Below are 144,179 nucleotides of genomic sequence, written 5' to 3'. Positions count from 1 at the left end.
GTCCTCCATTAAACAGCCTTGACAGGGAGTGAGCTGGATTATCAGCTGGCTCTGTATATGAAAAGAACCCTTCTCTTCTGGACTTTTTCCTTATGTGAACATCTCTTTGCATACTATGGGGCCGATTACAATGTGGCCCGGAAAGGCCGGGCCGTATTTCAATTGACCCCACGGTTAACTTTCCGACCGCCACATTACAATACTGGCGGTCGGAAAAAAAGCGGCCAGTCATTCCAGCTGGTTTCCGAAGGGCTGAAAGAGTCCATCTGCTAGTCAGAGTCAGCTCTTAATCCCAAAGGGCGGGCCTTTCTTCCCTTGGGATTACGATATACGGTTTCCGACATGGTTTCCGTGCCGGCCTGTCCGACATTGAAACTATGTCGAAATGCGTTTTTGGGGTCCCCCAACAGGTCCCCCCATGTGTGGGCGGCTCCAGTTGGGAGTCGTGCTCCCCTGTTGACCATTGCACCCTGCAAGGCGCCTGCCACAGGGTGCAGGGATGAACATCACCTCCCATTTCCATATAGGAGCATGTATTACGTGTGGTTTACGGCTGTAATGCATGCTCTCATTAGGAAATGTAGGAATGCGACCAAATAGTGTTCGGTCGCATCATAATTAGGGGGTCGGGCCCACCGAACAGAGGTCAGTCGGTCCCAGGACCGAGACGGTCTGCCCACCATCTTAATAAGGCCCATAATGTCTGAGCAACAGGAGTGTTTATGTTCCTTTAATTTCACTTGTGCGAAGATAATTAGAAACAGCGCTACTTGTTTATAAGGCGATAATATGGGTGGGACACATCATTGTAGCGAGATGATTTATATGTGAAAAAATACATCAGCAAAGAATGTAAGGCGAGACAGCGATTTTGATTCATATTAATCTGACTGAGAAATGTTTTCACACACATTTCATGTCCTGTTTATTTGGCAGACGGCCATCTCATTTGTTTGGCTTTGTTTCCTTGTTTCTGTACTGCTTCACATCTTGCCAGATTCAGGACGTCTTTTTTGTGACGTAGGTGTTTGTATGAGCAATGTTTGTATCAAGCTTGTTACCGAAAATGCCTCTGTTGAATAAAACACAAACTAAATAATGCATTTCATTGTGCTGCAGAAGTTGAAGTATGCAGCCAAACAGAACGAATACAGGTGAAAACATGGAAGGACTGTTCGCTTGTTACTCTTTGGAGCACTGCACTGTAAACACTCCGATCTATGCAGTCTTAATTTCCCTGGTTGCACTTATCAGTCGCAGGGCATCACTGTTTCTTCGTTTTTATCATGTGCAACATATTTTCTCCATAGATTGAGCACATATGTTCATTATGCAGGATGCTTTTAATAATGCACAAATACATAATTTTATGAATTATTAGCGGAGCAAGCATGGGGGGCAGAAACTTGAGGCATAGGGGGTGCATCCCTGCCAAGTGTCACTTTTTGGACAAGATGTTTGAAACTTCGATGTATGTTTTTTGGTCCTTGTATTGTTTTGCACCTATAAAATCTTCTCCAGCTTGGGAATCCTCAATGCAAACGATATCCTGAAGGAGGTCCCATAAAGGTCTGGCTTGATACAGGCAAAGGCTAGGGCAGAATGGTGCAGCCCCCTGCAGAAGTGAGCAGAAGGGGACACGGGGAGGCGCAAACGTGGCATGGGGGATGTGGGAGATGATGTGAGGGCACTGAATAATATCAGAGGTGGAAAATGGAACAGGGTGAGTGAACTCTGAAAAGAGCACAGGTAGTGAGAAGTAGGAGGATTTAAATGTCGTGGCCATTGGAGTATAAGTGAATGCTGAAAATAATCTGGGTATCGGGAGGTGGGCAGTGGCTGATCTCCATGGGGTGGATTAAGATACCATCTGTAGTGTGGTGTGGAAATTGGGTGCCCAGCTGGAAGCAGACATTGCACCAGAAATGGAGCCTGGAGGGATGAATCTTGCCAGGCACCGTGGTATAGCGAGGTGGCGGTGAGAGAGACAGGACTGAGAATCTGCTATGGTACACATATAGTACATATATAATACAGAGGTAAGAAGAAAACGGGAAGGAGCAGCAGGCATCTTTGGCTGCTTAGTACCTACGGGGTTCCTTCCTTACTGCCAAAGACTTCACAAAGAGAAAGGGAACTAATATGCAAACAACATCATTATCTCGGGCTGCAGGTAATACAGTGGCTCCATTTCCAAGATGGAACACCCACTATTTGTACAAAGGAAATCAATGTACCATCAATACAATGAATGCACAGTTCACTGTCCACCCTGAGCAAATTCTGAAGTCATAGTAAGAATATGTGATGGAATAAGAATCCTATGCCGAAGTAAGAATACATGATTGGCTCATCTAAATACTGCAGAGGCATCCGCCACCCATCGACCAGTCGGAAGCAGCACCTAATCTCTTCAGGATGGTGTTTCAGCTGTCGGGATTATGAACTCGGTTTCCGACAGCCTCTGCTTGTTGGCCTTTCTTTCTAACATGGAAAGGCTGTCGAAAAGCAACTTTGGGGGCCCCTAGCTGGGCCTCCATCCCTCCGCAGCCTATGGTTGTGGGAGTGGGGGGCACATATGGTGCCCCCCTGAAAATCCCTGCACCGTGTGGCAGGCAAAATGAGGTTTCACAGCGGCCCAACATTAGATGGATATCTTTCATTTCTTTAAATAGGTTTTATGATGTAAAAGATTAAATAATATATATAGGTAGAAAGCATGACATTTCAAAGTTGTCATTTTGTTCAGCACTTACTTGCATTGAGCAGGATTAGTCCGGAGCATATTGTAGAACAATGGATGTTAATCATGAAAGTAGTTAACGAAGGTGAAACCTTTTTAACCTCCTTCCATCTGCTTCGCATTTCTACTACCACTACATCATTTCCCCCTGAAGATGCTAAAGAGCAACTAAATTTATCAACTCGCATGGAGCAAAGATGAAATATAATTTCTGCATTTTCTACTTAAAGTCACAATTAGAAAACAATGGAGGCATGTACATACATCGCAAAACTGTTGCTTTTGCCAGTATTGGAAAGAAACACTGGCATATGTCCTCGGCTGTCGGGAGTTTTCCTTTGAATGGACAAAACTCCTCGTGGCATATTTACAAGAGGATTGGGCCACCAGAACTTCACTTTTACAGCAGTTCCGGTGGCACAGTGTCCTACACCATATATACAAAGTGTCATGAAGCCATTTTTTGTGCCTTAACGCTGCTTTGTAAATATGGCACCCTTTCACGCAGGAATCTGCATGAAAGGGGCGTGCAACAGGTGTTGCTGTGGGCGATCCACTGCAACACCCATTGCTTTTTGATGATGCCCCAGATTTATAAGGATCTGTAAATCTGAGGCAGTGCCAAAAACTAATGCCATGCAATAGCAGGCGTTAAAATGGTGCAACAGGGAGAAATACTTTTATTTCTCCTTGTTTTTGCTTTAAATGTGTGCTGCATTCTTCAGCACACATAGAAAGAAACAATATTATTGATGGTTTATGTGCAGGAAGGGGCACCTTCCTGCACATAAACAATCATTATCTGCAGTGCAGGCGCCCTTGCACTATGGAGCACAGGTGTCTGTGTTGGTGCCTCGGAGACAACGGCCATCCAAACGAGGATGGTATCGCAATCAATACACCCCAGGGTTCCGCTAGACCCGCAATCAATATTAGGAATGGTAGAACTTAACCAAACGATACCTATCTTTAACGTGTCTTCACATATTTTATCAGAACAAGAGATTTCAGTTCTCTCAGCAGGTTTAAGTTTCATTCCCACCAACAGGAATGATTTATTCCAGACTAAACTTGAGATTTATAAGTTCTTTCGCAGGATAAGACTTAAAAACTATTGTGCTAACAATGACATAATATCTAACTGTGGAGTCACAGGTCTAAGAAATCGATCAACATTTTATCCTACTAACTCAATGATTAGAAAGGAAATTGTAACCTTTGAAAATGCCATACTTATAGAGATTGATAATCTCTTTAATGAAAGGATGCAATACAAATCCAATTTCTCCAAAGCGAAACAATCAGCCCTACAGAATCTACAAACACTCCCTAATGTCCTTATAAAACCTGCTGACAAGGGAGGTGGTATAGTTCTGTGGGACACAGAGAAATATAATCAAGAGGTCCTTAAACAACTCTCAGTCACATCCCATTATAAAAAACTTGTATCTAATCCTACAAATAGACTGATACAAGAAATATCGAAATTAAGTAAATCAGGCTTTGATGGAGGATGGCTCTCCGATAAGGAATCTGCTTTCCTCATTAACAAGACACCTACAGTGCCCGCGATCTATATGCTCCCAAAGGTGAGTAAAGATCCTCTGAATCCGCCAGGACGCCCGATAGTTTCGGGATGCAATTCTATTCTGAAACCCCTGGCTCAATATGCTGATTATTTCATCAGACCTTTTGCCATTAACCAACCCTCCTATATAAGGGATATTATGGCTGTGATTAATACGGTTGAGAACTATGACTTTGATCCTGTGAATGAATATTTGGTCTCTATGGACATAGAGAGTTTATATACAAATATTCCGCAACAAGAAGTTTTACAGATTCTACATAAACTTCTCGAGACTAGACCGAGACCACATCAGGTACCAACAGAGTTCCTATTAGAATGTGTACGCATCTCTTTATGTGAAAACTTCTTTCTATTCCAAAATACGTTTTATCAACAACAGAAGGGAGTAGCGATGGGTGCTATTTATGCCCCAGATATTGCTAATATCTATGTATCCACATTTGAAAACGACTTCATCCTAAATCTGTCTAATCCATTTTTTGTAAATATCAAAAAATGGCTTAGATATATAGATGACGTGTTTATGGTGTGGCGTGGCACACAAGAAGAACTTGAAGCCTTCCATAGGTGGCTGAATCTAAGAAGTCCACATCTACAATTCACCATTGAATTTGATAAATTCAAGATGAACTTTTTAGATATCACGATCAAAAATGACACTACTAATCACTCATACACTACTCTGTACACAAAACCTACCTCCAGAAACACACTCTTAGAGTACCAAAGTCATCATCCCCAAGCACTCAAAGATGGCTTGCCCTTTGGGCAGTTCCTGCGCTTGCGCAGGAATTTCACATTCAAAGGAGATTACTTCATAGAGGCAAACAAACTTAAAGAAAAACTAAAGGCTAGAGGTTATCCATCTAAACTCCTCAAGAAATCTATGAAACGTGCGTGGTTCAACAACAGGGAGGCATTGTTGACAGTTAAAGATTGTTCAAAACAGCCACAATTAGTTTGTGTCTCCACGTTTGGCACCCATACAAATGCCATCAAAAAGATTATAAATAAACATTGGAACCTATTGAGAAACCTACCTGAATTCACGAAAAAAAACTATTTTTCTTCAAAAGGGGCACTAACCTAAAAGATAGACTAGTGAGGGCCTATGAAGACAATTCAAATGACATCGTTGATAATATGAGACAACTTTCTCCTATTATTGGACATTATAAATGCAATATGTGTATAGCGTGCAACACTACACAAACAACTAAGACTTGCACCATTAACAACATTACCATTTCTCTTAAAGCTTTTCCAATTGCAATACATCAAATGTGATATATTGCATACAATGCCCATGCACTCTGCATTATATTGGAAAAACTGTCCAACCTGTGAAGAAAAGAATTTTACAGCATCAATCACGTATTAGATGCCGGCTAGAGAATGCCCCACTGGTAGATCATTATCAGAGGTATGGTCACTCTGAAAAGGAAATGAAGTGGTGGGTTTTGGATGTAATAAAACCTACTAAAAGACAGAGTAATGTTGACCAGTTATTAACTATTAGAGAAGGTAGACTAATATGCCTTACTGATTTGACCAATCATGGACTCAACTCTGCGACTGAATGGCATACTTTAGCTTGCCTGTAACACTCTGATTCTTTGACTAACATCGAAGTCACGCCCCCAGCTGTATATCTTATACGTCTACTCTTTTAGACAAACACTATGTATAGGAACAGGGATTCGATATTCACCCTTTTGGTGTTTATAGAAGATAAGCGATACGACACCTTCGATATTTTATACCTCTGGTGATTTTTTGCTTTTTTTGCTATTTGACCTACACGATATATGATATGTATTCCTAACAACTGCCAATAATGAGGAGATAGTTTAATGCGACGATAATATGAACCGTTTCTAATATTGTTGTGTCAACATGTTAATATGCACATTTTGCTCACTGTAGCATCAACACCTAACCGTCTCAAATGTTTGCTTTGAAAGAATGTGACGATTTATAAGTCTCTGTAATACTAGAATTGTTTTTCACTTTACTCAATGTATTTGTTTGGATTGTACATATATATTGGAATGAGCTGTCAATTATTTAGACCAATTATGTATATGATTTAATTTTCAACTGTGTAACTTTGAAAACTGTTTTGTTCTCTAGCCTTGTTAGATATGAGGATTAGACTCAAATCTATTCAGTCCCTTCTAATTTAATAGCACATTTGAATCTTTCTGAATGACGAATGAATAAAACATTTAAATATATATATTAACATGACTGTGTAAACTTTTTGTTAATATATAGATTAATCTGTTTGCTCGGATAAACTTTGATTAAATGTGTTTCCGGTATCGATTGATCCATATTGGTCAAAATGTCCGCCAACATGAACCCTTAATCCCATTCTAAAATGGCCACCAAATTGCGCTCGTTTTTCACAATTGGACTGGTATAATGACAAAAATTATTTTTACGTTTCGTATGAGTTCATACGAACTACCTACTCATGTGTGAGGTGTACATGGCTATCTGATATAATAGATAACCTTTTTCCAACGTTTAAAACAAACTAGATCGCGCCATGTATAGATGGCTGCCAAGCAATGTGATTAGTCCCTTCATTTGTTTGGTTACTCCGTCCTTAGTCCGTCTTTCGTTTCGAGATATAGTTTAAATAGCGCTAAGCCACTCGCATCCTGTGTTATTCGACTGCATGCTGCCCGATTAACTGCTCGAGAACCGCCAGGTATGCTCTATAGCTGTGCGTGCTTGAATTTAGTCTTCTGCTAAAGCTTGCGCATGCATTTAAAACATCTTAATACCCTCTCTCCTAGTAATTTGCGAGGGATGATACGTACGCCGTGAAGTGAGATTTAAAGATTACTCCTTCAGTTGGAACCGAAAGCTACCCGACTTTTCGATTCAGTTAATTTTGTCTGACAATCAAGGTAACCCTGAATGCCCCTGCCTGATTTTACAATTTCGTTTACACATATACTTAAAGAGTCCTAATACCCCCCTTACAATACCTTCCTTTTAGTAATGTCTGAATGAAGGATCATGCGTCTATAGGTGTGATTTATATACCACTTCGTCTCCTGAACTGAATGATAGGTGACTTTCCTATTCGCCAAAGCTCCTTAAAATAAGGTAATACGTATTCAATGGTTTTTTGGCTTGTCAATGAGTAACTATGACCTTGGCCTCTAACTCTGGCTTCTATATATTCTTTGATATTAGGTGGATTATAAAACACTCTTGAGCACTGAAAGCAAAGATTGAAAACATCTAAATTGAATCGTTTAAAGACTTTCCAGGTATTACTAATTTTCTTTGAGAATTGCACTGTCAATAGTGTAATTCAAGTTGACACTATATGCTTTTTTGTGTGCTACTGTTATGTTCATGTCTTGAGTTCAATTTACAAACAACTAGATATGGAGCATACCACTGTTACTATTCATTTTAGTTTAGGATGGATAATATGATCTACTACTATTAGTATATCTCAAGCATTTACACAATAGTGAACAGGTTCAGACTATGTATATGAACTTATTACATGTATTGTATTTTGTTTGTGCATTTTTGACTATTCTCCAACAATAGATGTCAAATTTGAAATGATATGCACATTCAATTGATTTTATTATAGATACGTTTTGCACGGGTGTGTGGTTTGTACATTTTTTAATTTATATTCTTACTTTTAGGGGTCAACTTTTAATCTACCTGTCCTGAAGATGGTCTTATGAATGGAAACTTAAAGACCGAAACGTCGACTCTCACACTGTTTTCTATATAATTTTTGACTATTATTATGAAAAAGTGTTTGATTTAACTTGCGTGAAGGAACGATTGATTGTACTATTTCCTTCCAACATATATGTATAACTGTCTATATTTTAAGTACCCTGAATACTATTGATTGATATAAATTTGTTTCTTTTTACACACCCGTTGCTTCTTCTTTTTGTTTTTTTGTGTATTCTGTTCTCTCATTTATGTGAAGTGATGCACCTATATATGACTAAAATATAAGTTATAACCTACAATGTATAAATGTTGAAAGAAATTAGACCTATAGGTATATAGTTATCCTATATCTAATAATATAGAATTATACAACTGAGTATTTAAACAAATCCCTTGAAGGCACCTTTTACCAATACATTTGAATTTACCCAAGCCCTCAAGGGTATATTGGGTTGTCCATTATCTGTATCTGTGTTGGTGCCAGGCAGCTATAGTTAGCGCTAGGGAAACACAGGTGTATGCCGTATTGTTGTGAATACTGCACATCCCTGCATTTTGGAAATGGCAGAGCGCAGCACTGTGAAATTTGACATAGTGCCACACTCCATCATTTCCTTGTAAATATGCCCCCTAGTGCCATCCTTCAGTCAACGCAATATGGGAACCATTGCATTGTCCCTAAAATAATGTTTCAATTATATCGACATGCAATAAAAATGTTAACGTGGTACTCAATAAGCTAGAGAATTTACAGAAGAGCAACTTAGTATGATTCGAAGTAAACGGTCAGTTCGTGCAAAGGACAAGTACCTTTTTACATCTCTGTGTGAATATTGGCTAACGAACAGGGTTCTCATATTTGTACCAATTTAATGGTAATGGAAAATAATCTTGTTTATTCGGAAGCAACGCCATACTTTTTGATAGCCATGCAGTTGGTAAGTGAACCCATGAAAATGTGTAAGGTGGTGCCCGCTAAGATAGGAGAGTAGCACAAGGACAATTTAACGGGAAACATCTATTACAACACAGTCAGTAGAACGACCTACCTTTACAACGGAACTGTTACAACGCAACTGCCTTTACATCGCATGCCATTACAATGCATTCCATTACAGCGCATGTCACTACAACGCATGTCATAACAACGCATTATAAGTTAAGTAATGGAGATTCTTTTAGTATTAGGGTGGGTATGGTATTTGGGGTACATGGGAATAGTAATTTTTACCCCTACGCTATCCAACGCTTTCCCTACTGTTGCACTCACTGGAGTGGGAATAGTAATTTTTACCCGTACACCATCCAACACTTACCCTACTGTTGCCCTCAAAATATTATGCGTTGTAATCGTATGCGTTGTAATGGAATGTGTTATAATGGTAGTTTTAAAAAATGTGTTGCAATGGCATGCGTTGTAAAATCATGCAATGTTATGGCAGTTGAGATATAAAGACTGTTGTAAAAGCATGTGTTGTAATTGCATGTGTTGTAACATCATATATTCAATTTAACATATACCACGATTGCTTGACGACTCAAGTATAGCTTAGCACTTAGTCACCTTAGCTCTATAAAATTCAGATGTTATGTGTTTCTCTTTTTATATAATGTCTGGTTAATATATTGTTTGTTCTGTTCCATATGACACAGTTCCTTTTATTCATTGCGCTATTGTAATAGTTTTAAGTAACTACACAATAAAGTATTCTGTCAATTCTGTACCTGGAGATTCCCTCCTTACAGAACTCTTTTCAGGAAGTGTTTTGGGTGCAACACGTGTACAGAATCAGATTTTAAAGAATATCTTGAGCCCCATAAGGGCTTAAAATGTTAAACAAATGCCCCATTGAGTTTGCTAAGTTAAGTACTTCAGGGCCTATTCAGGAAAATAATATAAACGTATAGGCAGAGATTTACATCTTCGCATGGCATGCTTTATTGTATTTTACCAATTCACAAACATTCACACTAGTGCACCAAAAAAGCTATACATGATTTAGGTTTCCATGCGTACCACTGGATAGGTCCTCTCACAAGCCCCAAGGGCTTCTATTCTCTCTAGGCAGAATTCAAAACGGCACAGAATTGCATGCAGTTCAAATTGACCCTCCAGTGCAAATATAAATGTTTTCTATGCAGGGAAGACATTTTCCCTGAGAGGAAATCTCTTCCCCAATGTACTCAGTCAACCTAGAGGTTATCCCCCTCCCTTCCGGAAAGGAGAGTTCATCTAGATCTGGGCTGTAGTAAATGTACAACGATTTCCAGGATAGAAAGAGATCGCAATTGTACATGTTTGTGGGTGTTTCCACACAGACAAGGCAAACCAAATCTTGGAATGCACACTTCCAACTACTTGAGTGGGATTTACTACTGCAGACTTCCCTGCACTCACGGCAGACACATCCGCAACAGTAAAAGCATTTGCACTTGCTTGGAATTCCAGGCAAGTGTTATGAGATATTTTCGGCTCGTATTCCAATTAATATAGCCACATTCTTTAACAACCATATCCTGATTGGGAACTAGGCATAGCCCTGTCTGAATAAATGCCCGTGGTTCTGTCTGCCATATTAATCACCTGGAGCTAGGGTTTCCGACTGTTGTTAAGTAGGCCTTGACAACTGCTATTGGAGTGCATGTTTCTGCCCTGCACAAAGTTCAACTCTTGTTCAAATGAAGGCCAGATAATGCACAGTTATAAAGTAGTGAGAGTATCAAGAGAGAAGGTGCATTTTTGTAGCTCGTCTGAGGCAGGCATTTCTGAATGTGAATAAACAGGGAACCCTAACAAAATAATCTGTAATAATGATGAGGGAACAGGGATAGAAAATCTCAGATATCTGATAGACACCCATCTTACAACTTTCGAGTGTAGACCGTTATTCCATTAAATAACATAATCGGCTTTAGGGACTGGCCCTATTCCATTGCAGTCTATCTCTTTGTGATATTGAATGCGTTAAGAAGGTTCGCAAATACAGTTGTGAAAATCATTCTCTGGCCCCTGACCCCCTGCAACATACCAACACACCGCCTAAGAGCTCCTGAACCTGAACCCCAGACACCGAAACACCTGCTGTTTCACATCCTCACCACAATCTACCAAAGGACCTTTCACCTGCCTACACTACCACTTCTCCCGCAACACAGCCCATGATGATTCCAGAGCAACTTTTACTCAGAAGACCACAATCAGCCTGGAACCACTCCAATGCATCCTGATCATCGCCCGCTCCCTCCACCATCAAGCCATGGAAATCTGCGACACCATCACCACTATCACCACCTTTTGCCCAGACATCGCCTTCATCACAAAACGTAGCTAAACCCCATCATCGCCACCACCACTTCCAACGGCTACAAGATGATACACCAAGATCACGCCAACAAACACAGTGGGGGCATTGCCACCATCTTTAATGAAATCATCTGATGCTCCGTCACCAACAACGACCCAAAACCTTTCCTGGAACACTTTTGACTATAAACCAACACCAAGTCCACAGTAAGAGATACACTTGCCTACGGACACCAACCACACTTCTGCAACGCCATTTCCAAACTCATCGCCCCCCCATTTCATTAATTCCCTCCACTACATCCTGCTCGGCAAACTCTATTTCCACACCAGCGACCCCAGTGATGCCTACTCTACTGCCCTACTGGACAACCTCAATAATAATATCGAACTCACCTGGACCGACCATTCCATCGTTCACTTCACCATCACCAACGCCAAGCTCCCCACCACCAAGCACCAGAGCACCCCCACCACAGCTGGGGCAAGGTAACCGAGACCCCACAGACACAAGCCCTGTGCGCCACACAACCCGAAACTTCAGCGGACCTTGGCAAGGCTGTCCAGAACTTCTCCACCTGGATCAACACATCGCTGACAGAGTTGCCCCACTCAAACTAGCAAAAACCAACAAAACCTCAAAACTAGCCAGCTGGTACACCCAAGAGCTCAAAAACACCAATCAAAGCTGCTACCAACTCACCTTCATTGCCTGCATCAATTTCTAAGCCAACCACACGAAGGAACTTTTCAAAATCGTCAAAGAATGCTCCAACCCGGCAGCCACAGAGAACTTCATCCAACCCTCCCAAGAACTCTGCGCCTCTCTATCAAATTACTTCCCCAGCAAGATAGTCACCATCTATAACAACTTCGAAACTCACCCCCCCACTCTCAGCCTAGGTAACTTTGACCAACCAGCTGAACGATAACCAACTTGTCTCCGCTCACCATCGAGACCTTCACAACCATCATGTCTTCCATCCATTCTGGTGCGCCCAATGAACCCAACTCCCCTCTCTTCAACTTCAGAGCCAACCCAATCAGCACGGACCTCACTAACATCCTCAACACCTCCATCTCCACAGCAACCTTCCCTGACCTATGGAAACCAGCAGCAGTAAGACGGCTCCTAAAGAAGCCCTCTGCTGAAACTAGCAGCCTAAAAAATTACAGACCAATCTCCCTTCTCCCATACCCAGTCAAAGTACTTGAAAAAGCCATCAACCAACAGCTCACTGAATACCTGGATCAAAAGCACCTACTCAGCGCCACTCAATCAGGATTCCATACCAGCCACAGTAACAATACACAGGAGTATAACCCGTTAACCCAGGAGAGACCGGGCGCAATGTACAACAAAAAAAAAAAAAAAAACAATGTCTCAACTGGAGAATATTTTGGAGGGGGAACCAATTTTGACCAAGTGAGATAAATCACATAAGAACCAAGGGGCAAGAAGGGAGACCACAGTATAGATAGAGTAAAAAAGGTATTTATACAATTGTGCAAGTAGTTAGGGAAGCACTACAATACATTCACTTGTAAAATGACCTAAGCACACAACGTAACAAACTGAACGTGCTGGTGAATAGTGAGCGACGCAGTGATACAGAAGTGTGAAAAACAGCATGAACGGCGCAAATGAAAAAAGGGGTACAAGGGTCAACAAACAAGATAAATATATACAGTAAAGTACAAGAAATTAATTAGGATGTTTTAGTTGACCACAGGAGGGCCTTAGTTCTAAGCTGTGTCGTCGACGGCGTTTCGACCTGGATGATTTCAGGTCATCATCAGGACTGAGGTCATAGATTTAAAGAGTAATGCTTCTAAAACCAAAGGAAAAGAGAAAGAGTCAAGAAAGGTCCAAAAGACAGCAGAAAATGCGAAAGAGGTGAGTTACGTGATGGGTCATACCTGATGCAAATCATGCAGGACTCGAGTAATAAAATAGTTGAAGGGACACTGTGTGACTCAAGATTCTGTGAATAAAAAAAGGGGGGGGGGGTGGAGTTAGGGGTGTGTCAGGGGTGGGAGAGGTGAAGTGCACCAGGATCCGAGGGGATAATAAGGTAATTACCAGGATCCAAGAGGGACAGAGCGAAGGATGATCGTCCGACCTGAGCGCAAGGAGGATCGGTGGGGCACAAGGGCGGTTGCTGCAAGGGGAAAAACAATATTCAGGATTGGCGGCAGCGCTAAATTTTGAGATTAAGAATACGAGGGCAGCCACAATTAAGGAAGAGACGCAAACCTTGTGAAGGTAGTCGTGTTCTCAATAGAAGGATGGTAGGACCAGGGTTGAGCCGAGTGGCCAATTCTAAGGGGAACAAAAAGCGTAAAGATAATTACTACTGCCGTAAGACTTGACCAAGTAACCACTAAAAGGGGGGGGGGGGGGGGGCCTGTATGGCACACTTACTTGTTTCAATTTCAGAACGACTGGTCCACGACGAGGGAGTGAAACTGGTTAGGGTAGTCCTATTATCAATTGAAGGATGGTAGGGCCCATGTCGATCAGAATGGCCAATACTAAGGAAGGCAAAAAAGGGGGGCGTAAAACTTAATCAATACAGCCGTCAGGCTTAACCAATTAACCGCCACCCAGGTGCCTATATGGGAAACTTACTTCTTACGAGGTCCAAACCGACTGGTACACTACGAGGGAGTAAATCCAGGGCCAGGGAACAACCCGCAAAGCCGTCGGAGAAAAACTTCCGATCAGTACTCCCAAACATCACTGACGAATAAGGAGACGAACCCGGAAGTGGATAACGTGACCACCGCAACGTAAAGGGAGAACTGGAAAGGTGAAGTGGAAGCGCGATGAAGTGCCCCGGGGGTGCCGGTGAGTGAAGGTGGGGAAAGAAGGGGAGAACAGGGAAATAGGTCAGGAACAGAGAGAACGGCGGATATTATATCAAATAGTTAATCCACCGGGGATTGGACGAATTATCTGAGGAGAACAATACAGGTTCAATGAAAATTCAAAAAAAGGTTCAAATAAACGCAATGTTCAATAGGCAAAATTAGAATCTTGTAGAACACATAGTAACAATCTCGATCTACGTAATGCTGGTATTACATGAATTGCATAAATGACATTAAACAATTCAACATCAGAGCAATTACAGAACAAATTGACAGAAAAAAATGGTAAGGACGGAATAGAGGATAACAGAAAAAATGTGGGAGGGGAAGGGGCGGGGGGGGAGGGGAAATGGGAAGGAACAAAGTCAATTAGTACAGAGACAAAAATTACAAACAGATGCAATCGAATATTTATGTGGCTGTAAGAACTGTATTCCATTCATCAAAGGTATTGAGCCCCTTTTCCACTGTGTTACAACGGGCAATCCATCTGCATTCGCATCTATTGAGGAGCAATTGTAAATTACCTCCTCTGAGAGGAAGTTTCGGGCAATCAATCACCTGCCAGATCAGATCGGTTTCAGCATGATTTTTTTCTTTGTAATGGCAGACCAACGGTGCTGTCTCAACACTACACCTGATGCGACTTTGATGTTGGAAAATGCGGGATTTTACCATCTGTGTGGTCTGGCCAATATATAGCAGGTCACATGGACAACGTATGGCGTAGATGACATTTGTCGAACGGCAATTGGTTAGGTGACTGAGTTTGTATGTGTGGCCATCACTAACAAACTCTTTAGTGTTGACTGTAAATTCACAAGCTACACATGATTGACATTTGTAGTGCCCAACAACTGGAGGGAGTCCCCACAGTGAGGTGACAGTTTGATTTTTCTTATCATTTTGTGGCCATGTGATGGCATGAACAAGTTTGTCAGCAAGATTATAACCCCTTTTGAAGGAGAACAAAGGTGGTTCTGTAAAAGGTGCGTGGAACCGAAGGAGAGGCCAATGTTTTTTAATCACGCTATTTACAAGGTTACTGGATGGACTGTATGTGGAAACAAAAGGGATGCGTGAGTTGGTGCGTCTGGGGGAGGGAGAGAGTAAAACCTCCCTATGGCAATACCAAGCCCTTTTAGAGGCACGCGTTACTATGCGTTTGGGATAGCCCCTATTGACCAGTTTTTTAGATAGAATGGCAGCCTCCTTGAAATACCATACCAGCCACAGCACTGAGACCGCACTGATCACTGCCGCAAACAAAATCTGAACGCTCCTAGATTGCAGAGAAACAGTGGTCCTAATCCTTCTCGACCTCTCCCCTGTGTTCAACAACGTCTCCCACCGCACCCTTATTGATAGACTCCACAACATAGGCATAGAGCAGAACGCCCTCAAGTGAATCGCTTCCTTCCTTTCAGGATGCACCCAGAGCATCCGACTGCCCCACTTCACCTCTGCACCCAAGAACATCATTTGCAGCATACAGGAAGGATCATCCCTCAGCTCCAGACTGTTTAACATCTACATGAGCCGCCCTAGCAGACGTCATCAGATGCCTCAGACTCAACATAATCTCCTATGCTGATGACACTCAACTAATCCTCTCACTCTCGGAGGACTCCTCCAGCACCAAAACCAACGTCTGCAACGCCATGACCAACAAGGCAAACTGGATGAGAGGCAGCTGCCTCAAACTCAAGTAGGACAAAACAGAGGTACTGACCTTCAGAAGAAACACCTCCATATGGGACCACAACTGTTGGCTGGCAAAACTCTGGCCAATGCCCACACCAACAGACCATGTGCTTAATTTCAGAATCCTCCTAGACAACCAACTTACCCTGAAATGACAAGTCAATGCAATTGACTCCTTCTGCTTCCACACCCTCTGATTGCTCTGCAGACTGTTCAGATAGATCTCCAGCGACACCAGAAAGAGCACTAAGCAAGCTATCATTACCAGCCGCCTTGACAATGGTAACTGTCTCTGTGCCGGAATCTCCACCCAGCTCCTCAAAAGACTTTAGCCCATACTGAACACCGCAGCCTGACTAATTCTCAACCTCCCCAGATGGACTCAAATCATCCCTCACCTCAAAAACCTCAAATGGCTCCCCATCCAGCAGAAATGCCAGTTCAAGATCCTCACACGTGCATACAAAGCTTTCCACGATCATGGATCCTCATACATCAACCATCAACTGAACTTCCACTTGCCCGCAAGACACCTGTGCCCTACCTCCCTCGCACACACACCCTGCATCCGTTGCAGCCACAGCATGGCTGCTCCATATTGTTCATTGCCGCCAGGTCCAGGAACGACCTGCCCCTCCACCTCCAAACAGCACCATCCCTGGCGGACTTCAGAAAGAAACTCAAGACCTGGCTTATCAACAGAGATACAGCACCCCCAGCACCCAGAGACCCTTAGGGTGACAGTGCTGTGCTATACAGATGCTATTTGACTGACAGACTCATTGATTGTACATTGATGGGCATATTTATCAAAATATTTGCATCTCCTTTGCACTATGTAAGTATATGCCGAGCGACGCAAAACAGAGAGTGAGATTTACCAAGTCCTGCAAGGCCACCATATGTGGCTCTGCATGACTTGGTAAAAATGGGGTAACGGAAGGCAGCGCAAGTCGCTGCCTTGCAAAACTCTGCCCCAGGTAGGCATTCCATGGGTGGAGGGTGGGTGTTCAAACACATCCACCCTTGGATTTTCCCAGATTTACCATGAGTGACAGACCTGGAAATGCATCAAAATGCTATGCCTTCCCAGGGGATGTAACAAGGAGAAATATCTTTAGGAAAACATCTCAAACATTGTTTAGTGTAAGAAGGTGTCCTTTACTGCAAAAAACAAAATCCTGCCTGGAACTCAGGCCCCCTTGCACCGTAGTGCAAGGGTGCCAGAAGGGTGCCTGGGGGTGCCTGCATTGGTGCTTGGCAGAAGTGTTCCAGCGCAAGGAGAGGGCAGGAATGCACCATATCTTGATAGTGTGCTCCTGCCTTCTTCCTTTCATGCAGTGTAGCATATCAAGTGTTTATGTTGACCTGTGGCGACTCACCCATGTGGGTGCCAACGCTCTACCCTCCTTGTTTTTGTTGCTTCTTTAACTATACCATTTATGAACAATAAACATCTATTTGCTATTGGTGTTAAAAAAAATATGCTGACCCTTCTTCATGTGGGCATTAAGCAGCAGACTGAGGTAGTGAATCTGTCTGACCAGGAACGGCTGGTGTTATGGGGAGAGATGGGTGTCGGCCTGCCACCCTGGGGAAGTAACAAAAGGGTGAGCTGAAACACTGAGCAGCCAGCAAAAAATTGTGATCGCTGTTCGGTGACAAAGATGTGTAAATCTGTGTTTTTTTCGAGAGGGTGAGGGAGGATGGCTATTAGCCCTGCGCAAGTGTTCGCTGGGTGGGGTTCTCCTCAACCTAGAGGTATAAATCAGGGCAGTGATGACACACTGGTGAGTGCATTGTGTGTTTTACTGCTGAGAATAGACATTTATTTTTGGGTGTTATTCACATGGTTCAGGGAGGAGTTGGAAGTCCTCCATTAATCTCAATTGCTGGGGGCAGCGCAGGCCATCTGAGACAACCGAGACCCAACAACTCCTGTTGGTTTTGTTATGGTAGGCGGGCTGGTTCTGGAGGTGGAGTCCAGCAGCTTCCTCCCAGGTTCTTCTACCATGTGGGTCAACATTTCGTGCCACTTCAGTCCAGTCACCAGGCCCGGGGAGAATAAGTATGTAGGTGAGTGAGTTTTGAGTTCGTTTTGTTTTGGCCTGCTGCGGTTCACCCTGCCTTCCTTATAGTGATGCCCTCTTGTTCTCAGTCCCAGAGTACCTGCACACATGGCATCTAGCACATGTTGTTATAGAACCTGGACACTAGTTAGGCCTCTGGCTCCTTCACCTACTGCCCTTGCCAGTGCTTGTTGTATTTAAAAACAAAGAGACTAAGTGATTTATTTATAATCACAAAATGGCGAACTGAGGCAAAGGCTAGGAAGATGAAATGGCATCCTTTAGAGAGAGGATGTGGCTTAAGGTCCAGAGCTGCCGACTATGGAGCTGCTAAACAGTGTTCGAGTTTCGGTGTATGCTTCACTTCCTTGATATTGAGCAAATCACTTAATATTGCTCTCCCTTCAAAAATGAATATTTCCTTGTATAAAATAACTGGTGCTAATGTAAAGCACTACAATACCTTTGGGTGGTGTTGGCGCTATATAAAACCGCTCAAATAAAAGTAGAGTCAGGGGAGAAGGGGATCTGTGCAACGGAGTACAGCGGGGCAGGCAGCAATGGGCAAGAGAGGGACGGCCAACCAACAGGAAATTTGGGCTGGATTCAGCACATTGTATACTTGTTTCCAATATTTTCACACTTTAAAATGCTATCTTTGGAAGCTTTTTTTCAACAATTTGCAAAAAACGTGGTGCAAATTCCACCATTTTAATCCATTTTTTAAAAAATGTTCATGCGGGGGAAATCCCCCTGCACCCTCCTTGTGAACTTTGGGGTCACTCGCTTTGCTTGCTTGCTCAATATAATCTGGTGCAAAAGTTCTGCTCACCACTTTGAAAATCCACCAGCCACCACTCTATCTGACAGTTGCACAAGCATATAGGGGCTCCTGTGCCAGCCAACAAACAGGTTCTCCTGGTCTGGGTAAGTTCAAGCTCTAGCCTCAGAGGCCTAATACGCCTCTGAGCCAGCCCATTAGTGATGCCTTCCACCATCACCTGTAGATGTAGTTCTGAATGACTTTAGGCTTCAGCCCTGTAGTGACCAGTTAGGCAGTAACCTCACCTTCTCACTTCCCATCACAGGGAGGATCTAGAACTCATCTTACCCTCTGATGAGTTTGGAGAGGGTGAACTGAAAAAAGTGAGAGACTGAAATCTGGGACCTTTGTAGTAAATTGGCCAGGTGCATGCCTTGTGCTGGTTCTAGTTTTCAATTTCCTGCTTCAGTGTTTAAGTTAACCATTACTAAATAATGGGGTGACCCATACTAGTCCATGGACCTGGGTAATGCTCGGTATAGAAAACAATGGTCCTAGACTAATTGCCTTAGGAAGGTATTCATTAAGTCAAAATCTATGAACATGATACACATAGAACTCAAGTTACATCATAAGTGTACCCCAGTAGTTTCTCAATTCAATTAAGTATATCCTCAAAAAGACACACAAGCACCATAAATAGCTTCAATAGTGACTGTTTAATCTCACAGTTATTATGACAGATCACTGTAGGGAACGCTTCAAAACAGAAAAGAGGGTTGCTCCAGGGGGAGTGTGTAAAAGCGATTGTGCTTGTGAGGATAGAACAGATGTATAGGGAGGGAAATCAGAGAGTAGTTAAAACAATCAATTACACATAGTAATGTCCTTAGTAAACTGGTCGTGGTTTACAGTAGCACCAGTTTTACAATGGAGCCTGTCTCTCATGGATTCGAAAATACTTTTCTGGTTCTTGATGTTGTACAGAGTATAATCTTCTGTAAAGTGGTAGGGATGGGGTGAAGTAGAGTACAGGCCCACTAGGGGAAAATGTCGACATTTCGACCCTGGAATGCCTGTTTGCAACGCGCTGAGATATAGCCTAGTTATTGTGTGCATTTTCACCTGATGTGTGGAAACCTACCCAATATGAAGAAATGACAGCCTCATTGTAGCCAAACTGATGTTACATGAACACATACCAAGGTTCGGATTTCTGGTTTCTACGGAGTCAGACTGAGGAACCACTTAAATAACAAGATCCTTAGAATGCTTTGTTTCGCACTTCAAGTGGAACAGAGACTACATTGTAGTTGCTGTCCTGATCTGTCAGGTAGAGTCGATCATTTAAATGGGATGCCTAAATCTTGTTCGGCCAAAGTGTGTGCATCTGCTGAGATGGCCAGATGTTTTGGCATTAGTATTTATAAGTCTCTGAAGCATCCCTGACAGACAAACAGGATTATCACCACAAAAAATACTCATGGTTCATGCTATGCAACTGTATACAAATACACTTGTGAATATCACAGGTGACATGATTCTTGACTACTGCAAAGGGTTAGCTCATCCGGTGTGTTCTGTTTCTCACTAGATTGGATCTGTCACTGTGGCTCAGAGTCATGATCAGTGTAACAACCTTAACACTGGTGATAGGGTCCTCATTAAAAAGCACATTGCAATTTACAGTACTAATAGCTTAAACTCTTGCAAATGCAAGACGTATTGCATTGCAATAAAGGGCCTTCTCGACTGCTTGTTAGATTGCAAATATCAGAGGAAGAGACCGGCTTGCGACGTCTTCAAAGTAGTGATAAATAGTGCCGCGAAGAAGATGTGTAAGGGTTGTAAATTACACAGACACAAGGGGGCAGATTTACAAGAAAGGAGGCAAAGTGGAAAAGGGCCCTACCAGGTGATTCTAATCACTAACACTGGTTTGAAATGTGCCCGGATACCTAATTTGATAGATGTACCTCACACCCAGGGAGTGAGATTTCCGCTTGATAAAGTGGTAATGTTTGACCCAAGCCTCAGACAGCATGTGTCCATATGTCCTGAAAGACCAGAGGGGGTGTTGTCCAGTAGAATTCCTCACGTGTTCAAATTTTACAAAGTGATGAAGAAGTATCCTCTAAATACAGAGATCTGGGAAATGAAAATAGGGGAGTCATTGGGATGCCACCAGAACAAACAAATGATTCAGGTGGAGGAACATTTGTGAGGAAGGAAAGACTACAAATGTGATCAGAATAACTGAGCAGTAGGAGACAATTGAAATCTAGTGTGTCTTTTGAACGCATATCATAAGCCATAATTGAGGAAGCAGAATCTAATGGTTTAAGTTGCCATAGGAAAGTATATGAAATGTTCTGATCCTTGTTAGGCTCAAATCAAACAAATACATTTTTAAAAAGTGACACTGAAGATCAACAAAAACCAAGGAGATAAAAAAGAGTGAGAATACCTTGTTGTAGGTAATCAGCATCCGAGTGGACCTACAAACAGAGAATGTGCCTAATGCAATGGATCAGGTTCCCAGTGAATTGTGGACAGAATCACATGGACATCTGTGACATGCCATAATAAGATGGAATTGATTCAAAATCTTGAGACAGCCAATACCATGAAATAAGAACATATCAATTGATATCTAGTTGATCTAATTCAACTAGATCCGAGTCTACAAATAACGAACTGTGTCTAAATCAAGCTGTAATGACGGTGATCAATGACAATGACAGCTTCTCTTTACAAATAAAAATAAAAGGAATCAAGAAAAAGTCCGTAGGGCCAAGATTGCAGTAGAAAAGTAGGGTTAACACATTTACAAGAAGTAGGAGTAGGGCTAGGGATGCCCCATGAAGACTATTGCTGAATGAAATAACCACAAGAAAATGTTACTTGATTTGCACAAGTAGAAGTCAACGCAGAATATAGCCTACTGCTATATTCTACTAAAGGTCTGACTGTAGACAACATGTGTTTCTTACCAAGGCTAAGTGTAGAATAGTAATTGCTGTTAACCTAATAGTTGTTATATTAGCACTAGTAATTCTTTCAGTTGGTATACGTTTTACCCCAGTGACAGAAACATTTAAATCTGCACCTGCACCTACATTAACTACACATACATTGGATGAGAGAAAGTTAAAAGATTCATTCAAAGATGCCTCAAATGGAGATTTGACATCAAATGTTTATTCTAGATTAGTTCAGGAATACACACAAGCTTTAGGTGCTAAGAACAGTTATGTTTGTGAACACTAAGGGGGTCATTAGGATGGCGGGCGGACTTTGTCTGCCCGTCATCCTCTCGGGGAATGGGACCGCCCACCATCGGTTTGGGGGTCCCGTTGGTGGTATTAGGATGCGCCCGCCACACTGGCGGGCGCATCCTACATACTTGACATTGCGGCGGCATCCCCCATGTGCACCCCCCACCCCCCAGAATCCCGCTACGGGCCCCCAATGGCAAAAACCGCCTGCCTTTCCTTGGCGGAAAGGCAGGTCCCCGCCTGCATGGTAATATGGATGGCGGTGTCTACCAGACACCGCCACCATATAAACTGCTTTTCCGCCCGGTGGGCAATCGGGAGGATTGCCTACCGGCGGAAAACAGGTGGCTGGTCTTCCCGTCCGCCGGGGTCCCCCCCACCATGGTAATGTGGCGGGGGAAATTTGCAGCGGGCGGAGGTTTTTGGCAGGCGGATCGCTACCGCCATACGGTCGGTGGCGATCCGCCTGTTATCCTAATGGACCCCTTAGTATCTTTAGCTGCCAAAGATGTAACATACCACCATATTCCACTTTCATATGCAGCTACATGTAGTTTATAGCTGAGCTTGTTTTATAGGCAAAAACATTTTGAATAAATGATATGATCCTTTCTAAAGTTCCCCTACTGAAAAAAATGAACCCTCATCCACCAGCTAAAGCTGTGGAAATAGCTTGGTATTTCTTTAGCTCCCCGTCAAAGATAGACACTGTTAAAGCATACAACCAGTATCTGACATGTTCAATGAGACCATTAGAAAATAAATGTAGAGGAAAGAAGAGTTTATGTGTTTCATAAGGCTAATAAAGAGGAAGATGTACTGAAAACTGTTTGAAGGAGGAAGACGAATATCAAAAGAAAACGATACATCCAAAATTAAAATTAGATAGACAACAGGGTATATTTTCAAGTGGACAGCATCACCAGAACATCACTTTTGGTGATGTTCTGGTGGCGCTATGCCCTTCTCCATATTTGCAAAGCGTCGTGTAGCCACTTTTTGGGGCTCAACCCCGCCTTGTAAATACGGTTCCTTGACATGCATCACTTAGGGGCCAATTACAATGTCTAGTGGCCTTCCATTTGCCTGACACCATCTCATAAATATGACTGACCGACCTATGGTCGGTGGTCCCGATCGCCTGATTTGGATGCGACCGAACACTGTTTGGTATCATTATGACATTTCCCTATGGGAGCATGTTTTGCAGCCGTAAACCGACCGTAGCACATGCTCCCATAGGGAAATGGGAGGTGGTGTTAATCACTGCACCCTGTGGCAGACACTTCAAGGTGCCTGCCACGGGGTGCAGGGATTAACAGGGGGCACCATAGGTGCCTCCTTGTCCCCCAACCGGAGGCCGCGCATGCAAGGGGGACCTGCTAGGGGCCCCCAGACATGCTTTGTGACAGGGTTTCCATGTTGGAAAGGCCAGCTGGTTTTAATTCTGACTGGCTGATTCATAATCAGCCAGTCGGAATTGAAACCAATGATGGCAGTCGGAAAGCCTTCGACCAAAGTTCGGAGGCTTTCTGGCCGCCATTGGTACAAGCTCCCTAGTGTGAAAGGTTCCACTGCAACACCCATTGCTTTCTGATGCTGCCCCAGATTTACAAGAATGTGTTAATCTGAGGTACTGCCCAAAACTAACACCAGGCAAGAGCAGGCGTTAGAATGGCGAAACAAGTTGAAATATTTTAATTTCTCCTTGTTTTTGCTTATTCTATATGTGCTGTAATCTGCAGCACACATAGAAAGATCATAACACCATTAATGATTGTTTATGTGCAGGAAGATATCCCTTGCTGTACATAAACAATCATTAAATATTGATAATTTGCTACATCTATGTGTGCTGCAGAATGCAGCACACCTAGCAGCAACACATCGCCATTATGGATTGTTCTGTGCCAGAAGGGACACCTTCCTGCACATAAACAATCATACCCTGCAACGAAGGCACCCTTGCACTATGGCACAAGTGTGCCTTCGTTTGGTGCTAGGCAGCTATTTTGAGCACCAGCGCTAGTGAAAACACAGGAGTGCACCGCATTGTCAATACAGTGCATCCCTGCACTTTAGAAATGGTGGAGCCTGGCTCTGCAAAATTTTCAGCAGCTCTGTGCTCCATCATTTCCTTGGAAATATACCCCTATGTGTTTATAAAGGGAGAAATCAGTTTAGGAAAAGACACGTTGGGAGAAGTAGCTGTGAACACGTTTGAAGTTCTCGAAGGGTCCGTTCAATTATTACCTGAATAAGAAGCAGTTATTTTCATAGGAATAGTTCACTTGTCGGCAAGTTGCCGTATTCCAGTTACCTCCTGATTGGGAAGTTGTTTGCTATTTAGCTTTAGTGTTGCTTAAAATGTATCATGTAAATAGCATAGATGCTCTAACAATGACTCCTTCACACAGACATATATGCGGTACCACTGATGGAGCACAATAAGTAGGAGATATTTTTATGGCAATCGTACCCCCAGTTGGAGTAATTCTAAATAACGGGAAAATCAGAAGCTCTCTACAGTAGTAGATAGGTTAGCCACTAGTACATATGGTGATTCACTAGCAGTTAACACAGACTTAGTAGCCATTAAAATCAATTGGTTCACAAGACCGATTAGCTTTAGATATTTTACTGACAGAGAACAGCAAAGTTTGTAAAATGTTGAAGGCTCAACACTGGTAAAATGTTGAAGGCTCAACACTGTTGTTCCTATATTATTGATGAGAGTAAGAATAGAAAAATATGCAAAGAATATTTCTGACCTGAAGCCTGAATTAGAAACTTTAGAATCCACTAGTGTGTTATGAACCCTAGGCAAAGGAGCTTCTGCTATAAATACCTGGCTTGGAACTGTAGGGAGCAGAATTTTAGGGGTCATATCAAAACCTCTATTAATTGTTGCCATTTGCTTAATATGATTATCTGCTCTTTATAAGGAAGTTAGGTGGTACTTAACAAGAAAGAAAACCACAGAAAGAGAAATGCAAAGTAGAGAGGGAAAAAAAAATGGAAGAAAGAAAGAAAGAAAGAAAGAAAGAAAGAAAGAAAGAAAGAAAGAAAGAATAAGCCATACAAGAAGTTGAAGAAAAAGTAAGATAGGTGACCCAGCAAGGAAGGAAGGTGCACCTTAAATATTAATTTGTGGTAAAATTGTGATGGCTATTTTATCCATCAGAGGGGGGAGGTTGTTGGAGTGAGTCTTCCTCACTTTCAAACATAAAATGCATTAAAAAAGAAAATGCAAAATCCATGCACAATAATATAATTATTGAAAATGCACATTTTGTAGTAGGCAATCATGCTTAGATCTTGCAAACATAGAAAAAGAAAGAAATAATGTACTGACTTAAGTTAGCCTAACTGCCAGTGCCATATTAACATTAATTTATACATTAGCATTAAAAGGCCTGTTTCTCACATTGAAATGTTGCTTACCACGAGATGTTTTTCTCTTTCACCCCAAATGTTGTAACTTTCCAGAAGCCTTCTATTAGTTAATGAATATGCATTTGATTTGTATGGGACAACTGATAATAAGGTTCGTACTGGGTGAAGAGAAGCCGAGAAGCATGACTCCTGGGAACAACTGTGTGAACTGCAAAATGTGGATAAGGTATCTTTTCAAGGATTTATTTCTGTGTTCTTTTGTGAAGAAGTGAGAAACTAGGAAGTTACCTTCTGCAAAGGGTTTACTGAAATCCGATTGGATGCTGAATATGTCAATTGTTTGGCTTACAAATTATTACATTTATATTAGCACGTGTTCCTAAAATAGAGCGGAGCATTCAGGAGATCCACTTTCTGTGATTCTTGGGACCGTAATTCTGTTAATGAGAGAACCCTTTTGAGCCCCTTCCTTCTAAAGGATGTCTGCTGATTTATATATGAGAATACTTTCCAGCTTGAACATTCTCTATTGCTTAAGTGCAAATTCTATATGCTTATGGATTTCATTCTCTCATCAGGACTTTTTATTGGACTCCAGAGCTGACACTGTTACCTTGACATGATTAAGAAATTACTATTCTTATGCTTAATTTAGATTAGGGAAATTACTTAATGAAACATGCTTGATTTATTATCTCTATTTTATTTGTAATATTTACTAGCCTAGTATTTTACCTTATTTTGAAATATTGAGTAATTTATTATTTTGTATGGATGACTAAAAGATGAATGTTTACTGAATAAACAATCAAACCAAAGAGAACTGATAATAAAACCCTTTTACTCTCCAAGATTCTCCTTAGAGAATACTATAAAATCCTAAAGTGATTTTGATGTTTATGAAGGTTTGATGTAAATGTTTGCTCCTTTTAAATTCTTATTTTCGATAAACAAAGGTCCATACCAGCTGTGGCGGGGGTATTTAATGGTTGCACTTGAAGAATAAGAATAAGATACAATGATACCCACATCTACCTGCTCAGGTTTTGGTCAGCAGTTTGCATCACTACTATATCCCACGACTTTTATTCCTGCAATGGAATGTTCAGCTCCAATGCTTCAAAGCACTTCACGTTTAACAAGGTCTCAAAAGTGTCGGTTGATTTTATATTTCTTGATTTTCAGTATTGAGGCAGGCATTAGATATGGAAGTGCCACCCAGAAAGAGACCATGGTGCCCTGAGTCTCTCCCTTGAGCAGTTTAGTAGCTTAAAGAGCTTGCATTCTAGGTCTGTTTACAGTTATCTCCAGGTAGAGAATAATTGCAGGGCTCGCAAGGTGGGGGAATGTGAAATCTGGTTCCACTATTCCGTTGATTAATAAGTGTTTGCATATATTGTTGTCCTCACCAACAAAGTTCTACCAACATACAGCCTTGCATGATGCTCTAGTTAAAACATACGCAGTTCTTCTCCTGTCCAAGTCAGATCCGATAAAGAAATCGATGAACCATGGAAGAGGTCATTGGTTTAATTAAGAATGCAGGTCTGGAAGGTCTGCTTTAATTAATAAAATTACAGTTGAAAAAGACAGATACAAAAGCATAACAGGTATAAAAATAAACAAAATGGCATGAATTTCTTGTAGCATTGAGATCAAGGTAGGAACAGCCCTTTTGCCGTACTATCATCTCGAGTGGGAAACACAGCTCTATAAATTCTGAAATCTACATTACGGAGACGGTGTGGTACTAGCATTTTCATCATTAAATTCTGCTTCGCAGGTGGTGAATTACAGACCTATTAGCCTTCAAGGCAAAATCCCAAAAAGGTTTGTCTGAGCATTATAGTCTAGACTTGAGAACTGGATAAGATTGGAGCTGTCTGGTCCCATTGTCAAGCAGCTTTCAGAAAAAATAGCACTATAGATTTCTGCTTCTACTTCTAAAATGTGTGGGGATAAGGATGTGAAAAGGGTTTCTTACTGTACTGGTGCATTCAGCGCGCCTTATTTAGGTACTTGATGGGATATGCTCTTTTAGAGCAGCATCTCAAATAACACTGTAAAATACTGAGGGTATTCGAAGAGTAATATTATGAATTTCGATGGGAAATTGTTATTGTGAGATGTTCTTAAATGTCATTGTATAAATATTATTTTTTTATAGCATGTGTATTGTATTTTTGCTTTATGGGCTTCGCCCCGAAATATACTTAATTTATTGATGGATGGATATATTCAGCTGTTCCTTTAATAAAATGACGAATTTCTTTCAGAGTAGGTAGAAAAATGTGCATTAGCAAGAATTTTTCAAGTCAACAAAATACTCTATTGCTTGTCAAGCCACATTGCAATGGCTTTGAATTAGTGCAGCTTTGACCGAGGACATTTGGTAGGGAAGGACAGCGACAGGAAGGATCATATTAGATCATATCTAAGAATTGATGGCACCAAAAAAAAATGACGCACGTGGATACTTTGAGCAAAGCAACACACACACTCAGGATAGAATGACATGAAATGATTGACAGGTTTACCTGGATGTGAAGCTTGCTATAAAAAGATGCCTAGCATGGCCGGGGACATACAAACCACCACAATCTGTTGACAATTTCCTCAGGGCATGTGCTGTTCTTCCGGATCTTTTTTTATCTGCAGTCTCTTTCTTGTTTTCAAGCACCCCGGGCACTGAAGTTTTTTTCACCATCGCTGTGGTGCAATCGTGCTAATTGGTAACAAACTGGATTTTGGTGCCTGAGGGCTGCTGCGTCATTGTTTATGTGCATTCAAGCACCAATGAATGTATTCTTCTGTATAAAGAAATCAGTCCTTGTAAGCACCCCAGAAAATATTTGTTTTGCATTTGTAAGGCATAAATAAACTGTGAAAATATCTAATCTCTTCTGAGCAGTTTGAAAATTGACTTTATATCTATGAAAAAGATACCTTTCGTTAGACTAAATGGAAGTGTTATGCATTTTACCATGTGGTCCAAAATGAGGTAAAAAAACATTCAGGGTTGGGTATATGAATTCTGGTAATTGAGCGATTGCTTAACCGGATTGCAAATCGCCTAGTACATTTGGAGAGTAAGAAATATAAGCTAGACTGGATATTTCTTAAATTTAGCGCCATGTAGGATACGCTTCTTACATTCAGATTCACATTTCAACCCTCTTCCCAAACTGTTATTATACATATCTGGGCGTATTGCAAGACATTTACGGCTATGCTGATAACTCCATATGAAAATTGAGGACTTGATGCGAAACGTGGGGTTGCATAGCAAACCGGCGTTTTTAAGCACATGCTGCTTTGAGAACTCACCTCCATTTTGTTGTGAATGATGTCATAATCAGTTGCAGCGCACAGTGACCACTCACGGAAAGTCACAAAAATGCCTGCCTCCATGATAGTTATTAGCAGCCCTGCTTTTGTGGCTCTTTGCTGAGAATTCAGAGGGAACCCCGATACAAGAAGTAGATCTGCACCACTGCTTCGATTTTCACTGAATACTGTGGGGTAGATTTACAAGCCCCTTGCGCCACGTTTGCGTCACTTTCCCCATGTTAAAAGTCACGCAAAAGTGGAGCAAGGGGCTTGTAAATCTGCCCCTGTAACTTTTTAAAATATCCCTCAAAGAAAGATACAGGGACACTTTCCAAAACAAATGTTGGTATTGAATCAATGATATTGGGGAGAGCAAGCAACAGTCCCCAAGAACGCTGCCTCCTGCCTCCAGTGCTGGCGGTCACCATTGGACGGACGCTTGCGACTCAGTGACAGTTTCTAGTTTATGAATATCTTACCAACCCCTTTCAAGAGTCAATAAAAGATCAATGGTTTGTGAAAAATATCGCGGTTGTAAAACAGTACTGGTATGCATAGCGAATTACACAGGAGAGGGACGCCCCTTGCCTCTGTGATTTGAAGTATGAACTGGAAATAAACTTCTCAACTTATATGTGGCTTTTAAATGTTGAGACCTGCATTTTTGCAGTTGCAAAGCTGTGATTTGTTGAGACCTCAATGAAACTTAATAAAACAGGACCACAGAGTATTGCCTCCCAAGTATTACGCTTTCCTAATTTATGAATAACTTTAAGGAGCGTGAAGTTGCACTAGCCCACTTATCTAGCAGATTTGGAAGTGGTGAGTTGTCCAATGAAGACCTGTGTTTCATTTACAAAAAGGTACAGGACATCTCTGAATACTAGACTCTTCACCGGTTCCCTTTTGAGTTTGCAACCAGGACAATGTTGTGGGGTCTGGATCTGCCAGTTCAGTAGACTGCTGCATCTCCTGCCAGGATCTGTGTTTGACCTTATAGTCACATATTTTTTAAAAACAAAATTGTCTTTGTTTTTCATCAGATCCAACAAAGCATAAACACATTGCCATCATATGCCACAAAGATCACATTTTCAGGAAAACGTCAGTATCATTTGTACAAACATGTAACCCCAGGAGAAATTACAAGGCATCATCTCATCAATCTAACCTATCAGGGTATATTTGGAACCACCAGTAAGTAGGCCGTAAGCGAGCTCCAAATATCTTTTAGACTTGAGGGGAGTGGCAATTCCTCGGCAAACAGTTCCAATTGATCCTTGCAGTATACCATATCGGTAATCCACTGTTTAAGTTTGGAGACAGCTAGATACCGCAGTGTATGGCCCTCCTCTGCTTCCCCGACAGCAATACCACTGTCACAAACTTACGACGAGCTGACTGTAGGCATTTAGCTAGGCCACAGAAGCACATTTAGGGAGTGCAGTCCACTGGATCCATTGCATGTCTGATGTAGCTAGCACCACCTGTGCCCAGAATTGCCGGATCGGAGCACACATCCAGGCTCGGTGGATAAAGTCAGCCTCCTATGCTCTGCACTGCAAACAGGACACATCCCCTCTCAGTCCACACTTGAAAAGTTTGGCAGGAGTATAATACATTTGTTGTAAAAATTTCAGTGGCACATCAAGGACCGCATTTCATTTTTCAAATCCCGAATTAGTGGCTGTTGGCCTAAGACCCTGCGTGGCACTGTATAATCTCGTAATAAGGGTCCTGTGCATGGCACTAGTGAATAAGATTTAAAGTGCACCGAGTGTAGGAGGCTCTACAGGGAAAGAGGGATACAGCTCTCTAATGGAAGAACGAAGGAGATAGTATATGAAGGTTAGTAGTGGAGATTGACGCTGCGTGTGTGTGATGTCAGCTAAAGCAACACAATTTCCCTTAGGATTTACATCCCCCATGGTATGTGCAAGACCTAGCATCTTTTGGTGTGATTTCTCCTGTCTTTTTGCATCTGACCATCTATTTTTCACTGTGTGCTGCATTTAGTATTTGCTGGTTTTAGGACTATGGGCACTTAACCACTGCTGACCAGTGCTAAAGTGCAAGTGCTCCCTGTCCCTGATTGGCATTTTTGATTTACTAGTCCCTAGTAAAGTGCACCAGAAATGCTGAGGGACTGTAAATTCAATTCTACTACTGGGCCTGAAGCACTGATTGTGCCACCCAAATGAGTAGCCCTGCAAACATGTCTCAGGTCTGCCACTGCAGAGTCTGTGAGTGCAGTTTTAAGCTGCCATTTTGACCTGACAAGTGCACCCACTTGGTAGGCCCAAACCTTCCCTTTTACTACATGTAAGTCACTAGTAATGTAGACCCTAGGCAGCCCCATGGACAGGGTGCCGTGTATTTAAAAGCAAGGACATGGACTGGTGTGTTTTACATGTCCTAATAGTGAAATACTGCTAATTTACTAACACTGGAGGAGAAATGCGGCAAGCAGGGGTCCGATAAGGAGATTCTGTAATTTGAAGACGAAGGGTCCTTGATGCCCCGAAATGCATTGGGCAGGACTCATGGATTAATTTATGTTTAAGCTGCAGAACATTGCGAATTATGGATGATTTAGCAAAATATTCATTTTGAACAAGTTTATTTGGATTGCAACAGCCAGTAAAGTAATTGGTGTGATAACCATTGATTATATGATTGAAGTATGAAATCATTGAAAAATACATTGAAATATACGTCGATAAGATTTGACAAAAAACATACGTGTTTTTAAGCTAAGTGCGACTGATAGCCTGGGAGCGTTTTTTTCGCCCCTGACAAACTTACATTTGTAGTTTTAAACTGTCATTTTGACCTGACAAGTGCACCCACTTGGCAGGCCCAAACCTTCCCTTTTACTTTCCCTTTTACTACATGTAAGTCACTCCTAATGTAGGCCCAAGGCAGCCCCATGGACAGGGTGCAGTGTATTTAAAAGGTAGGACATGTACTGGTGTGTTTTACATGTCCTAACAGTGAAATACTGGTAATTTAATGTTTCACTTTTTTTGCAAGGACTATCTCTCCCATAGGGTAACATGGGGATTGCCTTGAAATATCTTTTATGGGTAATTTCCCATTGAGAACATATAGGGCCAGATGTATCAAGCCTTTTTCCCGTTCGCAAACGGGCCAATTCTCAGAATCGTCCCGTTTGTCAACGGGAAAAAGCCTTTTGGGATGTATCATCCCAAAAGGCCTTCGCAAAATAGGGAATCGCAAAATTTTCGATTCCCTATTTTGCGAATGCATTTAAGGACTTGCAAATTGCAATTCCGTAAATCCAATTCTGGAAGCATCCAAGTTGTGGCTAGAAGAAAAAAATCAAAGTGCCATGTTGTTCATATGCATGCCCTTAGGGCATGTATGTGAGTCACATGTGCACACATGCTTATTTCAGGGGCTCAACAGGGTGTACTTTTGGCAGCCTTGCACCCTTGAAATTTCATTCGAATTACGAATGTCTTCCCATTCATTCCTATGGGCCTCCAGGCCCATAGGAATGAAAGGGAAGGTATTCCTTAATTGCGAATCGTAATTTGTGATTCGCAATTAAGGAATATGTAGGAATCGCAATTATTATTCGGAAACCTACATGCATTGCATTTTGTGAATCTTTAATAGTGAATCCGTAAAATTTGCTATTAAGGACTCGCAAGCTGCAATGATGATGCATCTGGCAAATAGAGACTAGGAGTTTGGGGTCTCTGAACTCACAATTTAAAAATACATCTTTTGGCGAAGTTGGTTTTTAAATTGTGTGTTTAAAAATGCCATTTTTAGAAAGTGAGCATTTTCTTGCTTAGCCAATCTGTGCCACTGCCTTTCTGTAGAGTATACATCTGGCTTGACTGACAGTTGGGCTCTTGTGCATTCAATCTAGACAGTCACACAAAGAGAGCTGAGGTATGCCCTGCATATCCTGAAGGTCCATCACCAGGCTGATGGGTCTTCCTGAGCTAGAGTAGTGGGAGGAGTTGTCACTTGCACCTGAATAGGGCTGTGACTATCTACACACAAAGCTGTCTCACCCTCCTTTAGTGTATCTGGAGCTATGTCAGCGAAAGGCAGGGTCTTGCTCACTATAAAGACTTTCCTTTGAAGTTTGTCTACTTCAAAAGCAGAAAGGGATATAAGTACTGGATCTCTGACACCCAAAAATCATAACACTTCTGGACTGAGGACATTCTGCCAGGAAGAAGAGCAGGATAATATAGGAGGGACTGCCACTCTGTCTGTTGCTTTGTTGTGATGGACTTCTGCTGGCTGCTTCTGTCCTGGGAGTGAATGGACAGGACTCTGCTTTCTACTTCCTGCATCCAAGGTTCTCCAAGGGCTTGTGTGTTCATGCCTCATGGTAGGAAGTCTCAAGGCCATCAAATAATTCACCTGCTAGTTCCTGGGCTCTACTGCTGAGAGTCATAACTTGCCAAGTGGTGACAAATCCTGTTCCTGGGCCCTTGAATGTGTAACCTGGTGATCTTAAGTAGAAATATTCAATGTATCGACTTACAGCGCCTGTTTTCTCAACACATTGCTGCAAAAGATCAATGCACCGCCACTCCCTGCACTGCAGCATGGTTCCCGCTTGAAGCATCGACCACGGCTTTCACTGCAGGCCCCATCTCACCGCCGCAGTGCATCAGAAGAATCTCTGTAGCGTGCACAGTGTCACCGATGTTCATGGAACCTGCTCTAGCTCTGAAGCAGCACCTGCTTCGCGGCTGTTAATTCGATGCAGCACCTGCTTCGCAGCTGTGAAATTGGCGCAGCGCCTGCATCCCCGCTGTCACATCAACGTAGCACGTCTGGATTTTCAATGCATCTTCCCTCGACACTGATTCTTCATCAACACCACAACACAATAGGGAACCGAGGCCACATGTCCAGAAAACAAAAGGGCACCTCCCCTACCGGTAAGGAACCGATGCATCACCCCCCTACCTGTAAGGAACCGATGCATCACCTCCCCGGCCTAGCAGTAAGGGACCAACGCATCACCTCCCCTGTGTAGTAAGGAACCGATGCATCGCTTTTCTTTTCCAATTCCTCACCACCCCTATGCCTTGCCATATCTTTGGGTTTTTTTACACATCCAAGGTACTTTGTGCTAAAACGAAGGCAGCCATTGATTTCTATGGACCAAACTTGCTTAATCTTTTAAAAGTGATATTTTTACTTGTGTATGTTGGATTTTTGGCTTGTTTTATTCAGATAAATATTGGCCATTTTTCTACCCTGGTGTGGACTACTTTTGTAGTGTTTTCACCGTGTTACTGGGCATGTGGGTACAAATTCTGTACACATTGCTTCTGAGATAAGCCTGACTGCTCGTATCAAGCTACGAAGGGGGTGAGCAGGGGTTATCTTAACTGTGTGACTCCCTTACCCTGACTACAGTGAGGGTCCCTACTTGGACAGGGTGCAAACCACTACCAACTAGAGACCCCATTTAGAACAGTATGCAAGCCTGCCGTGTCAAGCATAGCGATCGCTCCAGCCTCCGTGTGACCAATATGGATGGCTGATACAACAGGTGACGCATGGGAGCGTACAAAAGAGCCTTTTATGCTTGCTCCCGAATACCCACTAACGCCCTTGTGGTGCAATGTATAGTGTTAATCTGTGGCTGAGAGACATTCTGCTATCTGTGTGGTAAAAGGGCTCTGAGTGGGAGGGGCTGTGCGTCATCAGATTCCAACGCCAAGTGCAGTGTCTATGCATGAAGGTGATACAGGTAGCGGGCAAATTGTCCTTGAGCACCCAAATATTGCAAGTGTACATCTGGTGCACCAAAACCCCCCATTCAAACAAGAGTGTCAGCGTATACCAGCTAATCCTAGGCTATTTCCAAACCCATGTCAATGTTATCATGCGGGATCTAACTGCTTTAAAAAAGTGTTACGGCAGAACAATATGTATATTGATAAAAAGAGAAAGAAACCTAGGTAGCACATTCATTTTCATGCTAACCACTCTGTCTGGACCATCTGGCTACTTGTTCCTCCAATTTTAAAATGGCCCTTCCATAATTATACCGGACAACCAATTCCGTAATTATACCGGGCAATCAATTCTGGATCTCTGTGGCTCAAGATCCCCAAATATTTAACAGTGTCTGTGATCCCCTCCAGTGGACAGTCTAATGGGTGTGGCTGCATGCTCAGAGTCAGGAGAAAACTAACCAACTTCGATCAATTAATACTTAGGCCGGAATAGTGTTCAAATTGGATATATTCACAGATTGCTAGGGCAAAGTGCACTGTGGGGCTACAAACACACAAAATCATGTTGTCTGCATAAAGCAAAATACTTAGGGGGTCTCAGCCAAAATCGTAATGCGCAAGCTGCATGTCGCTAACGAATCACGCACAGCATGGGGTTCCAGAGTGAGTGCAAATAAAATTGGTAATAGAAGACATCCCTGCTGTGTGCCTCTGTGGACCCGCAGCACCCCAGGCGGGTTACTGCTGATATGCACCCATGCCACATGCTTGGTATATAACAGCCATATCCACCCTAAAAATGTCGGGGACATCCCCATGCAGTCTGTGATTATCTAGTTCCACTCAATGAACTCAGAGGTTTTGGCTGCATCTAGTAGCACAGCTGCCACCTTCATATCAGGGTCTATCTAATGTAGTAATATGAATAATGGTCACATCTTTGAATCCTGGTAAGTCCACTCTGCCTTTTATCCTTCGAGGTTGATAAAATGACTATCACTGAGTTGGGTGGTAATCAATTATAAGCATCAAGATACTCGTCAGGGTAAAATTGTGTTTTACCAACACACATTTAGTTTATGTTACCGACCATCAGCAGACTGGTTAGGAATGAACATGAGCTTTTTGCATATCCTGCACAAGAACTGCAAAAGAGAAGCTTAAACACTGTAGAAAAAAAGAGCACTGATATATTCCTAGATCACCAATGTGGTAACAACAATAATACAGATTGTTGAGATCAAGGGCAAGCAAGTGTAAAAGCAGATGCTTCTCTGCAGACAGCAGGAGTTACCTAGTGACAGCCACAATCTGATAAGCAAAAGAATACTCATGCCATACCCATGTTGAAATCAGTTGCACTACTTCAAGGACACATGAATATGTGCAAGGAGTGAAAAAGATGTTAGGATCAGGTACAGATATTGTCCTTTGTATGACCAGTATAAATGATTTAAAGGGACAAGAGCACCATGACACGTAATCATAGATGAAACAAATGGTCATTTACAAAGACGACATACATAAGTATAACATGTAGAACTATTAATGGATAACAGTGAAGGAGATGTGTTTCAATGAGGGGGTTCTGAGTGAAATGAAATAGACAACAAGAGTAAAGCTTAAGTTGTTTATCATGTCATCCATAACCTCGATTGTGGGAGGGGCGTGCTATTACAAAATAAAAGCCAACCAAAATGTAAGACATTTCCAAATCATAAAATACACTTCTAAAGTTACTACTATCCAAAAGGTATCACAATACGGTCCAGTGGTGGACGTGTCTGCGAACTATGCACGTTGTTAAATATGGTTGCAATTTTACATGTAGTAACTTTACCATTGTAAATACAAACATAGGATGCTGCAACCCCCTCGGGGTGGAGATGTTTACGTAAACACCTAGATGTAAATCTCTACTCGGCAAGTGTGAGTGTAGTTACAACATGGTGCAGGAGTAAATATATCTATGACTATACACATGTATATTTACCTTTGCGATGTGGGTTCAGTCTCCAGTTCCGAACGTTTCACCTAAAATCATTGATTTTTAGTGTGGTAGCCTTATCAGTTCAATGGAAACACAACAAGACTGCAACAACACCAAGAATGCATAAGGTTATCCCACAACACAAATGTCCAGGACTATAAACAGTGTCAGTAAGGACGTGGAGTGAGGTGATCACCCAAAATTGCCTATTTAGAGTATTTAGCTTTCTCAGCCGGGTCTGGGAAATTATGTCGATGATGATGATAATATTAATCATAATAATAATAATAATACCGGTGCGAATCGGCCTGGTTGCAACCGGTAAAAAGACATTTCCGATGCATCAAATCAAAATGCATGTTCTGCATGGAGAGCATCTGCCCTCCTGCTGCCCATGCTTTGCATATTCTGTGTAAGGGAAGCTTGCAACTGGTGTGAGGGAGATTTTTCTTTTATTCTGCTCTGAACTGATATTACTGGCGGTCACAAACTGAAAAAATGTACATCCGAATGTCTGCCCAAAAAAGGGTGCACAGTGAAAGGTATTTACACCAATGGGCCCATGTCCCTCTGAGCATTGGTGTAAGGTTTCTGCTGGCAGAGTCCGGAAGGGCATTGCCAACAGAAGGATGACAGCATATCCTACCAGTTTGATCATCAGTTTGGCACACAGGGTACTCTATAAGTGTGGGGGATGAATTCCGCTGCGCCAGGGAAGTTCGTGGAGTTTTGCCCACTCCGTCATCTGCATAGAGCGTGGAGTTCTGAAAAACTCCAGAGCTGAGTTTTTCCTCTCACGAGGCTCAACAACATTAAGTTGACGAGCGAGAGTGAGGAAAATCATACGATAGACCAACTCCTAGCAAGATTTCTCAATACGGGCAGTTGCAGCAGGTCGCTGCCGCTCGCGTTCAGGAAGCTGCCACTCAAGCAAAAAGTCTTCTTAAGCACCAGAAAGAAGCAACCCCCTCTTGTGCTGCATGTGGTGCCATTCGTGTTTTGCAGCATGGTACAAAGTCCCGGGGCTAAAAATCAGCAATAGCAGCGTAAACTCCGCGTAGCGCGGCAGAGTTTTTTCAATACTTCGCAGAGTTCCACGAAGCAGAACTCCGTGAACTCCACCCAGGCCTAGTACTCTACCACTTTTCTGGTGGCATACCATGTCCACCAGACTCTAACTAACCTGATATAAGTCTTTGCATATTTATTTGCACAACGTAGTCCAAGTTTTTGCAAAATGTACTGGGGGAAGATATAACCCCCATAGAAGTTCATCATCCCTAGGCTCTATCTTTGTTAACTTCTTAACCCGTTACTTTAAACATTGTGCTGTAAAATGCACTATTTTCCCCCAAATGTATTCCACAGGAGAACTTCCTCGATCCCTACTAGTGAGGGCCAGGCTTTTTCACTTCACTAGCTCTGTGTGGTTAGTGTTATGGTTGAAAGTGAGGGTATTTTTTATTTCAGATTACTCCCTTAATATTGCTCTAGGTGTATTATTGTTGGATCACAAATAAAGACAGGTCCAAAAACAATGCACCAAATAGAACGAACCCAGTTTTTAATCACTAGGGTGGCAGTGGTGATTAGAGAATATAGGGGTCGTTTTGGGGTTTGCTGGAGCAGTATGTCCAGGGACTCTGTACTAATTTCAGGCTCTAGGTGCTAGTCACTGTTCCAGGGTAGAAACTGAGAATAGTATGAAGCAGGGGATGATTAAGCAGTCACAATTGGTAATTTTGGCTTCAGTAACTCCAGCAGTCCTGATTTGTTCTGCGCATTATTGAAGCCTTGCTTTGCAACATTATGGGGTTGATTTTTGCAAATATATACCTTAGATAATTTCCCTTAATGGCTGCCTTTAAAGTTCTGTGGGGCCAAGAACTTGAACTGTCAAAACGTACACTCCATGTTGTGAAAATGAGCAACACCGAATTTTGTTTTCAGTCTGCCCTGTTGTGAATTGCCACAGTGCATGCAAATCCAACAAAGTTACTGTTTGTCATTTCAAAGTTAACTCTTATTAATTAAATTCCTACAGATGTATTATACCTGCACTTCCGGAATGAAAGAGGTGAAGTATGTCCGCATGGCATGTGGCGTGTGATTGGCCAGGGGCCGCTACAGGTTTCTTACAGGGGGCCCCTAAGGTTTCCTTACAACACTGATTACTACAGGAGTACTAGTTTAGTTACTATAAAATACCTTGGTGAAAAGGCCCCCCCACATGTCTATAATTTCTGCCACCAGGTCAACAGGAGGTGGGCTGGCAGATCTACTACTCTGTAAAAGGTATTTCTCCCAAGCTTCCCAAGTAGATGTAGTTTGCAGGATTATCTTCAACATGCTGGGCCTTATTTGCGCAGCCCTTATGCTGCCACTGTGTCACTATTTGTGACGCTGCAGCAGCGTAATAAATGTGCCACACTGCGCCATATTAAAAAAATTGTGACGCATCTAGGCAGATGTGTCACTTTGTAAACCCCTGTGGAAGATTATACCTGCATCTGGTATAATGCACCACAGGGGTTTACAAAGTGGCGCAGAAAAGGCTCGTAGAAGTGTTGATGTGAAATCTATAAGATTTCTCTGCAACACTTCAATGGCCTCACTGCGTCAAATTCTTACACCTTCTTGAAGCAGGCGTATGGGGTGACGCAGGCCTATTGACTTGGGGCTTGCTCCATGTGAATGACTCATTTCTCGAGTTGCGTCTGTTTCCAGACACACGCCAGCAATGTGCCATTTTTGCGCCAACAGATACTTTACGATTCCTGACATATCTGTCAATCCTTGCGACATACAGTAAATACGGCGCATCCATGGTGTCGCAAGGGGGTCACACTGAAAAGTGCTGCATCGCTGTTTTCCCTCAGTGATGCAACTCTTTTCATAAATGAGGCCCCCTATGTTTTATTACTGAATCGCCGTCCTTACCTACCCTTCTGTAGGGAGTGTTGTACAAGGTTTATAACAAGCTGACAGCTGCAAAATAGTTGTAAAACGTTTATGGAGAACTGGCGATCCATTAAAAGGAAGAGCTGCAGAAATGGATACCTAAAGAGTCTTATTCTGAGTGCTCCGTTGTTCTTATAAGCAATACCACACCTGTAAACTACCAATACAGCCGCCTCTTACCTACCAATTTCAAGTTCAACACATCGGAAATGGGGATAAAGAAGTAAAACCAAATGGTTTTTACTATTCTGAGCTACAGACCTGAGAAAGTGGGGTACTTTCACTAGATACATCCTGCTAGGTTTTATCAGGAAATTTCTATGAAGGGAATACGTGTGTCAGGTGTAGTAATCTTCATTCATTAACAGCCTCCCAGTTACTCCTAAATTGGGATTACCATGGGACTAATATCGAGGCCCAAATCTTTCCATTACTTTAAATCTATGGACATCCCCTAAACCAATTTTTTGAAAATGTAAACTTTTTTATTTACTGAGAATATATATAAAAAGAAATGCACTATGGTCTTGAAATAGGATTTATAGGATACATTATTTTACTGCTAATTCAACTTCCATACTAAGCCCTTGCTCTGTATTTTCTCTGTGTCATTTATAGCGGTGTAAAAATGTGTTTTAAATGGAAATCCACCTTAACACCCCTTAGACATTTAAATTATTCAAACTGATACTGATGAAAATGCTGTAGAACGCAGTTAAACGTTCTTGAATCATATTTACTGATGGTTTCTCAGGGCTGAATTCTGCCCATCTGCTTTTAGTAGCTGTTTGGTATGGTAGATCAGCAGAACGCTGCCTCTTTGATGATATATACTGTTAAGTGCTTTCACTTTGATGAGCCATCTGTATGTAAGGGCATAATATCTTGTTAAAATATATTACTGAGAGCTGTGGCATGTACTATTATATACATTGAAATATATTATATATCATCATCTCCTGTTAAGCCAACTAAACCATTCCATTATACAATCAATCTTGTATGGTGACGAAAGCCTCTATTGCACAGAAAAAGGCCATGCAAAGGGGACATTAAATCATTCATAAATCTGTTGTTGGAGTTACAGAGAACAACTTTACAGCTGGCCTGTTTTAGCATGTTCTTCCCATTCACAGATAAAAAGCATGTTGAACTCCCATGGGACCGTCTGATGGCAAGGACAACTGGAGCAGGAGGTACACTGACCATGCACACTCAAGATTCTCATGGCACTACTCACCAGAATGCTTGTAAATCTGCTCCCAGGGTTTGTTTATCCAACACATTTGTAAATCTCCTCTTATAGGTTTCAAGTACTAATTAGGCATATGCTGGGGTAGATGTGCATTGTTATTTGTACATAGTATGCACAGGGCAAAGAGTACATTGATTACCTATCTAGTTGTACTTGACAGATTGAGCCTGTGCACATCAGCTCCTGTATGTTTTTGTATGATGATGACATGCCTCCGGGACACACTACATCTCTCACTAACTTTGAGCTGGTTAAGCGTCTTTTGGGGAATAAATATAAATGGCTAGCTGTGACTAGCCCCATTAGTACACTAGAATTCGGTCGTGGCTGGCAGCACTAGACGGTGATGGGGCTGGCAAATGGGTGGGTGACTACACATACACAAATTATAATAAAATATTAAATTCAATGGCACTTGCCAGCACAAAGGTCCTCGTCACTCCGGTCCGGTTTTCTGATGCTCGGCTCTGCCTCCAGTGCGGAACTCTCAAAAACTCCCCTACAGAATATTGGCACGGCTCTCATGCTGTTAATCTGCATGAGAGCAGAGCCAGGATTGGAGGGAGAGGCCTCTCTTGGTGCTCCTGAGGGCACTGGAGGTCTGGGCTTGGTCTAACCTAGCTGTCATAAGACAGCTGGGTTAGAGGTTTCAGAGTGCGCATGTCTGACTGGTCGTAGCCAGACTTCCGGCCAAAGGGACATGCACACTTTGAACTGCCCAGGCAGCCCACCTCCATCCTGCTGCTGTCATGTAGCAGGCCCGCCCCTTGCTGACACTTGGTTCAGGACCGGTGGATGAAAAATAAAATGGTAATAAATTCAGTTTTATTTCTGGGGCTTTTTTGGGGCATTTTTGTTTGTGGTGTGATGCTCCTCCACTCAAACGGAAGAACTGACCCTATCACAATCATCAGACAGTCGAGGTGCTTCTCTAATCTCTTATTGTGCTGTTCAGGTTCCCAACATTTCTTTCTGATTGTCTGCAGGGGCATTCTCAGGGCTGGCACCCCTGTCAATGGTGAATTCTCTTTTGGTGGGGGATGATGCCCTCTTCTGTTGAGCCATTCCCCAGAGGACAGTGTCGTATTGCTTCACCATCATCAATCTTGAACAGTTTAAACAACGAGACATTGAGTGCCACATTTTACTGCATCTTGTGGCCAAGATCATGATGCCCTTTACATCATTTACTGTTCATAATACACATTAAGGCCTGAGTTTGTGACCTGGGTGTCAATCCCAGACTAGTACTCTGTCCCCTACACAGATTTCAGTATTGTTTCCTTTATTTTTCACCTGCCTTTTCATTGTTTCTTCTGCCCCGCTGTAGTCTGCTTCAATGATCCATAATTCAAGATCCCCATCTGGCAGCTGTTGACATTGTCTCTTAGGGCTCACTCTAACATGACGTGCACGTGTGCTTTGGGTTGTGCGTTGTGACATAGGTTTCTAAGCTCGAAGGAAGCTATGTATTATCCATTCTATACTCATCCTATTCAGCACTAATTTGCATAACTTTGTAAAGAGTATGCATGAAGCACTCTGTCTGTGGGCTGTACTAAATCTAGTAATAACAGATAGTTCTCTATGCCATATACATTGAAGGGAGGTCCACTGTCCATTTTTAGGGTTTTTGGAGGATTTACGGTTTGGGCTTCATGAGTGTGAAGACAGTGGATACCATATACCATAATGTCAGCCATTGGAAATTTTCAACAAGCATCAGTGAAGACAAACAGCTGTCAACCACTTGTAATAATGTTTAGCTCTGCACTCGGTTCTTGCTCTCTCTGTGCTGATAGCAGCTGATTGTGTCTGGAACCCTGCATAGCCAACAGCATCATATTATGTCTTCCGACCTGGGTATTCAGTCACATAAACCACACTTTCTCCTTGAGACAGGTTCTGGTGTTTGATATTCATTGGTGGCATTGGTGTCCTAATTGAATGATAGCTTTGGTCTGCCACTAGTATGAGTATTTTTTTGTCACTCAATAGTATTTGTTCTTCTGTAGTGTTTAGTTCATGCAGCACTTTTCATGCTCAAATATGGATTGACTGGTGTTGCCATCTCTGTTCTGATCTTGTTCGTGGAGAATCTTCCATTTATTTTCATGAAGTGTTTTGTATACTAGCTGCATGCATGCTTATTTGTTTGATGCCCAAGCGATATCCGTGATGGTCATGTCATTTGGGCAGACGCTTTAGGATACCAGGCATATTAACTCTCCCATGGATTCAGTGTGTTCTGGATCTCAGGTCTGGTAATTGGCCAGGTGATTGTCAGATATTCCTCAGAGTTGTCGGAGCCTGGCTTGCAGGTTACAGTAAATTGGTATTTCTGGAGCTGGAGAACCCTTTATTGATTATTGGTGTTGGATATTGGGTTAGACCTCAGAAGAGGGACAAAAGTAGCTTATGGTTGGGAATGACCCTAAAGGGGTAGGTGGGTTCATGTCCCTTTTATCACTAGAGCTGCTTGCTTTATTTCTAGCTCTCCCTCAAATTTCAATAGTGCTCTACTGCAAAGACAATCAGGTTCCATTGGTCCTTCTCATGTAACAGCACAGCTCCCAGCGCTACAGAGCTGGTGTTTGATTGTTCAATTGGTGTCAAAGTAGTGCTCTGTCTTATTTTTTATGATGTCCAACTTGATGTTGTTTAATGTTGTTTCATGTTTGAATACCAACCCACACCTTATCGAAGATGTCATGTCGCACAGCATTTGGGTGAATGTTGTCAGGTTGGAAATAAATCTCCTGCATTAGTTCACCATCCACAAGAAGCTGCATACTTGTGTTACACTCAAGGGGCATGGGGTGCTTCAACTGTATTTTCACCAGAAGATGTTGAGATCCTGACTGGAGAACATGTACCCCAAGAAGGTGATGTGGTCTTTGAGGAGTTTTCACTTTTCTTTGTGTAGAGTCGGTACAGCTTCCCTGAGCCACAATGGAGTGTTCTATAACCTAAAGTTATGTTGTTCCAGAATCGGTGAATAAATGAGGATGTTGTTACACCAATGAGTCCTTTGAGCCTGGCCAGTGTTTCTTGTATTACATTCTGTAAAAGCCTTTGGTAGCTTATGACACTATGAAGCTTAGTCTCTAGTATTTACCTAGCCCACATGGATGGAGAAAGTAATTAAATACCTACTGACTTCATCAAGCATTAGTAAATGAAATTAAGCATTGAGTTCCATCTTTGAAAAACATTTGGCACCATTGATGTCAGCCAAGATGTCATCCCCAGTCTGGGGCCTTATCATGAGTTTGGCAGTGCGAGAGTGGGACCTCCTCATTCCTGCACTGCCAAACTGTTGTTCGACCGCCCACCAGATTAGTAGATTTATCCTATCTGGTATGCAGTTCTTTGACAATCCAATGGTGGTGCCTATGAAATAGGCACCCCAGTGGTAGCGTCAAAGGCAGGTCCTGCAGGGCATGGACTGTCAATTCGAGGAACTGGAGGTGCATGCAGATGGGGGACAACATGTGTCCCCCTGCATGCACCCCATTGCTCAGGGGCACAAGGAGGCCTTGTAGGGCCCCCTTTATTTCCTCTCTGCCACACCGCCATGTAAAGTGTGGCGTTGGGGAAACTCATAATATTCCTGGCGGGCCGCAGAAGCACCACCAAGCATATTGCAGCATTTAAGACTGCCGCACCACCACCAACATCTCTGATCCCTGGTGGTTGCGGTAGTCGCAGAGCAGCCTGATCGTAATAGGGCAGTGGAAGTCCGCCACTGCTGCACCCCCTTGAATCTGTCGGTCTGTGGCCCGCCAGACTCGTAATAAGGCCCTTAGACTCAATATTGATGTAAATGTAGGTGGCGTCTGTCTGTTAATGTTTCACTGATACAGCCATCAAGGAGACCAAATGTGTCTGGCCTATCTTTTTCTCAATTACGCCAATTTGCCTGAGGCACATTAATTCAGGGTTGATTTGTTGTCTTAGATGAAATAGAACTATTCTATGTCAGTGGGCAATTATCCACATTGACTGATCTTTGTGTCGTTGGATTGGTTTTGCTTTGAGACAGCCCTGTCCAGAAAATAGTGTGTAGTATTTTCAGATAATATGATCAATTTCACAGGTTGTGATGCTGTGAGGGAAATAAATCAAGCCCAGGCCTTGCAGCACAGTTTAACAGGGTGCCAGTGCTACTTTCTATGATGAAGAAATTGACATTGATTGATTTCTTTTGGTTCAATGTCACTCAAGTGTTCCAGCTAGAGGTAGTGATATGAGCCCTCCATAGATGTAGGTCTGAGTTTTCATGCATGACAGTTTGGGCATGGTCTTGAGTCTCCAGAATTGCTGTTTATCCATCTTATTGAGGGATGCCCGTGTGATGTATCTAGCAAAAGCGCTGGCTGATACACCTTTTACCTATAGCTTGAAGCAGCAGTTAACTCCAATAACTTGATTACTCTAGCCCTTGATTCAATTACTCCTCTCGATTTATTTCACTGCACCTTGAAGCACCTTCTGCCCTTTGTTTCAAGGCAAGCCTTAAGAATGTTAAGCATTAGTGTTAAACAAATGGAGCTACACTGGAGATCCAACAATGGCAAGGCATCTAAAAGTATTTACAGTGCAGCTACCCTAAACTATCACAACCTCATTCGTGTGGCTGGCTCTGCCAGTTACAAAAAGAGAATTTAGACTACCAAGTATTCATCAAAAGAGATCTTCTCAATAGTTAAGTCCTTTCTGAATCATCTTCTCTAGGGCAAAAGGTGACTCCTTCACCAGAACTGTGGGAAAATTTGGCACACTTTTATGTTCTACTAAAATAGCCAGCATTTACACCAAGTTTTCTACTTAACTTCTCTCTAACAGTCTTTCCTTCCTGGAATCTTTCTCCTCAGCTTTCTCTCGGTCACCATTAACTGAATTTGAGCAAGTAACATTAAATTGCACTCAGATCAAATTTAAGGAATATAAGTTCGGGTCTCCAGCTGACCTCTGTCCTCTGTGTATTTGTGTCTTAAATATAGACATTCTTACGCCTATCCTCACTTAAGAAGACAAAGTTGGACCCTAGCATCTTGAGCAATTACCTCACTATCTCTCTTCTCCCCCTACCTTCCAAGATCATGAGAAAAGCAGCAACAAGCAACTATCCTGCTGTTTCAATGGGCCTACTCAATAGTATGCAATTAAGCTTCAATCCTGAACTCAGCACTGAAACAACCTTGGGGCTTGTTTCACAGCATCGAAGGGCTATTTCAAACCAAGTTTAACACCTACACTTCCTATACAGCAAGAAACCCAGACATTTGTTTTGACAAAAATGTATTATTCTTTGCTACGCAGTTTCCAGTTTTTCATTACTGAAAGCTATCAGAAAATTCTTCCTTTTGAGCCCATATCATCTTGCAATATTTTTGGCTTGCCATAATTTAACAGCAAAAACAACAGAATCAACCATCAATTATACCAGATGGAACCAGGGGCAACACATACAAAACAATGGCCCACTATGGTGGAAGCAAAAAGCAGTTTAAAAGTCAAAAAGAATCAAATTCAGACCCTAAAGAAACTCAATCTTTAAAAGAAGTTGCATGACCAGCAAAAACACACATGTTGCAGTTATATAAGGTTGTTTAGTGCTTCATATAAAATACTCAGGGCTCACAAAGCGAAAGTAAAATGAACCATATAGTGAGCATTAAAACAGCATGGCATTGGAGCCACATAAGTTGATTCAATATGACAGTACACAATTTTGTATGTCACTAAGCGATTTGACACACTCCCTTTTCCATATTTGCCACCAACATTTCGACCCTAAGCACTTAACGGGTCGTAATCAGAATTGTAGGTAATTGGAGAAGCAGAGAGGCACGTACTACCAAATACAAATTAAAAGTGACAAGTGGGAGACAAAGGTGTAAAGGTACGTTTGCCAATAAGCTGCTTACTCAAAGAGTCAAAAAGTATGAAAATTTGGTTTCTTGACAATAATGGTCAAATATGCCAATTACTGAGGAATGGTATGAAATGAGTGGATCCGTCACCAGAAACCCAGTGGTGGGTACTTATGTGAAAAACGACCAAGAGAAGAATAAATCTACAGTGGAAAATGGAAAAAAAACTATTGGTTCTGTCAATATACTAGTGGTGAGCATGGACTTACGACCGCTGAGCCAAACTGGATTATGGGAATTCCCTCTACTGGAGGGTTTCAATCTATCAGAAACAGAGGCTGCAAGAGGTTAGAAATGAGGCTGTACAACTTATTCTAAACTGACTTTTCTAAAAAAAATCTCCTCTGCCATAAGGTACATAAATGTGTAATCTACAAGATTCTTTGCATAATCATTAGAACCTTGTTCAACAGAAGTCCAACAGAGGTCTATCCAACAAACAAACGCTTTTCCAGACATACGTTCTTCCCCGCACCATTTGATTTTCAAGCCCTAATGCAGTATGTATTCTGTGGTTTGATAGAGCATTGAATTGAATGGAGGTGTTTTGCTTTCTTGGCCACTACGTACTGGAATTCTCAGTCACTTGAGTTCTGGATCAGCAGTTCTGAAGCTGCTCTAGGGAAAAAGCTCAAAAAGTCAGTCTCACTTAGGATTCTTGTTCACATACTCCTGACTTTCTCATAGCCTTTACCTTTACTTAGCACCAGGATATCCTTTTTGGGGAGTTGTCACACTTTATCAATTGTTATTCCTGCTCCCAGGTCTATTGTAATGTTGATTTGAACACTAGAATTACAATTTCACTGTTTATTCGAGAGCACTTGCTTTGGTGACTTCTGATATTCAAAAGTTATATTCTTCCTATTCTTCCAGGAGGTATGTCTGCGGTTTTACACCACACAAGTGGGAGGGTGATCCATGTAACTGAGAGGGTGAAGGCATTTGAATTGTTCTTGTCATGTCTGTGGGCATGGTAAGTCTCAATGGGTGGCTTGTTCTTCCGTCACAGCACACCATGTCCTGTATTTTGTTTGACAATCTTCCATGGGGTGCTTCTCATCTTCGCAGTAGCCACATGAAGTGCATTCACTCTGCTTCCTTTCCTCTTGCAGGTGTAAACTCCAGGTACGGGTTTGTGTTGAATGGCAGCAACAATCTCACCCTTGACTTTTTTCTTGAGTTCTTCTTTCACTATCATTCATGCTAGAATTATTCCATCATGGACGCATGAGCATTGGATACTTTACTCGATCATCCTAGTTTTATAAATTTTATATCTTTGTACTAGTAGAGCACATCCTTCTTTGGATGCTTCATCATGGTTAGACATATTTGCTGGTTATCATAGTCATGTGTAGAAGGCATTTATTAATTCATCTTCCTTCTGCTGGGCCTGACATATCACATCAAGTCAAATCATGGGATACTTATTTAGTGCACATATCACTCTAAAGTCTCATGGCGCTGGCGGATGACTCTGAAGATAAGCTTGATTTGATGCATTTAGATGTCAAACAGCCATGTCTTTAACTTCCAGCGAAAGCAGTTATGATCATTGATGATGCGTAAATGTGGGGGCAGTTTGTTCCAGAGAGCCGGGGCAAGGAAGGAAAAAGATCACCCTCCGTTCGTGGTAGTACAAATTCTGGGAGATGCGAGAAGTGATTGGTTACTAGATCTCAGAGTTCTGCCGGGTTGGTACCAACTTAACTTTTTTGCCCATAAGCCCGGACCGCTTCCGTACGTATTCTTGTGCGTTAAGCATAGAATCTAAAAACGTATTTGTTTTCTTACAGGCAGCCAGTGTAAGAGTTTCAAGTTGGGAGCCAACGGGGATCTTGGTGGAAGATTAAGTACTAGCCTGGCTGCGGTGTTCTGCAGAACCTGCAGCCCTGAAAGAAGGTTGTTATTTATGTACACCAGCAGGGCATTTCCATAGTCCATGTGATTAATGATCAGTCCCGGGACTAGGGGTTTTCTCGCCTCCGTCAGAATCCATTAAAAAACTTTGCATAAATTACGAGTGATGCCAAAGCAGGAGCTAATTGTCTTATTAATCTGGTTTTTCATTGATAATTTATTGTCCATTTGGAAGCCGAGGTTCCAGACCGTCTGTGTTGGGGTTGGGCAGGGGCCAAGACTTGAGGGCCACCAGTCGTGTGATCAATACTCATGAGCCTTGCCATAGAGCATGATCTCAGTTTTTCCTCCATTTAATTGCAGATGATTTGTACTCATCCACTTGTCAATGTGGGACATGCAGTCTTTAAAACGTGACTTTGTTTCTATTGGATCTGGGCCAAGAGTGATCAAGATCTGATTGTCGTTGGCATACAACACAACATCAAAACCATAGGATCCGATCACTTTGGCCAGTGGGGTCACGTATAGGTTAAAGAGTGTCAGGCTCAAAATAGAGCCCTGTGGCACTCCCATCCTGACAGATCTGCTACACGAGATGGTGTTTCCCACCTGTACTATCGTAGTTCGATCAGTTAGATAACTTCTGAGCCACTGTAAGGCCTTCCCTCTGGCACTAATATCCCAGAGCAGACGTTCAAGAATGCTATGGGAGATGGTGTCAAATGCTGCTGATAGATCTAGCAGGACGAGGATAGATGACTGCCCTCTGTCCAATGCTAGTCTCTTGTTATCAGTTACTTCCAGCAGAGCTATTTCAGTACTATGGGCTGCCCTAAAACCCGATTGTGAGGGGTCTAGAAATCCCTGGCTCTCAAGATGGACAACAAGCTGTTGATTAACCAGCGTTACAACAAACAAATGATGGACGGAATGCTGACAATGCAGACATTCTCCCCCAGTCAAGAGATCTGGGTTAAATCCATCGTTCTTTTGCCCACTACACCACCCCAGTTCAGACATGGCCATATGCAAATCAGTCTTGACCCTGTGCCTCATGGGAACAGTCCAGCCCGGCAAAAGAACGATGGATTTAACCCAGATCTCTTGACTGGGGGAGAATGTCTGCATTGTCAGCATTCCGTCCATCATTTGTTTGTTGTAACGTTGATTAACCAGCGACTCGAACATCTTCCCAAAATGAGGGAGCAGCGATATTGGACGATAATTGGAAAGAAGTTTAGGATCTGCGGTAGATTTTTTTAGTATTGGCCTAACTCTGGCAGTTTTCCATATCTTAGGTACTTCAGATTGTGACAATGACTTGTTAAATAGGTCTGTAAGCTTATCTAGCAGTGCTGGGGTTATGATTGAAAGGAATCTCGGTGGCAGGGGGTCTGTGGGTGAGCCAGATTTTATTTTCAAAATATCTTTGGTCACTTCTTCTGAATTACACTGGGTAAATTCATCCAGATTGTTGGGGGGGGTCTGAGGCTCTCGTGAGAGGATGTCCTGAGACATTGATGATGTCTTGTGGGGGAAAGGAGTTATGGATTGCTATGATTTTGTCGTCAAAACATTTAGGGCCATATGTAGGTAGCCCAATACCGGTCGGTAACGGCCGATTTTCGGTAAATATACCGTTACCGACCGGTATTTAGGCTTTTGAGATGTAGGGGGCTCATTTCTGTATTCGGTAATTTACCGAATCGGTAAAATTACCGAATCGGTAATTTTACCGATTCGGTAAATACCGAATACAGAAATGAGATGTAGGGGGAGTGTGTGGTGGGGATTCGTTATTTACCACCAACTGAAAGTTGGTGGTAAATGACGAATGTCTCTGTAAATGCATTATGTGGCCCTTAGATGTGTGCAATGTGGCAGACACACATGCCCTCAGGGCATGTATGTGTGCCACATGTGCACACATGCAGGAATCAGGGGTGCAACAGGGTGTCAATGTGACACCCTGCCACCCTTGATTGAGCTCCCCCCATTACCGATTCGGTATTTACCGATTCGGTAATGGTAACTGGCTTCCCATTGATTCCTATGGGCCTCCTGGCCCATAGGAATCAATGAGATACAGGTTACCATTACCGAATCGGTAAATACCGATTCTAAAATACCGACACTTACCGAATCGGTATTTTTTAACCTACATTACATTTACCGATTCATAAATACCGAATCGGTAAAATTCGGTATTTAAGAATCGGTAAATGTAATTTACCTACATAAGGCCCTTAGAGAGAGAATCTATCCAATCCTGTGAGATAGAGGCTTGTGTCTGAACTTGTGGAATTGTGAATACTTTTAAGATGTGATAAAGCTCCTTATTGGAGTTTGCTGCCTTCTCAATCCGATTTAGGAGAAATAGTTTTTTTGTTTGTCTGATGTTTCCCATATAATTGTGCTAGATATTCATTCATTCATTCATGGATACATCTATATGTTTCATGATCTATTGAATCTTTGTTTTTTCTCCATTTCCGCTCCGCTGTCCTACAGGAGAGCTTTGTTGACTTCAGTTGCTCCATGAACCAGGGAGTGGCTCTGGATTTAATTTTTACCCTTGTGAGAGGGGCAATTTTGTCAAGTGCATTGGTTATTGTTCTTTCAGAGGAAATTGCTCCCTGATCAATGTTGTCATTTAGGCTAAATTGGGTGGAACTGAAGTGGGTAGTAAAAAGGGGTAAGGTGACTTTACGCCGTGATCTTCGCCAGATAGGTTCTTTCCTGGGGCCGTTTTGATGGTGTAATCATGGATGACAAATTTTAGTAGGTCATGGTCAGACCATAATAATGGTAATGGTGACTCGACCTTAACCTCTGTAGAATTTGTTTACAGTAGGTCAAGCGCTTGACTAGTGATGAGTGTGCGCCATGTTACCAATTGGGCTAGTCCCAAGGTGCTCATACTTGAGATTAGCTGATCTGTGTCTGGGTCCTGATGATAAGATGCACCCCTTTATAGTTGTGGTTTAGTTGGGAATTGAAGTGCGCATACATGGCAGCAACAGTAGCATCATAGTTATTGTTGTCAGAGCTGATGTTGGGCAAGTTCTGAAACAGTTTATATATTTCCTCCTCAGGGTAGTGGTGCACAAGGATTGCTTGACCCTGGAGTATGTTTCTGTGGTGGCCTCAAAATAACTATTCAGTCATCCCATCTAGTGGGCCCAGAAGGGAGCTGCTGTCATCATTGGGGTTGGATTGCTAAATAGAAGAAGGGTGCAGGTCCAATGCCCACCTGTATGGCAGGTGTCCTGGCAGTGAGAGGAAGTGCTTAGGCAAGCAGTGGAAGAGGGGCCAGGGAGTCTTGTAGATGAGCAACATTTACTGAGTTTCATCCCTGTTCGAAGATTTAAATGTGAGCACAGCCTGTTGTTTTCACATGGAGCAGGGACAGTGGTAGCACAACAGACTGCAGAGGGCAAGAGAGTGGAGCAGGAGCATGCACACATACAATGAAGGGCAGGGGTAAGGGTCAAGGGAAGTAAGCTGACCTCACTGGGCAGGCGGCAGCGACAGTGGCAGCACAATGGACCACAGAGAGTAAGAGAGAGGGGCAGGTGCATGCATAAGGACTACGGAATAGAGGGGGAGGTAAGGAGGGGCAACAGGCTGATAAAGCAGGGCAGGTGTCAAGGGCAGTGGCAGCACAACAGACACTGGAGGCCAGGGATGAAAGGGGCAGCAAGCTGAACAGGCAGTGAGCAGGGGCAGCACAACAGATCATGGATAGCAGGAGGGAGGGGGCAGGGATAAGCACACGGACACTAGAGGACAGGGGGAGAGGCAGCAGCAGCAAGATGTTCAGACCGGGCAGGCGGCAGGGGCAGTGGCAGCATAATGGAAAGCAGAAGGATAGAGGGATAGGGCACATACATGGACAATGAAGGGCCGGGTGGGGGGGGCCTAGGCTGCAAGCCTACCATACAGAGGATGGGAACATGCCAGAGCAATGGACTCCAGAGGGTGGAGAGAGGAGTCAGGGGCACAAACATGGAGACAAGAGGGAAGGGAGAGGGGCCAAGGACAGAGGCTGCAAGCTGACCATGGAAGGCCGGCGGGAATGGGCAGCAAGCTGACCTCGGAGGGCAGGTGGGTGAAGGCAGGGGCACACAGGCAGAGAATGGAGCACATCGGAGGTGTAGGCAGGGTGAGCAAGCTGACCACGGATGGCAAACCAGCATGGGCAGTGGCCAAACAACTGAACACTAATCTGACTTCACTCAATTTATCTTACCCCTAAAGTTTTTAAGTAGATTAAACACCATAAAGTTAGCTTTTAGGGTGTTCATCTCCAGGCCATATGTGCTCCAAAATGCAGAGAATCTCTGAAATAAAATCTGAAGGCCTGTCTGGTCTTTTTTGTTCTGGGGAAATGTCTGATGTGGAAAAATAAGTGCTGGTCCCCAAAAATGAGTGCCCGGTGGCCCCCACCAGCAACGACCAGCTCAAATTAAGCACTGTTTTTTGTATATTGTTTATCAGGTTGCTGGGGTGATTATTGCCAGGCACACTACGACAGCTTGTTTAATAAGTTAAAATTATTTCTGCTCCTTTTCATGAATGTGGAACCTTTGCACAGGCAGCTATAGCATCAGGAACAGCGTTTATATATGGCACTCATATTTGCAGCTCTGAAAGGACGAGATCAGCAGGTATCTTATCTAGGCTCTGGGCGCAAACAGCTGTATGAGTATCAATCAGGGTACAGGTGGATATATGGGTTGTGTGGGGCCTCATGTGATGGTAAAGAGACATCAACTGTCTGTTCTTGGGTGGAGTTAGTGTAAAGGGCCCAAAACTGTGTTACCCAGTCTCTAGGTTGTATGTGGACCTTGTGTCTTGTAGCCTTTCTGCGCCCTCATGAGCCACTATGCACCAAAATGATTTTCTGTCCTTTTGTCTGACTGATTGTAAGTGATTTTCCCAAGTTTTAGTTTCCTATGCTAATTTTGATCTTCTAAGGATATTTAATAGGCTGCCCTCCATTCATTTAATCTGGTCTTGTCACTCTGTTTAATGGTAGAGATATGCTATGTCTTGGGCATCCAACACTTAGGGGTCAATTCCGATCTGGGTCGGACAGCTCTCCGAGAGCTGTTCGTAGCCTTACTTTGCGACCGACCCGTACCCGGAGCCGGTCCGTTCTGTTGATGAAGTACGATGCGCATAACTGCCAAAAATCCAACCGACACGTAGGCTCTGATTCAAGCTCCATTCTGCATCCGAGCTGTAATTCCTAATGCCGAACCGAGTCGCCCGGAAGCAGTATCCATAGCATTTTCCGCCCGGACAAGTACGATGCGTACTTCCTACGTGCCGGATGGGTCACCACGTACGGCACGTCACAGCATCCGGAAAAGAAGCATATCAGGTCAGATTCGAGCCAGAACTCAATTTACGGCTACAAGACGGAGCAGCTTGCAACAGGTACGAGACGGAGCAACAAGCAGCGTGTACGAGATGAACACATCATGAATGCCATCGTGCAGGTCATACCAGTACTGTACATCTATGAACGGATCAGGAACCGACGCGGACGGGTCAGACGGTAAGTCAGACACCCATCACACAAACAAACGACACATACACGCAAAATGTCACACACACACAGGGGATCCATATCCTGGCCACTAGCAACAGGCCACCATAGGGGTTGCATGGTCAGTACCACTACCACCCCACCCATAGGGCTCATGTTGCCCATCACTACTGCCACCCCTACCCATAGGAGACCTGTTGCCCATCACTACTGACACCTCCACCCATAGGGATTATGTTGGCCATCACTACTGCCACCCTCACTCATAGGGCTTATGTTGCCCATCACTATTGGCACCCCCACCCATAGGGGACCTGTTGCCTATCACTACTGCCACCCCCACCCATAGGGCTTATGTTGCCCATCACTCCTGCCACCCCCACCCATAGGGCTTATGTTGCCCATCACTACTGCCACCCCCACCCATAGGGCTTATGTTGCTCATCACTACTGCCACCCCCACCAATAGGGGGCATGTTGCCCAGCACTACTGCCACCCCCACCCATAGGGGACCTGTTGTCCATCACTACTGCCACCCCCACTCATAGGGCTTATGTTGCCCATCACTACTGCCACCCCCACTCATAGGGCTTATGTTGCCCATCACTACTGGCACCCCCACCCATAGGGTCTATGTTGCCCATCACTCCTGCCACCCCCATAGGGCTTATGTTGCCCATCACTCCTGCCACCCCACCCATAGGGCTTATGTTGCCCATCACTACTGGCACCCCCACCCATAGGGGACCTCTTGCCCATCACTACTGCCACCCCCACCCATAGGGAACCTGTTGCCCATCACTACTGCCACCCCCACCCATAGAGGACCTGTTGCCCATCACTACTGCCACCCCCACTCATAGGATGGGTGATGCGCCACACATCCATCATACACCAACATTAGGTATGTCAGCAAAATACATCCCCCCAACATCATGACAACAGTGTGTAGTCTGTGACAAATGCCCACAACAGTGATTATGGCTTTGAACATACAATGTGACTACCATCCCATGTGTGACCAAACACTGAGTGTGGCCTACACAAGGTAAGCATCACTAGCACTGCGGCAATGTAAAAATAACACCCCCCTCACTGTGTAGAACAAAAGTTAAGTGTGTGTTTCCAAACTGCAGCAGCTGTTGAGCATTGTGGTGAAGGGGTCCAAACCCCCCCTCTTCACAGTGACCAAAAGGTAAGTGTCATTATGGTCAAAGCTGCAAATGCCAAACAGAATGTATGATTTCTGGTCCCAGCACATAAAACACTTTTGGCCCAAAGTAGTCGTTGTGTCCCATACCCACAGAGATGTGGTGAGGCTAACGGTGCTGTGAAAACCTAACATACTCTCAGCCATGTGCAGACAAGCACCACCCATGGGGGCTGACAATGCATTCAGTGTACAATGACACAAAAGCAGAAGTGACCATCACAAAGCATACACACAGCTCGAAAATAGACACACAAATCAAAACAACCTGTGTAGACTGTAGGTGTCAGGTCACAAACTCCCATTCCATGCCAGCAAAGGCACCTAACAACCAGTATGAATGTGCAGAATAATGTGATATGACTCACAAGGACAGCAGGGTAAATCACAAAAACAACATCCAGACAATGGCCCACAACAGCAATGCCAATGCACTGGTGCTGATGCACAAACACAAACAGGCAACCTCACACTGCACATCTGACACAACATGTGTGTGTGTGTGTCTCAGTATCCACAGGCAACTACACAACACATGAGGGGGGCTGAACCACAGTGAGACAGATGTGGACACAGTGCCATACAAAACTAAACCATCAATGGTCCCCCTTAGTGGGCAATCAGGCATTGTGAGATGAGAGGGAGCACAACAGACACATGTGACACAAGCTGGAATGAACAGCAACTAACACAGCAAGAGACTGACACACAACAACAATACCCCCAGGGACCAGACATTGGAGTGACAGTGACACAAGCATGCATGACACGTCCACTGTGCTGACAATGGTAGATGTTGTACAAACTGTGAAACCCAGACATGTGTCCTGTGCCACAAACATACATCACACCTACACAAACACAAATCCTCCAGCATGGTCCATCATCCATGGACAAACAGGAGCTAGGGGCCCATCCATGCAAACATTTACATCAGTCCACCCTCAACACCACACACCCTGAACCAATGTGCATCTGTGAAGCCCACATGGACAGGTGACATTGCACATGCACCCATGACAAACACAGTAATGTTGGGAGGAACTAAGGTGCACAGACTCATCACACAAGGACAGTTTACAACCCTGGTGAATGACAGACATACTGCACAGTGTGTGGTACATGACCATCACATCAAAGCTCACATAACCTGCGGAATACCTGCCACAGTCCCAGGACAATGCGGAAGCCAAGGAGAACCACAAGGCACACATGCTGACACCTGCAAACAATGCAGCCCTGAACCGGAAAAGTGGGAGGAGTCACACATGCATACACATGTCTCAATCACTGAAAGGTACCACCTGGGGACAACGACATGATATTGCGAACAAACAAGTGCCTTGGGGACCCCTGACTGTGTCCCATCTGCGTCTGACAACATCATCACCACTCAGAACAGACAAATCCTTTCAAAACAAAGGCCAATGGCCAGTCCATATCCAAATGACAAGAAGTTAACTTGAGTGACAACTGTCCCACGTTGCTTGCCTGCATTGGTAAGGACAGGGGACATCCCCTCGGAGGGGCATACATGGGGGCAGGCCAGGCACCGCAGTGACAAAATCAGGGTGCAGCAGAAGGATGCAGTGAAGGGGTGGTGGATGCAGGAGAGTCACTGGCAACTGCAGTGTTGCTGACTGAAGACGGGGGTGCAGTCACAACTGTGGGGCACAAGTCAGATGGAGTGTGTGCCGGCACAACTGCAGTGGGCAGGTCAGATGGAGTGGACTAGGTCCCCACTGCAGTGCCCAAGTCAGACGGGTTGGTCGTGGACTCCACTGCAGTGCCTAACTCAATGGGAGCAGAATGGGGTTCAGGTGAGGTCGGCAGGACAGAAGGGGGGACACGGTCCCACATCAGTGGCACAAACTGTCTGACTGGGGTGGAAGAGCAAGTGGTAGGGGGAGGGCCTCAGCATTTTGGGGATGGTGTATCTGTGGGTGGGGGAACCTGGGCAGGGTGTGGCGGGGGAACCTCTGGAGTGGTGGCCTGGGGGATGGAGGACGGAGACTTCGCCGTGGAGCTGCGTGGCGGGTGTGGGGTCTTGCTCTTCCGGCTCAGGGGGGACTTGCGGGTGGGGGCCTCAATATGACCGCGCCTGGGGGAGTGTGTCCAGGTGTGAGGGGCACTCCCCTCTGTGTGTGGGGACTTGCTCTTCCCCTTGTAAGCTGGATCTGCTGGGTCAGTGGGGAAGAGGCCAAGGTCACAGAGGAAGAGCTTCTGTGGAGATGGGGTTGCAGGTGAGGCAAGGGAAGGGGGCTGGGAGGGAGAGGTATTGGAGGACTGCGGAGTGGTTGTGGATGACTGTGTGTGTGTCTGCAAACCATCCCCAGTGAGTGTGGTATCAGTCGCCTGCACTTGCTTGTGTGCACATCTAGCCCTTGGTTTGGGTGTTTTTGTGCTGCCCGTGTCTGTGGCTTTGTGAGAATGTGCAGGTGTGTGTGTGCTCGGGACAGGTAGGGTGCTAGGAATCATGGGTGGTGCAGTGGTAGGAGGGGTGCGGGACTGTTGGAGGAGGGACACTGCTGCCATCAGGGAGGAGGCCACGGACTGATTGGTCCTCTGTAGGGCAGACATGCCCGATGAAATGCCCTCCATGAACGACACCAGTTGTGTCAACAGACTGGTGTGTGCATGGAGGACACTCAGCATTGATGTCTGCCTTACATGGATCTGTCTAAGCAAGTCCACAGACTCCTCACTCAGAGCAGCAGGGGACACAGGGGCAGGGGGTGCGGTGCCTGGCACAAAGGAGACATGCTCCCAACACGGGAACCTCCACAGACCTCTGGGATGGAAGTCGATGGGAGGGTGGTGATGGTGGTGGTGGGGGCAGTGGCGGGGACAGCCTCACTAGCTGGGGTTTGGAGGCTGCTGACACTCGCCTCCACAAGGGAGTCATCCTCCGAGCTGCTGTGGCCCTCAGCTGGGGTGGATGGTGCTGAGGACTCCTCGTTGTGGCTCCACTCGCCCTCCGTGCCACTGGGTCCCTCCGACTCCTCACCTTCTGTCCCAGTCAGGCTCTGTGGCTCCTTCTGGTCTGTGGAGCTGTTCCCTCCTGTGGCCGTGGATGTATCTGGATAGAATTAGCAAAATAGAGAACAACATCAGTCACCTGCACTGACTGCACACACCACAGTGAATACATCACATCACATCACAGGGCAAGCCCTGGCATCATCAGGTGAACACTGCTCAAAGTGCTCACACTGTTTAGAATAAGCCAATTGTCAGTCTCACCATCAACCATAGCACTCATATCCCTCCTGGACTTGCACCCATATGTCTGTTGCATGTTGGATGCTAATACCCCAATGTGCTGGCATGCACCACCCACACATTTGTTGGACATGCAAGTGAACATGTAGGAGTATGTCACTATACACACAGCACATCTCTTGCCACTGACTCAGTACAGATGTCAGGATGAAGGGATGGGCAGAGACTAATTTCACATGCTTGTGATGCATGCCAGCAACACACACTATGACGTCCTCATGTCCTGATAGTCAATGCCACAATGGGGTGCATGGAGCACACTTGAACACAATGCAGGATCACTCATAGTAAGTTAAATGCCATGGCACTGGCATGCCTGGAAAGTCAGTCAACACTGTATCCTGTCACAGGGGCAGGGCATCCTGACAACAACAGTATGCACTGTGTCACAATCATAGCTCAGGGGTAAAGCAAACTCTGCAGCTGACAAGTGCAGTTGCCCATCCCCTGCAAACAACATATCCCTGACCCAGAAGACCCCACATCATACAAATCAGACATATGAGTCTCTGCGAGCACAACTCCCTGTACATTAGCACATCACAGTCTGCTGTGCATGCAACCCAGCTGCCTGAAGTGCACAGTTGCATACACCATTGTGCACTGCCAAGTGATCACACACCTATATGTCACACAGGTCTTGTCTCTCATAGTCACATCTCAGATGTCCTGCTGACCCTCAAACTCATGAACACCCCAGTTGTACGTAACAGGAAGCCACACCACAATGACACAGAGGAGACACCTAAAGGCACATGTCACTAAGCACAACCTGTAAGCTGATACACAGGAGTGGGATTACAGAGTGTTTCTAAATGCCGTTGAGTAGGCATGACTGCCTAGGTCTACGTGAAACAGTGTTTAGCCCTGGACAGTAGTCAGGTGGCTAAGCAAGTGTGACACACTTGATATACATACTCCTGAGGCACACAAATTGGAGTCCCCTGCTGAATGGGTTTGTTTGAAATACCCCAGCCACATGTGGTGAGTCAGACCAGCAATTGTAACACATGTCAAGGGCACACACAGATCACATGTCAGATCTCAGGCATTGTGTAAACAATTGACCCACCCATGAAGCACACAACAGAGTCATGGTAACAGATGCTGTCCGGAAGCTGAAGCATAGCTGGCTGCAGGGACACAGTGCCCTAGTGACACAAGCAACAGACTGTAGGGGCCACACCTGTGAATCAGATGAGGAGGGTGCATCACACAATTGAGGGACATGAGTATTGGACTACAAGACCTACATAATGTGGAAGTGTGACCAGGCCAAAAGACTGCAATTAGCATGTCAGACATAGTACACAGATTAGGCATGGACTTACCCCCTCCTTGCTGCTCTTTGGCCTTCAGCTGCCCATCCAGGTCCGGGAAGACCACCGCCAGGATACGAAGCATGTGGGGGGTCAGGGTCCGGTGTCCGCCCCTCCTACGAGGAGGCGACAGCTTCAGCTGGACCCTTGCGATCCTCCGGGTCCAGCCCCGAAGGTCCTGCCACCTCTTCTGGCAGTTGCGGATCGGGCGCTTGTAGACCCCCACCGACCGAACTGCCTGGGCGGTGTTCAGCCATATCTCCTGCTTCTGGTGGGCATCAACCTGTGAAGATGACAAAGTTAAAAGTCCATTAACACACATGCCCCATATTTGTGCTGCACACAGTTGCATATACATGTCATTATCACGGGGAACAACCTTTACAACGCAACTTTTACAATGCACTACCATTTCAACGAAACTGTTACAACGCGAGTGCATTGACAACGCAGGACATTACAACGCAAGTCTTTACATCGACTTGCACTAGATGGCGTGCTAACATTAAAAATAGTGTAGTTTACTATCCCAACACCTTCCCTACTGTTACGTGGACTGGAGTTGGAATAGTAAATTATACTTTTTTAATGTTAGCACGCCATCTAGTGCAAGTCGATGTAAAGACTTGCGTTGTAATGTCCTGCGTTGTCAATGCACTCGCGTTGTAAAACTTTCGTTGTAACAGCATGCGTTGTAACAGCATGCGTTGTAACGTCATACATCCCATTATCACAAAGGAAAATGAGTGACACAGGTAGTGCACCCATGGAAAAGGACAAATGCCCTGCATGTCTGACATGTTAACAATGCCTGGGAAGTTGAAGCTTGCACAAATGCACTTTAGCTGCAGATCCCCTGTTCATTACATGTACCTACACACTTTGGGGCATGAAAGTACTCAGTGAGTATGCTTGCCACTGGTGTACACACTGATAGTACTGCTAGTCAGACAACATGCACAATTAGGAAGGCAGTGAACTGCACACTCACCTGCTCCCCTGGTTTCCCATACAGCTTGCTGAACTGTGGAAGGAGCCCATCCAGCAGGGCCTGGTTCTCCTCCTCAGTGAAGGCTGGGTCCCTCTCCAGAGTCTGTGCCATAGCAGTAGCCATAGGATGCAGAGACAGCAGCAGTGGTAGCTGGGATGTGGTTCAGTAGCATGTAGTGCCGGCAAGTGAGCTCCCTGGGGGACAGCCAGCCTTATATCTGTGCTGCAGAGGCAGAATCTGTGCCATGTCCCCCCAATGATAGGTCCAACACGGTTGCATTCTATGAATCTGGCCAATCCATGGAAATGTACGACTCGTACATGTCTTCCGCATCGTTCAAATCTTCACCTTCATAAATCCCTAGGAATTGCAACATTGTTGTGGGCATCCAACTGAATTTCCAGCGCACAACTTGTACAAGTTTGGAATCTGCATCCGTCTCCATGACAGTCCAGAGCCAATGGGTGCGCACGGCTCGGTCAACTGACTGTACAACGCGTAGTTTGAAAATACACATGCACCCGTCTCCATACGATTCAATGACCAAGGCGTATGCCTGTCTCGGACCATGCCTGCCTGACGCGCATGCATGATAGTCACGCGCGTCGGGCCTCCTTGCAGTCAATGGCAAAGCGTACGCACGGCTCGGTCATGACCCGTGCAATGCATACGCATTGTCACCTGCGTCGGGCCTCAGTGCAGTCAATGGCAAAGCGTATGCACGGCTCGGTCAGGACCTGTGCAATGCGTACGCATTGTCACCCGCGTCGGGCCTCTTTGCAGTCAATGGCAAAGCGTACGCACGGCTCGGTCATGACCCGTACAATGCATAATCATTGTCACCCGCGTCGGGCTTCATTGCAGTCAATGGCAAAGCGTACGGACGGCTCGGTCATGACCCGTGCAATGTGTATGCATTTTCACCCGCATCGGGCCTCTTTGTAGTCAATGGCAAAGCGTACGCACGGCTCGGTCATGACCCGTGCAATGCGTACACATTGTCACCCGCGTCAATCTTCATTGCAGTCAATGGCAAAGCGTTTGCACGGCTCGGTCATGACCCGTGCAATCCGTACGCATTGCACCCGCGTCGGACCTCATTGCAGTCAATGGCAAAGCGTACGCATGGCTCGGTCATGACCCATGCAATGCATACACATTGTCACCCACGTCGGGCCTCATTGCAGTCAATGGCAAAGCATACGCACGGCTCGGTCATGACCCGTGCAATGCGTACGCATTGCACCCGCGTCGGGCCTCATTGCAGTCAATGGCAAAGCGTACGCATGGCTCGGGCATGACCCGTGCAATGCGTACGCATTGTCACCCGTGTCGGGCCTCTTTGCAGTCAATGGCAAAGCATACGCACAGCTGGGTCATGAACCGCGCAATGTGTACGCATTGTCACCTCGTCGATGTAGGTTTCTTGTGACATGACTTGTGCATGTGTATTGCATTTCTCCCCTAATATGCTGTGCTTTTGACTGTGTCTTGTGTCCATCCTTCCCAGGGTACTTTGCCTGTTGTTTGGTCAACACTGACCCCCAACACCCAGAATCCAACACCAGTGTGGCAGTTGTCAATTCCCATCAAGTGATGTGCCACACACCCCTGGACTTCAATTCTCAGACACTTTGTGACCGTGTGTCCACTGTAACCTACAATTACCTTGCAATTATTTTGAAATAAACATGTTGCTGATGTGTAATGAACCTGTGCTATGCTTTGTTAGGTGTGTTGTCTGTCTTCCGACATCTTAGTGGCATTTGCTTACCACACCTGTCTTCCGCATCGTTCAAATCTTCACCTTCATAAAACCCTAGGAATTGCAACATTGTTATAGGCATCCAACTGAGTTTCCAGCGCACAACTTGTACAAGTTTGGAATCTGCATCTGTCTCCATGACAGTCCAGAGCCAATGGGTGCGCACGGCTCGGTCAACTGACTGTACAATGCGTAGTTTGAAAATACACATGCACCCGTCTCCATACGATTCAATGACCAAGGCGTATGCCTGTCTCAGACCATGCCTGCCTGACGCGCATGCATGATAGTCTTTACATCGACTTGCACTAGATGGCGTGCTAACATTAAAAATAGTGTAGTTTACTATCCCAACACCTTCCCTACTGTTACGTGGACTGGAGTTGGAATAGTAAATTACACTTTTTTAATGTTAGCACGCCATCTAGTGCAAGTTGATGTAAAGACTTGCGTTGTAATGTCCTGCGCTGTCAATGCACTCGCGTTGTAAAACTTTTGTTGTAACAGCATGCGTTGTAACAGCATGCGTTGTAACGTCATACATCCCATTATCACAAAGGAAAATGAGTGACACAGGTAGTGCACCCATGGAAAAGGACAAATGCCCTGCATGTCTGACATGTTAACAATGCCTGGGAATTGAAACTTGCACAAATGCACTTTAGCTGCAGATCCCCTGTTCATTACATGTACCTACACACTTTGGGGCATGAAAGTACTCAGTGAGTATGCTTGCCACTGGTGTACACACTGATAGTACTGCTAGTCAGACAACATGCACAATTAGGAAGGCAGTGAACTGCACACTCACCTGCTCCCCTGGTTTCCCATACAGCTTGCTGAACTGTGGAAGGAGCCCATCCAGCAGGGCCTGGTTCTCCTCCTCAGTGAAGGCTGGGTCCCTCTCCAGAGTCTGTGCCATAGCAGTAGCCATAGGATGCAGAGACAGCAGCAGTGGTAGCTGGGATGTGGTTCAGTAGCATGTAGTGCCGGCAAGTGAGCTCCCTGGGGGACAGCCAGCCTTATATCTGTGCTGCAGAGGCAGAATCTGTGCCATGTCCCCCCAATGATAGGTCCAACACGGTTGCATTCTATGAATCTGGCCAATCCATGGAAATGTACGACTCGTACATGTCTTCCGCATCGTTCAAATCTTCACCTTCATAAATCCCTAGGAATTGCAACATTGTTGTGGGCATCCAACTGAATTTCCAGCGCACAACTTGCACAAGTTTGGAATCTGCATCCGTCTCCATGACAGTCCAGAGCCAATGGGTGCGCACGGCTCGGTCAACTGACTGTACAACGCGTAGTTTGAAAATACACATGCACCCGTCTCCATACGATTCAATGACCAAGGCGTATGCCTGTCTCGGACCATGCCTGCCTGACGCGCATGCATGATAGTCACGCGCGTCGGGCCTCCTTGCAGTCAATGGCAAAGCGTACGCACGGCTCGGTCATGACCCGTGCAATGCATACGCATTGTCACCTGCGTCGGGCCTCAGTGCAGTCAATGGCAAAGCGTATGCACGGCTCGGTCAGGACCCGTGCAATGCGTACGCATTGTCACCCGCGTCGGGCCTCTTTGCAGTCAATGGCAAAGCGTACGCACGGCTCGGTCATGACCCGTACAATGCATAATCATTGTCACCCGCGTCGGGCTTCATTGCAGTCAATTGCAAAGCGTACGCACGGCTCGGTCATGACCCGTGCAATGTGTATGCATTTTCACCCGCATCGGGCCTCTTTGTAGTCAATGGCAAAGCGTACGCACGGCTCGGTCATGACCCGTGCAATGCGTACACATTGTCACCCGCGTCAATCTTCATTGCAGTCAATGGCAAAGCGTTTGCACGGCTCGGTCATGACCCGTGCAATCCGTACGCATTGCACCCGTGTCGGACCTCATTGCAGTCAATGGCAAAGCGTACGCATGGCTCGGTCATGACCCATGCAATGCATACACATTGTCACCCACGTCGGGCCTCATTGCAGTCAATGGCAAAGCATACGCACGGCTCGGTCATGACCCGTGCAATGCGTACGCATTGCACCCGCGTCGGGCCTCATTGCAGTCAATGGCAAAGCGTACGCATGGCTCGGGCATGACCCGTGCAATGCGTACGCATTGTCACCCGTGTCGGGCCTCTTTGCAGTCAATGGCAAAGCATACGCACAGCTGGGTCATGAACCGCGCAATGTGTACGCATTGTCACCTCGTCGATGTAGGTTTCTTGTGACATGACTTGTGCATGTGTATTGCATTTCTCTCCTAATATGCTGTGCTTTTGACTGTGTCTTGTGTCCATCCTTCCCAGGGTACTTTGCCTGTTGTTTGGTCAACACTGACCCCCAACACCCAGAATCCAACACCAGTGTGGCAGTTGTCAATTCCCATCAAGTGATGTGCCACACACCCCTGGACTTCAATTCTCAGACACTTTGTGACCGTGTGTCCACTGTAACCTACAATTACCTTGCAATTATTTTGAAATAAACATGTTGCTGATGTGTAATGAACCTGTGCTATGCTTTGTTAGGTGTGTTGTCTGTCTTCCGACATCTTAGTGGCATTTGCTTACCACACCTGTCTTCCGCATCGTTCAAATCTTCACCTTCATAAAACCCTAGGAATTGCAACATTGTTGTAGGCATCCAACTGAGTTTCCAGCGCACAACTTGTACAAGTTTGGAATCTGCATCTGTCTCCATGACAGTCCAGAGCCAATGGGTGCGCACGGCTCGGTCAACTGACTGTACAATGCGTAGTTTGAAAATACACATGCACCCGTCTCCATACGATTCAATGACCAAGGCGTATGCCTGTCTCAGACCATGCCTGCCTGACGCGCATGCATGATAGTCACCCGCGTCGGGCCTCCTTGCAGTCAATTGCAAAGCGTACGCACTGCTTGGTCATGACCCGTGCAATGCATACGCATTGTCACTTGCGTTGGGCCTCAGTGCAGTCAATGGCAAAGTGTATGCACGGCTCGGTCAGGACCCGTGCAATGCGTACGCATTGTCACCCGCGTCGGGCCTCTTTGCAGTCAATGGCAAAGCGTACGCACGGCTCGGTCATGACCTGTGCAATGCATACACATTGTCACCCGCGTCAGTCTTCATTGCAGTCAATTGCAAAGCGTTTGCACGGCTCGGTCATGACCCGTGCAATCCGTACGCATTGCACCCGCGTCGGGCCTCATTGCAGTCAATGGCAAAGCGTACGCATGGCTCGGTCATGACCCATGCAATGCGTACGCATTGTTACCCACGTCGGGCCTCATTGCAGTCAATGGCAAAGCATACGCACGGCTCGGTCATGACCCGTGCAATGCGTACGCATTGCACCCGCGTCGGGCCTCATTGCAGTCAATGGCAAAGCGTACGCATGGCTCGGGCATGACCCGTGCAATGCGTACGCATTGTCACCCGTGTCGGGCCTCTTTGCAGTCAATGGCAAAGCATACGCATAGCTGGGTCATGAACCGCGCAATGTGTACGCATTGTCACCCGCATCGATGTAGGTTTCTTGTGACATGAATTGTGCATGTGTATTGTATTTCTCTCCTATTCTGCTGTGCTTTTGACTGTGTCTTGTGTCTATCCTTCCCAGGGTACTTTGCCTGTTGTTTGGTCAACACTGGCCCCCAACACCCAGAATCCAACACCAGTGTGGGAGTTGTCAATTCCTATCAAGTGATGTGCCACACACCCCTGGACTTCAATTCTCAGACACTTTGTGACCGTGTGTCCACTGTAACGTACAATTACCTTGCAACTATTTTGGAATAAACATGTTGCTGATGTGTAATGAACCTGTGCTATGCTTTGTTATGTGCGTTGTCTGTCTTCCCACATCTGAGTGACATTTTCTTACCTCACCTGTGGACTTGTTACCACTGACTGTGGATAGGTGTTGTGTCTGTGCATACCAGTGTATTTCAGGTCAACATCATTGTGTGCGATGAGTTACATGGACATGGTGAGTATGTGTTGTGGTGCCATAGTGGTGTGTCTCCCTCACATGTGTCACATCACCATGACTCACATAACGGTGGTCACATTGTTGTAGTATTTGGCATGCACTGTGTTGTTTAGCAATCTCCATGACACATGACAAGTTGGAATCACAACAGAGGCAGGTATGGTGTACTGGTGAGTTCATTTACAAACATGTGTGAGGATAGTGCACAGGATGGTAGGTGCTATACAATGGGTTTTGAATCCAAAGTTCACAGTAGAATTAGAAGTGCTGGCAGATGAAATGTCCAGAGTAAAGTCCACAGTGATCTGCTACATTGGGCCAACATGAACCCTCCATGTCATGTAGACGAGTTGTGTCATATACGACAAGGTGAACAGGTTGCGCACAAAGAACATTGTCCAGAACAGGTTTAGAGGCCCTGGGTGATGTGCTGGGACATCTGTGTCTCACATGTCCTTCTTCGGACGACCCCTCTTCTTCTTGGGGGGGGATCCTCAGGTGCAGGCCTCTGTGGTGCAGGGGACTCTCCGCCAGAGTCATCCTCCCTCCCTGTGGCACTGGCAGATGGTGTTGCAACAGATGTTGTGGCCACACAGGGAGGTGTGGACATGTTTGAGCTGATCTGGCGGAGGCATTGGAGCATGTCCTGATGCACCGCAGTAAGTGCATCCCACTTTGCCTCCATGCGGGCATGGTGGGCAGCCTGCTCCTGTTGAATGTCCTTGAGGATCCCCACTACCTGGCCAAATCCTCCGGTGCTATCCTGGTACGCATCTTTGATGCATGCCAGTTGAGGGTCATCATGCAGTCCAGACCACTCTGCAAGGCACGCCCTCTGCCTCCCACCCCTCTCAGCACCCCTATCCACACGGGCAGGACCAGTGGCGGCACGCACAGGTGACACTGGGTGGTGTTGCTGGTGTTGTTGTCTGTAGCTTCCTGGGGGTCGTGTGTCCCTGTGCTGTCGGTGTTCTGGGCCCTTGGTCTGTCCGTGTTGGCGGGGGTGTCCTGTCTGTTTCCAGATGCTGGAGGCATGGGTACAGGGGGTGCAGATGTTGGTGCTGCTGGTGCTGCATGATGACTCACACAGGAGGTGCCAGGTTGTTCGTCGTCATCCGAAGAGGACAGAGACAGATTCAAACCAGAGAGCTGAGGGTCCACCAGAGTCTGGGACTGGGGCTCCTCTTCATTTGAGGCTGTGTCCCCAGTACCACCTGTGTTTGGAAGAGACACACAATGTAAGTTAGGTTTCTACAGGCATCAATGGTTCACAGACATGACATTTTCTACTGCACGTCCGGATGCCTGCCTGTACATTGCTTTGTCCATGGTTGTCACGGACAGAGATTGATATTGTTGTTGCACACTGCCCAGCCAAAATGAAACATTTCAATGTGCATGTCGAAGTGTGTGCATGCCCAGCTCATGTATAGGTTTGTCTGTACATGACCATTACTACTCAAGGGCCATCACGTTGCTGACACAGGTGTGTCATCCCTGTACACATGTGAGCTTTAACAAAGACATACGTGCTATTCCACTGAGGATATGTTGTAGTATTGGGGCATGTGTGGTAGCAGATTTTGCTAGTCTTTGTGTGCCACATTGGTCGGTATGCCTGTGATCTCTTTGGAGGAAGTGTTTTTTACAGTGTTCCTAGTTCCCATCTCATTTCATACAAGTGATGATGTCACCATCGTTAATGAGTCTGGTGCTGAGTTTTGTACTTGCATATGTGATTTGACTTGTCAATGTTCTCCACGGTGACATGGATTGGGCAAGGTAGCACTCTGGCTTTTCAATGCTCATGACAGTGAGGGCCGGTGGTGTGTGTGTTGCAGTTTGGCTGCTGTGAGTAGCATGTCTCCTCCAATGTAGTCCAGGTTAGAGCTTGTGTCTACAGTGTCTATGTCAGTGAGTGGTGTGTTGTGTGAAGGATGCATATGTTTCAGCATGATGTAGGAGTGGAATGCAGCTCACAACAGCACCGAGTGTGAATGAGACCATGCTATGGTGTCGTCTATATTGGTGTGTCCATTCCATTCACTGTCAGATGTCCCCTGTCAATGATGTATATGTGAGTTCCTGTATGTTTTGTGCAATGTACCATATATGGCTTTCCACACTTGTCATCTGCAAGACACACCTCCCCAGCTCGGCCAGGGGGCACCCCTGGACACTGCATCCCCAGACAATGAGTTTGAACATATGGTTGCAATGGCAGTGTGTGCGACCGGGATTTGTTTGGCCAGTGCATATGTGTGATTGTCAGCCACATCATTTCTCAGGCCCAGTGTCAGACATCTTGTCAGTCCCTTCCCACTCCCTGTGAGGCGAACATGGTTCAGTGTGAGCTTGCTGGGCCATGTGGTTGGGTGGGGAATGTCTGTGACTGCAACTCCCATCATGCTTTTGGCTACACCCCAATTCCCAGCATGCCCATACGTACTTCCTTTTGACTCTGCTTCCCTGAGAGGGAGTGTGACAGCAATGGCAAGATGGCTGCCTGTGCAGTCCTGGTGTTTGTTGGTGCCCAGTTCCCAGCATGGCCTTGTGCTCCCCACAACAGAGCCCAGTGTCAGACATCTTGTCAGTCCATTCCCACTCCCTGTGAGGCAAACATAGTTCAGTGTGAGCTTGCTGGGCCATGTGGTTCGGTGGGGAATGTCTGTGACTGCAACTCCCATCATGCTTTTGGCTACACCCCCCTTCCCAGCATGCCCATACTTCCTTCCTTTTGACTCTGCCTCCCTGTGCGGGAGTGTGACAGCAATGGCAAGATGGCTGCCTGTGCAGTTCTTGTGTTTGTTGGTGCCAAGTTCCCAGCATGGCCTTGTGCTCCCCACCCAGTACGGTGTATCTTTGGCTGATATTTCACTACGGTGTGAGTCAATGCATTATACCCGGTGAGTTGTGTAGAGTTTGTGTTGAGGGGTGTGTGTGTCTCCACATGCTGGTAAGTATGGTCAGAGCTGTCAGCCCTCCTTCTCACCCAGCCAGACATCCCACCATGAAACGTGCTTCCAGTGGAGGGCGTGCAAGTTGTCTTTCAGGATGTCAGTCAGTGGTGTCCTGCTTCTGATTGGCGCACATGCCCTTCCAGGGCATTGTGCTCCCCACAGCAGGAGCCAGTGTCAGCCATGTTGTCAGTCATTTTCCACTCCCTGTGATGTGGGCATGGGTCAGAGAGGTCTTGATGGGTCAATTTTGAGGGGGAGCATTATCTGTGACTACAAACCCCATCATGCTTTTGGATACACTCACTTCACCTGCATACCCACTATTCCTTCCTGTCAGTCAGCTGCACTGTGAGGTAGTGTGTTTGTGGTGGCAAACTGTCTGACAGTGTTCATTTGTCTTTGTGCCACTGCCTTGCTCTATCTGTTTGTAGGTTGGTACATGTCATGACACAGTTCCAAGTCACTATGAGATGGCAGGTATTGTGTTTGTCTGACTAGCATACACATCTTGGGATGATTATCTATTGGTTACTATGGCTTTGCTAACGGTGCATGGTTTCACTGTCCCCTTGCCACACAATATTGAGTATGTTGTTTGTGTACTCACCAGGCTCTGGTATGTCTGCTAGACCATGGACGCTCTCTGGTGGTAGGATATCCCGCACCTTCTCCTCCCAGGTCCTGAAGTAGTCTGGTTTGGCAGGAGGGCCACCGCAAGTGCGCTGACTCCAGGCGTGATCTTTCTCGATGAGTTTCTTGACCCTCCTGCGCACGTCATAGCACTTGTTCTGGATATCATCCTTTGTGCGCAACGTTGGTGCTTGTGCGTTCACCTTGTCCACAATCCTCGCCCACATCTTTGTTTTCAGTGACATGGGGGTCCTTTGGACCAATGTACCAAAGAAATGTGGCTCTACTCTGATGATCTCGTCTACCAGCACTTCTAACTCATCATCTGTGAACTTCTTCTTTGGGGGCATGGTGATGGGTGGTGGTGGTGAGTGATGTGTGAGTGAGGGTGCAAGTGAGGGTGGGTTAGTGTTGGTTTTGCTAGCTGTATGTGTGGGTGCTTTTGGTGAGGTGCTAATGGTGTGTAAGTTGTGTGTAGGGTGGATTGTGAGTGTGTCTGTGGTTGCTGTGTGATGGTGTTGTCTGCTGGCTGTTGTCTCCTATTTGCAAAGGATCATGGTAGTGATTGATGTCCTTTATATAGGTGGAGTTGTGGGTGTGTTTTTGTTCCAGGTTTAAAAAAAAAATATTTATTGGCTTTGTCAATGCTTGTTTGGTCCTTTTTTTGTATTTTTTCCTTTGGGTTTTCTAGGCATGAAGGAGATGTTCTTCTGACTGAGACGGACGCTGATGTTGGCTCGTGCGGGTTTCTCCGGCTCATTCTCGCAGACTTTCTTCTGTGTTTCATACTCGTCGGTCGCGGAGATCTCTATTGCTTGGGGTCCCTGTTTTCTGTGCGTGTCGGGCATGCGGATTGGGCTCCGTGCGAGTCGGTCTGGGTTTACACGCATTGCATCGTACTGCGCGGATCGGACATAGCGGGTACGTGTCGGCTGGGTTCATTCCGGATACGTGTCAGTTGGTGCAAATCGCGTTGGTTTTTCCGGGCGAATCACTGTTTTCCCTATGGCTCGGTCGTACGGCTTGTATTCCGTACGTGTCGGTTGTAATTCACATGCGTTGCATCGTACTGCACGGGACGTACGGCGCCGGTCCGTGTCGGTCGGTCTCCGTTCCGTGTCTGTGTCGGTCAGTTCGTTTTGCGGCCGGAATCGGAATCGGTCCCTTAGGAGTAAACTACTCATGTGACCTAGGAGTTGATTTCTCTGGCTTTCAATCTGACACAAAGATATCTTTGAGTTTGGAATATGGTCTATTATGCATATTAATTATTGTTCGATCACTGTCAAAATTATGGCTATCAATGTTTTCATTGTCAGCATTATCACTAAAGCATATCAGAGTGGATCAGAGAATTGTTAATGAAATTGATGGCATTCAAAATATTTCATGAAATTGACATTTTAATAATGTGTCAATGAGTTTAAAATGGTCAAATATTAGAGATATCTGGGCCATTAGTGTGGGGACAGTCCTTGAACCATGGTTTGCATACTGTCCATGGACCTACATTAAAAAATGAAACTCCCCGTTGGACAAGAAAGGCTTTATCTCTAATTGTCCATTTCAAGTCCACAATACCAAAGTTTGGTCTGCAAACACATTAAAACAGGGTCCAAAAATAGTTTACTTATAAGCCCCTTGTAAAGTGGTTTACCATATACCTAGGGCATGTAATCTAAATGATTCTAGTGGGTCTGCAGCACTGGTTCCACTACCCTCACAATTAGCCTCTCAAACCTGTCTCAGACCTACCATTTCAAGGCCTGTGTAGGCAGTTTACTGCCAATTAGACTTGGCATTTAAAACCACTTGCCAAGCCTTAGACTCCCCTTTTATTAAACATAAGCCACCCCTAAAGTAAGCCCTAGGTAGACCTAAGGGCAGGGTGCTGTTTAAGTGAAAGGTAGGACATGTACTTTTACGTTTTGCATGTCCGAGTAGTGACAAACAGCTACATTCATTTTTCACTACTGTGAGGCATGATAGTCAGATAGACTAGCATGGGGAATTCTTTAACCCCTTCGCCGCGGCACGAATTCCGCCGCGGCACTGGGGGGGTTTGGGGGCAGTGCGGCGCAGCCGTGCTCATGACGGAACCACTCCATCATGAGTCACGGGCGAGCTGTGCTCATGACGGAGTGGTTCTGTCACGACTCCGACCACTGCGCTAATCGCCCGCACAGGCGGGGAATTAGCGCCGCGTGGGTGGAGCGGCCGCCAATGGCCGCAGCATGACGGAACCTCTCCGTCATGAGCACACGGCGCCCGTGGCTCATGACGGAGTGGTTCCGTCATGAGCACGGAACGGGTTAATATACTTTTAAGCTGTAATTCCTGATTAGAAAGTGGTAGCTGCATCATGTTTCATATCTTTGAAATGCAATAATAAATACTCTTTATTAGTAAAGGTGGATATAAGATTACTATTTTAGAAATGCCACTTTTAGAAAGTGGAAATATCTCTGCGCTTAACTTAGCTGTATCTGAGTGCAGCTTGTCTCTAATACATGTCCTGGGTGGGTGACAGCTATGCTTTGTTCATTCCCCCTAGACAGCCACAAACACAGAAAGGGTTGGTGTGAGAGAGAACTCATCTGGATTCCTCTGCATTCTGATAGCTCTTCCTGGAAAGGAAGAGAGGGGAGCTGTCACTTACACCTGCATAGGCAGTGTTCTGTTTCTCACACAAGGTGCTGATTACCTCCCCCCGCACAGATAACATGACAGACAGGGTTGGGATGAAAGGGGACCTATGCATGTCAAGGGCCTGCACTGAAGTCACCCCCACTGCAAAGGTACATTTGGGGATAAGTACTGGGTCTCTGACCCTACCAAAACAGTGCACTACTGGACCTGTAAAGACCTCTGCCAGGAGTAAAAACTGCTGTGCTACAAGAATTGCCACTCTGCTTGACTGCTGCTCTGGAAGAACTGATTGTCTGCTTTGCAGTGCTGTCTTGCTGCATGCTGATCTCTGCCATGCTGAGGACAAGGACTGCAACCTTCTCTCTTGAGCCCAGAGTGACTCCAAGGGTTTGCTGGCTTGCCCCTGTTCTGAAAACTCAGGGCCATCTGAGACTTCCTTCCACCCTGCAACAGCACATGGACTCTGAAATCTGTGAGTACTGCCTTGCAACATGGTGCCAATCTAGTCCTGGTCCCTTGGAAGGTTATTTCTGCTATCCAGAACCATCAAAATAGATGCAGTGCTGACTTTGTGCTGGTCGAAAGCAATGCAGTGCCCATCGACACCGATGCAGTGCCAATTCGAGGACATCCCTGCATGGCTCAAAGACGACGCGGTCTCAACTACAAGGTTCGATGACAATGCAGCGCCTGCATCATAAGCGGCTCCACAACGGCGCAGGACCTGACTGCAAGGTTAGACAATGATGCAGTGCCTGCATCGTAAGAGGTTCGATGCCAATGTGGAACCTAACTGCGAGGCTCAATGATGATGCATCGATGCATGAATCAGAACCAGCGTAACAAGACTTCGATGCTGACTGTTGCTCCATCCAAGGCACTTTTTCAGCAGGACCTGAGTGGGTCCTGTAGCCAGCCTGCCTTCCATTGCGGTCGGCCTGAACTTTGGATTCACCCCAGGGCAGCGCGACCTCAAGTAACGCCTAAGCGCTATTTGACTCTATAATTTGATTTAATCTTTAAAAATTCAAACTTTGATTCTGCTTATTGGATTTTTGTCTTTTTGGTTTTGTTTTACCTATAAATGTATTCTTTATTTTTCTATATGTGGGGGGATTATTTTTGTGTTGTTTTCATTGTGTTACTTTGTATGTGTGTTGCACAAATGCTTTACAAATTGCCTCTTTAGCTAAGCCTGTTTGCTTTTTGCTAAGCTACCAGTTGGTGAGCACAGGCTATCTTTCTGTGTATATCTATCATACCATGACTAGGACTGTGGTGCATATCTCTGCCACCTAGAGACCTAATTTGTAACAACATCTCAATTGAAATCATTAATGACATCACTAATCACAAAAAGTAAATGACAGTCCCTAACCCACTTTGCAGAGCTTTACCATATTCCGGGGCACTTGAATTATGAGCAAATAGGGGACTATATTATGTGTCACAGTTATTTAAATTATGTGTAAGAAAGGTCAATTTAGTTGGTGTCATGTAGCATATTCTCTAGCATTATTATTTGATTAATTTTAGCTAGAAACAATTGTTTTTAATGTAATCTGCAAATTATGTGGCAAATGTGTTAAATCTATGATGATGTAGTAAACCCAACAGCCACATAATTGCATCATTCCTCTGGCACTCACCATTGTCCCTTATTTTACCAACTATCTATTCATAAAAGGTAAACACAACCTAAATATTCTAATACAACTTAGTGCCCATTGTTAACTGCACCTTAAAGAGAACAGGTTCAACGATATCTTTCTTCTAGAGGTCTAGTGTGTTTTTTAACAATGCAAACGGTGTTTTTTCTACAGTTCAGCATTCTTAACTATCTTTCCTTTATAACAAATGTGCAGATGTAAACAGCTTTGCTTTATACAGTGCTCTTTTTGTTACAGCAATGCTTGCGCTTTAAAACAATGAATAAACAACCAAATAGGTACCATGATGATTATGTTCAACTCCTTTGCTTAATGCACATGGATAATGTCTTTTATATTTTTAGTCAAGCCCAAACAACCATTTGACATGCATTTAACTGCTGAAAGGTTCGGTTGACAAAAGCATGTAGGCTTTTTGATCTCTATTATTTTGAAAATTCAACATATTATTCGTAAAAGCAGAAAACAGCTTTCTCCGTCTGGCCAGTTTTTGTGGTAAAATATAATACGTATACGTTTATGTACAATGATTGTTTCATATTTTTAAAACAATATTAATTTGTTATTTATATAGTAATACTAATCAGAGCGATTTCCCTTGAACATGGTGTATGTAAATATTGTTACACATTCAAAATCAGTACTCCTTCTGTCAACCTTCAGAAAAATGTAGATATTTGGGCCTCCGACCTGCAGGTCACACAGAGATCTTAGTAGAGCTGTATCTGCAGTTCCGGCATATCATTATACATTGACCCGGGTGCATTAAGGAGAAGGCCCATATTTATCAAACTGTCACGCAACGCAGCACAGCATCCAAACTTGCATGACTGGGAGAGAGAGCTGGATACAGCCTATCTACAGAGATGTGACACTGTCCTGCTCTCCCTAGCTCCGGCACACAATCGGGCTGGTAAGTACCATGCACCATGGTGCAAAGGTGTCTGCGTGAGTCTCCTATAGGGTATTTACTGCAAGGGTACCTTTCGGGTAACTTGACTAATATTAAACACTTTCCCACTTTGAATGCGCACTATACAGTGCAGCACACATGCAAAGTGGAAAAAGTTAGGAGAGATACAAGCATTTCTCATTTTTTAACACATGCTTAATACCTGCTTCAGAGTGGGATTCATTTTTGGTGCAAAATCCTGACAACTATTGGTAATTGATAGCGTTTGCACCAAAACACATGGGTGTTTGTAGGGGATTACCCATGTACCACCAATTGAACATCCCCTTGACATAAAGTAACAGAAAACAGCACTTTGAGCTACTTTGTGTTACTTTCAGGCAACTTTCCAGTGCAGAACTAATATTGTGCTGGAAAGTAAAACAACCAAAAAGCATTTGGCACAGGTTGCGTCACTTGTGTTATGCAAACCCAGTGCAAAAGCTGTGTAAATCTGGCCTGGGGATCTGTCCACCAAGTTCTAGTTCTGGGCATGAGAAGCAAAGTTAACATGCACCTATTTCTGTAGAACCTACTGCTGCTGGTGTTTGCAGAAAAATAAAATTGATCGCAAGATTAATCTCTTTATATTATATTACTCTTCCCTATTTATAAATACCTCTCTCTTTTATTGACTCAAAATCATTGATCGGCATCAGACGTTTTACTAACCACTTACACAGCTTATTGATCACCACGAGCGCATTTGGGAAAACAATGATATGACAGGATCACCATCAAGCACGTCCATCTGCCATGACTAATACTCAATGATATTGAGTCCTTGCTGCAAGGCTCCCAGACCTGTAGCCCTCTGTAATGAGAGTCAATACCAGTTAATTGTCAGGCACAGGTCAAAGCAAAGGTCTGGTTGCATGGCCAACGGTTGTGGAAGCTTTGTATTAGTGCAGCTGAAATAGCACATACTAAAATCTAGTAAAAACAAAAAATGTATTTCGCTATTTCTCAAAAAACAAGAATTGGTCAAAGTCAACTTTCTTTTTGCTTTTCTCCGTCAGTGTTAGAAGTGGGCATAGTACTAAGGGGCATATTATAAACCATTGAGTTAAAATTATCGCCGCTTTAGCGGCAGAAAACTGCAGCAAAAGCAGCGATAATGGTCTTGATAATATGCACTTGAGAATTCCAATAGAAGCCCATATTGTCACCAAAACATGGGCTTCTATGGGAATTCTCAAGGGCATATTATCAAGCCCATTATCGCCGTTTTAGCGGCAGTTTTCTGCCGCTAAAGCGGCGATAATTTTAACTCGGTTTCTTGATAATATGCGGCTTTGTTTTGGGACTGAGATTAATTTTTCATCCAGAACAAGTGAAAGAAAGACAAAAAATGTAGCAAGAAAGAGGAAGAGACAGATTGGAAAACAGTGACAAAGGAAAAATGCAGCGATGGAAATAAACTAGCAAGAACTAGATAAAGAGACATGATTTGTAGCGGGTTGGAAGAAAAATGTACAAGGAGGAATGACAAACAGACAGGCTTGGCTATCAGCATCTTAGGCATTGGGCTTCTTAGGAAATATTTGGGCCCATTCACTTTTTATTAAAAAACTAATTTAAAACAAGCATTGGCATAGCCAATAGGTTTCGCCTTTGGGACCTTATAAGTGTTTAGCCATGCAACAGTTGCATAACTAAATACTTATAAGGTCCCAAAAGCGAGATCTATTGGCTATGCAAAGCGGCCGTGCGGCCGCGAAAGTGAAAGTGATCGCGATCAAACATCAAAGCGGTAATCGCGGTAAAGCGCGGCGCGCGCGCCCGCGCACATGCACTGTAGCTCTAGGCTGGCCTGGTAGCACTTTTTGGAGCCCTCTCACTAAGTCTCGCCTGACCCAGCGCATGCGCTGGGTCAGGCGGGACCTAAAAAGCACCATTTTTAATATTTGACCCCTTCAAACTTTGATTGATTGGCGCAAGCATAATTGTTGGGAAGACTTGACTCAAACTACCTATTGCCTCTATGGCTGATTGTGTTTTAGTTCAGTTGCGATGTGTCCAACAGTTACTGCTAGAGTGACACTTTTGCAGCACAGCCAAGACTAATTAGGTTACTTCTTGTCTGCAATGTTACATAAAAGCTCAATAATGATGGAGTGGAATGCACCTTAAACATTTAGATAAATTCAAACAATTCCATCAGTTTTGCGCTGTCTGCTCAAGACTTATCTGGATGTTACATCCGTTCCCAGATTGTTTGTAAATAACAACCGTCAACCAATAATCTTAAACGCAAGTGTATATCCAAGTTTAATTTTGTGGTAAAAAAAAAAACCCACTACAGATTGAGGTCAATTCATAAAAGCTTTGTTGGTGTACATAAAGCATTACCACTTTAGCCGTGATATTGTCATCTCTTCAATTTTTTTTATGGAGATCTTTGGCCTGATGGTGGACATCTCCGCACACGTAAGTCTAGGTTTTAGTAGTAACAGAAGGGGTGGGTACATAGAAAATAAATATTACAAAAAATAGGTGGTGTTAATGGAAAATGAGGGATGATCTTAGGTACGGAGGCTTAAACATAACACACCCACATAAGAATAAGACACATGTAATTTACAGAACTATTGATAAAACAGGCTCAAATGTACTGCAGCCCACATGAAAAATGGCCACTAAGGGCCTAATTATGAGTCTGGTGGTCCAAGGACAGACAGACTCACGAGGGGGCGCGGGTGGTGGTCCAGCCACCACGGCACTGGTGGTCCGACCACCCTATTGCAATTGGGCAGTTGGACCGTCATCGTTGTCAGGGAACTGCTGTCCCCTAACAACGGTGGTCCTGCGCAATGTGCTTGGCAGGACCACCAGGGTCCCACCAAGCATATTACGAGTTTCCTCTCTGCAATGGTTTTCTGGGCGATTCCACCTCCATGAAAACCATGGTGTAAAGAAACAAAGGGGGGCACAAAAGGGCCCCCTGTAGCTCCTGTGCACATGGGTGCATGCAAGGGAGCACAACATGTGCCCCCCTGTATGCATGCACCCCAGTTCCAGCATGCATGGCCGTTACAGTCCATTCCGTGCAGAAACCGTGTGTGGCATTCCCATTGCGGTGCCTTTTTCAAAGGCACCACCACCTTTGAAAGAGGCACCACTGCGGGACTGCTACACCACCCGCCTGCCAGTCAACTTTTGGGTCATAATTTGGCAGGTGGGCGGTAGTGAGTCTCGGCAGTGTGGGAGCGTGGCAGTGGTGGCCCACCCGCTCCTACACTGCCGAAACCCGTAATCAGGCCCTTAAAGGTACCACAACGCACTGTCATTTAAATTAATGGAGGCAGGGGATAACACTGACACATAGGGAACAAGTTGAGTTAAATAAACTTTTAAAAGCAACTTTATTTACATTAAGATTATTGTTATTTTAATTTTTTAACTCCTGCAGTGCGCATGATGGAATGGTTCCATCATGCGCCACGGTGCTAGTGTGCCAAGCACGGAATCATTCCTTCCTCTGCATATGAGCACCCAATCCATCTGCTGAAAATAGCAGAGTGATTTCCTTTTTTATTTTTAGGCTTGGGAGCTGGGGAAGAGCTTCTCCAACCTCCAGAAGCAGTTTATTTCCAGTGTAATGACAATAGGGGTGCAAGGCTGGCCCACGTCATTATATTGAAAGTGAAAGTGAAATGAGCTAATTGGCTCATTTCAGTTTCACTGCCTATGTGCTTGTGGGGCTATCTCAGCCCCCCCAAGCACGAAGGCAGAGGCGAGAGGTATCATCGGAAAGGGGATAATCTCCCCTTTCCAATGATACCCTTCCCTAGCAGGAGGGCGATACCCAAGCAAGGATCCAGCACTAGACACTAGAGAGGGAGAAGCAGCCCCTTGGGCAATATAAAGTCCACGAGGCCCTAGAGATTTTTCTTTGTAAACATAGGGATGGGAGCTGCCCAGAAAGGGCGTGCCAATGCCCCCACCCTCCAGAAAAACAAAAAGGACAGTCTTTCTGCCCCCCTGGTGGGCAGATGGGGGGTTTTACCCTGATCTGCCTCCCAGGGGGGCAGAAAGCCCACTAGGCACCAGGGAATAGGGGGGTCGCCCAAAAAGGGGATGCCAATGCCCCACCCCCAGACCCTAATATTAACAGTTTGTCTGCCCCTCTGGGGGTTATTACCACTGATATGCCCCCAGGGGGGCACAAAGCCCACTAGGAACAAGGGATTATTATTTTTGGTATGCATAGGGGTGGGGGTTGCCAAAATTGGGAATGGCAATGCCCCCAGCCCCAAACACAAAAGGGACAGTCTGCTTGACCCCCGAGGGGCATATGGTGGGTATTACCCATTATCTGCCCCCCCCAGAGGGGGCAGAAAACCCACTAGACACCATGGATTTATTTCTGTAAAAGAGGGGTGGGGGCTGCCCAAACCAAAATGGGCACAGTCTTTCTGCCTCCTGGGGGACGGACGGTGGACAGATCTCCCCCCGCGGGTGTGCGTAGAAAGCCCACTAGGCATCAGGCATGCTTATGGGCATGTCAGGGAGTGGCTCCCTGACATGGCTCCCTGGAGTCAAGAGTTGCACCCCTTTTTTTAAGCACACATTTTAGCCATTTCTGCCACCCTTGGGGGCAGATCACGGATATGCTAAGGCACATCTGCTTTGGGTACCCACACAGGGGATGTATCATTTTTATTGGGAAACAGAGGGAAACAGCTATATATACTATACGAGTTTCACTATTTTACTCTCTCCACATTATTGAGGATGCTTCTTGTATAGTCTCTTAAATGCTGTGAAGCCTGTAAGAATAGTTGAATAATGGCTCATATGCTGGGGTCATGACCTGTGGTTTGGAGTAAAACCCTAGTGAAGAGTCAAATAGTAAGTTTTGGCAATGTCATTCCATTTCTAGAGGTCACATCCTCCTAGCAAAGGCTAAGGTGCATAGGCAAAATAATGCTAGGAAACATCAGCAGTATTTAAATCTGTGTGACATGCTGAACACAAACTCTGAGATCTTGGTGGATCTGGTCCCACTGTCACTTTTTCTTGTCCGCCTGCTCTATTTAGAGGTTAGCTGGTCCATGGACGAAACACTGCCCGAGTGCCACTGACTCCACCAGGAATTTTCACCCACATCAACAGCGTCATAGGCTGAAGCGTTTCTCGGCAGGAGTCAGCCAAGATTACCGCCTGGCCAATCAGATGTGCCTTTCTATTGAGGAAACTGTGGTAGGGATACCTCCTACTTGGAGTTGGTGGAATCAAAGGAAATGAGGTAGAAGCGTACATTTGTTTCCGTTTCAGTCTTGAACCTCATTATGTATTGTATTGTATTGTATCGACATTTATAAAGCGCGCCGTAACCCTACGGGCATCCGGGTGCTAAGATACAAGTAAGATGCTGGCGGGTAAGCAGTGTGGCTGAACCAAATGATTATGCTCTGGGGAAGAGCCAAGTCTTGACTTTCTTTCGGAACAACAATAAGTCCTGCATTTGCCTCAGTTCCAAGGGAAGACTATTCCAGAGGCGAGCAGCTGCCACGCCGAATGCTCGTCCCCCCATTGTAGATCTCTTTATCTTTGGGATAATGGCAAGATTGGCTGACGCTGACCGTAAGCTACATACCAGTGCATACCACCGGAACCTACCCTGAAGTGGTTTAGGTCCAAGTCCATTTAGTGCTTTAAAAACAATGCACAGAGACTTGAACATTATCCTTTGGGTCACTGGAAGCCAGTGAAGCTCCGCTAATGCCTGGGTTGTTGATGACCCACGTGGTCTTGTCAATGCAAGCTTCGCTGCTGCCGCCTGAATTCTCAGGAGCCTCGTGATCAAATAACTCGGGGACTCCAATAATATGGCATTACAATAATCCAGGCGGCTCAAAATGACACTCCTAACCACTGTAGCTCTGGCCTGAGAAGGTAGCAATGCCAGCACCTTCTGGAGACCTCTAATGAGAATGTAGCAGCTTCTAACCAGCTTATTAACATGAGATTCCAGATTCAGCTTATCATTGAAGCTGACCCCCAGATTGCGTACCGTGCTCACGGGTACCAAGGGGGCATCTGTGGAGATAGGGCAGAAGTCAATAGGTAAAACTGGCGGCACTCTGCCCACCCCGCAGTGCAGACTCTCCGTTTTGTCGTTGTTAAACTGTAGTGAGTTGTTTCTCAACCAGCTCACTATTTCCTGCATACATTTGTGAAATGTTTCTTGGGAATCAGCGTGGTTGCCGTCCATGGACACTATAAGCTGGGTGTCCTCAGCATAGTTAACCACACTAATGTTATGGGCTTTGATGACATCCAAAAGCAGCCGCATGTAGGCATTAAATAAAATGGGGCTGATTGAAGACCCCTGGGGTACCCCATGCTCATTATTGACAAATTCTGATTGAGAAGGGGGAGGGCTACTGCCTGTCGTCTTTCAGCCAGATAGGATTGAACCCAACGCAAAGCCATATCCACCACCACCAGCTCTTCCAGACTTGCAAGCAGGATGGCATGGTTCAACGTGTCTAATGCGGCGGACAGGTCCAGAAGAATTAGGATCGCTGACTGTCCCCACGCACGCATACGAAGTTTATCCAACACGGTTACCAGCTCGGTTTCGTCCCATGGCCTGGGCGGAAACAAAACTGCTCATCCTCCAGCTGTCCGGCTCACCAGGCGTTCCACTATCTTTACTGGGTATGGCAAGAGGTAGATTGGTCGATAGTTTCTGGGGCAGTTTGGGTCCAGTGAGGGTTTTTTCAGGAGAGGTGTTATTATTGCCTGCTTCCAGCAGGGAGGTACCACCCCGCTACTGAGGGACTGACCACACAGCTGACGTAGGACAAGAAGGACCTTGGGCCTAGCTCTTTCCATAGATTTTGGGGAATGGGGTCCAGTGGTGAGCCTGAGGAGACTCCCAAGGCCACCCTAAAAAACTCTTCCTCCAAGGGCAACTCGAAGTGGTCCAGGGTGGTCTCCTGCTTCAATGGCCCGAGCCTCTTGTCCCTGACTCCGTTAGTAATTAATATTTCTCTTCCATCACTTTAATTAGTGCCGTGTAGGACCTCTGATTTCAGTCCTTCCACGATCTTGCTTATCTTCTCCTGAAAGAAGGATGCCAGTCCATCACATAATTCTTTTGAAGGCACAATCTTATTATTAGTACATTCAGGGGTGGTCATATCTCTCACTATTTTAAAGATACATTTAGTACTATTGGGTTATTTCAAGATAAAGTCCGCAAAGTATTCAACTTTGGCGGTTGCTATTTCTTTTTTGTAATTAGATAGTTTCTCCTTCCAGATAGCTTTTTCATTCTCAGCATAATGCTTTCTCCATTGTCTTTCTGCCTGCTTGCAGTCTATCTTATGGTTCCTTAATACATCAGTATACCATGGGGCAGAAGGTCTTCCCCATTTTCTGATGTTCTTAAGAGGGGCATGCTGGTCGATTTTTCTAGTTAGTTACCCACAAAAGGCTGTGTAATTTTCCGCTACCTGCTTCCTAGGGTCGAGAAGTGCCTCAAGATGAAAAATAGGGGACGTTTTTGCCCTTTTCCAGGTCCTCCCTATGCTGCTACTACATGACCATGAAGCTAACCAACTCAGTTGTCACCGGGATCTAAGGTAAGCTTCTGTTGCACTTGTCAGACTATGAATAGTATGTTGACAACTGTTTTAGTCTTGTCTATTTTTTACATTGCACTTACATGCATTTTTTATGTGTACTGCATTAGTGTACATTTTACAACTTATCAAGGTAAAATGAACACACCTGTATTGACACTTACATTTTTTTTATGTTGTGGAGTCTATGGGTAGGCATTCAATTTTGTGTGAGTATTGTTTGTGTGCTATGCAGTATGTGAGAAAAGGGGCATAGCACATTCCCTACATATCTTTTAGAAGCAAACACAACATATATGAGTTTTGACATATAAATCAGTAGTACTTACCAGTCTCAACTCCACCAGGGTCTCACTCCATCAGCAAACTGCCGCTAGGACAGCGCCAGCACAACAGGGATATCTAAATAGGGTCAGCGCAAACCCGCTGACCTGACGGCGACAAAGTACTCTTAGTCAGCAGGGTAGTCTGGCGCCTCAACAACATTGCGCCACTTACACAATAGGAAACAGTCTGTCGATGCAGATGGCTGTTCAGCCAGCACACTTCTAATTACGCTGGGAGGGATACCGTCATCTTGGCGGAGTGCCTGGATAATCTGCCATGGAGGGATGACGAGAGCCCCCCCAAGATCTATTTCAGGCCCTCTGACATAAACAGCTTGCTCACATATGAACTTAGAGTGGAATGTTTTTTACAATAACAATACAATAACAACAAGTAAAAACAATGTAGGTTGTGAGCGCTATGAACTGTTTATCGATTTTCTACATTCATCCCATAATCAATCATATCACATCCGTGTTTTATTGAAATAGGCCTTGTCCACTCATTCTACATTATATTTTTGTTTTTGGTTATTTTTTTCTTAGTAATGCAAACCTGACTTGTCAGACACCCATGAATGATTGGTGTCATACTAGACATCCTAACTTTGGCATGGACCTATGACCAAAAAATTAAATCCACCCAACATTTTAGGAAACAGAAGCAATAACCATATTATCATTAGGCTTTCAGCTTCAAGAATGAAAAGGGAGCATCTTGACCTCGGCCTTATAAATAGATGTTTTCTCCTGCCTCGCATCTTCTATGAACCAAATCTACCAAAAGGACTTCCTTGCACAAAGGATTTTCGTGCACATTCACTGAACGTGTGAAGCAGGGTTCCCCCGTGCGCCAAGTTTACACCTCAATATGGCATTTCCGTCAAATGTCATAGAAAAAACCCAAAACAGCCAATTGAGAGAAAGCGATCATTTTAACAGCATTAGGAATTCTTTCCCAATTTCATTTGAAACATCGGCTTCGAATGAGGCTAGTGGACTTGCATATTTGATGAGCCTTTATCGATGCAGCACTACTTTAGTTCATGTTAAATTTAAGGGCAGGTGAAATAGTAAATGCTTTAAAAGCAAAATATGTATAACGTTCATAGAAGGATGGATGACATTACAACGCGTGTCATTACAACGCGTGCAGTTACATCGCATGCGTTGTAACGCATGCGATGTAACTGCACGCGTTGTAATGCCATTACAACGCAAGTCTTTACATCGACTTGCACTAGATGGCGTGCTAACATTAGAAAAGTGTAATTTACTATTCCAACTCCAGTCCACGTAACAGTAGGGAAGGTGTTGGGATAGTAAACTACACTATTTGTAATGTTAGCACGCCATCTAGCGCAATTCGATGTAAAGACTTATGTTGTAATGGCATTGCGTTGTAACATCGGATGCGTTGTAACGCATGCGATGTAAAAGCTGCGCGTGGTAAAAACCGCGTTGTAATAGCTGTTCCCCTCATAGAAATGATGCCTATTTTGTGACATGCCTGTTATGGGTCATCTGAATGAAAAATATATGCAAGGTTCTACAAATTTCACACGTGACATGGGTGGGAAACTGTTTTGAGTAGAAAATGTCTCTCGCTAAGGCCCAGTTTCCCACAAGCCATTTTCTGGACAACGAATCTCTTGTGAAAGTTATGAAACATCGATAACTGGTTGAAAAGAAAAGCTATGCGAATTATGTCAGATTTTGCTAGTGTAGTTAAAATTTCGCCCAGGCATAATTAAATTAGGAAACCTTGGAGCAGGTATCCTGGTATCCTTGTGTCCACAGTCCTGTGGTTGAGAGGGTGCATGGATTACTGGTTGCCCATGCCTGCAACATACTTAAACACAAGTGATTAGTAACTTACATTTTTCTCTAAGGAACACAATGGGCAATGGCTCACTCCAATGGCCTTTACACCAACAACAACTTCAGTCTAGTTTTGAAAGAAGACTCCAGTTCATGAGATCAGATCTGACCCAGTTGTGTATTATTATATATACTATGGTGGGTAAATGTAGAACATTTTTCAATGTGTTTTTAGAAAAGTAAAAATAAGATTTTGAGAAAATGGCAAATGTCCTTTTAGAAATTGAGTTATTGGTTCACCGGGGTATGAGCTCTGGTCAGCAGCAACTGCAATTGTTGTCAGAATATGTTACAAGCAAACCCCAAATTAACCTGTGCTCAACCCCCTGGTAGCTTGGCATAGAGCAGTCAGGCTTAACTTAGAGGCAATGTGTAAAGTAGTTGTATAACACTTCAAACAGTAATACTTCAAACAGTAACACAGTAAGAACACATCACGAAAAGAGCCCATGACAGAGTTAGAACAATAGAGTTGTTTGTAATAAATAAAACAAAACAAAAACAACAAAAATCCATTTGGCAAAACAAGAGACATTGCATTTTAACGTTTTTTAAAGAAAATAGCGCCAAAATGCATAAAGCATCAACTGTGGATATCTGGCCGTGCCAGACTGGGACAAAGTCGGCTATAGGGACCCAGTTAGTTCCGCTGAACAAAAGTATTTTCAACCCTTGTTTACAGAGCGTTGTGTGGATCTGCGTCAAAGATGAGTCGCACTGCCAAGGCCATGAGTCGGTTCCAAGATGCTGTAAGGCTTTGGTGTGAGGTCCTGTTGTGTCAACATTGAGGATCTGATAGACAGGGCTTGCGATGCGAAGTCCAGTGTCAGGGATGTCATGCGCTGTCCGGCGATGCATCGGTTCTGAAGAACTGTGAGGCTGCGATACAGAGTGAAGCATGGTCATCGAGGCTGCAGTCGATGAGAGATGCAAGGACCTGCACCAAGGATGGGTCGAGCAGTGGCAGTTCTGAAGGTAATGCAGGCTGCCGCAGCAATGCGAGTGTTTGCAATGGGTCAAATTGACGCAGCAGCGGTGATGCATCGGTTCTGCTCACGTTTGTGCCATGCAGCAGAGGAGATGCATCAGCTCCACTAGATCCATGGAGGGCGGCAAAGCACTTTAGGACCACTTTCCAGGGTCCCGGACTGGGGTGGCCCTACTTGGCAGGGTAGACTCGCAGATGGCAAAGTCAAGGGGCAGGTGCATGATTGTTCGAAGCCTAGTATTCCCTGAGGATTCAGATCAGAAGACCAGTCAACTAGCCCTTGGAGTCACTCTGGTTTCTGGGTTCAAGTAATGCAGGTCCAGTCATCCTCACCTATGCAGGAGGGCAGCATGCAGCAGGTCAACACAGCAAAGCAGGAGTCCAACAAAGTGCAGTCCCGCAGAGTTGCAGTCCTTCAGCAGCACAGCACTACATCTTCCTGGCAGAGTATCCACAGGTCCAGAAGCGTACTGAAGTGGTGATGTCTGAGGCCCATCTTTTAAACCTGTGTGTACTGGTTCTGGAACGTAGAAGAAGCTTCTAGACAGTGGCTTTGAAGTGCAAGGAATTCCCTGTCTACCCTGCCCTGGCTCCAAGCTGGCTGGAGTGACAATGCAGGGTTGTTAGACCCTTTGTGTTGGGACAAGACTCAGCCTATTCAACTGTAAGTGAGGTTGTGTCCTGCTCCCTCCCATCCTGCCAGTGATGGGCCATCCAGTCACATGTAAGCTCCCCTTTTGTGTGTCTGTCTAGGAGGAACACACAAATCCCGACTGCCAACTACACCCAGTCACGTGACCACAGACAGGCTGCAGGTACCAAATGGCTACAGCAAGAAAATGCCAACTTTCTAAAAGTGCCAATTTCAGAATTGCAATTTAAAATCCAACTTCATCATGAGTTAGCATTTTAAAATGCCATCTTTCTAAAAGTGAAAAGATCACAGCTAGAATGCACTCAGTTAAATTAAAGAAATCTGACAAAAAAATTTAAACAATCAGCTTACGCTAATGAAATTTAGTGTGCACCTGAAGAGGAGGTCCAGCCCACCCCCAACTTGTAAAGTGATAAAAACCAAGACAATTGTCGTAGTCTTCAAGTGCACTACTTTAAGGTACTCCGAGGGAGTATATTACATATTATTCTAAGGATAAACAGATATCTCTAGTGAACACCAGTAGAAGAACATGAATCATGAACCAAAATTTCAACAATGAACAAAGTGGAATATAACAAAAATAGTCGATGGCTCACGAAAATCTTCTTCTTTAATTGAGTAACCTCTGTTGGTCTCGGAAGTAAACTTTAAATGATTGTGAAGAAAACATAGATAATGTCTTGCAGATTCAACATAAATCCCAATGCATTTTGGGCATACACATCTGCTCTTCTTCAGGGGAATCTACAGGTAAGTAAACATGATGTCACAGTATTTGTAATGTAATTTAAAACAAAAAGCAAAAAGCAATACGATCATGGTGAGAGCATATATGCAGAAACACTAGATCTTAACAGTTGTAACCAGAGGGAGAGAAAACCTCAGATGTCTTGTATTAACAAAAAGCATAATGTCAACACAAAGGAAGATGGAAGGAGCAAAGTCCACCACCGAAGAAACAACATCGTTATGTTAAATTCCACCACCAAAGAAATTGTATGTATTCGACAACCGAATCTAATAAACAAGAAAAGAGGGAAACTGAAGCGTTCAATGTGCCCCATATATTAGTGATAAGAAAGTCATGCAATGTCTAAACAATACTCCAATGTACCTGGCAATATTGAGTCAGATCAACCGTATTTGTAGTGCCGGACGTGTTCCTGTCGCATTAAAAGATGAAAAAACTCCACGAAATCAGTACTGCGCGTAATGTCATAAAGGATGTGAAAAGAAACGTGCAAAGAGGGTGGATGCCATAAAAACATGCAGCAGCTCACCTCGGATGAGACGCAGGAAGCAATGTACAAAACGGGCTGAAAAGAGTTATTATGAAAAATTACCACAAACAGGTTGTGACTGCGCGCAGCCAAAACAAGTGAATCAGCCAATGCATAAACTGACATCTCCCGGTGGAATAATTACTTACTTACTTACAGAGAAAGTAATACACCAAATCTTCATGATGATAAGCACAACCCAAATGCCACCCTGTTGTTACTCATATCGGGGCCCGTGTTAGTTCAAGGTTGATTGAGCATTGAGCCAGAACGCCACGCTGCAGTTACACACCTCCGTGCCCGTGTTAGATGAGTAGTGATTAAACATGTGTGACGTGACCTGAAAGTTTTGAGGATGGAAAAAATCTTAAAGGCATATTGCCTCTAATGCGCATTGGTGAAACTAACTAATTGAATAAAGTTGCATGCAAAAGGAGTGAAACAAGAAGTGTCAACAGTTTAATGCGGAGAGAGAATTTAAAAAGAATGTATTTGAAAAGAGTACCCTTCATTGTCTGATCTTCAGCTTCTGTATCGTCAATTAGTAACATGTGTAGTAAACCTGTCATACATGATAAACAATAAACACAAAATTTAAAAGTACATAAGTGATGTCGCAAATATTGGCATTGCATATAGTTTACATAGGTGACTTCAAAAAGTTCTGCATACATATGAAAGTCCAGATTACTAATGGCTGTACTTAAGAACGATACAGGGTTAGCGACCCTCACAGGTCAAACGATGAAGCATACATGACTCAATTAAGGTGATTAGAAAGAAGGGACACATATATGAGAACGGTGTCAATGGATGATTATCATACATAATGAATAGGTGTGAAATAGATAATTATTGCATTAAAGCATCAACTGCAGTATGACTACACAGTGTAAACATGAGGAAAAGAAAGGGCATGTACAAGACCTGATGAGAGATGTGGTTACAAAACTGGCTGGGGTCAGAGAAAGCAAGAGAATTCATGTTTGTCGTTAAGCCCTTTGGGCATTAAGGTGTCTCAGTAGCGTATCCAATAAATTTCCCATTGGGCCAACAGTTTAGACATATCTCTGTCATTGTGAATCGATACTGTTTCTAAAATAGTGAATCGAAGCTCGGCTATGGAATGATGGTGATCATTCCAGTGAACTGCTAGTGGTGATGTGATAGTTCTGGTTCTTATACGGCTCTTGTGGTCTGTAATGCAGGTTCGTAGGAATCTCTCAGTCTTTCCCACATAATTAATCCCGCATTGACACCGAATCATGTAAATGACAAAACGACTGTTGCAGTCAGCAGTGAAGTTCAACTTGATCTTTTTACCAGACCAAGGATGGGATATGTAATCACCAGCCATTATGTTGTTGCAGTGTGAGCAGTTGTGGCATGTACGCATGCCCTTGTGATTAGATGTAATCTCAGAACCATTAGAGTTGAGAAGTTCCTTCAAGTTCTGTGACGCTTGTATGCAAAATTAGGGGGGTTGGCAATTAGATACCAGAAATCAGCTTCAGATTGTAAAAGTTCCCGTTTGAGAATTACTTGCTTGATCCCATTCGATGAGGTGGAATAAGTAGATGCGAAAACCTCTCTGTTAGCGGGTGTTTTAATCTGTTTGCTTAACAGTGTCTTGCTCAGAATCCTGTGTGCGCTTTTTTCAGCTTCGTTAACAAACTCATCTGGATAACCTCGTGTTAGAAATTTCTTCCTCATTTCCTGCATAGAGTCCACAAACTTAGATGTGTCAGAAGTCATGCGCTTAACATGCAGAAACTGCGAATATGGGAGATGTTGTTTAAAAGATGGTGGGTGGAAACTGGAAAATAGTAATGAGTTATTGCGGTCGGGAGGTTTCTTGAACATTGAAGTGATGATCTTGGTGCCTTCGATGTCAATGTTTACATCCAAAAAAGATATATGGTGTTGATCCATGGTGTGGGAAAACGTAACCTGGGATGTCTAGTATTTAACAACCATAAGTTCTTGTTCAGCTCCACCTTGGCACCTCGCCAGATGACGAGGATGTCGTCAATATACCTTCTGTAAAGGATCAAGTGATCAGTCCATCTTGAGTCTGAAAGGATATTAATCAGTTCAAACTGCATCATGAAGATATTCGCGTAGCTGGGAGCACAGAGAAAACCCATAGATGTTCCGTTCGTTTGCAGAAAGTATCGGTCCTTCCATCTAAAGTAACTGTGAAACAGTCAAAATTGGAGAGGTTCCAGTAAGAAAACGTTATTGGCTTGTATGTTGTCATGCCGCAAAAGGGCCCATTCAACTGCTTCAATGCCCTCAATATGAGGAATTGAAGTATATAAGGCTGTCACATCAATTGTGCATAGCCAAATTCCTGTCTCAGATGGTATTTCAGTGTCTTGCAGAAGTTGCAACAAGTGCGTAGTGTCCTGGAGGTAGGTGTTACCGGATTGTACAATAGACTGCAAAAATGTATCCAGGTTATGGCCCAAGGGCTCGTGTATGGAGCCACACACTGAGACAATCGGTCTCAATAGTGGGTCGCTTCAAGATTTAAGCACTTTAGGGAGCATATACATCGATGGACGCCTCGGGTATCTTAATTAAAGGAAATACTTTGTCTTGTCAGTAATCCAAGCCATATCTTTGGCATGTGTCAAAATGTCAGAAAGAGTGTTTTGAAACTCCTCAGTGGAATCTTGGGATAAAGGTAAATAGGTGGAATTGTCTTGTAGCATACTTTCTACCTTTGATTCATAGAAACAGCGGTCCATAGCCACCCATGCCCTTCCCTTGTCAGCAGGCGTGAGAAACAGCGATGCATCTTTTTTCAGTGACTTTAATGCTGCTTTGTCTGATTTAGACATGTTGGGGCGTTTAGACAAACCTGGGGATAATTTAAGTATAGCCCTTTTGATGAGTGTTTCAAATGAGTCAATCACTTTGTGCGACATCGGTGAGATGAAGGTACTTTCTGGTTTGAATTCTCGATCATCAGATGGATCTGGAGCATTAGAATTACTTTCAATGTTGGAAAAAAAGTAGTGCAAACGTAACTTTCTCATGAATCTAAATAAGGCCACTTCAGACTCAAAAGATGTAGAGTGGAAAGTCGGAACAAATTATTATTATTATTTATTATTATAAATATTATTTATATGGTGCACTAATCACCCCAAGGGGATCTCTTGGCGCCATGGAAATAGGCCACCTATTGCGAGAGATGCTCATTAAAATAGCCAGGTCTTAAGGTGTTTTTTGAAGAGAACCAAAGTGGGAAATGCCCGCAGTTCCTCTGGCAGAATATTCCAGTACTTGGGGGCTAAGTAGGAAAAGGCACGGCCTCCCATTTTCACTTTCTTAATTCTCCGAGCGCGGAGGAGCTTTTGACCACTGGATCTTAACTGACGGGCCGGAGTGTACCATTCTAATTTCTTAGTTAGGTATCTTGGCCCTAGCCCGTAAAGAGCTTTCAACACTAAGCCTGAGAGTTTGAAAACTGCTCTTTTCCTTATAGGGAGCCAATGTAACTCTCTCAACAGAGGTAGAGATGGGGTTTGTACTGGCTTGTTCAGTGCTAAACGTGCCGTCGTATTTTGAAAGACTTGTAGCCTTGAAAGCAAGTCCTCCCTCATCCCTAACAGTAGAGCATTTCCATAATCTAGTCTACTGACTAGAAGCGCCTGTATCAGGACCCTTCTGGTGGAAAGAAGAATCCAAGGGAAGATCCTCTTTAGCATGCGCATCAGTCCAAAGCACTTGCCAGATAGGATCCTAATATGCTCCTCCATAGAAAGGTTGTTGTCCATTCCAATGCCCAGGTTATTCGCCCATTTTTTAGGGGTAGGAGCTTCTCCTAGTTCCACTGGCCACCACTCCTCAGTTATAAATCCTCAGCTTTCCCAAACAATAGGATCTCAGTTTTGTTGGAATTAAGCTGTAGGAAGTTCTTTCTCATCCATGTGGCTATTTTTAGCATACAGATCTTGAATCTTTCTCTGATCACCCCGGGGTCCTTCTCTATGGGGACTATCACCTGAGTGTTGTCCGCATAGGAGATGGTTTGGAACCCACAGGATCTAATGACGGTGGCCACAGATGACACATAGATATTGAACAGGGTAGGGCTTAGGATGGAGCCCTGTGGTACCCCCTTGTCCACAGTTGTGGTCTGGGATATAAAGGTGTCCAGTTGTACACATTGAGATCTGTCCGATAGAAAACTCTGCAGCCACTCTAATGCCATCACTCTGACACCAATCTCTCATAGTTTATCCAAAAGGATTCTATGAGAGATGGTGTCAAAGGCTGCCGACAGATCTAAAAGGACTTTTATTGTAGGCTTTCCCTTTTCTATCAATGACCTAATCGAGTATGTTACCTCTGTTAAGGCAGACCCAGTGCTATATCTAGCACGAAAGCCTGACTGCGAGGGGTCAAGAAGATTATGATGTTCCAAGTAGTCTGAGAGTTGTCGGTTGTCCAAGGTCTCCATTATTTTTGGGCAACCAGGGAGAAGAGAGTTGGGTCTATAGTTTTGTAAATCAGCGCAATCTGCTGATGGTTTCTTGGGCAGAGGTTTGATACATGCCTTCTTCCATTTCGATGGAAAGGAGGAGGTCGCTAATGACAGGTGGCAGATTTCCCTGATTGGATTTACCAACTCCACCGCCAGATTGGAAATGATGTCAGGGGGAGCCACATCTGACGGGGCACCTGACTTAATATGTGCCAGCAGTGGTAGAACTCTGTGGTAATAGTTGCAAAGGTCTCTAATCTGGATGAAAGAATATTGTCCGGGATTGAGGTTTCTTCCCTAATCTCCAATTCCTGATCAAAGGAGTCGTAGATTGTATCAATTTTTCTTTTAAAGTGCGTGGCTAACTCGTCGCTTTATTCCTGCGTGGGAGGACAGGAGAAATTATTGGCTCTGGGCGTAGTAAACTCTTTAAGAATCCTAAAAAGCTCTTGGGGGAGCATTTTGCCTCATCTATTCGGGTGGCTAGATATTTTCGCCTGGTCCTATTACAATTCTTGAGGTACGTCCTGTGTGCTATGTTATAGGCCAGTCTGTCTTCCCCTGATTTTGATTTCCTCCATTTACGTTCTCTGACTCTACAAGAGGCTTTCTCCATCTTTAAACTTTCTGAATACCATGGAGCTGGGGCGATCCTGTCACAGATTATGGTTGTTTTGATCAGGGAGATGATATCAAAAGCTACTGTCATCGCTGTCTCCAATTTAATCAGAGCTGCATTGCTGTCATTGAAGTCACTATAAGACGGAGGAGACAATACTGTGCCAAATGTTTTTGGTGTTAGTTTCCTCCATAGTCTACGGGCAGTTTTACACCCTTGAGGCTGACATGGACGTTTAGGGGCGGTGAAGGTAAAGCTCAAGGCCAGGTGGTCAGACCAATTTACTGCTTGTGGTGGTTCAGTTATAAGATTATGCATGTTGGTAAAGATATTATCAAGTACATGACCCGCTATATGTGTCAGATTGCAGACTGTTGGAAAGAGAATTAGCGTTTCCATCGCTGCTAACAGGTCTACTGTGTCAGTGTTGCTAACCATATCTAAATGAAAATTAAAATCTCCTAAAAGAAAAAAAAAATCTGTTTGCAGAACATATGGTGCAAGAGTTTCCAATAGTGATGCACAAAAGGACTTCTTATTTTCACCCGGAGGGTGATACACTCCCACCCCCATTACCTTACGGCCTTGGGCGGGTTCCATTGAAAATCTCACCAGCTCCATGCTAGGAGATGAGATAGTATCCAAGATTTTTATATTCAGAGTTGGGCAAGTGGCTATAGCCAGCCCTCCTCCCCTCTTGCCTGTCCTGTCCAGTCTTGCTACCGTATACTCCACCAGGAATGCGATAGCTAGAGAGGGAGTTGAATGTGTATGTAGCCATGTCTCTGTGAAAAGCAGATGTCTGGTTTCCGATCATCTAGGAAATTCCAAACTTCTGTGACATGTTTGGATATGGACCTTGCGTTGATATACAGGCCTTGAAAGATAGCGTCTTGCCCCCTTTCTTTCTTTATTCCTTCCCTAAAAGTTGGATTCATAGTAGTTCGCTGTCCTACAAGGGGGCAGCTGAGAGGGTCTAATCTTCTCTGGGCCTGGACTATTGCCCAGTTGCAATGGGGACAGCAGCTTGTGTGGCCTCACTTATCTAGGCAGAGCCTGCCTTCACATTTCGAACTGATAATATTAGTCCCTACCTCCAGCAGCTCCTCTCTTGAATAGGTTATGGGAGGCATTGATGTCGCTAAATAAAAGGGCAGGATTTTCCGCCAGCTGTCAGCGTCCAGGTGCGGACGGGCGCAGACGGGCTTGCCTTAGGCACGCCTTTAGCGTGCCAGCAGTGCGCCCGCTGAGCTCATCCGCTACGCGACGGCAGTGAATTTATGTCCAGAAGGCCTCAGAGCACTGGAGCGCTAACAGCCCAAAATGGCGTCTGTGAATGTCCCTCTTGGTTTAGGCTTCTTCTCTCCACTCAAGCGGTCATGTGCATGGACCGTGGTGGACTGGAGAGGTGCCTCTGCCTGCTTGCATGAGTTGTGACACAGCAAATTCAAAATAACAATGCCCCCAAATATTCGGTAAGGAAATAATACATTTTAAAAGCTTTTATTACAAATGCAGCGATTAAAAAGCAAATAAGCAGTTAACAGCATGCTAAGTACATGAGGTGCCTGCTGCTCCGCTGTGCGACCGCGAACGCGGTGAATTTATGTCCAGAAGGCCTCGGAGCACTAGAGCGCTAACCGCCCAAAATGGCACCCGTGAATGTCCCTCTTGGTTTAGGCTTCCTCTCTCCACTCAAGCGGTCATGTGCATGGACCGTGGTGGACCAGAGAGGTGCCTCTGTCTGCTTGCATGAGCTGTGACACAGCAAATTCAAAATAACAATGCCCCCAAATATTTGGTAAGGAAATAATAAATTTTAAAAGCTTTTGTTACAAATGCGGCGATTAAAAAGCAAATAAGCAGATAACAGCGTGCTAAGTACATGATGGGCCTTTGTTCAACAGGGCTAGTTGGGTCTGAGTTAATGTGGTAGATGAGATATTGATTACAGTTTGTTCTTCTGCCTCCTGCCTGAGCTTACTGGTTTTGGTAAATCTGTGGCCTCTGCGGGTTTTGCTGCGTCTACATGAATGGTCGGTGAACTTATCGGTGGGTTGTTGGCTGCTGCACTGATGTCCAAAAAAGAAACCTTGGATGCAGAGAAGGTACTTGGAATTACTTCATTATTAGTGGAAACCGTGGTGGATGGAACAGACGCCCGATTCATTTGAGTGTCACCAATAGATGCGAGACTCTCCTCTGAAGATGTAGTGCCTGGTGGCTTTGGGTGCCTTTTTTGTGCATAAACTTCAGCCCAAGAATATACCTCGTCAAGATTATAGTTGATTGTATCTCAACGAAACTTCCTAACTTTTCTTTCATGGATTTCCTTGGCGTATCCATCAAGTTTAGAGTTGATGTCTTTCAGGGTAGCCTTCCAGTTTTCTGTATCAATACGTTGCATGAGATTGGCTTGTAATTCTTCAATCTCCTTTTCAAGACCCACTAGCACAGAGGACAGTTCTTCGACAATGAGCAAAATTAGATCTAGAGAACACTTATTTAATATACAATACCACTTTTCCATGAATTGTTTGTTCATCTTGAACATCATAGGTTTGATAGCCAAGCACAATCCTCTGGATATCCGACTTGCTTTATGATATTGGATGAGGGTAGTGGCGTGAAGCTGTTGATTAATTTCTCAACACATAAAGTATTCAAGTTGCTTAAGTTGTTGAGCAACTGGCCCATGTCTGCTCTCGCTAGAGATATCTGTTTATCCTTAGAATAATATGCAATACACTCCCTCGGAGTACCTTAAAGTAGTGCACTTGAAGACTACAACAATTGTCTGTTTTTTTCAACTTTCTAAAAGTGGCATTTTCAGAATTGTAATTTAAAATCTGACTTTATCATAAGTTAGGATTTTAAATTGTGATTCCAGAGACACCAAACATGAACCAATTATCTCTTGTGATTTGTAAATTACACATATAAAATGTAATAAGGCAACCCCAATGCTGTCCTATGTGAGAGATAGGCCTTTCAGTAGTGAAAAACCAATTTAAGAGTTTTTTCACTACCAGGAAATGCAGAACTTAAAAGTGCATACTTACTTTCTGAATACATTGCACCCTGCCCTCTAGGCTGTCTAGGGCCTTTCCTAGGTGTTACATATATATTAAAAATAAGGTTTGTGCATGATTAAAGGTTTATTTTGGCAGGTTGAGATAGCAGTTTAAAGCTGCCCAGACAGGATTTGCAACGGCATGCCTGAGCTTAAAGAACTATTTAAATGGGTGGCGCAATCAGTGCTGCAGTCCCGCTAGTAGAAGCAGATCGCCATTTTGCATGCCTAGCCAAAGCAGGAGAGAAGGAAATGTAAGACTCTGGTTTACTGGTTTTCAATGTCTAGTCTTTGATCTGCCTCTCTAACCAAGAAATGAAGTACAGTCACCAGTTAGAACTGAAAATCTGCCATCATTCAGCTTTATTTTCAAGTTAAGACGGACATCGTTGAAAGAGATTCTCCTTTTACATCCTATTAAAATTCATAAGAAATCACCAAGTCCTGGTCCTGAGGAGAACCTATAATGATTGTGGTTCGAAATGCATAGACTGTTTTATTTGGGGTCTTGATGTTCAACTAACACTAATATGGAAGATGATTACAGACTTCCTATGAAAAGCACTTGGGTCTTTCTTTGTTCATATTGGATGCTATTGGAACCCTAAACTGACACCTAGGTGCCGATTACTATCCGGTAAAAAAATTCCCCGTACGACTCGTATCCGGTCTTTTTACCGTACGAATCGTACAAGTGCCGTACAAACTGGCAATTACGATTCGCATGGGAAAAAGACCATACGAATCGCATTGGGAAGAATTCCCCACACGTCCTCGGGTCGGAAAATGTGTCCGACACGTCCACGGACGATTTACCGTACAAGCGTGAAAAGTGAAGTCCGACCGCGGAATCACGATCCATCCCGTGCGTCCGATGTTACAACCGTATGGAAAAAACACAGTCCGCACCGAACACCCATAGCAAACATGGAGACATGTGCCCGCATACGCGCCGAACACCCCCCCAGCCCCCGTACGTTCGAGTCGTACCCCCCCCAGCCCCGTACGGTCGAGTCGTACCCCCACCCGTGTATGTACACCCCTGTACGTTCGAGTCGTACCCCCACCCGTGTATGTACACCCCTGTACGTGTCGTACTCCCCCGTGTATGTACACCCCTGTACGTGTCGAACCCCCTGTGTATGTACACCCCTGTACGTTCGAGTCGTACCCCCACCCGTGTATGTACACCCCTGTACGTGTCGTACGCGCTGGGGGTACGCACCGTACATACACAGGTGGGGGTACGACTCGAACGTACAGGGGTGTACATACACGGGGAGTACGACACGTACAGGGGTGTACATACATGGGTGGGGGTACGACTCGAACGTACAGGGGTGTGCATACACGGGGGTTCGACACGTACAGGGGTGTACATACACGGGGGAGTACGACACGTACAGGGGTGTACATACACGGGGGAGTACGACACGTACAGGGGTGTACATACACAGGTGGGGGTACGACTCGAACGTACAGGGGTGTACATACACGGGGGGTTCGACACATACAGGGGTGTACATACACGGGGGAGTACGACACGTACAGGGGTGTACATACACGGGGGTTCGACACGTACAGGGGTGTACATACACGGGGGAGTACGACACGTACAGGGGTGTACATACACGGGGGAGTACGACACGTACAGGGGTGTACATACACGGGTGGGGGTACGACTCGAACGTACGGGGGCTGGGGGGGGTACGACTCGAACGTACGGGGGCTGTGGGGGTTGGCGCGTACATACGGGGGCTTGGGGGGGTACGGCGCGTACCGGGCCACCTACTCTGGTCGTTTCGCGCCGTACTTCGCTTTTCCGGCACTTTTTGGGTGCCGTGAAAATATTGCCGTCCGGACTGCTGTCGGTTTGAATCGTACTTCCTGGGTCGTGAAACGCTGCCTGAATACGTCCCGACATCACGTCGCAGCATTCCCGGATCACATTCGTATGTATATTTTCGTCGGTCGGTGTTTTTTCCGATTCGTACGGAAATGGTGTTTCCGTGTGAATCGTAATTCCATGTTTGTAAAGTTTTACGACCGGGTACGAGTCGGACGGAGAAAACGCTCCGACCGACGGTTCGTACCCGGTTTTTACCGGATCATAATCGGCACCTAAGAGTGTTAAAAATCGCTTTGGCTTAGAACTTTGGACTGGGTGAACATTGATTTGTTCTTTTTTTTAATTTGTATTCTCATGTTCACTAATGTAATTTAATTTGCTTTGATTCATTTTTGATTTGGGATCATTGATTTGTTCTATTTTTTGATTGGTGTTATCATGTTCACTAATGTGATTTAATTTGCAGTGAAAAAATGTTTGTTTAGATTTGTAAGTTTTTAGGTATCACTCTCTGTCTTAAAATATTGAGTAACGTATGTCAGTATGTTAAGTGTCTTAATCGATTTACAGGTCATGTTTATTAAGTAGAATGATCTTGAGAAAAAAAGTAAAAAACAAAAAGAAATCCAACCACCTATTTTTTTTCGATTTTTTTACTTGCAGTCCCGCTAGTAGCATTTAATTGACAGGCCCCGGGCAAATGTTGTGCCACTTTACTGGGGACTTATAAGTAAATTAAATATGTCAGTTTGGGACAGGCTAATATTACCCGGAGAAAGCACAAACACTTTACCACTGGTTAGCAGAGGTAAAGTTGTCCTTACGAAGTAAGGGCCTGATATTTTGGCAACTGGATACTACATCACAAAAGTGACGGATATCCTGTCTGCTGTATTACAAGTTCCTCACATCCTGTGGCAGTTGTGACACGTGGACAAGCTATCTGTCACAGTTTTTACTGATATCCAAAATATAAATGCCAAAATATAAATGCGGCCCTAAATCTTTCACCCACCAATCTACTCCAGATTCATAAGAACATGAACAAAAAAAGATCTGGCGATTACTTGAGCATCTTTAAACTGCGCTTGAAGAACTCTTTAGGAATTCCATTTGCGCCAAATCATTAGACTATGCCTAGTGAGTGCAGTGTAAGCCAACTGGTCTAATTATTTCAAGGAAAACCTCCTTGAATCTGTCTAAAGTGTTGACCACTACATGAAAAACAATTCCATGCTGACAGAGGGCCTGATTTAGATCTTGACGGACGGGTTACTCAGTCACAACGGTGACGGATGTCCCGTCCGCTGAAATATAAATCCCATTATATCCTATTGGATTTATATTTCGACGGACAGGATATCATTAAAAAGACGTGGATTTAGAAGTGAAAAGCCATCACTGCAGAATGACTGCAAGTAACTTTCTAAGTGAATCCAAAGACACTGGACTGTCTTGGGCTACCTTCTCTACTAGTTATTCCTCTGAGGACGTGCTGTGCTCACAAAATAATTAAAGGGGAGCAACCATGCATCCAATTAAAGGACTCTTAAACCATCTTTAAACTTGATCCCCTCCAGTTCACATTTGATAAATTTTTATCAATCCCAAACATTGCTACTGAGATCATCAGTTGAGCACATCTGAGTATGTTGCAAACTAACAGAGTCCTTGGTTATGTCTCTCTTAAAATAGCTGAGTCTAGGGCCACAGTTACAAGTGCCAGGTAAACTACAAACAAGCATTTGCAATGCAATCGGTCTCGCCTTTGGGACCTTATATGTATTTAGCTATGCAGCACTTTAGCCTGGGTGCTGAAACATCTACTGTTCTTTAACATGGAGGGAATGTAAGTACCAAACTGCATGACACGTCAGGTATGGGAACACATGGAGAGAAAGATTGCCTTTCGGAGGGAAATTGTATAGTCCAAAGCTATGTTTTTAATATAAAATTAGGGTCTTCGGTGCTCCTATCACTGAAAATACAAGATTTGAAAAAAATATTATTGTCTACGGGTGCTCGTCGAAGACAATTTCTATGGCCTGGAATCTAGAGAATGCTAAAGTGATTCTGGTATTTTACTGACCTCTGCTGGTCGTTTTCTATCAAGAAAGTAAGTTCAAAAGAGGCAGTTGGACAAGCAGAAAGCAATTCTGGTATTTTACTGACCTCTACTGGTTGTTTTCTTTAAGACAGATAAATAGAGGTAGTTGAACAGAAAAAAAAGTCCCTAAGCGGAAGCAGACAAGTCCTAGGGCTGATCTCCAGAGCCCACAAAATACATACACATATAAGTTATACTAAAGTATATACAAGAATGCTCGACCTAAAAAGCAGGTTGAGGAATTTATTGAGTCCATGTTTTAATTTGGAAATTGGGCATAGTGTGTCATTTGTTGCCTAAAACACAAAATTCTCCTTAGTTCTATGATAGTCTGACCTCCGTATCACTGTAAAATTCAGCGGGTTTGATTAACTTAAAATGACCTGTTGGAAAATTGCGGGGTATGAAGTTTTCTCATAACCCAAAAATTACCTCATGTGAAAATTCCACAGGATCTCAATTCCAATCCATGTGTGGAAAAGAGTTTCAGCAGGGATCCGAATTTAACTCCACTCTCCAGACTGGGGCCAAGGCTGTTGTGGAACTCAGGCTCTACGCGCTGGCTACCACTTATCGCATAGCCAGTTAATGAGGCCAGCGAGTTCCACCCAGCATCAAACAGGTTAACTTACACAATGGATTTCTTTATCATCATTTCTGACCCTGATTGTGGAAGCTAATGGACATATGATGATGTCATATATAATTGGGATCGAGTAAGTTCCTCATTGAGTCACCACTAGATGTGAGGCCGCTTTACCTAACCTGTTTAACATCTTCCCTGTCAAATCAGTTGATTCTAAAGTCTAAAGTATATACTATAACGACAAGTAACCCGGATATGTTTATATTTAAAACAACTTAATGGAATCGAATTAAAAACATGACGGAAATGAAAAATTCAAGCACTGTAAATAAAAGGTTCAAAAAGGCACGTGCCAAAAAGGCTACCTAAATGCACAGTGATTAATCAGGATTGTTGGTCCACAGCTAGGACCCTAGAGTAAACGTAAATACGAATGCTTTGGCTTTCTTGTAATATCATTACAGCTTAGCGGGGGTGGGTAAAACAGCACAGGCTAAAGAAGCTAACAGCATGACCTGCAGTGATGAAAGGAGTTCGCGGGATTCTGACCTGCAAGCCTCTTGGAGGCTGCAGACTCAGGAAATGAATTTACTGGGAAAAAGAATTTAAATACAATTTGTATCGCATATGACTTTATTTAGATCGCCCTTAGTTAAATGCAAAGAGTAGGCATTGCCATCTTCAAATATTAGGCATATGGCAGCAGTATTACACTGATTTCTCATATATGGAGGAAAAAAATATATATATTTAGTGATGTTTGTTCCCGTTACTGTAAAGACCACAGGGCTGCACAGTTCTAACATGATGTTGATGGATTTCGCGCGATGTCTGATCTGCTTGAAATGATTAAAAAGATATATTGACGTTGGGATCTTCGCACTGGATCTGACAGAATGTTTAGACAACACTCTTTTACTAATTAACCAGCTTACATCTGTACAAAATGTCTGCGGGGGTTGCCGAATCAATCTCATTTGCCACTCATCGTTTTACGCCGAAGCAAGGATACCAGGCGGATGATTAATAGGCGTCTTGTAATAACGCTTTGAGCTGCCAATGACTGCCGTCTTACGCATGTCTAATCAATAGAGAAATTCATCAACAGAAATCAGCCGCATTTACAAGATACATTTCTCTCTCAAAACTAGAAACTATGATGAGGATATCACGCCTACCGAGGAGGACGTCATGTGGATTCTTATCAATTAGTCTGGTCGCGGAAAGCCGCCATCTTGTCTCACTCAGTCCACTACTCTAGGCTTGGTTACTATTTATATAACACATAAGAGGGCTCTTGAAGAGAAAAGCTACTCAGACAACATGCATTCAGCTGTTTAACATAAATAGAAGCATCATAAATGCTTGTATATACACACACACACACTGTGCTGACGAGGCAGGCAATTGTCACGGAACTCGGGGGCATATCAGCAACTAGGCAATTTAAAATTATCGCCGCTTTTGCAACCGCTTTCGGGCGAAAAGCGGCGATAATTTTATCGCCTAATCAGCAAGATCACGCTATCGCGTGAAACCTTGCAATAGCGCCCGGATTCTTAAAGCCCAGCTTTGCATCTCTAATGAGATGCAAAGTGGGCGTTCCTGACCTGACATGACTGGAGAAATTACGACATTTCTCCTATCATCAAGCCCCACCCTATGAAGCATAGCGGCAAGAAAAGTAGCGATAACCCCTGTTATCGCTACTTTCCATACGCCTGCTTCAGGACTGACTTAGCCATGATATCCTATGGAAGGTGGATATCATGGCTAAGTATGTGAGGCCCTATCATCAAGCTAACGCCAATCTTCGTGAGATTATCGCTGGGTTTCCAGCGATAATCTCACATTTGGCAGTTAGCGCTAGGATTTTTATCGCTTTTGAGATAAGCGTTGCTAATAGCATGCTATCTCAGCGATAAAAATCCACGTAGCCGGCGATAATTATCCTAGCACTAAGTGTGCTTAGCGATAATTATCGCCGGATGTTGCTGATATGCCCCTCAATTTGTACCGCAGGGATTTTGGAATGGTGTAGTTTGATGACGTCTTTCCTTTCAGTCAGTGCAGATGAGACTTTCGGGGATAATTGGGAATAGCGAGGGCTTGCTCCAGTTCTCAGGTTACGCCTGTTGTTCCATTGCCACCTCCTTGCAGCTGCAAAATGACTAGCATGATAGTGACAAGGTTTCCTTTTATCTACTTCTGCGCACCTTTACAGTTTTTGTGCCTTCAAGAGTAAATGAAATGCCGTCAAATTTGCTTGTAATATATCACAAATGTGGGTCTGCTAACCACTGTGTACAGACATTTCAGATGCTTTTACAAGCACATATTATTGCCTATGGGCACAAAAGTGTAGAGAGTCAATGTAAAGCTTCTAAGGTCCGCACTACAATTTTGGAGGAATCCCTGGTTCATCTGGAAATAGAGGGCCATATTATCAAGAACGGCGATATTTAGCGGCAGGAAACTGCCGCTAATGCAGCAATAAGGGGCTTGATAATATGCCCTTGAGAATTCCAATAGAAGCCCAGGTTTGATGTCCTTCACACCAGAATCTGGGCTTCTATTGGAATTCTCAAGGGCATATTATCAAACCCCTTATCGCCGATTTTGCTGTAGTTGTCTGCCGCTAAAGCGGCGATAATGTTATCGCTGTTCTTGATAATATGGCTCTACGTTTCTATTTTTTCTCCTGTGTTTTCACTAGATACAACTTGGTCAAATTCCTGAGTGGGACATATGCCAGAATTAAAAAAATTTGTGAGGCTTTGTGCATCAATCCCTCTTAAAGTGGTGGGCCCCGAGGGGAACAGTCAGAATTACCACCCTAATTTTAACAAGGCCTAAGAAGTGGATGAAAGCAGCCCACCTCAATTGTGAAAATAAAATTAAAAGTACAGGAATTATAAATGTCTCATTGCTTTACCTCCCTCCGAGTTCAACTTTTATGTTGATGTTTGGCACCTAACTTACATGAAGGTGTTATTTAGGTGTCCAACTTACCTCTCCTCTAGCGGTAGTAACAAATCCCACATGCTAGTTACTATAGCAGAAGTAGGTGGTCCATTATATTATGTGATTTATTCATTAATATTTGATCGAGCCTTTTTCAGCCACTAGATGATGTGCTAGAGGGGCTCAGTTAGAGAATTTTGGGCGCAGGGCATCTGTTATAAAGCAACAGATATCCGATCTACAAAATGTGCAGCTTCCTTGCTCTATTTAGAATCCGGGAAACACCAGGGGACCGGTTAAGATGTCAGTCAAAAAAGCCTCCTCCTGACAGTCAGAATCTCCTCAACTGTGTCGGAACCCTTCTGACCGACTCGGTCGGCTTACAATCCACCTGCCCGATTACGATGTTTGCTGTCAGAAGGTAAACCGCGCGGTCATTCCGAATTGGTTGCGATCGGCTCTCGGAGTAGCTGTGTCGGTCGGAACTGCATCGTACACCCCTATGGACAGCGTTTCTGTCCTCAGAATTACAATGCTGATTTCCAACAGCCTTTCCACCTTGTCCTGTCCAACACGAAAAGTCTGTCGGAAAGTGACTTTGGGGGGGTCCCATTCATCCTGCAGCCTTCGGTTGGGGGCCGAGGGGTACCTAAAGGACCCCTCTGTGAAACCCTGCACTGTGTGGCAGGCACCGTGGAGTGCCCACGACAGGTTGCAGGGTTTTACACACACAATTTTCCCATAGGGGCCTGTGTTATGGCTGGCTGTCGGGCAGAACACGAGCTCCAATAAGAAGCAAAGAGAATCCAACCGAACAATGTTCGGTCGCATCGTAATCCGGCGGGTGGAACTGCCGACCACGAGTCGGCCGGTCCCTTTTCCGAGTCGGTGAGCCCCCAGGTTTTTAATGGTAGAACCTACATTTTCTCTTCTGCTGGACACCTTTGACGGACAACTCAAGCCATTGGTTTGTTTGTCAATATACTTCACAGCATCCACCCTATTCAGGGTGGACAGTCTAACATACATGCCTTCTATTTGGGACTACTATCATGGAAAGCCTGTCAGAAAAGAGAAATTGAGAAATTACCACTTCCTCAAAACACGAGGAGACAACTCCCATTGCACCAGAGGCCTTTGTTTTTTTGATTTACCTAGACATGCAAAATACAAATTTTATAATCAGTGGCTGGTCAAAAAAGACAAGGAACCATAAAGAAGGAGCACTATGGCCATATGGATTACAGTTTATCATGGTCATTGAAATGGTGCTGAGTGGTGCTGCCTTTTGCAATATGGTGCATACTCACATGCAGATCAGTTTTCACACGCCAAAGCAATTTTTTAGCCAAAAGATGACAAGAGTGCAGCACCATCATTCTTTGCAGAGTACTGAGCCTCATTCATGGTAATTCATGCAGAGTGGGTGTTTTTGGACTTGAACAGCATAATCACCACCCTCCATTATTATTAGCCATACCGACTAAAATGATGCAAAATCGCATAAGAGAGGCCCGTACAACTTGTGTCTGTTAGATCTGGAGGTCTCTAGTTGGCAGAGGTATACACCTTAGACCAAATAGGGACCCTTGCTTCTAGTCAGGGTACAGGGACACACACGGTAGATAACCCCTGCTCACCCTCTAGGTAGCTTGGCTCGAGCAGACAGGCTTATCCCCAAGGCAATGTGTAAGGTATTTGCACGTAGACACCACAATGATCCCCCCACCGTACACCACAAACTTAGACCACACAGGTGAGTTATATCAAAAATAATATATCTTTATCTAGTTTCCGCAGTTGAAATCAAGCATCACAGGTTTACACAATATTCGCTTTCTTGGTTGGTCGGGATCGTCAGACGATAGTCTCTAGTCTCTTGTGTGATTCGATACTCACTGAGAATGAATCAGTTTGTAGGCTCTCGATGTTTAGGCAGCTACGTTGCTCCGGCGGTGTCGCTGCACTCGTTGTACAAGCGCTCCTCGGGCTGTTCGGTGCAAGGATTCCACAACTCCCTCGACGAGCCCCCAGTGACGATGTCTACGTCACCGGAGTCAGCCACTCACAGCGCGGCTTCGTAGAGCAGGGAAATACGACTCTCGGTCTGCGTCAGGCCTCCGGGTCGCGGCAAGGCACGTGCCGATGAGCACGTCGATCTTCTTGATTCGGCAACCGGTGTCAGGCCCGGATCGGTGCGGTACTCTCCAGCAAGACAGAGAGCAGCCAGCCCACCTCACAGGCAGATGTTGAGAAGCTTGGTAGAACAGTCCACGGTCCCTGCGGCACACAGCACCGCAGGTGGGACACAGCAGAGTCTTGAGTTCTTGGCAACCTTTCTATCCCTGGGTTGCGAAACAGGAGGCCAGCTCTTCTCAGGCCCTTGGAGATTCAGTTGAAGACACAGCACACAGCAAAGTCTTGTTTGGTCAAGTGGATAGGGTCAGCACACAGCAAGACCCCTTCTCCTCCTCAGCTTCAGTTGTACAGCAGAACAGGTCAGCCTTTAGAGCACACAGCACGGCAATCTTCCTTTAGTTCTTCAGTGGTCCGTCTTTCAGCAGAGCTTCCTCTTGATGGTCGAATCTAAAAATCTGTTGTCAGGGGTCGTATACTTATACCCCTAAAAGTCTTTGAAGTCTTTGTGCAAGTGGGTCCTGAGCCCGGTCTGATCCAGTTCTGGGTGTTGCTGGAGCACTTTGTTTTCCTGGCCTCTACATTCTTTTCAGAGCGAGGGGCAGAGTCGTCAGCCGCCCAGCAGGAGGTGGAGCCAGCAGAGTAGCAGGCAGGCACAGCCCTATTCAATCCCAGGTGCTATCTCCTCCCTCCACTCTCCTTGCAAATGTCGCCATTCAGCAGAGGGCTGACTCAGCCAACCTCCCGGGGGATCCCCAGCCCCTGTCACTCTCAAACCAGACAGTCAATCCACAAGCGCGCCCAGGCACACAGAAGGGTCAGACAAGAGAACAGCTACTCTCTAAAAAGTACTATTCTCCAACTCAGGATTTAAAAACAACCTCTCCTAAAAGATGTGTTATTAAATGCTGAGCTAAGGGATATCAAACACACATGTCTTATCTCGTTCCTATGAGAAGATAGGCGGATAGCCATTGGCACCCGCCTCCCCCATGTTAGCCTACGGAACAAGATAACCTTGCAGTAGTGAACACACAAAATGGCCGGTGTTCACTACCAGAACATGTTACCTGCACTAGTACATGCTCTACCTTCTACATACACTGCACCCTGCCCAGGGGGGTACCTTGGGCCTTCCATAGGGATGACTGACGTGTACGAAAAGGGAAGGGTTAGGCCCGGTCAGTGTGGACACTGGCCAGGAGGACATGGCAGTCCGGGTACTGCAGGCAGGCCTGCGGCGGCAGGCCTGAGACACGGTTTTGGAGCTACACAGGTGGGTGGCGCAATCAGCGCTGCAGACCCACTAGTAGCATCTGTCATCACCAGCCCTGGCACACACAGTGCACTTTACTAGGGACTTCATGGTGATACAGATATGCCAATCAGGTATATCCAATCAATACGATATTTTACACAGGGAGCACTTACACTCTGGCACTGATTAGCAGTGGCAGAGTGTCCAAAGCATCTAAACCAGCAAAACGAAATCCATCACAGCATCAAAAATCCAGGTAACAGAGGCAAAAGATAAGGGAAAAACCCACGCCAAGGATGTCAGGTCTAACAGTGTCAAACAATTGTGCAGAATGAAAGCAGGTCTATACATTCCTGCCAATTTTTTCAACGCACAAAAGATAGAATAACACAGCCGATTTCCAAGAAAAGCCACAGTGGAGGCTGTAATATGGTAACAGAGATTGTCAAAATCTGCATTGCCGAGAATGACCACAGGAGAAGGCTGAGCAGGAGGAAAATCAACTAAGCGAGAGTGACACTGTTTGGGAAATCTGAGGAGGCAATCCTGTGCTGGCTAAGCAGTGATAAAACCTTCAGTCCACTGGAACAAATTGAACTCTCCCATGAGTCAGATTTAAATGTTGTTTTTTGAAGCCTTCGTCGATTACAAATAATCTCGATGCAAAGGCTAAGGAATTATCAAAAATAAAATCCAGCCTTCTTCACAACAATTAGAAAGCGACCGCACCCAATGGCCACAGCTATATAAAACAGAACCATGAAAAGGCTCATTGCTAAAGAACGAGACATTGTGCAATATTTGACCAATACCAGTTTTAAAAATTGGCGCTTAAAGGTCGAGAATAAAATGCAGGCTGACAACATATGAGTAAAAATTCACAAATGCATTCGTCATCTAAAGTACACCAACGTTTCCCATTTTTTGTCGTATTTTTGATGCCATGCCTCAGATTGCAAATAAGAGATTGAATCCTAATCAAAATCTAAACAATTTAACATGCGTTTTGGTCAGATAAACAGGAGTTATATGGAAAGATGTCCTCCGTATCAAGCCACTTTAAAGCTGGAGAAGTAGACTGTTTTGATTCCAACTGGTCTAAGGCCTATATTTATCATTTTTCAAACATTTTTGGCTGCTTAGCATCAATACAGGCACGTTGTTTCATTGTTCAAGGATGCCTGTGTTTTAGGCAGGATTATTGATGTGCAGGAAATGATACCTTCTTCCACTAAAACAATCCTCAAAAGCATTTTCCTCTTTATCTATGTGCCACAGAATGCAGCACATGTAGAAAGGGTAAGAAACGAGGAGAAATAAACATATTTCTCCTTCTTAAGCCTTGCCTGGGGACGTGTAGCATTTTGACACATTTTCAGGTCACCACTCATGGAAATCTGGGAATGCTCCAACATGCATGAATTAATTTGTGGGAACATCCGTTGCTCCACCCATGGAATGCCACCCTGGGGCAGAGTCACACAAGTCAGCGATGTGTGCTGCCTTGGTTTACTATAGATTTATCAAGTCATGCAGGGCCATGCATGGTGGCCTTGCATGGCTTGATAAATATCACGTTTGTTTTTGGTCGCCCTTACGCCCCCATGCAAGGGTTGCAAAAAACCTTGATTAGTCTGGCCCTAATGGCATTATTATGATCGTGGGGATCGGACCACTGACAGCCCTTTACTGCGACCACCTTATGATACTGGCGGCCAGACCCCTAGCTGTCGGATGCAAGACCGCCATCTCTGCCAGGATCATAGATCCCCACAGGGCGGCGGTCGGAGGAGCATCCTATAATGATGGTGGTGCTGAGGCAGTCACCATTGTCAGGATTACAACATCCCTTTCCGGAAACTTTTCATGGCGGGGACCACACTCCAATCTAAGCAAAAATCAGGAAAGTGTTGGACTTTGGAGGGGTTAGTTTTATTATTTTCACTCTAATACAAGCTAAACCAAGGGTGTTGGACTTTGGAGGGGTTAGATTTACTATTCCAACTACAATCTTAGCAAAAGTACATTTATTATCCAGCAGTTAGGAAAGAGTTGGAATTTATAGGGGTTATATTTACTATTCCCAGTCCAACGTAAGCAAAAACAGGGAGAGTGTTGAACTTTTGGGGGTTAGAATTTGCTATTCCTACTCCATTCTAAGCAACAGTGGGGAAAGTGTTGGACTTTGGAAGGGTTAGTTTTACTATTCCTACTCCAATGTATTCAAGAACAGAGAAAGTGTTGGACTTTCGAGGGGTTAGATTTACTATTCCAACTATAATCTTAGCAAAAGAGGGAAAGTATTGTTCTTTGGGGTATTTGGTTAAATACATAACAAAACAAAAAAAATATTAAAACATATTTAAAGTACAATATATATTCTTTATGGATAAATAACATTTCTTATAATGGAAAAGTGAAATTTCATATCAGACAATTAATCTAAAAAAAACTATAACAAATGAGGAAAATAAATACTCTTCCCTACCTACTAACTTAACTAACCAATAAAGAGAAAACTCTTTTTCAAAATTTTAGTATAATAAATACACTGCTCAATGAATTAATAAATAATTAAAAACAAATACAATAATGAATCAATTAAATAATTTACATATTTAATAATTAGTTAAGATTTTACTCAACATAAAAAGTGTATAAAATTAAAAATCAATCATTTATATCTACAATAACTTCCCACCTTTATCCCCTACAAACTCAACAGCCCACAACAATAGTAAACCTACTAATGAGATTTAAATGTAATATTTTACATTACCAATTGAAAACTATGCTAAAGGTATTAATATAACACACAATCAATTCAATATTGTTCACTAATGTTCAAACTTAATTCCCACTTAATTAGTTAATAAACAATAATTTATATATATTTTTTAAATTCCCACCCTAAACCACTAGCAACCCAGCAATGTGCTACTAAAATAAAAATCTGAATGCAATATAAAACAATTTAAATTGCACATTACAAATTGCACTACTAAATACAATGCCTAAATAAATATACAACCAATTAGATTATTTGCATAATTGATAATAATTGTTTATTTACAATCATAATTATTGAAAATAAACACAATGATTCATATTTTAAATAACTACCCACCCTCCCCTAAAAACCCAGCAAACCACTGTAAATTTTTGTTTTTATTTGATTACACATAAAACTATGTGAACCCTACTAAAAGGCAATTATTGCCATAATGCTAATTCTAATTCTAATTAACATAGACATTTCTTATCTGCTAATGCTAATTCCTAATAATTATATTATATCAAGTAAATTAAAAATAACATTTAATGTAGTTCTAGAAAAGTAGACAATATTATATGCATGGATATTTAGAAAAACAAGATTTTACTGGGAAAAAACAGTATTTTTACCTTCTTTATTCTGTCCCAGAGTATTTTTGAGTTGAAAAATTTGTGACACAATCTTCTGTTATCACAATATTTTTTATAAAATGTTTTGGGGGAATCACTCTGGTGCAATACTATGTCACGTAATATTTGTTCATGTAAAATTATGTGAAGTTCTGTACCTATTGGCTTCAAGGGCCTTCCGGAACATATGTAATCATGTATCACAAAGAGTATTTTCTGCATTCCTGCCAAATATGTTGGAGGCACACCTGTACATCAAACCATAGCAGCAGAGGTTCCCCAGAAGGTCAAGAGAGACTTTGAAGCTACACATGACTCATACATATACAGGCACTGTACCATCAATCAAGACTTTATATGTTTATGTGTTGACGCGTCCTAGTATTAGCCATATATGACACACATAGCCAGTAAAACCTAAGAGTAGGTGACTGATCAACATGTTGTCATGTGTAATCTATGCCCATTCCCCTGACCTAGGTGACCAGGTACGCCTTAGAACTCTGGTTTATGACATCCTTTGGAAACCCTAAGACCACAGAAGAAGAAGCCTACACATATGGCAGTATGTGGCATAATTGATTACTCAGCATACTCAGATCAAGGTCTGGATGCCTAGACCTGTATGAGGTAGACTTATATAGTTGGCAATGATTTTATTTTCATATGAGTATTGTGTGTTGCCCATTACCCAACCAACTGTCCAAAGTAAAATAGTACAAAAGTGAATGAGAAATCTTGTTAGGATAACAGAAACATGGACCACAGCATTGATCCAGGATCATTGTGTGGACGCAGGAGGAGACAGGAACATTTTCAGAATATCTTTACTTGTGATCACAATGGAAGCAGTAGTATATTAGCTCCACATGTAACTCAGCATAATGTTATTGGCACATATTGCCACACATGATCCAATGGCAAGGACAGTCATATTGCAAATTCAGGCATGTGATCAGTGTTCATTCCTTTGCAGGGCTAAGTTCTTTATTTATGCCACCGCAAACTGCGACATAGATCTGTTTGCCTCTCTTCACAGTGGATGATGAAGGACATTGTTGTATCGCTTCTGACTGATAACAAATGGGTGAGGTGGTTGGTGCATGACCTTTAGTGCAGTCGCTATCCTGGGCAATGCGGGAGCTTTGTCCTCTTGTGACTTTGGGCCTGATAACGAGTTCATAAGACTTACTGCAGCTGTAGTACGATGTCACCACTGGGCCAGCAGTGGTGTTTCTGACGGCGGGGAATATTGTTTCATGTGTGTCAATGCAGGTGTATATATTTTGACTGCACAATTGCTAAATATACACATATGCATGATGCATGTGAAAATATACCTGTTAACAGTACTTTCCCATTGCTGGAGTCCAGAACATATGTGCCCAGTCCAGTCAATGGGTAAATACTGCAAAAAAGTCTTACCTGGATTTCAGCGTCAACAGGGACATATTCTTCGGGGACAGGATTCTGGTGTGAAGGGGGGCCCTAGCAGAAGGGATCCACGTGGGAGACTGAAGGGAAGAAAAGGAAATGTGTGAGTATTTACCCCAGTTCCTTCGATTAAGCCAAACTGAAGCTGGAAGACTTCCTGTTGCCATCTGATCTATGGAAATCCAACTCATAATTCTGACAGCAGTGAACTTGCCTGTACTGCCCTCTGACAGCTGCTTTCCTCCTAATGCCATTGTGGTGGTCTGCAAATGGCTGGCGGCTGCTTTGGGACTCCGGTGGTCTTTCCTTCTACAGACTGCGAACATTGTAATTCAGCGGGCGGACTGCCAACTGTGGGGTGGGAAATCCGACGCCACTTCAATGATGGTTTACTTACCTCCAGACTCGTAATCAGGCCCCTTAGCCTCATGAACAAACATCTCTTCAAATCTAGAACCCCCAAAGAGGGAGTTTGCATTCATTGTATGATTTTCTGAGCAAAAGTATAGTTGACACTGGCCGGGAAATATAATGGGATCGCATTGCCTTACCTAAACATGGAAGGTAAACTGTTTCTATTATCTGACCCCCCAGTGGCAAGCATGCTGCTCAGTATAAAGTTTCAGAAGGCAGAGACAGCTAAGAGTCGCTGCCAGAAACCTAATAATTCGCCCACGTCTAAATGAAGCAGGTTATCTGTAAGTTTGGTAGAGCGGGTAAACTGCCAACCTATGGTGGTCAAACTGCTTCACCGCACACTTAATGGCTCCTTAGTGTGGCACTTGAGACACTTAAGAATGTATCATGGAGAGGTCAAAACATACACCGTAGGCCATGTGGAAAGGTCATGCTTCTTTTATGTTTTCAATGTAGGAACTAGAAGGAGGCATTCAAGCATAAAGATTGTCTAAAACTGTGTGTCTTTTTCATCCATAATGTGATCATTTTTTGAGCATCTTTATGTTGAATGCGCCAATTTTTACTAATCAACACATATACAACAGGGCACACGGATTGTCATAGCACTTTTTTGTTTGACACATGGACACGTGGTAAGGCATTTTAGAGTTTTTTCAATATTTTCTAACAGAGTGACACTTTTTGTGTCATCATTAGAAACACCTGGAACACATCCTATGTTTGGTCTACAGCTCCTTCTGTAATATCAGAGTGACCCAGGAGGGCAGAAAGTCAATGCACATGTCCTTTGTGACCCCAAGGGGCCTTCTGTAACAGAGCCATAGATGTTTGAGCACAAAAATGTGTTTTTACTACTGCAGCTCCCATGAGTGTAGACGTGGTACATACATAACATTGAAACTGTCAATGACCAAGGTACCAGAAAGTTTATGACCCTAAGACATCTCCTTTGTGTGAGGCTGCATTGTAAGCAGCTTAAAAATCACTACACTGTGAACCGGTAAAGTCCTTTCAACCTCTTTTATCTTTGCAGTGTAAATACATGACTGAATCATTCCACCCATAGGGCATTTCTAATCAATTTGGCTCATACCAGTGTGGAGGCAATCAAACAGCCACAATTCAATACAACACTTCAATAACCTACTGTTTCCGATGAATTCCTCTTTACTTTCAAAGGTAGGCTTCCAAATGATATTTCCCTTCTTATTATTCAAATCAACAATTTTCAATACATTTAAATAAATTACACCATTTATATTTATATTCATATTTATGCCATTATCAATGATTCAATACATTGTGTCTAGCATTCTACAAAATGTATTACATGCATCTATTAATAAAGTTGTTTATCACAGTTTTGCGAATCAGACCCCCAGAAGTGTCTTCATGGAAATGACAGTATGCATGAGGGATAGATAAATAAAAAGTACGAGTTTTAAGTTTTTAAATGAAAGCAGATGGTTATAAATTCTTGTTGGAAGGGTGGAGTGAGAGTCCAGGTGTATGCCACTGTAGTTTATTGTTGGGGTATCTAAAGACTTTTGATGAAAAGCATTTGTGGGTAAAACAAAGGGCATGGATCGAGCCAGCACTGCATGACAATTTACTGTAAACTACACGCGCAAATATATGTTTTTTTTTCTTCTTGTATTTATTTTCCCTTTTGAGTAAAATCTCTGTTGCCACCTTTGGGTATAGCCATTAAAGGTTTTTAGGTACTAATCTTACTTCTTACGTCTCTAGTGCTGACTCAGCTACTATTAATGTGGGGTCAGATGTGCAAAACATTTTGCAGTCACAAACCCTGTGAATCACAAAATTGCAGAACTTGCAACCAGAAAATGCCTATTAAGTGCATTAGGCAAATCGGAAAAGCTTTTCTGACTGACAAAATGGGGTTACCCACCCATACTGAATCTCAATTCTGAAGGGGAATTAAAGGGATGTCCTCTCCTAATTACAATTAGTATGTATGTATCAATGGTTTGTGACAATAATTGCAGTTGCAAACCATTGATCAGTTATAAACACCTCAAATGAGGCAGTAACTGATTCACAAAGTTGGAAAGGGTTCTGGTCGAAGGGAAATGTGTCGCATTTTAATACCTTCCCCTTTGTGAATGGTGAAAGCAATCTTGGGGTGAGTAGGCAGTGGTCCAGGAAACAAACGCCTGCCCCTTCTCATGTTTTTCCTAAGAGGAATTTTTTTAAAAACAGCACCAGTTCCTTTAAGGAACACATGCTGCCTTAAAAAACACAAGTTTTCAATTTGGGAATGCAAACGCATGGAGGGTGTTCTGCTGCTTCTTGCAGACCACCTTCCCTGTGTTTTAACCAATCATGGTGGGGGGTGACCAAATTATGACCTGCCTAATTAATTTTCATTTTGCAGGACAATCTGCAATCTCCCCCCCTCCCCCTGCATTTAACATGTTGTAATACGTCCTAATAGTATATAGGTCACATCGCAGAATTAAAGACTGGTCGGAAATATTTGCTGTGCAATTTGCAAATCACTTCTGGCAATTAGTCTGTTAGTACATCTGGCCCATGATTATTTGTCTGATGCTACATTGTCCGCTTCTCTGGCAAGTACTGCACAAAAATGTACTGACAACAACCATTTTGAGAGCCCATACGCTCTTTAAAAGGTGATCTCACATTATTGGTTTATGGTATTACCATTAAACAAAGGAAACTTGAATTCCTCCAAATAATTCAACCAATAGAAATGTACATTTTTAATATCACTCCATCTTATTTTTTTAGTAGCGTACAACATCATAATGTTACCTTAAGAAACCTAGCATTTTGTTGCAACATCAAACAGTCTGGTTGAATTTTTCTCTGTTACATCAAATATTTCAGAACATATTGTCCTATCTCACTCTACTCCGGAGGGGGAGCAGCTCTTCCCAGGTTTACAGACCTGGTAATATCTAATGAGAAAGTGAGAACTATTTCTCCTGCTCACACTGTCACACTCTTTGGAATCTCAGGTTGGATTTTCAGATTGGGGGCCTCCTGACACAATAAGTAAACACACTATATTGCTATTAGCTGTACAAAAATATACTGCTACGAAATCACTTGATTTTCCAGCCCAGTCATAAATGTGGGCATTTGACTGGATTATTGTGATTTTTCTGGCGTAATTGAGATAAGTCTCTCTACTTAATTTTGACATTCTTTTCTGTCATTCCCCGCACATTCTTGCCAGGACTGTATGAGGTGTTACAATTTGTATTTTGGGTAGGCCATTCACCTCTAAATGATGATCCTTCTCTGAGTTTACGCTGTGGTTTTCTTACTGATTACCACTCATTGAGATACCAGACAGAGCACCAGTCCATAATTGTTTTCCTTGAACAGGTTTTAATACAGAGTGTTGCCATGGCTTCTTCTTCCTTGAGACCTAATTAGAGCTTTACACACTGATTTCGATTTGGTTGGAGGTATAGGTGCTACTTATAACTCCCCCAAAAAATCTGATAACCCGAAGCTCAGAATTTATCAGATGAGATAAATAGCACCCATTCTGAGGTTGTAGGGAATAACATGAGATTGTTGGGGTTTGACACACCAAAATCTTCATGTCATGCAAATACCATACTTCTTCTCCTTTTAAATATCAGCAGGTTTGACATGCTGCAATGTAACAAAGGGATAGGTATTTAATACAACCAGTTCTTACTATGTGTGGTAAATGCCACCTAACTTGGAATTTCCAACCCCTGTGCAAACAGAACATCAGAAATCAGCCAAGGATCCCCATCATCATGTTGTATTACACGACGAATCAAGAACTTAGTCAAGAGGAAATGTTCCTTCCAGAGCAGCAGTGGGTTAGTAGTACACACCATGCCCTACAGGTATTATATGGAGTTAAGAATGTGTGCAGTTAAATAACTTTTTCTGTACCCTATTTTGTTAAAAGATACCCAGGAAAGTAATTAGAAAGGGCTATTTAATTACTTAGAATGATTTAAAGAAAGGTTAAGGAGCATACTAATTTAAAATTGAGCATATTAAAGTGGTGGATGGCCAATCCTGGTTTCTAGGCTATACCTTCCACAAGTTATCCTAAGCCTTCCAAGCCTTCTATAAATTCATCTTGTTTGTACCGTTTCTTTTTTTGCAGTTGATGGCTATATCTAGTAAAATTATGGTAGAATTTTATTTTAAATTCTTCTTACTGTAGTTGGCAAATTTGTCCATCGACTCTTGTTTGAACTACGAATGTCATATAATAGGTGAGAAGCCAAAACTTAAACAGAATCACACACCAGGCAAGGATTACTATATAAAGCAGTCTGATGCAGACCATTCTCTAGGCTCTGTCTTTTTCCGCATGTGCTGCATGATGCTATGGAGGCAGAGAGACATCCGAGATTCAGACTGTCTAAGAAGGAAGGGGTACTTCACTGAGGAGGAGACAGAAATTGTGGCCAACTTTGTAGTTGACAATCAAATAAACTACATTGCCTACTCCGCCCATACTCAGTGAATCAGAGAAGGTGGTTATGTGGCATATATTCCTCTTCCCTCCCTTACCCTACTGCAACAGTAGCAGCACGTCTTTCAGTGGCATGGCCACAGCACCCTGCCATCTATGTGGTATTACTATGACAATTACAAACACACAGCTGAGATATGCACAGCTTATGTCATCCTAGTTCACCTCTGCCCTAATTATATTTAACCAACATGTGCAACACCCTACCCTCATAGGAGAGATGGCAAGGCAAAGAAATTACTCGTCCACATACATTATGATCATGTAATTTTTATATTTCCCAGCCCTGAGTTACCAGCTCTTCAGCCTCCTGCCATAGGTTCCACTGCAGTAGCTCTGTCTGTTCTAGCATGTGAACTGGCATCCCAAGCAAAGCAAGAGAGAGCCTGGTGTTGTGCTTTGCCACAAGTACTCAACTCCACTCGCATTCACCTCTGTTTCTAGGCATTATTGGCAACAACTTATGACCTTTACTCATGGCATTGCTTCTCAGGTTGTCAGATGTCCCGTATGAATTACGGTGCCCAGAAATGTCTCTGCCACATGTGCTGCCCAGTTGTTATCCCCAACAGTCAATCATATCCCCATGCAGGCACCCCAGAAGCTATGGCCATGTGCCCATCTGAGTGTCAGGCTACAACAGGATTCAAGAATTTCCTGCAGAAATTGAGGATCCTGGGATTTGAGTATCTTCTGCAGGATTTGAGGATGCAGCAATCTATAAAAGTCACACTCAGGGAGGGGCCAGGTGCTTGGCTTTTCTACCTGTTGAGGTGTGGCAACCTCTACTTGGGCTCTGCTCTTCACGTGCGTTCCTCTGCTTAGGCTCTGCTCTTCACCTTTGTTTCAGTACTTGGGACCAGCTCTACACCTGTGTTCTTTGCTCTTCAGTCAAGATTAACTTCAAGCCAGCTGTCAAGAGCATCTTCACAGACATTTTCATTTGGCACCGCTTCTTGAAATTCATTTTGCAGTGTCCCCATAAAGACTTTCCTTACATCCTTAGAATTATTCGACATCTCCTAGTATTGCTTTCAGAGATCGCAGGTTAGTAATAGCTAGGGAGAGCTAGATATCACTTATTTGGATTGTGGAACTCCTTTTAGCCCTTGTATTGTACCTTGCACTACGTACTGGGATTCTATCACACCCTCAAATTTGTGATGTAGCAACTGTCTCTCAAGCCTCTGTGGTGTTATATGTAGATCCTGTGAGAACCATTGTTTCGGATTGGTTTCTTAAGTTTTGGAGGATTAGCACCTGCTATAGGTTATTAGAACACGACCAGTCTCATGATCATACATTTGGCACTAAAAGATATGAGTACTGTACAATTGATGTTTTGAGAATGTATCATAGTGCATTAGTTACTTAATTGATTCCTGTGTATGTCTAGCTTCCTGTAGAATGTTGCAAATCATGAAAACTCCATGTATATGAAAAACTGTGCGTATTTTAAGTTAATGTAAGAGAAGAGAGTAACAGTAGTTTTGTGTTCTATTTAGTTTTTTTTTAAATCCATCACTCGTGAAAGACTGCAGAAAATCATAGGAAACCTCTATCTGACAAGATGAGTTGTGTTTCTACAAACCAATCATGACTCTTCATTGCCATGTCTTGTATCCCTATCATCCTTCTACCCCCTCTTCACGTCAGTGCCCAACGCAGTGTTTAACTTGTTTTGGCACTGTCAACAGGGAAGGGGATTCATATTTCCACTTCATTCCTGTAGCCGCATTTAGATCTAGAGGTTTGTGATTACTTGAGGCTGACATCAGGTAGTCAACATCTGTGTCAGCCTGTAAGGGAGCCTATATTAGGTATGTAGCATCAATAAATGCTGTGGGTGGACAAAGTCTGATGTCTACATCCTCAGTCAAATTCAAAATCCGCTTTATTCGGTTTTCATTTTTGAATTACAAAACCATAAAAGCACAGTACACAGTATACATTAGACTTATTATAAAACACTGAATTTAAATTCATTATTAGGAAAAAGTGACAAAATATTATTAATTTCATTACTTCACATTTACCATGATAAAAACATTTCTCAATATGGGAATCAATTATTAAAAATGGTTATACAAATAAGTCAGGTTATTAAAATTCAAAGTTGTTTCCTAAGTTTGATTACAGCTTTTAAAAATAGTGCAATATTCTTGTGTAGCATTCATTGTCCAATAACTGCAATGCAAGATAGGCAGGGTGACATTTCTTCAGGCCTCAAATTTTTAAAATGGGTAGGATCCACCTTTTTCTTTGATCCCAATAATATTTACAGAATAAAAAGACATGAATTGTCGATTGGGATGAGGATCCATCACATGGGCAAAGTGCTAAATTTTTTGACCAGTCATTTATCGTAGGAAACGATACTAGTCGGTAAAAGGGGTCTAGTCTAAAGCGTGTAAGTACAAATCTTTGGTACCCAGTTCCATTGTGAGTTAAATATGGTTGCATTGCAGTAGAAGAAACAATCATTTGATTTAATTGAACTGTTGACCTATGAACCTCACTGGCATACCTAAGATCTTTCAGGTGTGACATGCATTGTTTTTTAAAAACTTTCCTGGAGATAGTAATCATCTTTGACGGATTGTGAAAAAATTCTGGTGTCCTAGGTCCGTCATGAAGTCTTTAATAAACTTCAGCCACGTAATAGCTAGGGCTTGCTCCAGTTTAATGGAATCTCTTAGGACCTTTTGATTAAAAGTCATTTTTGCTGAGGTCCAAATTCGATGCCACAATAAAACTGGCTGCACCCCTATTTTATCTGTAATATATTGTAACCCCAGCTCGGTGTGGCAAATATAGGTTGATGTTGACCGGGGGACAGCCAATAAATAGTGGATAAAGGCATTGTCTACTTTCTGTATGTCAGTTACATTGCAATATCCCCAGATCCCAGCCCCATATATTACTGCACTGACACACTTAGCTTGATCAATCTTGATCAGTTCCATTGGGGGCTTTTTACCTACCTTCTGTGCAAAATTTACAAGGGCTGTTGTAGTTCTCATAAATAACACGTTTTTTGCCCTTATGGCCTGTTATCAGGTACCCTTATTATCTACGAGAATAGGTAAGTATGGGTATGTTTTTGTACTTTCGAGTATCTTATTCTCGATAAAGATAGTCCTTTGTTTTCTACTAGCCTTCCCGCAATTCATTATGTAACATTTGGTAACATTAATCTTTAAATCAAGGCTTTCCATTTAGTCATTGTATTTATTAAGGGCCCGCTGTAACTCTAATGATGTTTGTGCCATTATCACTGCATCATCTGCATAGAGTAGGGCGGGTATAGATCGATTTTGTACTTGCGGTAGGTCCTGACACCCCTCAAGCATTACCTGTTCAAGGCCGTTAGTATCCAAGGTAAATAAGAAGGGTGCCAGGACACAGCCCTGTCTAACCCCCCTCTCTTCTGAAAATGGAGCTGTATATTCCCCATATGGTCCATACCGTATCCTAGCTCTAGTGTTCGAGTATAATTCTCTTACAATTTGGATTAAGGGTAGTTCGACTTCCATCGCTTCGAGGGTCTTCCACAATGTATTGTGGCATACGCAATCGAATGCCGTGGAGAGATCTACAAATGCTAGGTCCAATTTTCCTTTTTTCGCTTTAGTGTATTTTTCCATTAAGATTGTTACATTAAGGCCCTGTTCTTTTGTTCCTAGGCCTTCCCTAAATCCAAATTGCAAGTCCGATAATACATCATTATCTTCCGTCCATTGCTGATAACGGTTTAGAATAATGCGACCCAACAATTTTCCCACCGAGTCCAGTAAAGAAATCGTCCGGTAGCATGTTGGATTCTGTCTATTACCTTTCTTGAAGATTGGTACCATTAGTGACTCAGACCAGGTTCCTATGAGTCCTACTTTACAAGCTGCTGCAAAGACTTGTTTTATTAAAGGACCCCATAGCTCTAGATTTTGTTTAAATAAGTCTACGGTTACCTCGTCTGGTCCCGGTGCCTTTCAGCCCTTGATAGCTTTCAAAGCCAATTGACCTTCATCTAAAGTGAAGTCTATATTAATTGGGAAGTCCTCAATTAAGGGGCTAGTAGATATAGGACAGACAACTGGGTTGCTAACCTCCTTTTTCTTAGCATACATTTTAGAAAAATGATCTACCCATTGTCCTTCATCGATAGCAATTTCTATTTTTCTAGTCATCTCGGATCTCAAGAAAGGAGAGTTGACCACACACCAAAAGGCGATACTATCCCTATCTGTACTCGCCTTATGTAAGTCGGGCCAGGCATTCCTTTTTACTTCCCTTTTCCTTATTTTTAATGCTTGATTAAATGCATGCCTGCATCGCGTTATTTCCACTCTATGCCTTTCCTTTTTGTTAGAGCGTGCTTTAGACTAGTATAGGCTTTTGTACAGTTATTATCAAACCATCCACTTTTCTTCTTCTTCCCGTTTTTCAATTCCCTTTTCATTGTGTTCCTAATTATGCCTGTTATATGTATATAGGACCCCAATATATATTTATATGGTGTAGTCTCGTCGAGGCATTTCAAAATTTCTTCCAAACTGTTGTCTACCTCTGCTTTAATAATTACAGGTGGTTCTTGCTGTGCCCATTTAAGTGAGTAGCAATTTGTTTTGTTTATTACCAAATCCTGTATTTGTTGACTTCCATTAGAATGAAGTGCCCGTATTTTTGTAGAGACAGATATATCCACACTTAGGGGAAAGTGATCACTTAACACATTTGTGTGGGTTTTGAAACTTAGAACTCTAGAGGCAGACCTGTTTGGGATTATTATAAAATCAACAATTGTACTCAACCCTCTCCCATGAGATGTCTGCGTACATGGAGTAGGTGGCGAGTTCAGTACGTTTGCAAAGCCCATATCCAGAAAAAATAGAATCTCATTAAGAGCATCACCTAGTGGTTTATGCAGAAAATGAGGGAGGTTACACTCCTTTTCATCTACTAATCCACATAATTCATCCTCACTGTGTGGACACAAGGCAGTATTAAAGTCACCCTCCCATACAAATAATACATTGTCCCTACTATCGTTCTGAATATTCTGTATTGCATTTCTCTGCTGTTTTAAGATGTCTATTACGCATTTCCTCTGAGTATTGTTATAAAAATTAACCAAGATAACAGTATCTCGTTTATCTGTTTTCATGACCAGTATTTTGGTAATTAGGTTCTGAGATGGTCAAGCATAATTTATTTATCCTTAACAACTTAAATTAGGGAAAGACAGCCTGTTTTGTTCTACATTTTTTACAAGCTCAAGCACTTCAGTACTATTGGTATTATTTGTTCTTTGTGTAACACTCTGATACTGAGGGCTTAGTTGTTCGAATGGGGCAGCACAATAAATAATCTCAACGATCTTATCCATTTCTAAAATAGTCTCGAGAGAAGGGCTATTAGTGCTACCTCCTTCCAGTAAAGCTGGACTATTAACTATTTCATCAGTCCTGTCTAGTTCTTGGTGACTCTGGGGGGGAGCGTTTGTGGAGGTGTCAGTGGAACAGATGTTCAGTCAATCTATCTCCTCTAAAGAAGTCAGTGGTGCGTATCGATTTTTCACCATAATATTATAAGGGTATTCAGTACTTGCTCCATTCACTCGGGCTATGCCACCCCTCTCCATCACATTTACAAGTTTATAGAAATAACCTAAGGGGAGAATATTTATATCAGCTGTATTTAGAAACACATTTTCCCCCTTCCATAAGATCTTTTTAACTAGGTCGGGAGTTTTGAACGTTAATACTATGCAGTCACCAGGGAGGATCTTTTCTTCTTTTCCTACCCAATTTACCCTCCTAGTCATTTTAAACTCCATGAAGAGTTAGTGGGTTAGGCCCACTCTTCTACTTAGCCAATGAAGCACTTTATTTCTTAGGCTTTCCCAGGATTCATTTTCTTCTGATCTCAACTTGGGTGTATTGGCTTGTATTATCGTGTATGGCGTACAAGCTGGTGGTAAGTCTAGGTAGGGTGGCTCAATAGGTGTCGCTTTTATAGTTGTAATTTTCTTTTGTTGGTAAGAGGGAGTCGGTATGGAGATATGAAGTCTTATGGATAAGACTTCATTGGTGGTCAACATGATTATCTTGACTCCTATTTGAAATTACCCGATCTTCAGGTTGGGAGGACTGGCCTTCCTTGTTCTGTATTATACCGCCCCGCCTGTATCACCCTTACCAGCTGCTCTTTCTCCCTGATTACATGGTAGATGTTTATTACAGTCTGCTCTAACTAAAAGACGCGTTAACATCTGCTCTATCGTGTTAACTCTTCCCTCAATTTTTGCGAGGGAGTATCTGAGAAACAGATCTAAATTATGTACGAGGGTACTTAGGTTTCTAATATCAGCTTCCTTTGGCTTTAGTTTACTATTTTTCTCTGCCAGAGGTCTTTCTGAGAAAGCCTTCGATACCATTATTTTCCCTCCTACCACTTTTTTTGTAGATTTTACTTTTTTGGGGGGTATTAACTATAGTGGGCTTCGCAAGACCTGTTGTCTCAATCCTCTTATCTATCTGTGGTGGCATCTTTGTCCGCTTTTGTGCGGTCTGACTAAAGGAGTCCTGATCACTTAAAATTATTTGATCTATCGTGTAGTGAACACAGCCATTCTCAGGGAGAGTAGGACTTGAAACCCCTGTATTTATCTTTCCGGTTACTATTTCAATCGGGGTTTTATTTCCTTCACTAGCATGTTGTGCGGTTACCTATAGTGACTCCTCTACTGAAGATATTTGCCTCTCAATTGCTCCCATTGCCCCTGTCTGATATGAGAGTAGTGTGTCTTGTACTTCTCCAGTAGCCTTTTTCATGAGTAGAAGCTGACTAGTTAGTAATTTTCTTTTCCCCATTTCTAACAGTGCTTTACTATCGGGGTATATTCCCTAATGAGACCCTTGGAGCAGGTACTAGAGGTCTAAAGGTGAGAATAAACAGTACCAAATATATCACAAAAAGATATTAGATAGCGTCTGCTTCTCTCAGTTACATAAATGTTTGTTACAAAGACATAACAGTACCTCTCAGCCTCTTAGATATTAAATGGCGAATGACCTCTCAGGTCCAGGACACACGTCCATGAGAGGTCGAAGATCAAAGGGAAAGGGCCCGGCCTCAAACGGCCTCTGATGGGCTCAGACGGGCCCGTCTTGGCCCGGTCTGAGTAGTCGCGCGCGTCCCACGCAGCGAGTTCCCCCACGTCTCTTCTAGCGCTCCTGCGCTCGTGACTCCTCCCGCAGGAACCGGTAGTCAGGGACCTGGGCAAAAGTGGCAGGGCAGTTCCGCAGAGAAAAGGCTCCTCAGTCGAAAGCAAAATGTGAGGGATCACAATGCCATACAGACACATATATGCCCAAAATTGCCTTGAATCTTTAATAATTATCAAACTAAGAATTTAACAAAAAAATGTACAGGGTATATTTGATTTGCCACAGAACAACCCATTTCTGAATATGATGCTCAACACCGTGGAGGACTGGTAAGTAATGGTAACTGTCTCTTTTCACCCACACATTACACCCATGTCCTACTTGCCTCATACTGCCCTCAACATCACAGTAGCTGTCACCAAGGGCACACTTTTGTAGCTGTTTAATGACATTGGCACATTGACATGCTCCTACACCAATATATTGATAAACCCAGTGAAATATGACAAGTCTGTATGTGTTCCTCTTCAGAGATACAGTAACCCAACATTCCCTGGTGAGAACAATATAGCCCACCCTTTAGCTCAAGTCAGACTGCATCCTGCAAGCAGCAATTTCTCACACTGTCATTTTTCAGTCAAGTAGATCTGTGGCCCTGAGCCATCCAACACAATTTAGACGGGTCCTTTCTCTGACCCATCTCCGCAGTGAGCTCTGCCAGGAGGTGGGGCCTTGGTGTGCCTCTTTAGATACCTCAACAGTATGCCCTGGGCCTTCAGACCAGCCAAAATCTGAAGAATCACCCAGCCCTTGTAGTACTCCCTGCCTGTCTGGGGAGGAGGTCACACTAATTGCAGCCAAAGACCTGGTGTTGAACTTCCATATGCATAGGTGAGCCTTTCTTAGCAGCTAGCTATATGCATCCCTTATAGCTGAGGGAAATGTTGGACAATCTTCCCAAAATCAGCTCAACTCACTCTTGGACGAAATTGGACGCTCTTTCTCCTTATGAATTTTGGGTACACATTATTTATATGCATCAGGAGCAATGAGGTGCATTCTTCTCAACTTGAAGAATTACTTAGGATTGACCATTTTGTATACTACTGCTATGTAACTTCCTGTTATGCTTAACTGTCTGAAAACAGCATCTGCTTTATTGATTTAAGCCACGTAAGTAAAAATAAGAGGGGAACAGGAGAAAGAAAGGGACATCATGGCCACAGTTATGGGTGGTGTCCTGTTGGTGCCACACATCACTTACAGGTGTCACATCCCACTCAGATTTATTCTGTTAGAAAGTTAATTCTGAGGTATGTAGGTGTTTATGTCTCTGCATTTCTTTGAATACAACAAAATCAATTAATCAATCAGGGAATTGTAAAGCGTGCTACTCACCCGTGAGGGTCTCAAGGCACTGGGGGGTGGGGGTGGTGCAGCTCCTAGTCAGCGGAAATGCAAGGTCTTGAGGCTCTTCCTGAAGGTGTGCAGAGTGGGAGAGCATCTGATGTCAATCATGAGCTCATTCCAGGTCTTTGCTGCAATGTAGGAGAAGGCTCTTCCACCCGCACTGGCTCTGCTGATGCATGAGGTCAGCGGAGCAGAGGTTTCTCTTGGGTACGTGGAAGGAGACTCTTTTGTTGAGGTATTGGGGTCCGGTGTTGTGAAGGGATTTGTAGGCGTGGGTGAGAGCTTGAAGGTTACTCTCTTCTCGATGGGAAGCCAATGGAGGTCTTGCAGGTGTTGGGTGATGTGTGCCTGCTGTGGGATCTCGAGGACGAGTCTGGCCGCGGTGTTCTGGATGGTCTGGAGTTCGCGCAGCAGGGATTTGCTGATTCCGGCATAGATGGTGTTTACATAGTCCAATAAACAAAACAAAGGACCCAGCCTCTTGCTATGTAGAGTTTATGGTTTCGTTGTTCCTCAACTTTGGGAAAACACAAAGTTTTCCTTTAAACCCTCACCCACCAGGGCTACCCAATTGGTGGCATGCTTCATCATAGGGTCCTTCTTATTCTACTATGGAACGGGGCATGCTGCGACCAGACGAATTACGCGGGAGCAGTAAATGTAATGACTATGTGAGGCAGGTGATTCTGCTAGGGAGGAGTGAAGTATGTGTGTAGGTGTGTGTTTAAAAATACCTGGCTAGTGGGTGGTGCTAGCTTTATTCTAATCCCTAGTCAATATGGTTAAAAAGAGGGGAACAACTTAGGATTCATGGGTGTAATGTGCCCAAATCCTAATCGGTCGCCATGTTTCTAGCCTACCCCTACGGCTATATTCAGGACCTAGTATCTGCTATTACTGTACCTAGTTTTACTCCTACTGTTGGTTTGCTAAACCAAACTCAAATATAGTGCCTCATTCGCACACTAATACATTAATCCACAGGTGCAGTACAGAATTATTACCACCTGGTAATCCTACTGGAAATAATTTTTACTGGTTAAAGCCTAGGCTACATGGTTCAACAAGCGGGATGTTCCGCTTTTAGTCACACGCTAGTCAAAGCGAGATCCTCGATACGCTCGGGAACCACATCCCTAGCAGAATCACCTGCCTCACATAGTCATTACATTCAGTGCTCCTGTGTAATTTGTTGCTAGCGGAATGGGAAGGACCCTATGATGAAGCATGCCACCATGGGGTAACCCTGGTGGGTGAGGAGTTTAAAAGGAAACTTTGTGTTTTCCCAAAGTGAAAGAACAAAGAAACCATTAACTCCACATAGCAAAAGGCTGGGTCCTTTATTTAGTTTTTTGTACATGAGGCCTTGGAGGGTGGCCACAGCCCGATATCCTCTGACTCCCCCCCTTTTTTGTGTATACTTTCCATAGTCCAGTCTGCTTGTAATGAGTGCCTGGGTGACAGTCTTTCTGGTTTTAGGGGGGATCCCTTTGATGGTCTTGCAAAGGATGCGGAGGGTTTTGAAGCAGGTGGAGGCGACGGAGTTGATCTGTTGGGTCATGGCGAGGGAAGAATCGAGTATGATGCCGAGGTTTTGGGCGTGGTCCATGGGAGTAGGGGGGATGTGGAGGGCAGTGGGCCACCAGGTAATGTCCCATGCTGAGGGGGTGGGTCTGAGGACGAGGACTTCTGTCTTCTCCGAGTTGGGAAGAGGTGTGATGTTGATTGTACAAATAGAAATGCTTAGTATTGATGGTTAATAATATTGTGTGTCATTCATTTGGTGTGTATGTCTTTGGGCATGTGATGTGTGGTATGATGTGTCTTTTAGCCTGTGTTGAGTTGTGACAGATGTGATGAGTCATATAATTGTATAATTCATAAAAAATATTATTATGTGTACTTTTCTAAGTATGTACTCCTGTTATGTTCACATTTAGACAATTTGGTGTTATCGGTATCAGCAGTGTGTGACGTTACAGAATTTTATTTTTTGGGGTATTTGTCTTTGTGCTTGTAGTCTTGTTTAATTCCTTCAGTGGCTTTGGTATGATTTTGTTGCAGTACCTATTAATGGCCATGTGTGGTGTGTGGCACACTTAAAAGCTACAGAAGATGATTTGAGGCTATTTTGGGCTGTAATATTACCTGTATAGTTATGGGTATAACACCTGTGAACTTCAAGTAACTAAGCAAACACAAGGAGATGGTGGACGGAGCACTGAAACTTGTCAGACACTCACCTCCAGTCACAGATCTGGGTTGAATCCATCATCGTTCTTTAGCTCACTTCGCCACCCCTGATTGGGCCCAGCCATATGCAAATCAGTCTTGATCCTGTGCCTCATGGGAACAGTCCAGTTTGACGTAATCTGATCAAAGTGAGATTGTATACTGAGGAATTAAGACGAACAATTCAGAGCACTGTGTGTGGCATATATTTTATTTTTTATTTTATTATTATTATTGTATATTAGTCAATTAAAACCATAAACATAGCATAATACACAATACTAGAAAATAAGAAAACATATAAAGAATCATAGGACTACTTCAGCGTAAAACCTCATGCTTATGGGCCTTTACATTTTCCTTTAGCCATTCCGTTCAATTGTAGTAAAAATGCTCAATGCCGAAAAATAAAAAGTCTTGCAATAACTTGATCAAGCCACAACAAATGTGTAATACTGCCAATGAAATTTCTCCTAAAAACACCACTATAGGTGTAAAAGTGCTTAGGTGCAAATTCGAGCAGCGGTATTCGGTGCTATACTAAGCAAACAATAGTTTTAATTCAAATATAGTACCCAAGTACGAGACTGTGCTTTAGTAGAGACCAATGTGCAAGACGAATATCCCAAGGAAAGTAAAATTGTTGCCGTAACAAAGGCGAGGTAGGGAACAGCCATTTTAGAAGACCCTAGCAACAACCAGTTTATAGCGCTGCCATTTATCATTCTCATAAAAACACTGCTATGGGTCTTAAAGTGCTTGTGTGCAAATTCAAACAGCGAAAATTGGTACAATACTAAATGGATACTGGTTTTCAGTTGAATATGGTACCTATATACAAAACTATGCTTTGATACTGAACCAATATGCAAGACAAAGGTGCCAAGTTGAGTAAATTACATTAACGTGACGCAATAGGGACTAAAGAGAACCCTAGCAGCCCGACCTTACTGTTTACCAGCTCGTATACCTTTGTCTAAGAAAACTAAAATTAACATGGTCTAAAATCAAGTGCCGGGGCCCTCTCCCCCCAAGATCACTGATTACATTATGTTAATCAGTTGCAAGATTTTAAAAAATATCCCAAAACTGCACTAGTCTGATGTTCAACTTTGTGTTAATTGGGTCCATTGACTCCACAAGTGCAGTCCTACAGGATCTGATTCCCTGGTCAAGAACTTCACGCCTTAGTAGACTTCTAAGGGGGTCAATTGACATTGGGCAGAAGCATATAATGTGGAACAGAGTCTCTACTTCCTGATGGCACAAAGGATAGGTCTGGACTTTGCAAGAGCCACCCATCCTCCATTTTGGGATAAGATTTAACATGGGAATCTCTCCAAATCTAAGTGCCAGAATGACTGTTTGACCTTTTGATCTTAAGATGCTGCCAACAGCAGTGATCCTCTTCAACATGAATAGGATTTAAAACACCAGCCACACATGATGATATTTGGGCAGTGTTCCCTTATCTGCAGTCCAGCTTTGCAGTCTGATCTACTTATTTACTGCTTTCTCAAAGGTTTGACTGGAGGTCTTCGAATTCCAAAGGTCCCCCAACTCCAGTAACCTGATGCTATTGTCAAGATGTTTTTTATGGGAGCCTTTTCCCAGTTGTAGATTGATCTCGTGTCAGAGTATATTTGCCAAGGTGTTATCGGCCCTTACACGCAATTATGACAAAACTTTACAAATGTCGCTGGCCTGGCAAGTGACTGTTTTATAAGTAAAAATTCTAACCGGAGTTGAGCAGGTGAGGCTGACCTGGGTAGCTTAAAGATTTGTTTATAAACTCTAAATACCAGTTTATCAAGCAAAGGAGCCTCATCACCTAACATTATCTCCAATCCATATGCGAGGGTTGGCAACAGTTTAGCTTTCATAACAGCTCCTATAGATTTCAATTCATGGCCTTTTATGGATCTTGCCAGTGTTGAAAATCCATAATTGATGGCCTGGGCTTTTGCCCGAATCGCCTTCTTCTGAGACGCGAAGGAACCATTTGCATCTATTTCAACCCCCAAAGAAACATAGGTGGCAACTTCCTCAATTTTATTTCCATTAAGATGTAATTTTCGACTTTTGTTGGGACCTTGATTACAAGCCATCACACTAGTTTAGTTGTAGTTTACTTCCAACCCTTTCTTATCTGGGTAAGTGCCAAGGAAATTAAGCAGCCTTTGAAGTCCTATTCGAGCATTGCTAAACAGCAGAAGATCACCCGCATATAGAATTTGCTACATTGGTCGTCCTCCCTTGCTCGGGCTTGAGCTATCTGCTCACCCAATTCAGCTAAAAGATCTGCCAAATACAAGTTAAAAAGAAGAGGGGCAAGCACGCAACCCTGTTTCACTCCATGTGCCCGAATAATCTAGCCTGATTGCGCAAAGGATTTAGAGAGGAATGGCCCATCGCTGAAGTTTGACCTATAACCTGTACCGGGGCACACAGTCAAAAACTGCCTTAAAATCTACAAAACACATGTAGAGATGTGTCCCCGTAGCCTTTGCTCTATTTGTGATTAGGCTCAGGGCCATGAGGTTGGTTAAAGTGACCCCTTAAGAAGCCTGTTTGATTTAAGGAGAGTATTTCATTTTCATAGCACCAGAATTCAAAGTCATGAAGCAGTAGCGTGGAGAAGTATTTCAATTCCACGTCCACCAGAGCGATTAATCGGTAGGTACTAGGTGAACTTGCCTGACCCTTTTTAAAAATGGGCTGAAGTATTGAGCCTCTCCAGCTGTCCGGGATAACATCATTTTCCAGAATGAAGTTGAACATTGACGCCAGGAAACCACCCCAGTGCGATATAAAGTGCTTAAACAGTGCTTGAGGAAGCCCATTTGGGCCAGGGGCACAGTCAGCCCGAGATTTTTTAATGAAACTCTCGACCTCCGCCAATGTTGTTTTCAACAAGGCAGCTTTATCTTTCTTGAGGCTAACAGGGCAAGTTGTAACCACCGGATCTTCCTTGAAATGTAATTCAAGGTATTATGCTCATTCCATCTTGCTGATGTTCGCATTATATGCCGCTGCAAGGCCTTTCTCGCTCCTATTGATAATTTTCCAGAATCTTTTTGAATCATTTCTTTTGGTGGAGTGGAGCAGCTGGGCTCATAATGGTTCTTGTTTAGTTTGTTTATGCGACCAGATCTCTTTTTTTGGCCGCCATCAGTCATTGCGGAATTTTTGCACAAGGTCTAAGTCCCCTCGGTTTTGGTGTTATTGTCGGAAGAGTTTTCCTACTTTCCTTCTGATTTTTCGAACATGGACGGGCATAGTTATCGTTTTACACTAGACAAATCAAGATCCCTTGTTGTAGCTTTTTTCTTTCTGGCTTTTGGTCATGTTATCAGAGAATATTTCCCACTCTGCAAGTGGATTTGGGCCTGTTAGGGCTAGGTCCTACAAGCTTGCGACCGCCTCCTCAGCTATGCGGTTAACGGAGCATGATTTCCATTTCAATCGCTTAAGGTTGTCTGTACGAGTCTCCCCCTGCAACATCCAAACCGCCTCGTGATTACCCATAGTTGCTTTTAGGGTGATAGCCTGGGGATAATGGTCACTATAAATGCAATGAACTGTAGTATAGTTACAGACCATATTGTATACTTGTATCCATATTGAGTCTAGTGTGTAGTCCTAAATTGAGGCTGCATTTCCCCTGACTCTTGTCCAGTCAGGAGGGCTATCAGCTGTTTTCTGACCATTCAAAGCAGGCCCATTAGCTCACAGACTTTTATAAATTCGTCACCAAGTGTATCCTTCCAGATCTTTAATGGCATTGCCTGCTCAGGGAGGGGACCCACTGCTTCAATGTGTTCCTCTAATGGCTGATGGAGTAAATTAAGATTGAAATCTCCTGTGACAAGCCAGTAAAACAAGTAATGGCTTTCTTTCAAGTGTAGGGACTGGGCGGCCATTTTTCTAGATGAAACAGCTTTTTTCTTCGGATGAATGTATACGTTTGTAAGAAGGACCGATTGATTATTAGCTTGACTTTCCATTTTCAATACCAGCATGTTTGGGTCATCTACATACACCTCTTCGATTTCACTTCCTAGATTAGTGCTAATTTAGGTTGCTAGGCCGCCTTTCTCTCTTCCATAGTTGCTCCTTCTTTCTGCAGGTTTTGTGTATTCTTTGTATCTGATTGGGGGATACTGGTTTGTGCCTAATTCTCTTGAAACATTAGGATGTCAAATGAACCCAGACAGAAATCCTGTAAACTCTGGATCCATGGCTTTTGTCTGTAGGCCACTGATGTTTCATGAGCAGATAGAAAGGCCACCCTGGTCAGTTACTGGTGGCCACCCGCCACTCAATCCTGATTATTCCCGGTTCGGGACAGAGCTCTTGGAAGCCATCCCCAAGGGTCTTGATGCTTGTTATTCATGACCAGTCTTCGCTGCGGGCCAGAGTCAGCTTCTTTGGTTACTTTTGAAAGATATGAGTTGTTTTTATGCTCTCTGTGTAGCATATTTATTTGGGCTGGGAAGGATGCTACAACTGGTGACAAGTGAGGGATCTGTGCCCTGAGAAAATGAAACTGCTCTCCCTGGAAGTTTGCAATAGTACAGCAAACTTCTCGTGTGTACCACGTGTACCTATTTCGATGAAAAGCAGTTCGAAGTTGACATGTGTGGAATCAAAGCCCCATCCAGCCCACATATGGCTCTCTAAGAAATTGAAGGCCCTGCAGAATCGCACATTCTAAAGCCCACTAGATATTCACTGGGAAGGACACCACAGTCTAACACAGAGCCATCATTAATACAGAGTGAAAAGCTAGAAGCAGCCACAACCTGGCGCAATGCAAAATGCTGAAAACAGTGACAAACAAGTTAGAGAGGCAGAACTGCTGCTTAACTTCAAGAAAGAAGATGGCACCCTACAACCTGATCAGGTGTGATGACCCAGGTACAAGCACATGGCCAGTGCTTGCAAGAGATATTGGCTCAAAAGAACAGCTGCCATCATCTGAACAGCATATGCTCTCAACAGCAGTCGAAAAGAGCACAAAGTGCAGTGCAGCCACATTTCTGAAAATACCACCACCTTTCGACACCACCAAGAAGCAGACTATTGGCACCAAATGAAAGGTACATTTTAAATTAAGGGGACAATTATGATGTCATTCAGAAGGGCACCCGAGAGCCTTTCGGAGTTGACCCTTCCGACCAACTCTCGGATCCGGTTTTCAAACCGATGCTTTACTATGCCCAAAACCCATTACTTACTGACCAACTCGCTTTCTCCGAATCCGACTGGATATTCCTAATGAGAAGCCTTCGAAAACGCCAAATAGAGCTGTTCGGAGGCACTTTCAAGTCTGAATTTGACCGCCCAGTTACGATGCGTACTTCCTATGCGCCAAATTGGTGGGGCCGACCAATGCGTCAGAGCAGTCGGAAGGGGAGTATTTCTGCTTCGAATCGCATCACAACACGATTCCTGTGGCCGAGACCATGCAGCTATGCATCCCATCGCCCATGTCATCCCTCTACTGTACATCTACGATGAATACTACAACCCCAATCCACGCGGTCGTTGCGGATGTTAAGTTAAACACTTACCAATGCACAATAACGAAACTAGCACGCAAAAGACAATACAATAGAAAGCAGGAACGCAACTACAGTCAAATTTGCGAGGGGGATAGTTCCAGCAACATATAGGTAAATTTCGGGGTGCTAATACTTCCAGGAATATACCCTCAAATGGAGGGTGGCTAATACTCCCAGCAATGTAGAGCCTATTTGGGGGTCGGGGCAAACACTTCCAGCAATGTAGAGTCAATTGGGAGGTTCGGGGGCTAACCCTCCCAGCAATGTTGAGCCAAATTTGGGGGGTGGGGGCCAACACTCCCAGCAATGCAAAGTCAATTGGGTGCATAGGGGGCTAATACTCCCAGCAATGTAGAGGCAATTGGGGGGGTGGGGGGCAAATACTCCCAGCAATGTTGAGCCAAATTAGGGGGGTGGGGGGCTAACACTCCTAGCAATGTAAAGACAATTGGGGGTGTGGGGCTAATACTCCCAGCAATGTAGAGCCAATTGGGGGGGTTGGGGGCTAACACTCCCAGAAATGGTGAGACAAATTTGGGGGGGGGGCTAATACCCCCAGCAATGTAGAGTCAATTGGGGGGCTAACACTCAAAGCAATGTTGAGCCAAATTTGGGGGGTGGGGGCTAACACTCCCAGCAATGTAAAGCCAGTTGTGGGTGTGGTGGGCTAATACTCCCAGCAATGTAGAGCCAATTGGGGGGAGGGGTTGAGGGGCTAACACTCCCAGCAATGATGAGCCAAATATGGGGGTGGGAGGCTAATACTCCCAGCAATGTAGAGCCAATTGGGGGAGCTAATACTCCCAGCAATGTTGAGCCAAATTTGGGGGGATGGGGGTTGGGGGTTAACACTACCAGCAATGCTGAGCCAAATTTTGGGGGTGGAGGGGGCAACACTCCCAGCAATATAGAGCCAAATCAGGGATGTTGGGGGGGATAATACTTCTGGCAATGCAGAGCCAAATTTGGGGGGGTTGGGGGCTAACACTTCCAGCAATGTATAGCCTATTGGGGAGGTGGGGGACTAATAATCCCAGCAATATAGAGCCAATTGGGGGAGTGGGGGGCTAATACTCCCAGCAATGTAGAGCCAAATTGGGGGGTAGGGGACTAATACTTCCAGAAATGTAGAGTCATTTGGGGGGTGGGGGCCAATATTCCCAGAAATGTAGAGACAAATTGGGGGGTCGGGGCTTATACCTCCAGAAATGTAGAGTCATTTTTTTTTTTTTTGGGGGGGGGGGTTGTGGACTAATACTGTCAGAAATGTAGACCCAATTTTGCTCATGCAAAGTGCCTCAATATCTACAAGTGGAGTTCAAGCTGCAGAAAACTGCAAAAAACAAAGCCTAAGGTTACTTGCAGGAAATGCATTCTTACACTGTGACAGTAAAAGTAATTGGCAACTTTGAGGAATGGGCAGAGCGGAGATGCTGGTGGTCTAGGGACTGTTGAAAAACCAACAAATCCTCATTATCATCTAGTAAATGGTCCCTTAAAAACCTGTGAAATACTCTGGTGCTGCTGTGTAAAGACGACAGATCAGCCACCCACAGCAGCTCAAGAACTGTATGTGTGTGTGGGGAGGCTGTATCAGCCTGGGCTGACACATATGACGGGGGGCTGAAACCCATAGTGCCATATGGGCATTGAGTTCTATCAGAAAGTGTTCTGTATAGACTTTGAATGGCAATGCAGGCAATTGTGCATTGGTTGAGGGCCAGTGCACCAGGGTCACCTGTGGGCCATGGTTTTGGGGCTTTTGAAAACCACACCAAGAGACAGACTTACTTTCTCAGTCCCCACCAGGTCACTGCAATGTGGTGCCAGTATGTTGTCCGCTCCCCAGCTGTGCTGTAAATTGAGGCTTGGTTCCAGCCTTTGGAGCTTACTCACCTTGGCGCTCTGCCTCACGTGCTTTGCCAGAAGCAGTGTTATCTCCTCCACCCGCCCATCACTTTCAGGTCATGGCAGGTGCAGGGAGGTTGCGTTGTATGTAGGTGCCTCGCAGGGAGACAACTTTTATTTGCCCATTCTAAATTATCACCACCCCCTTGATCAGCAGTAGTGTGCTTTTTGAAACCTTTCTTGCCAGGTAAAAGCACAGAGGCTACAATGAAAGGGATGATCACAGAATGTGTGGCAATTAATATCAGAGTGCCCAAGAATCATTGTGATCCCAATCCGACCATTGTTCCATAGCATGTTGTGTCTGTCAAATAAGGGAATGTCATCATCAGGTAGGTACAGTCAGACCCCTAAATGCTAGGAGAAACACACATTTTACATTGGAACAGGAATGGCCATAGGCACATATATGTATGTATCACGAAGTGAATGCATAAGTCCACCACAACACACAATGAAACATCGCAGGGCAACAAAACTCATTTGTGCTCACAAAAGTATGTCCACAAAGAAATATTCACTGGCAGCATGCAGTCACCTACATGCATCTGTTTGGAGAGCTGTCAAAGAAAACAGAACATGTATAAATCACACAGGAAAGTTACGTGAAAATCAATAGCTTATCTACCAAGTAACAAGACAATGCATCCACCCTATCAGATGAATAACCTAGGCCTAGCTTCTTTACTTTCTCACACCTCACTTTACCCGATGCACAAATTGTTGGCAGATCCATACATGTCTACAAACAACAAATTGACAACTACAGTTCAACATGGCCCTCCACTTCCCCATCAGACCAATCAAACTGTCCCACATCATGTGTCATGATGAGTACAGTAGTGTCAGAACAGGTCATCATAGGGAGACACAACCAGAATTGGATGTTGGTAATGTCAGGAAGAACAACATGGGAAGGACCCAGCACCAATCCAGAGCAGGACTCAGACATATGAATCCCTTACATACAATCATTAACATGCAGACAGGTCAGATAGCAGGCACATCACACTCAAATACATAGGGACACAACCATCTTGGGGCACAGTATGCTTTGCCAGGCCACGTTGACATGCCCCTGGTGGACCCGTGCTATTCACCCATCACTATTCACTCAGACAAGCCAGCAGGGCATGGGATAGGATACCTACCTGTACAGTCAGCACAGGGTAGCAAAATGTCCCACGTGGAGTCACAGCACTCAAAAAATAGATAAAGTGATAACTGTCCACATGGAGCAGCCACCAAATCTGCAGTTACACAAAGGACAGTTCATCATCCAAAACCTTGGATGAAGAAAGACACAAATCTCTAAACTAAGACAAATTACCACATACAAAAGACAAGACAGACACACGGAAATGCTTTTGTTGGCATGTGGTACAATGAATGTCCCTGCATACAACTCACAAGACATTTCCACATCAAAATCAAAACCTCACTATCAGCTCATTACTATTGTTCTGGACACAATTTAGGACGTATAGTAAATCATGTTTATTAATCAGGAAATGCAGATCTGGTCAGATAGGCAGAACAAACATTTAGCAAGGAATCAAGCATATCACAACAGGAGCATAAGGAACTGAATCAAACAACACAATAAACATAACAAGATAGAACAGCACAGAGGGATCACGTGCATTTAGAAGGTCAGCAACACACATATCTCACAGGCCACACATGGGGGTGAGACTGGGGCCTCTAAGACAATAGCAATTGACATCAGTTGACATTGTAGCATATGGGAACTTCAAAAGATACCCCTACACGTGAACAAAGGAGGAAAGGTCATGCAGACAGTCTGCCTCACATGACAAAGCACCTGCCTCATCTAGCCATGTCCAGAACACCTCTCATAGGGCCATTGGCATGCCTCTATGACCCTCACCCTACAAAGTCCTACACCCATCCAGTGGCTCTTTATGTAACACATTGACCCACAGCTTGGCTAATGCAATCCTCAGTGGGCACACAACTCACTGCCTGCTATGCGTAATAGCCTCAGACCTTCACCACAAGCAAGTCAATGCACACAAGCGTTGCTGTGTTGGGACTGCAGTGGCCTAACAATGCATGAAAATGGCCTGGCGTATGATTAGCCTTTACAAATCCATCCTTCATTGGATAATATATAAAACATATTTACCAGGAATATCCCTCTCTCCATCCACTCCAATGCAAGGAGGCTGTATCAACCCCTCACTAGTCAAAATACATCTGTAACACAACAACACAGGTTTGCAGCATGCAGACATGTCCCAAAATCCTGTATCACTTACAAAATTGTTGTATTACATTGTGTGCACAGATGGCAGGACACAAACTTACCTGGTTGCACAGCTGAGGTGAGACATGCCCTGTGCCACGTGTCAAATTTAATGGAATGGAGTTATCATGACATTATGTACATTGCTAGTGCCTAGTTTATTCGCACTCCGTGCCTGTGGACAACTCAAAATGTATCTGTGTCCCAAATAAGATCCTCAATCTCCAAACTCCACCCATGACATGCAGGCCGTGGTTTAGGGGCCGATGTGCTGATTCACTGTCTGTCACTCTCCACATGTGTCGCATTTCAGCCATCAGTGTGCCATGTGCCAAGAAAGGGACCCCTGCAATGTCAGGATCTTCCTGCAAATGGACAAAGGTAATGTGCTCCCGGACCGTGATTAGGTCCCACATTGAGCTCAATCCTGTGTCTCCATGCAGTCCGTCCTTCCCAACAATTCTTCTATGGAAATGAGCCAAGACTTGCAGAATAAGTGAGGGGGAGTACGAGATCATGTCCCTCAGTAGCCACAAGCCCAATACTCCAAATACACACTTTCACCAGGCTGTCAGCTCCACAGGGGAGTTGTGCTTCTGGGAGCAACATTGATCTCGCAATATCATGTGCACTGCATTTTGGGAACATGCTCACTTTGTACAACTGTCTACCAAACAAACTTAGCACTGGCCATTGCAGAGGTCCTGCCACATTACATTCCTTTTAAAATGCACAGCCTTGACAGCCTTTGCTTTGGCTGATGCAGCCTACACTGAGCCACACTTATCATGACACTATTTAAGATTAACACTTGCAGCATGGTGTCAAACTCCCTGAAGTTGGCACCAGGCACAGCCACTGCTAGGTGATGGCAAAAACACAAGATGCAGGAGAGCATTATCTCCTCAGGAAGTGAAACACAGCTGTGCCCTGTAACTGGAAGATTGTTCATAAAAAACATCTGTGGGCGTAATGAGGATATGGCCCTGCTAAGATTCACACAATCAGATACTTTGTATCATCACAGTTACAGATACATAAGTAACAAAAAACATCAAGGTCACGCATCACACTCTGCTCATCTGCCCTCAGCTCTTGTGGAGGATAATACACACAGAGGTCAAAGACTCAATACTTGGCCCAGTTATCACACAAAATCCACACACCCTGCAAATCTGATTGTCTCACACAAATATCTGGAATGACCCTGCAGATAGACTGAATATAGAGCAGCATGTGGTCGGCATCAATGGATAATACATGTACCTCATCGCACAGTGGAACTCACCATTATTAACACCACAGAAAAAGGTGCTGTTCTACTGGCTACATTGTCAGGACAAATAGAACTAGGGAAAGGGGACATCCCTGACGAGTTGCCCTGCACAATCTAAAATAGGGTGACACTTGACTTGGGCAGTTGGCTTGGCATCCAAAACACATATGTTTAATCGCTGCCGCCCTGCCAGGTCCACGTTTGACAGAGTGGAAAACAGGTACACACAATCAGAGGGATTGCATGCTTTTACCAATTCTAGCACCAAGCAGGCTATATAGGGACACCTCACATGGACCAGCTACAGCACACTAGTTTGCATAGGAATGTTAAGCATTATGGATCTATCAGGGATAGAATCATTTTGGACACCATGCACCAGATGAAGGATTAACAGTTCCTGGCAAGCAGGGTCAATGGAGTGTGTTGTGTGGCTATAAGCTCAGCGAGGTCACTGTTGTGTTTCAACAAACTACACTGTAAAAATTGCTACGTGGTTTGTGGGTGACTCCAATTACTCAAGGTGGCCCAAGAGAGATACAGTCATCTGTGTTCATGTACAAGCTCATGGGCATCATCGAGATTCACCGGGAGGCTGTCCAACGCATGAGTGGTCAACGTGGCAGTGCACAGAATCACTCTGAGTATTTCTTATACCAGCCAAAGGGGTGTTGATCACTACATGCACAGCCATAGAATGCTCATGTAGATGCAAACAAGTCATGAATCAGTAAACGTCTAACTTGTGTTCAGAAATGGGGAGGGAATGTATGGGCCACAACAACACACTGAGAATGATTCATGGATAGTTGCCTTGACTAGTGTGCATCTGGGGCAGCTGATCCTCAATCAGCAACATCTGCTGGGGTGTTGTTAAGCAACAGCGGAGGCAGGACAGGAGTAGTCTTGACTCATTCCACAGCCCAATTAATGTCTAAGGCCCTGCACTGGATAACCCAAAACTTGAATGAGGTGGGGGACAAAGACAGGAACCTCCCAAGTCAAATGATTATAGCTTGAAGAGTACCCTGGGTAGGCCCTGCAAGGAAAGCAATGCGGGGAGACTGTGTGGACCTAAATTTCAAAAATGAATTTGTTGTTAGATTCCTCCTAGAACATTTAGGTAATGTTTTTTTTAGAAGTTCGCACATTACTCTGTTACCACTGGGATTTTTCTATAGACCTCCTTTCCCACTGGCAACAGGGGGATATTTACAGCACAGGGAGGGACAGACATGGGGGTCTTCATGGGGGAACCCCAGGTTAACAGACTTGAGGCTTGAGAATAGATTTGCACCCCTATCTGACCTAGAAGCCTGTGACTGACTACAGTCAGTGAAATCAAACTCTCAAGCGAATTGTAAGAGTCAGCCCATCTCAGCCCCTGTTACTGGTTAGAGTGCACAGTCACCTATAATACAACAGGGGACACATAAAACGGCTCTAAAAATAGCCTCATGGAATATGGCTGGCATTGTTCCCAAACTGAGCGACAATAACTGGCTAAATGTATGGCAAGATCATGAAATTGTATGTTTCCAGGAAACATGGGCTATGGGGTCAGTGTTCATCAATGGATACCGCTCCTTTCAGACCCAAGCTAAACCATCTGTCTCGGGGAGGGCTAAGGGGGGCATCCTGACTTTAATTCAAAATGACTTACCAGTAAAAGTAAAAAAGTGTGATCTTTCAAATTTAAACTTCCATATCCTTATGATGGAGGTACAACAGGAAGGGATATGGTTATTAGTAAATTTCTATAACAATAGATTCGGCCCAAATATGCATTCAATTGTGGGAGAGGTTGATACGGCAATAGATAACATTGTATGCAACATTAAGAACGTGAATGTCAATGTTATTTGGTTGGGTGATTTTAACATACATCCTTGCAACTACAACGCACTCCCCGTCTGTGGACTTGAGGACAGGGGGGAAATCAATATATCACTTCACCCACAATGAGTACGGCAATTGCCTAAATAGTGCATTAGCCTTCCTAAACATGGAAGTAATTTGCGATCCAGACCCCGCAACGGACAATTCAGTGGGAACTTTCCACAGAAACAAGGTTTAGTCAACGATCGACTATATACTATTAACAATTCCCCTCAGCACAAGGGATACCAAGGTAGGAAACTCTTTTTCGATTTTTAGTGACCACGCCATTTTATCCATAGAGCTAAAGGAACCTATATGAGACCTACAGCATGTTGAAACCCCAATTGTGGCAAGAAAAAACGGAGTTCAATTGAAATGGGCCCACATCGATAAAATAAAGATGATCCCAGAAATGATATCAAATACACGAGATAACATATTATTGTGTTTAGATCCAGAAGCTGATGCAGGGGAACTGATGTTTGCTTTTTGTGACATTTTAGAGAAGGTAAAATCGGCCCTCACACTAACAAAAGTGCCAAACAAAGCAAAAGGTAGGGGCTGGTTGGACTCACCATGCACAAAAGCGAGGAAGGCTCTGATGAACGCCTTGAAAATCAGGCCCAGAATCCCGGAACAAATAAAAATATTGCGGGCCTCATACAAACTGGCACGAATAAATAGAGAAAAAGTTATCAAGGCGGACCTATGGGCAGACCTTAACAAGGCAGCCAGAATGGGAAACAGCTGTGACTTTTAGAAGCTAGTAAATGCACCATATTTTTTCAATTCTAGTGATCCCACAACAGATACAAATGTAGATGAGGAGGCATGGGTTTCCTATTTTGAGAATATTTTTGCCCTAAATCCTCACCCCCAATCCCCTCCTTGTCCCTGGAGCTGAAATGCCACGCTCCTTTTTCCTTTTCACTTATTGAAGTCAAAGTAGGGCTAGAATCATGTAGAATGGGAAAGGCCCTGGGACCAGACGGCATCCCAATTGATTTCTTTCAAGATAACCCAGATTTATGGGTACAAGTTCTAATGAACGTTCTGAATAGTATAGCTCTGGTATGTTCCCCCCCTCATGGTCAATGGGTGTCATCGTCCCAATCTGTAAAAAAGGAGATAGGGCCAACCCAAAGAATTATAGACCAATCTCCCTGCTGGATACAACATCGAAGCTCATGGGCCGCCTCCTCGTCTCTAAGTTAGAGGGGTGGGCTAAGGAAAATAACATATTAATCCAGGTCCAGTATGGTGTCCAGCAGGGAAGGGGTACTGTGGATCAGTGCTTGAATTTAGCACTGACCATAGAAAAATACACCAGAATGAAGGACAAAAAGATCTACATGGTATTCATGAACCTGACGGCCGTGTTTGACTGCGTGGTCCATGTTAAGCTATGGAATATAATGGAGACGATGGGGCTTAACCATGCCATAATAAACTTCATTAGACAACTGTATCTAAACCCCTCTGCATCAGTCCGTTATACTAAGAATAGAGACTGTACGCGCCCATTTCAAATTGCCTGGGGAGTAAGGCAAGATTGCGTCCTTTCTCCATTCCTCTTCTCCATATATAAATATGGTGTTGAGGAAGCACTTACCGTGGCCACCCGGGATGTCCCTGTCTTTGATTCCCAACCGCTACCAATACTGGCTTACTCGGACGACGCGGTGTTAATTGCCAGAACAGGGCTTGACCTACAATGCTTGATAACCGCATATGTCTCCTTTATGGATTCATTACAATTGAAGGTTAATAAAACTAAGTCTTTTGTAATAATAGCTGGGGCAAAAAAAAGAGACAAAAACCGTACCTGCATGCGGATGCTGAAAGAATAGAGGTGGTGGACTCCTTCCCCTATTTGGGGGTTCTCTTTGATAAAGACCTATCATGGTCAAAGTTGGTGGAAGGAAGGAATGGTAATTGAGAGAGGAACTATGGCTGTTAAATCTTTCGCTCAAAAACTGGGCGCAAGACCTTTACTGCCAATAAAAAACATCTAACAGGCTAAAGTAAAGGCAGCAGCAACTTACGGGCTGGTGTGTGGGGTGTGGTAGCGTCAACATCACTGCAAACCACCGAGAATAATTTTTTAAAATCCATAGTGGGTCTCCCTCTCTCCTCCTCAAATAATATTCTACACTTGGAATTGGGTTTGCCCTACATCTCAGACTCAATACATCTAGCCCCAATTCTTCTATGGCATTCAATCTGGTGGAGAGACACAGTGAGACTTACACAAACATTAATAAAGAGTTGCTTAAGCATGGACAAGTGGAAGATGTCTAGGTGGCTCAGCTATGTGGAGTCAACACTACAGGAGATTGGCCTCCCTGAACTGTTTAAGGACCCACTGGCTTGTAGAAAGTTTTCCAAACAAAAGGTCACCAACATGTTCTTACTGATGTCTGAGTATAAGCAAAAGGAATACCATAGAGAGAAACACGCAGTCTGTATATACCGCAAAATCCCTCCACTAATAGAGGGGGGTACTCCGATTTAGTAAATGTCACCAGGCCGCAACATAGATTTATATTATTGAGGTTCCGCATGAACATGATCCCTTTGATGTTAGGTTATCCAGAAAAAACATATAACCACTCAGATTTAAGTGTGTGTCCGTGTGATAACCTCTCACCACAAACTGAATTGCACTTAGTCCTATTCTGCAGGCTCTATGAGAAAGAAAGGAATGACTTCCTTAAACCAATTTTAAAGTAAGGGAATTTTAACCAATGCCGGGTGGCACTATATTTTTTTTAATCGTTACCCGACCCCCTGGTTTGCTATTCGGTAACTACATTCATATGGGCCTGTATGAGAAAGAGGAATGGGGCGGTGCTAAGAGCCTTGAGCACGTGATAACTTCATTGTATAGTTTTTAGCACATGAAATTATTTTGTTGTAATAGGGTCTTTATTCTAGAATCTATGATGAATAATTTGCTGTTTTTTTAATGTTATGATTATGTATTTACCTGTGCTTTTATGGTCATTTTAACTTGATCGAATAAAGATTGAATTGTATTGTATTGTATTGACTCATTTCACTCTGTGTGCATCACAGCATGTCATGTTGCTAAGTAAAAGCAATGCAGTTGCTCAATCAGATGGTCGATCTGTGTTTGAACATCTGTCAGCATGGCTAACACCCCAGCCTGAAACTGAACTGCAGTCAATTGATGACAATGTGATGCCTCTGTGTACAGTAAAGCCTAGAGGATATTGGCCCAGACAACACACACATCCACAGACCCAGCAACTCAGTACTGATTTCAGTGCCTACCACTACAGCAACCTAGAAGTGGTTGTGACCCAGGCGTCATTGAAATATTTGTAGA

This window comes from Triturus cristatus, chromosome 2_2 (genome assembly GCF_964204655.1).
Source record: "Triturus cristatus chromosome 2_2, aTriCri1.1, whole genome shotgun sequence".
Classification (NCBI taxonomy): Eukaryota; Metazoa; Chordata; class Amphibia; order Caudata; family Salamandridae; genus Triturus; species Triturus cristatus.
The sequence above is the reverse complement of the archived record's forward strand: the minus strand, read 5'-3'. Positions refer to the sequence as shown.